We start from the raw sequence: 132,513 nt of genomic DNA on the forward strand, positions 1-132,513 counted from the left end.
TGTGAATTGTCTGTCTTATTTAGTGTTGTGTGTTCAAGTTCCAAAGCAAAAGACACAATGGTGAGCAAACATGTATTTAAATCATCTTGCACTCGTTACATCGAGGATACACACGATTTGTGTGTGGTTTGTTTGGGAGCTGAGCATGCATGACAGCGGGCATACAGCAGTATCAATCTTTGTAACTGATTAATCCACCGGATGTTCTTCCTCTGTTGTTTACGCTGTTGTCTTCCTCTTCTTCATCTGGCTCACCTCCACTTGAGGTTGTGCATGCTCTCTTTACCCTCTTGTTAACCTTTGTGGTTGGTTACAAAAGTATCAAACCCAAGAACCTAACTTTCACAACTGTTGCTTAGTCATCTTATCTTATAACAATCAAAGGAAGTATTGCAGTTACTTAATTTCATAATCATTCAAGCATTCATTGTTCCTTAAACCTACATTTGTAAAATGACTTTGGGTGTTGGAAAGGCAATAGGCAAGGCAAGGCAATTTTATTTGTATAGCACATTTCATACACAACACAATTTTTACAAACAAGTTTTTTTGTTGTTGTTGTTGTTGTTCGTCAGAGTGGATCTAAACGGATCTAAATGGATATTCCTCACACGACAGGAACGCTGTCTATCTACCTGTTAAGGCACTTCAAACTGATAAACAAAGTTTCAATCTCCCCTTTTGCCAAGACACCTTAAACTGCGCCACACAGCCCTAATCCCCCTTCCGGAGATATCTTATCTATGCTACGCAGTTCAAATTTCCCCTTTGGAAAATGTCCTGACTGTAATCCAGAGATATCTTAACCATGCACCACAGCTCAAATTTCCCCATGGTTTGTCCCGTTATCCAAATTTACCAAATTTTAACCTAATCACAAATGCTTTCTTCCTAATTCTCCCAGCTCTTTCAACCAGACAGCAATATTTAAAATGCATTAAAAGTCAGAAATAACAAGATGACACATAAAAGATATAAAATACATTTAAAAATGAAATAAAAACAGGAAAAGGAATTAAAAGAATAAAACGAAAATACGTATAAATAAAATGCAAACAGTTCGGACATAGCACAGTGCTCAATCAGCAAATGCATAGATAAAAAGATGTGTTTTGAGTCTGGATTTGAATGTGGCTACTGTTGGAGCACACCTGATCTCTTCTGGAAGCTGGTTCCAGCTGCGGCTGGCGTAACAGCGAGGTATTCAGATGCATGCTATATCATTAATATAGTTCTATTAATGTCTCTTAATCTCTTAATTTGTTATATAGTTACAGTTGTGTGTGTATGTGTGTGTGTGTGTATATATATATATATATATATATATATATATATATATATATATATATATATATATATATATATATATATATATATATATGTGGCGATGTGCTTTAAAGTCATTTATGTAAATCGGCATTAAACAAAGAGTAGAAGGAAGTAGAATGGCATGCTTTTTCTTGGCGTCTGTTTCCATGGTGAATCATCGATTTGTCGCTCTGTTGAGAATGTCTTGTGTGTTAACCGGGAACATACTCTGGGTTGGCTGAACGCGTTTTTGGAACCAGCTTACCTCAAGTAAGCAAGGTTTGGGTTAGTTAACTGAGAGTTCAGGGTATATGTGACGGTAAGTTAACTTTGCTTTCTGGAATACCCCCAGTTCTTTATTTACATTTGCTTTGCAAACAAGCAGAGATCTCAAAACCGCGTGCGTCATTTCATTCACGATAGAGATGGGCAAAGTTATGAGGTTTGATTGACAGTTTGAGGATCTAATGGAGTTACGAGGTTTAGTCACAAGCTCTTTTAAATCCTTTTCATTGGTTAAATATTTGTGTAAAAAAACAAACAAACAAAAAAAAAAAAAACATACAGGTGTAACTGATGGTCAGTAGCATTGATTTTTAAAAATAAAACAAAACAAAAATGACTAAATATAGATGTGGCGAGGGGGGGCGTGGTTCAGCGAGGTCTGCAACTGGAGAGAGTGTCGGGAGACACGTGGTAAGCGAGTGGGTTAAATGGTTGGCGCGGAGAGAGGGGAGAAGCAGGAGTGGGGTCCAGCCCGGCAGCAGGAGGGCCGGGCGGACGAGACCTGGGGAGAGGGACAGGCTTAGAGAGAGAGGAGGATGAGGGAAGAGAAGGAGAGAGAGAGGCAGATGGAAGGGGTTCGCCGACCCTGGGCACGCCACCATGTGGTCCTCCGCGAGGTGGATGGCCGAGTCTAGCGACGTGGGCCGGTGGCACTGGACCCACTCGGCTGTTCTTCGGGGCAGCCGAGTTATGAACTGCTCCAGCACCACCAGATCGATGACTTGCTCCACGTCGCCTCCCTCGGCCAGGAGCCATTTGCGGCAGGAGTCCCGGAGCTGTTGGGCCATCACGAAGGGCTGGCCGGACTCGCTGAACTCCAGTGAGCGGAACCGTTGGCGATGCTGTTCTGGGGTCCGGCCGACCCGCTGAAGTATGGCCCTCTTCAGGTAGTCGAAGACCAAGAGGTTCTGTACAGGCAGCTGCTGCGCTGCCACCTGCGACTCACCCGAGAGTAGTGGGATGAGTCGCATGGGCCACTGATCCCGGGGCCAACCTGAAACCTCCGCGGACTTCTCGAAAAGGTCCAGGAAGGCCTCCGGGTCATCCAGCGGGCCCATCTTGTTGAGGGGGAGATGGGTGGGCGCAGCCAGCTGTCCGGTGGTCTCCGTACGAACCTCCCGGTCGATCCAGCTCTGGAACCTCTCGCGGTCTTCCTGCTGGACCTGAAGGATGGCCTGGAAACGCCGCTCCTGATCCGAACGGAGGTCCAGCAGGGCTTGATGTTGGTCTTGGTGTAAGACCGCGAGGGATGATATAATGTCTGCAAACGGCACGGCGGAGGGCGTTTGCATGGCGGCGGCCTCCTTCTTTCTTCCCGGGTTTCGGCACCAGTGTAGTAATGTTCAAAGTTCGTGGGGAAGGAAGAGGACAAGGGTCGGCTTTTGACTGCTGACTGAGCTTTATTTAGTGTATATGAAAAATGTCCAACAAAAGTCTGTGCACCGCCCAACAACGAAAATAAACAATCCACAATAGGGCTTCTCTCCAGTGCTGTTGTCGTGCTCAGCGTCTCAGTCAGCAGTCCCTCTCTCTCTCGCACACTCCTGCTTCTCCTGACGGTTTATCCTGTCTCCGCGCCAATTACTGGAATGAGAAACAGGTGTTCGTAATTTACATTTAACCCACTCGCTTACCACGCGTCTCCCGACACTCTCTCCAGTTGCAGACCTCGCTGAACCACGCCCCCCTCGCCACAATAGATATATGAGGATTCCTCCTGACAGCGACGATATTAATTGATATCTTAATTGTGTGCCATGAGCGACAGCAGTTTCTGACTCGAAGTCATGGCAGATCTGACCATCACCTTTATAATTACCTAAGCCTGACTTCACTGGAGCTATAATCTATATATAATCTCTGAATCTATGCAGCTGTATACTATTGGGGCTCTGGCCAGATTTGTCATGTCTGTGCAACAAAAGTAACCCAATAGCCTGTAAAAAGTAGCCTAAAAATAGCCCAATGCAATATTCTCCACTAAATTTGTACGTCTGGGGGATGGTTTGGGGATGTTGGAGTGCCGATATCGTACATATGTAGCTAGAAATCAACCCGCAGCAACAACTTAAAAGTATCTAAATTCCATGTGAAAACCGCAGACTTGGCAACACTGGCTCTGGCAGCTAGTAGTGATGTGACGTGCCACGCCGAGGCTTCGAAGCTTGTATCAAAAAACTGAAACATCTCACAGTGAAGCATTGTACTGGAGCTGGATTCATTTTGACATAACCATGTAGACTTTGACATCCGAAGCTTCGTTTTCGCACGCAACCATGTGACTGCTTCGTATTCTGATTCAAAATATGTCATATTGGATGCAAAGGCAGCTTTTCCACTTTTTGACCAAAAGATGTCATTATTGTGTTGAAAAGCTTTGAGTAAAAGCCAAAAAGTTTTCACCAAACAATAAAGTGATTGAGTCTCTTCAGAAAATTTGGACTAAACCGCTAGGTTCACATGGATTAGTTTTAAGATCTCTTAATGAATTTTTTGATCTGTCAAAGTGGTAGTTGTGTAGCCATTAATGGAGGGACAGAAAGCTCTCAGAATTCATCAAAAAGATCTTCATTTGTGTTCATAAGATGAATGAAAGTCTCACAGGTTTGGAACAACATGAGGGTGAGTAAATAATGACAGAATTTTTAATTTTGGGATTAACTAACCCTTTAAGGACCTATCAGCCTGTGCCATCTAGAGTTTCATAACAAAACTTTGTATTTGTCTCATCAGAAAAAAAGACTTAAAACAGGGAACTCTTTTGTAATAGGTTCATTTAATCAGATAACAGATCAGACTCATTTGGTTGGGAGGATCTGAATTCAACAATAAATAGAGCATCATTTCTGAGCTCAATATTATTCGACTAGACCTTCTTCACAGACTGCTGGTGTGTATTTATATTCATATCTAAGCTTGGTTTGAAATGTTTTGACAGCATAATATTCCTCATATAAATAATATATTGGATAAATAATAAATATAGCAATTGTCTATAAACAAATATTATTAATTCCATTTATTTATTATATAAAAATGTATTATTTTGATTAAAAGCAGATAACTGCTGTATTGTGAAGGTCTTCTGTGAGGTTGATACATTGATGAATTCCAGGTGAGTTGAATGTTTATGCACTCTCTACACCAGGATAATGTTATAATTGGAATTGAAAATAAAAATGCAATTTACTGAATACAGATTTAAAATAAATTTGATATCACTTTCACTAGTGATTAATTTGCAAAACTCTTTTTGCACAAAACTCTAAACCAATCACACTAGTAAAACAGCTCTTTGTTAAAAAGACAACAGTAGCTGTGCTACTTATGTTTCCTTTCACAAAACCATCATATCAGAGTAAATGTCACAATCATACTTCGCAAAAACACAAAATAATAAACCAAGTGAGTTTGTTGATAATTAAGAGCATCTAAAACATTACATTTAATTATTGTACACTGATTTTCATTAGGTGGCATTGGCATTGTATTGACACTTTGTCTCTAATAATTAAGATTCATCCGATCCAAAATCCTTGGATTCGGCATGACACAAAAGTTGAAACCTTTAGAAAATTGAGTTTTTGAACTGGTGGTGGTGCTATAGAGTTGGTCCTAGAGACTCTCACTATTCATGACCATCTCTACAACTGTGCCAAATTTCATCGTGTTCTCATGTTCTGTTGATAGGTCTGCCATAGACTCGCTTTTGGGAAAAATAATAAGATAACTAACAATTACAGTAGTGGCTACAGCCCCTTCGGGCGTGGCCCCTAATTCCAAAAGAAAGAAACATACAGTCATCAATGTACAGCAAACAGACATTGATACATTTGTTTAGGGTTTGTGAATGTAAAACAAAGCAAAACAGCAAAAGGATAATTATATATGATGTCCACATGAGCTACATCTACTTGCTCAAATTTTGATCATATTTTGAATTAGGAAACCAACATGCTGTCACTCCCAGCTCATGTTACATATTGATGCTTGGTCAGGACTCCTTGGTGTCGCGTTAATGAGTGTTAACTGGTGTTAATACGTTAATTAAGAGAGGAACAACAAGAACAGAAAAAAGTGAAGCAATAACTACAACTGACTTCCAGCCACAGCCAAGATAAAAGAAGACATTAAATCTCTCAAGATCTCAGCAAGATCTCCACTCCACAAACAGCATTACTTCACTTATTGCTAACCAGATTGACTTCAATTCTGTCATAAGTCTACAGAAGGTCTTATTGAGAATTAACAGAGGTTTAGATGTTGACGTTTTATTGAAAATAATAGTTTGGTGTGATTTATGGTATCACCATTATGTAGATCAGTGTTTGCTTTAGTTTGATGTGCAAAACTTTTTTTTTAATCCTTCAGTTTATCTGATTAAATCACTGCTGGATCTCATGCTGTAGAGTCACAGAGTAAATTATTAAATCTGTATCATCAAAAAGTAGCCAACATTATCTGTTAATGTTTTCTCTTGCTGTTCTTCTATACTATTTTTATCATTATAATAGCAATATATGTGTTTATTTGTTTAAATGAGGATGAGAAATTGAAAATTATTCCTTCATATGTTGAGGTGAGGTGATGTGTTGTTGTGTCTTATATCAGGATGGCCATCCGTGTGATTGTGTTTCTAACACTTTTTACTGGGTTGTGCTTCGCTGATTCCAAAGGTACGTTTAGAATAATACAAGTAAAAATACCTGGATTTAAAGGATTAGTTCACTTCTGAATTAAAATTTCCTGATAATTTACTCACCCCCATGTCATCCAAGATGTTCATGTCTTTCTTTCTTCAGTCGAAAAGAAATGAAGGAAAACATTCCAGGGTTTTTCTCCATATAGTGGACTTCACTGGGGTTCAACGGGTTGAAGGTCCAAATGTCAGTTTCAGTGCAGCTTCAAAGAGCTCTACATGATCCCAGACGAGGAATAAGAGTCTGATATAGCGAAATGATTGGTCATTTTACACACATATAATATATATATATATATATATATATATATATATAATGTTTTATCCACAAATGCTGGTCTTGCACTAGCTCTCTTCTTCTTGTAGAATTCCGTCAGTGTAGATGCTGCTAAGTGTATTACTGCCCTCCACAGGTCAAAGTTTGAACTAATTCTTACATACTTGCACTAGCATATTGTATATGAAAATTTAGTTTAAAAGAGCTAGTGCAAGACAGTTGTTTGTGGTTAAAAGACATGAATATCTGGGATGACATGAGGGTGAGTAAATTATCATGAAATTTGAATTCAGAAGTGAACTAATCCTTTAAAAATATGGAACCATTGTGGATCATTACATATCAATTAGATTAATTTATTAAATTTATAGACTGAAATAAGTTTATTTATTTATTTGTATTGCTTTGAACCTGTCTTATTCTTTTATTATCGATTTCATATCATATTGAACAGGGAATCTTGCTCTTCATGCCGAGGTTGTGCAGTCCTCCACATACCCAGAGGGAGGAGATGCTAAACGTGCAGTAGATGGAAACAGAGACTCAGATTCCAGGAGGGGCTCATGCACTCACACTAAATCTGAGTTTAATCCATGGTGGAGAGTTGACCTTGGAAATGTCTACAGTATAAACAAAGTTACCATCACTAATCGTCAAGACTGTTGCAAAGAGCGGCTTAAAGGAGCTCAGATTCGTATTGGTAACAGTCTGGACAACAACGGAAACAACAATGCGCTGTAAGAAATGTTTCAGTTGTTCTGTCATCTTCCCATGATTATGATGTTCAATCTGGTTTAATAAAACAGGAGGCAAAATTGAACCTCCTCCACAAACCAACCACTCAGAGAGCCACAGCCATGGAGATGAACTTTACTTGAACATATTTAATCCAGACTGTGATTAGACATTTGTAAGATTAGACCATTGTTTCTTGTAGCAATGCAATATAAAACATAAACAATAATTTGTATTGTGAAGAGTGCTGTACAAAACCATTTGATTTCAATAGAGTTGATTTGAATTTGTTAGACGCGTGCCTCTGGTTTTCATTTTAACACTGTTCTTTATGTATTTGCAGGGCTACAACTATTCTCACTGCTCCTGATGGCACAGAAACATTTTTATTTGAGCCTGTTATTGGCCGATATGTCAATATTTTTTTACCTGGGAATGATGAAATCCTTTCTCTGTGTGAAGTCGAGGTGTTTACAGGTGAGTGACAGAGAGAGAAGAAACTCTGTGATAGAATTTGCTTATATACTGTATTTATTAATGCGTGTTATTATTTTATTAACAGATAACTACACACCGCCGTACATTTGTGTTCCAAGTGAGTGTTCTTCATTACTTTGAATGTTGTCAGTAACACACAAACACACACATACTGTATATATAATATTCTTACTACTACGAAATATTGATTTGAGGTGAAATATTTTATTAGCTCACTTGTAATAAAAGCAAAGCTTCTGTGAAGAAAAAATATTCTTAGCAAGACAAACGAACAAGTTCATACTAGAAAATCTGGAAATATCAGACCTCAGAATGTCACGACTGACCAATTAGAATGAACTATTCCAGTGAGCCGTGTAATAATCATTTGGATTACATATTTTAGCATTATTTTGCCCATTATATTGGGATTATACTTTAGCACATTAAAGTTAAAAAATATATATTGTTTATTATTTTATGTTAAACAGAGGAATCTTGCTCTTGGAGGAACAGCTGTCCAGTCTTCCACATACGATCAAATTAGCAGCTGCTCAAAATGCTGTCGATGGCAACAGGAATTCAATTTACACTAGTGGGTCATGCAGTCATACTAATGCGGACAAGGACCCCTGGTGGAGAGTTGACTTATTGGGAGTCTACAAGATAACCAGGGTTAGCATCACTAATCGTGGAGATGGTAGCGCAGAGATAGAATAAATGGTACTCAGATCCGTATCGGCAACAGCCTGGAAAATAATGGCAACAATAATCAGCTGTAAGTATTGTCTCTCTCTTGAATACTTACACAAATGGTTAGAAAATGAGTAAATAAGATAAAATCAGATATAATATTTAAAAATCATTCTTCTTTCTGTATAAATATAAATAAATCCTTTTAATACACACTTGTCTTTGACAGTAGTATATTTAATATGATTTCTCTGTTACTGTGTTTCTTCACAGGGCTGCGACTGTTGTGTCCATTCCACTTGGAGAGACACAAACGTTTAAGTTTAAGCCTATTAATGGGGCGATATGTCAACGTTTTTATACCTGGGCGCAATGAATATCTCACACTGTGTGAGGTTGAGGTGTTTGCAGGTGAGTGATAAAAGAAGAGAGACATGGTGTGTAGACATTTGTACTATATGTACTATTTATACTATGTGTACGTTCCCTTAATGATTGTTTTGTTCTGTTTTCATTGCCAGATTAAGTGGAATGAGATGATGTTACACCACAGTCCACTGATCCTATAAGCAAAATACCAAACTACTGTTTTCTGAGCAATACTAATATTGCACTTTTTTCATTGTTTTCATTTTACCTGTGCACCTTTTTATTCTTAAGATAAAAGATAAGTTTCAGTGCACATTCAGTAAAGGGATGAAATGGGATCTTAGATCTTAAAATGCACCTACCTTTACCCATCCTTTGTTTATCTTTGCTTTCTTCATGAATAAATTACTTCAGCATTGCATGTTGTATTTCATGTTTCTGGATCAAAAAGGCTCATTTAGATATTCACAATGAGGAGGAGGTGTAGTGTTACATAGCTACCCATCTAGAGTTGAGGAGCTGGTAACAAAGTTAAGAAGAATTACATTTTTCATAAAGAGAAAGGGAAAAAAGAAACATGGATAGAACAAGGATGTCAAACCTTCTTTCCCAGAATCAACAACACAACCACCAATTCAACCAATATTAACTTTTAATTTTCTATTATAAAGAGTAAAAAATAAACCTGCACTAAAAGTAACAATAACCATAACAGAAATATCAAAAAGAATAGTAATGAAAATAGGAGCAATAGCTTCAGAGGAGATCCAGGCCAAAATAACTCAGAAATCTCTCTAAATTACCTGGAGAAAGATAATCCAGAAAAAATAATTTACATAACTCTTCCCTCTCTCCCTGTTTAACCATAAATAGGAGAAAAGCAGGATTACAAACAAAAATTGCAAAATTTCCCAACAAGAAAGAAATAAAGATACAGAAGAAACAAGCTTTAAATAAATAAATAAATCAAAGAGAGTGAAACATGTTAAACACATTCAAGTCTCTTTCTATTACGAAACAAAATCCTGAGCTCACTTACTCAAACAACTCAATATAAATCAACTCATGATTCTGGGAAGGAAGCAGCAGGAAGTAATCATCTTCATGAAAGGAAGACTCTCTCTCTTTCTCTCTCTCTCTCTCTCTCTCTTTCTCTCTCTGTCAGCTCAGCCGTGACGTTGATGTAAGCTTCTGCGCACTTCACACACACACACACACACACACACACACACACACACACACACACACACACACACACACACACACACACACAAAAATCAGCATACAAAAATGACACATATTAAAACAATAAGTGTAATACAGCTTTAAATTGTTGTTGTTTTTCAATGCATCAGAATTGGTCCCGTTTATTTATTTATTTATTTTTTCTGAGCAAAAATTAAATATACATTTTCACCATGATTTACAGAAGATGCCCACTGAAATATCATTCAATGTAACAATCTTGTCAGGGAAATTTACAACAAAAATCGTTGTTGGGTCATATTAAAGACTAATTACTTTTACCCCAAATGCTAAAAAAAAACTTTCCAAGGTTTTGTCCATTCATCAGCAAGAATTTTTCACGCATTTAAAATGCAATAAAATTTGTATGCTCACTTATTCCTTTATATATTTTAACATGTACAGGTCAGAATAAATATAAGTGTTACACTGAATGACAATGGAACATTATTTCACCCACATTTTGACATTTTATTCTTCCAAAACTTATTTGAAACCTTAAAAGTTGACATTTTACTTGCATTTAATGTGTTTTCTATGTATATAAAATCACTTCTGTAAAATTCTATTGATGCTGACATCTAGATGTCTTTGACCCATATATATATATATGTATATATATATATATGTTTTTATTATAGTTTTCTATTTGAATATATTTCACAAAGTAATTTATTCCTGTGATGCAAAGCTGAATTTTCAGCATCATTACTCCAGTCTTCAGTGTCACATGATCCTTGTGTCTGCTTCCCGAGAAATCATTCTAATATGCTGATCTGCTGCTCAAGAAACATTTAATGTGTACAATTGTACAAAATATTGTGTACAATATTTTTTTTCAGGATTATTTGATGAATAGAAAGTTCAAAAGAACAGTGTTTATCTGAAATCTAATCTTTTGTAACATTATAAATGTCTTTATTGTCTTTTGATTGATTTAATGCATCCTTGCTGAATAAAAGTATTCATTTCTTTAATTTCTTTTCAAAAAAATAAAAATAAAAATTCTTACTGACCCCAAACTTTTGAACGGTAGTGTATAATGCTACAGAAGCTTTGTATTTCAGATAAATGCTGTTCTTTTGAACTTTCTATTCATCAAGGAATAAGAGGTTTAATAATAGCCTGAAAAAAAAAAAGTACACACCTCTGGAACTGTTTTCAACATTGAAAATAATCATAAATGTTTATTGAGCAGCAAGCGATTATCATATTAATATTATCAATCTTGAATGATTTCTGAAGGATCATGTGACAGGATTATGTTTGTTTTCTGAAGAAAAATAAGTAGATCTGGAGAAAGGCGAAAAACTAACTACGATGCTGAGAATTCATCATACAGCTTTGCATCACAGGAATAAATTACTTTGTCAAATATATTCTAAATAAACTGCTCGGGGAGAAAACAGTTATTTTAAATTGTGGGTGGTGGTTTTGTAATAATATTTCACAATATTACTGTTTTTTACTGTATTTTTAATTAAATAAATGTAGCCTTTATTATTATCTACATGGTATTAAAATCACCAACAACAAGAGCAGACGAAACTTCTTTTAAAAACATTAAAAATCCTAGTGCACCATCACTTCAAAGTTCCAAACTTTTGGACTGTACTGTATATATATATATATATATATATATATATATATATATATATTGTGTAATTATATTTTGTAAAATATTGTGTATATACAATATATTGTGTGTGTGTTAGTTTGTCTGCGTCCTGATTGGGCCCTGGTTTGTCATGCAGGTTTCTTTCTGTTATTTATATATATATATATATATGATTTGAATATATTTCAGAAATGAGCAATTAACACCCAAAACTGCAGTTAAATTGTTGCTGTACTGGATTATTTGATGAAGAGTTCAAGAGTAGTTCTGCGGACATGTTTTTTTTTGTTTGTTTTTTTACTTTAAAATATGACCATATAGATGCTGAAGTGACTCAAACAGCATCTGGGAAAAAGATACCTGTTAGATCATAAATCACTTTCAGATTATTAATAAATATGATTTTCATTGAGCACATGCATTTGTGCTGCTGCAATAAATATAAATAAATGATTCAAACAGCAAAATCTAGAACATTAAGAATGACGTATTGCAGTTTTATCAGAAGTAAAGTTTCTAAAGGTTTCCGTCAGACGCTTCATATATAGAACCTTTCAGTGGTTCCATCATGGGATCATTTAATGGATTTAGTTTTAATGAATTTTGTTTTAATTCACTTTAAATTTTAATGAAATTTTATGAAATTCACAGCTTGTAGACGTACTTGTTCAAATGAAAAGCAGATGAAACATTATTCAGTCATTAATTCTCCTTATTTAGAACCTTTTTGTCTTAAAATTGAGTCAAGAACCCCCAAGTTCTAGAACCACACTGAAAGTTTTAGGATTAAGAAGCAAATAAACTGCAAACGTTTGACTCTAATTTCAAAGCAAATGAGTAAATGCACTGAGAGATAATCAGACCCATTATCTGAAGCGAAGCGAAGTGAACGGCGACTCTGATCCGATCGATTCTGACGGCCTCATGACATCATTGAGGTTATTTCCTCATTGTGTGGTTTAGAGGGCTGATGTCACGACTTGTGTATGTCAGATCTAATCGCTCCTATTGGCTCGATTTTTCCGTTCAGTCGCTGTGGGTTTTTCTCTTTGTGCATATCTTTTTATCTGATATGATTTTGTCAGGATCAAAAATATCATGTTTCCAGACGTATAGTTGCCTGGAAACATGATATTTTTGATCCTGACAAAATCATATCAGATAAAAAGATATGCACAAATCTCATGTTTATGTATAAAGAAGGAAGTGTGCAGCATTGGACTTGGATCAAGATTCGTGTGTGTGTGTGTGTGTGTGTGTGTGTGTGTGTGTGTGTGCTGCATTGGCCGGCGTCGTGTGAGAGCATGTGTCGCTTATAAACAGTCGAGGCACCAATAAAATCAACCAGCTAGAACAGTGAAGGATTATTAAAACTCCTGCTAACTGTGAGTGTGTGGAGTCAGAAAAATATTGTTTTCCCTTTGAATGAAGTTTATTTTTCTGACTCCACTGACAGAGATTTGCTCTTGTTTTAAGCACAAACTCACTTCATTTTAATAATTAAAGGGTTAGTTCACCCAAAAATGAAAATAACGTCATTTATTCCTCACCCTCATGCTGTTCCACACCCATAAGACCTTCGTTCATCTTCAGAACACAAATTAAGATATTTTTGATGAAATCCGATGGCTCAGTGAGGCCTGAGCAATGACATTTCCTCTCTCAAGATCCATTAATGTACTAAAAACATATTTAAATCAGTTCATGTGAGTACAGTGGTTCGAATATTAATATTATAAAGCGATGAGAATATTTTTGGTGTGCCAAAAAAACAAAATAACGACTTATTTAGTGATGGCCGATTTCAAAACACTGCTTCAGGAAGCTTCAGAGCGTTATGAATCAGCGTGTCGAATCGGCGGTTCGGAGCGCCAAAGTCACGTGATTTCAGCAGTTTGACACGCGATCCGAATCATGATTCGACACAAAAGATTCGTAAAGCTTCCTGAAGCAGTGTTTTGAAATCAGCCATCACTAAATAAGTCGTTATTTCGTTTTTTTGGCGCACCAAAAATATTCTCGTGGCTTTATAATATTAATATTGAACCACTGTACTCACATGAACTGATTTAAATATGTTTTTAGTACATTAATGGATCTTGAAAGAGGAAATGTCATTGCTCAGGCCTCACTGAGCCATCGGATTTCATCAAAAATATCTTAATTTGTGTTCTGAAGATGAATAAAGGTCTTACGGGTGTGGAACGGCATGAGGGTGAGGAATAAATTACGTTATTTTCATTTTTGGGTGAACTAACCCTTTAAGTCTTAATATCTTCAGTCATTTTGCTTCTCCAGTAAATGCATCTTGATTTAGGAATGTTTATATCTTTCTAACGAAAGCAAGACAAAAGGCGCTTTTTGCAGTGTGAAGTTCACATTCAGAACAATCCAGTGCACTTCTTCAGAAGAGTATCTGAATCATAGAATGTGCCACATTTGTCTGTGTGTGTTGCAGCTGTGTGAGATTTACATGTGTTAATTGTGATTTATGTAGTGTGTGCACGTGTGTGTCATTTACTGCAGTGAATCGGTGCGTGGAGTGTGTATGGATCGGTTCATATGCATGTGTTGCACATGAAAATCGCATGTGTGTGGTGTTTACAGCTGAAGGAGACGTGACCCACTATAACAGTGTGAAAGACCTGCTGTGTGTGTGTGTGTGTGTGTGTGTGTGTGTGTGTGGAGCACTAATGTCTGTTAACGACTGCTTCCTCACGCTCTTCCTCTTCAATTACAGCAGTTTAAGACAGAAGCCGTTCAGACGGACACTAAATATCTCCACATGTGGAAACACTGCTCACTTCATTGTGTCTGTGCTTTCCTGCCAACCTTCAGTAATTAACACGTCATATTGAAGTATATAAACCCAAATGACTGCATTTTGTTTTTGTGAGATACCTGAGAGCTGAATGGCCATCAGCAGTGTAATCAGCGCCACAATTAACAACCGCAAACGAGCGCTAATTCTGCTATTAAACCCAGGAGGAATCTAATCGTGTGTGGGAAAACATGTTAATGGAAGCTCATGGAAAATAATAGATGTCTCCGTGATCTCACGTCTGAGCGTTTGAGATCTTTCCTTTCTGATTTCCAAGCATAGATTGTCTTCTTTCTCCGAGTTGAAGAAAAAGCTGATCTTTTAACCTATTTTATTTACAGAAACTAGGAGTGGCAGTATAATTAAATATTTATATACATATTCTAAATTATATTTTTATAATACAATATTTGCTTAATAATTAAATAAAATATTATATATAATTTTAAAATAACAAAATTCCAAAATTACAGAAGCAGTTTCAATAATTGAATGTTTTTCAGGGTTTACATTTAATTAAAAATAAATTTACATTGTCCTTTGTGATTATTTTGTGCAATTTCTCAGCAATTTCTACCTGAAAATATTTTAAAGCTTGATGATAATTAAAAAAATGTTTATTTGTTAAAGAAATATCCACGACTTTTAAAGATTTTACTAATTTCCGTGCCTTTTCCAGCTCTAGAAATCACACTTTTAAAATATATCCAGGTTTTCCAACGCTGTGTTAATCCCGGTTCTTTAGGTGCTGAGGGAATTAAATTAACACAGTTATTGAACTGAACTGAATTAATCTGAAAAATTACTCTTCTCATAGTTAAAGGATTAGTGTGACCTTTCCAACATGATTATGTCATGCGTGGAGCATCGCAGAGCAGTGCAAGATGAGCATTTGTGGTTAAAAAGTATATAATTTTAATTTTTTTAGAAAATGAGCGATGGTTTCTCTAGATAAGACTCTTATTCCTCGTCTGGGATCATGTAGAGCTCTTTGAAGCTGCACTGAAACTGACATTTGGACCTTCAACCTTTTGGTCCCCATTGAAGTCCACTATATGGAGAAAACCTTCATTTCTTCTGTCGAAAAGAAATTAACATCTTGGATGACATGGAGGTGAGTAAATTCTCATGAAATTTGTATTCTGGCTTTTAAGTTATTTTGAAGCTGCTTTGAAACGATCTGTTTTGTATAAAGCGCAATAGAAATAAAGCTGACTCGACTTGGGTCAAAAATGGATCATGGGTGTCATCCTTGCTGAAAAACATCCAGGCTGGTTTATGGAAGAGCAGTTCCTTCCGATGAAGTCTGTTGACCAGCACAAACCAGAACCAGCGGTCAGCGATGGCTTTTCACTTAGAGAAGCGCCGTTATGTCCGTGCTGTGTAGGGAAAGCCATCCCGAGCTGCCAAATGTTACGCTCTCGTCCGTGGATGGACTGCAGAACACATTACGGCTCAGGATCTGGCCTGATCCACCAGCAGCAGTTTTCACTCAAACCTTGATCTTTGCCGCACTGAGTGCATGGAAAACTGATCTGAGATCTGTCTCGCTGCGCAGATGAAAACAGGAGCTGAGTGTTTGGGCCAGATCGCGTTTCTCTGACGTCTACGGTCAGCTTTAATGTGTCCATAACTCTGTGTCCCGGAAGGAGAATTGATGGTTCCTCTGACCTCAGGTCAGTTATTGGAGCAGCGCTGCTGCCACACATTAACCACGGCTCCAGGTCTCACCCCTCGAGCGCTCGGCCTGTTCAACACCTGTAAAACAACACGGGCCAGTCCAGCTGAGAAACTTCCCAATACGACCGGCATAAACAAGTACTGGTGTGACCAACTAGCAGTGAGTCAAAGGCCAATCAGACTTACTTTTTTATCAAATTAGACCAATCTATGTTTATATGCAACTTGAAGAAGAAAAAAATGTGATAACTAACTTGTAGTCTTAGTAGTTTATGCAACCATGTTAAACTTGTAATCATTTATGCAAGCCGACTCTCTGGCTGAATCATTAGATACGGCCTTGTGTGAAGTGCATACAAACCAATCAGTAGAAACTGGCTTTCATATGGCCATTGCATTACTACAAGTAGTCAAGGTCAAAGGTCAGCTGGTAATAGAGGTCAAATGACCCTCTAAAGAATTCTAGTTTTTAAATGCAAATAGAGACATTTCCTAACATGCATACGGATATATATCTATATAGCGTTATATAGTGAGCGACGTGTATGTGTGTAACTTATGGATATATGTATAGCGAGTGATACAGTTGAGCTCAAAAGTTTTGCATACCCCTTGCAGAATCTGCAAAAATATTAATCATTTTAACAAAATAAGGATCATGAAAATTGCATGTTATTTTTTTTATTTAGTACTGTCCTGAATAAAGTATTTCACAAAACAGATGTTTACATAAAGTCCACAAGAGAAAAAATAGCACAATATATAAAAATGATCCCCATATCCATCTTCTGCATATTTGAACCCTTTCCAGCAGTGACTGAATGATTTTGAGATCCGACTTTTCACACTGAGGACAACTGAGGGACTCAAACTCAACTATTAAAAAAGGTTCAAACATTCACTGATGCTCCAGAAGGAAACACGATGCATTAAGAGCGGGGGGTGAATACTTTTGAACAACAAGATGATGTGCAAGTGTTTTTTATTTTGTTTAAAGAACATCATTTTTCATTTAGTACTGCCCTTTGGAAGCTACAAAAGATACTTGCATGTTTCCCAGAAGACAAAAAAAGTACAATTTATTCTGTTCATCCAATTCAAAAAGTTTACACCCCTGGCTCTTAATGCATCGTGTTTCCTTCTGGAGCATCAGTGAATGTTTGAACCTTTTTTAATAGTTGAGTTTGAGTCCCTCAGTTGTCCTCAGTGTGAAAAGATGGATCTCAAAATCATTCAGTCACTGCTGGAAAGGGTTCAAATATGCAGAAGATGCTGGAAAATCAAAGATTATGCGGGACCTGAAGGATTTTTCTGAAGAACGGAGCATTAAAATTGATTAACAATTTTCTAGAATCTGCAAGGGGTATGTAAACTATGGCCTTCATATGGCCATTGCATTTACTATAAGTAGAGATGTCAAGGTCAAAGGGCAGCCGGTAAAAGAGGTCAAATGACCCTCTGAAGAATTCTAGTTTATAAATGCAGATAGATAAATTTCCCAGCCTCCCCTCTGAATAGATGAATAAATGCATTGTGCGAGAGAAGATTATGCAGATGAAGATTATGATTATCAAGTTAATCTAGTGACTGTTACTGAAATGAAGGGTCGGCAACTTTAAGACCCTACTTGTATTCCGGCTCTAAAGTGTGTTTAGGTCTGAATAATCAAAGCTACTTCTACTCTGGCCTCAGATTTTGGAGATCAGGGGTTGTAAAAAAGTCTGTATGTTAATGAATTAAGATATTGGAAATCATTTACCTTTGTACTTTTGTTGTGCAGCAGAGCTCAGGTGAAAGTTGATGTTAAATGTGTGAATCAGAAGCTGAAACACACTCACCTGGAAGGGATTGTGCTGCCAGCTGTGTTTGAGGCTCCGTCTGCACTCATGTGTCCCCTATAAAGGGCTTCCCTTCAGGGCCAGATGTTCTGCACTCATGGATTTTACAGCTGCTGCGAAATATGCATCGCTAATCTAACACAGGCAGACACCCGGGGTTACACACACAACACAACACTGTCTGAAAGGATCCGAGAGAAGCGCTCTCAATCCAGCGCAGGAACCGTTCCAAGCTTTTCAGAAATCATTTTTGATCAATGTATGACATGCTCCCTGTCTTTCTATTGAATAATGGCTGTTTTTGAGGACTGTGCTTGACATGATATATACTGATAATATTTTGATACATTTTCTGGATGACATTTTGAACACGAAAAAAATCAAATTGGTTCTAACATTTTCCACTTATGATCTAGACCACATAATAAATTAAGTATATGATTTTTTTTTTTCTACTGCGAATTTAGTGGGTCATCTATTATGAGTTTCATTATATAAAATTACATAGAAAAATAACATACAGTATTTCATTCTCAAATGTTGTGACACTTCATTTTTAATGTTCGACAGAAGAAAAACATTCTACTTTTGGAACAATGTGAGGGTGAGTAAATCATTTTTCTGTAAACTATCCATTTAAGACAGAAAGTTCAGCTACTTTCATATAATAAAAATGATATATTAAAAAATGCAAAGTAAAAGTGTAATTTTGTGGCAGTTTACTTGGAATGATTGGACATTTTCTTTAAATGTTGAGTTTTCCTTAATTTACGTTTAACTAATTTATGTCCTCTTTAGTGCCTTATATAAATCAGATTGTTTCAAAGCAGCTTCACAATAACAGAAAACTGCATCAAATATGATACAAATTCAAATTCTGCTCTAAAAAGACAATAGAGTCATTGAGATTAATGTTGATTCAGTTCAGTTCAATAAAAGTTAATCAATTATGAAACGAGTTCAGTTTGGCTATAAGCAACTCCTATAGAAGACAATTTTTGATTGTACTAAATTTAGGTACATTAAATTTTAATACGCTTTGAACAATTTTAACTGCACACAAAATATTGGTTGAAGTTATGAACTTAAAATTAATCTGAGACATAATGCCTATTGCCTATTTACAATCCTTTCAGTATATCCAGCCTAAATTTCAATAGAAAGTGTGCCAACATACTGTATATATGTACACACACACACACACACACACATATATATATATATATATATATATATATATATATATATATATATATGTATGTGTATATGTGTGATATATGGATATTTAGCAATATATAGTGTGTGATATATGGATATTTAGCTATATATAGTCAATGATATAGTGTGTGATATATAGTGTGTGATATATGGTTATTTAGCAATATATAGTGTGTGATATATGGTTATTTAGCAATATATAGTGTGTGATATATGGATATTTAGCAATATATAGTATGTGATATATAGTGTGTGATATATGGATATTTAGCAATATATAGTGTGTGATATATGGATCTATAGTGATATATAATGTGTGAAATATGGATATTTAACAATATATAGTGTGTGACATGGATATATAGTGATATATGAATATTTAGCAATATATAGTGTGTGATATATGGATATTTAGCTATATATAGTCAATGATATATGGATATAGTGTGTGATTATATAATGTGATATGGTTATTTAGCAATATATAGTGTGTGATATATAGTGTGTGATATATGGATATTTAGCAATATATATTGTGTGATATATGGATCTATAGTGATATATAATGTGTGAAATATGGATATTTAACAATATATAGTGTGTGATATAGTGTGTGATATATGGATATTTAGCTATATATAGTCAATGATATATGGATATAGTGTGTGATTATGTAATGTGATATGGTTATTTAGCAATATATAGTGTGTGATATATGGATATATAGTGTGTGAGATAGAGTTTAGGGTTAGGGTTAGAGGTTAGGGTTAGGGTTATATATATACGTGTGTGTGTGTGTGTGTGTGTGTGTGTGTGTGTGTGTGTGAGATATGGATATATAGTGATATATATAATGTGCGATATGGATATTTAGCAATATATATAGTGTGTGATATATGGATATTGATATATATAGTAGGGGTGTGACGAGACAGGTAGCTCACAAGAACGAGATGAGATTTTTACACACTATTTTTAAGAAATCCTCAAAGATGAAATGCATGATTAGAAAAATAATCTGCAGATGTATTTGAAATGTTTTAACTAATCATCTTTTAATTAATGTCATTTCAGTTCTACTTTCTGAGTGTGAATTATCTTATGCAGTAAAAGACAACAATATTCAAGCACTATAAAACGTTTTGCCGCAAACTGGATTCTCTCCTGTATGATTTCATACGAGTCTCTTCAGACCTTACTGTACATGATTTATGAGCTTCTACAACTTTTGACCTCCTAACTGAACTCCTTTCCACAAACTGATCATAGAAATAAAGAGTATAAATAAAAATGGTAAAATTTTACAATAAGGTCTCATTTATTAACATTAATGTATTAACAAATATCAACAATGAGCAATATATGTGCTACAGTATTTATTAATCTTTGCTAATGTTAGTTAAACATAAAAATAGTCATTCATGGTTAGTTCATGATAGTGCATTAAGTAATGTTAACAAATACAACTTTTGATTTTAACAATGTATTAGTAAATGTTGAAATTAACATGAACTAAAATGGTGTAGAAGTGTTGTTCTTCCTTAGTTCATGTAAAGTTAACTAACGTTAACTAATGAAACCTTATTGTAAAGTGTTACCATAAAAATAAATAAGTTTTCTTTTAGTCTTAAGTGTAAGCGAGATCTCATCACACCCCTAATATATAATGTGTGATATATGGATATTGGTATATAGTGTGTGATATATGGATATTGATATATATAGTGTGTGACATATGGATATTGATATATAGTGAGTGATATATGGATATTGATATATAGTGAGTGTGATATATGGATATTGATATATATTGTGTGTGATATATGGATATTGATATATAGTGAGTGATATATGGATATTGATATATAGTGAGTGATATATGGATATTGATATATAGTGAGTGATATATGGATATTGATATATATTGTGTGTGATATATGGATATTGATATATAGTGAGTGATATATGGATATTGATATATATTGTGTGTGATATATGGATATTGATATATAGTGAGTGATATATGGATATTGATATATAGTGTGTGATATATGGATATTGATATATATTGTGTGTGATATATAGATATTGATATATAGTGAGTGATATATGGATATTGATATATTGTGTGTGATATATGGATATTGATATATATTGTGTGTGATATATGGATATTGATATATAGTGAGTGATATATGGATATTGATATATAGTGAGTGTGATATATGGATATTGATATATAGTGTGTGATATATGGATATTGATATATATTGTGTGTGATATATGGATATTGATATATAGTGAGTGATATATGGATATTGATATATAGTGAGTGATATATGGATATTGATATATATTGTGTGTGATATATGGATATTGATATATAGTGAGTGTGATATATGGATATTGATATATATTGTGTGTGATATATGGATATTGATATATAGTGAGTGATATATGGATATTGATATATAGTGAGTGTGATATATGGATATTGATATATAGTGAGTGTGATATATGGATATTGATATATATTGTGTGTGATATATGTATATTGATATTTAGTGTGTGATATATGGATATGATATATAGTGTGTTTGATATATGGATATTGATATATAGTGTGTGTGATATATGGATATTGATATATAGTGAGTGATATATGGATATTGATATATAGTGTGTGTGATATATGGATATTGATATATAGTGTGTGATATATGGATATTGATATATAGTGAGTGATATATGGATATTGATATATAGTGAGTGTGATATATGGATATTGATATATAGTGTGTGATATATGGATATTGATATATAGTGTGTGATATATGGATATTGATATATAGTGAGTGATATATGGATATTGATATATAGTGAGTGTGATATATGGATATTGATATATAGTGTGTGATATATGGATATTTATATATATTATGTGTGATATATGGATATTGATATATAGTGTGTGATATATGGATATTGATATATAGTGAGTGTGATATATGGATATTTATATATATATTATGTGTGATATATGGATATTGATATATAGTGTGTGATATATGGATATTGATATATAGTGTGTGATATATGGATATTTATATATATTATGTGTGATATATGGATATTGATATATAGTGAGTGATATATGGATATTGATATATAGTGAGTGTGATATATGGATATTGATATATAGTGTGTGATATATGGATATTGATATATATTGTGTGTGATATATAGATATTGATATATAGTGAGTGATATATGGATATTGATATATTGTGTGTGATATATGGATATTGATATATATTGTGTGTGATATATGGATATTGATATATAGTGAGTGATATATGGATATTGATATATAGTGAGTGTGATATATGGATATTGATATATAGTGTGTGATATATGGATATTGATATATATTGTGTGTGATATATGGATATTGATATATAGTGAGTGATATATGGATATTGATATATAGTGAGTGATATATGGATATTGATATATATTGTGTGTGATATATGGATATTGATATATAGTGAGTGTGATATATGGATATTGATATATATTGTGTGTGATATATGGATATTGATATATAGTGAGTGATATATGGATATTGATATATAGTGAGTGTGATATATGGATATTGATATATAGTGAGTGTGATATATGTATATTGATATTTAGTGTGTGATATATGGATATGATATATAGTGTGTTTGATATATGGATATTGATATATAGTGAGTTTGATATATGGATATTGATATATAGTGTGTGTGATATATGGATATTGATATATAGTGAGTGATATATGGATATTGATATATAGTGTGTGTGATATATGGATATTGATATATAGTGAGTGTGATATATGGATATTGATATATAGTGTGTGATATATGGATATTGATATATAGTGTGTGATATATGGATATTGATATATAGTGAGTGATATATGGATATTGATATATAGTGAGTGTGATATATGGATATTGATATATAGTGTGTGATATATGGATATTTATATATATTATGTGTGATATATGGATATTGATATATAGTGTGTGATATATGGATATTGATATATAGTGAGTGTGATATATGGATATTTATATATATTATGTGTGATATATGGATATTGATATATAGTGTGTGATATATGGATATTGATATATAGTGTGTGATATATGGATATTTATATATATTATGTGTGATATATGGATATTGATATATAGTGAGTGATATATGGATATTGATATATAGTGAGTGTGATATATGGATATTTATATATATTATGTGTGATATATGGATATTGATATATAGTGTGTGATATATGGATATTGATATATAGTGTGTGATATATGGATATTTATATATATTATGTGTGATATATGGATATTGATATATAGTGAGTGTGATATATGGATATTGATATATATTGTGTGTGATATATGGATATTGATATATAGTGTGTGATATATGGATATTGATATATAGTGAGTGATATATGGATATTGATATATAGTGAGTGTGATATATGGATATTGATATATAGTGAGTGTGATATATGGATATTGATATATATTGTGTGTGATATATGGATATTGATATATAGTGAGTGATATATGGATATTGATATATATTGTGTGTGATATATGGATATTGATATATAGTGTGTGATATATGGATATTGATATATAGTGAGTGTGATATATGGATATTGATATATATTGTGTATGATATATGGATATTGATATATATTGTGTGTAATATATGGATATTGATATATAGTGTGTGATATATGGATATTGATATATAGTGAGTGATATATGGATATTGATATATAGTGAGTGTGATATATGGATATTGATATATATTGTGTGTGATATATGGATATTGATATATATTGTGTGTGATATATGGATATTGATATATAGTGAGTGATATATGGATATTGATATATATTGTGTGTGATATATGGATATTGATATATAGTGTGTGATATATGGATATTGATATATAGTGAGTGTGATATATGGATATTGATATATAGTGAGTGTGATATATGGATATTGATATATATTGTGTGTGATATATGGATATTGATATATATTGTGTGTGATATATGGATATTGATATATAGTGAGTGATATATGGATATTGATATATATTGTGTGTGATATATGGATATTGATATATAGTGAGTGTGATATATGGATATTGATATATAGTGAGTGTGATATATGGATATTGATATATATTGTGTGTGATATATGGATATTGATATATATTGTGTGTGATATATGGATATTGATATATAGTGAGTGATATATGGATATTGATATATAGTGTGTGTGATATATGGATATTGATATATAGTGAGTGTGATATATGGATATTGATTTATAGTGTGTGTGATATATGGATATTGATATATAGTGTGTGATATATGGATATATATTGATATATAGTGTGTGTGATATATGGATATTGATATATAGTGTGTGTGTGATATATGGATATTGATATATAGTGTGTGTGATATATGGATATTGATATATAGTGTGTGATAAATGGATATATAGTGATATATAGTGTGTGATATATGGATATTGATATATAGTGAGTGATATAGTGATATATAGTGTGTGATATATGGGCTGCATTTAGAAAGTCACATGAACTGCCTCATTAAACAACACTGAACTGGCCGGATTGACTGGTGATGTGAATGCGACCTCTGACATACTCTGTTCTGTCAGAAAAAGGTCAGTTCTCTCTCAGAATGAATGGCTGTGGGTGAGAAACACCCTTGAACACCCATGAGGGCTTTGGGTGACTTTATTACAGCGAAAGGAAGAATCAAGCTTTAATAAACACTCACTATTTGACTCTGACTCTCACGGGTTCATGTACACTAGTTCCCATGGGAACCATGATCATTTCTGCAGTCAACACATTGTGCTTAGCTTTAATAATTTCATGATTTATAATATTTGTTACATTGTTCTCTTGAATAATTAGTTCTGATTGGTCAGTGGCAACATTCAATGATAGTCTATTGTTTTTTGTTTTATTTTGTTTTGTTTTTTTAAATATAATGATGCTAAAGTGTGTTTGTCGTCCCTGCCAAATGATTTCCTTCATAGTTGTGCTCGTTTCATGTCTCGTCTCACCATCGTAAAATCATCACACTCAAAACACTGCTGTCCATGTGTTTAGTAGTTGGTCATGTTTTAAACTTGATGACGTATACAGTCACATTATCTACTGACCTGTTTAAAGTCGGCATGAAACGGAAGTTGGATGGTAGTGGTTTGCTATTGGTGGATCTCATGTGAGGTTCATGTGAAGAAAAGAGATGTAGGAGAGGAAGTTATTCTGATTCAAGATTGAGGAACATGAATTTAAAACAATAATGACCGATAAATCATTTAGAATAACTGCAGTATTTCATAAAAAGGTGATTTTGTGGGGACTTTAACTTTACCATCATGTTGTGAACGTCATTTTTCTCTCACTCCGTCGCTCTCAGAGCATCTTTTCTACCTCAGAGTCTCTCATTCTCTCACTCCCTCTGTCAGCATTGCTGGGATTTTTCTCAGTGCGTGTTCTTCTCCAGAATGGTCAGCTTTGACGCATTTCTTAGACACAATAGAGGCCTTTTAGGTTGTGAATGTTTCTCTGTGCTCATGTGTGAGCGAACAGCTCGACACCAGCACTTCACTCCACACCGACGACAGACAACATCAACATCCCTCCTTCATGATGACTTCCTTCCCAGACGACACCGAAACAAGTCACGCTACATGACAGATCTAGCTGTTTAATGTCAAACAATGTTACAATGCAAAATAAATGCCTTTCTCATTTTCATGTTCTGACTCACTCTATTAAATGTTGCTTTTGCTGAACTTAAATGTCAGACTTGTTTATGAAGCCTACATAGCTAGATTTTTTAATGTATTTTCTAAGACGATATATAGTGATATATATAGTGTGTGATAGATGGATATATAACAATATATATACAACATTATGTATAGTAGTTTAATGTAGTACTGACACTAAAACTCTGTAAACTTGAAATTTTTCCTACACAGTCAATTTCATTTTGGGTGAACTATGCACAACACATATTGTCACTATCCACGATACAATATTTTTGCATTTTTGTATTGCGATATATTGTGACACGATACATTGTTACACCCCTAATATATAGTGAGTTATATATGGATATAGTGATATACTGTTTATAGTGTGTGATATATGGATGTATAGCAATATATAGTGAGTGATATAGCTATGGATATATAGTAAGTGATTATATATATATATATATTATAAATACCGTTCAAAAGTTTGGGATCGGTAAGATTTTTAATGTTTTTAAAAGAAGTTTCGTCTGCTCACCAAGGCTACATTTATTTAATTAAAAATTCAGTAATAACAGTAATATTGTGAAATATTATTACAATTTAAAATAACTGTTTTCTATTTGAATATATTTTACAAAGTAATTTATTCCTGTGATCAAAGCTGGATTTTCAGCATCATTACTCCAGTCTTCAGTGTCACATGATCCTTCAGAAATCATTCTGATATGATGATCTGCTGCTCAAGAAACATTTATGATTATTATCAATGTTGAAAACTGTTGTGTACTTTTTTTTCAGGATTCCTTGATGAATAGAAAGTTCAAAAGAACAGCATTTATCTGAAAATACAAAGCTTTTGTAACATTTTACACTACTGTTCCAAAGTTTAGGGTGAGTAAGAATTTTTATTTTTTTTTTTTTTTAAAGATATTAAAGAAATTAAAACTTTTATTCAGCAAGGATCCATTAAATCGATCAAAAGTGACAGTAAATACATTTATAATGTTACAAAAGATTCTATTTCAAATAAACACTGTTCTTTTCTTATATTCATCAAATAATCCTGAAAAAATATATATATTGTACACAAATATTTTGTACAATTGTACACATTAAATGTTTCTTGAGCAGTAAATCATCATATTAGAATGATTTCTGAAGGATCATGTGACACTGAAGACTGGAGTAATGATGCTGAAAATTCAGCTTTGATCACAGGAATAAATTACTTTGTAAAATATATTCAAATAGAAAACAGTTATTTTAAATTGTAATAATACGTTACAATATTACAGTTTTTATTTTATTTTTTAATTAAATAAATGTAGCCTTGGTGAGCAGACGAAACTTCTTTTAAAACATTAAAAATATAGTGTGTGATATATGGATATTGATATAGTGTGTGTGATATATGGATATATAGTGTGTGATATATGGATATTGATATATAGTGAGTGATATATGGATATTGATATATAGTGTGTGTGATATATGGATATTGATATATATTGTGTGTGATATATGGATATTGATATATAGTGAGTGATATATGGATATTGATATATAGTGTGTGTGATATATGGATATTGATATATAGTGTGTGATAAATGGATATATAGTGATATATAGTGTGTGATATATGGATATTGATATATATAGTGAGTGATATATGGATATTGATATATAGTGTGTGATATATAGATATTGATATATAGTGTGTGATATATGGATATTGATATAGTGTGTGATATATGGATATTGATATATAGTGTATGTGATATATGGATATTGATATATAGTGTGTGATAAATGGATATATAGTGTGTGATATATGGATATATCACTATTATTCTATTTCAAATAAACACTGTTCTTTTGAACTTTCTATTCATCAAATAATCCTGAAAAAAAATATATATTGTACACAAATATTTTGTACAATTGTACACATTAAATGTTTCTTGAGCAGCAGATCAGCATATTAGAATGATTTCTGAAGGATCATGTGACACTGAAGACTGGAGTAATGATGCTGAAAATTCAGCTTTGCATCACAGGAATAAATTACTTTGTAAAATATATTCAAATAGAAAACAGTTATTTTAAATTGTAATAATATTTTACAATATTACAGTTTTTATTTTATTTTTAATTAAATAAATGTAGCCTTGGTGAGCAGACGAAACTTCTTTTAAAACATTAAAAATCTTACCGATCCCAAACTTTTGAACGGTAGTGTGTGTATATATATATATATATATATATATAGGGAGTGATATATGGATATATAGGGAGTGATATAGCTATGGATATATAGTAAATGATATATGGATATATAACGATATTGAGTGATTTATGGAGATGTCTTTGTTTTGGAGGTGTTTCTTGTTACTTGTTTTGCAATAATGTGGCGTTGTGTAACGATATGTTCTACTTCATGCTGTTATTGCACATTATATTGCTTTGAGGTGACCTTCACCTGTGAAGCGTTCAACCTCGAAACATTTTGGATAGGCACAAAACAATTTAAAAGATATGTCATGGTTTATTAATAGATTTTGAAATTAAATGATTGATTGACGATGATTGATGCTCTAAATGATGCAGTAGTTCAGTATTGAGACACTGTGAAAACATCCGCTCTCATGTTTTTCTTTTGAGTCCAGGTTTTCCACTAGTTTATTAGATGAGAATCACCATATGGTGCGCAAGAGAAGCACTAAAGAAGAAACGTCAGCCCTTGTCTTGTAAAGTCAGACTGTCGGCCTTTGTGCACTTGGTTTCTGTTCTCTCTGAGGGGTGATAGCCAGCAGTCTCAGTTGTTTCTTGATGTTCTTCCAGTCTGTACTTTGCCTTCTGAAAATGGACAAAGCAGAATTTTCCCTACAAACCTTCATTTCGTGTAACGTGTGCCGCTTGGCGGCAGCCTCTGTTTGTTGGATGAAATGAACAGGTTTCATCCTTCCTTTCCCACCTGACAGTTGCTTTGCTCAGTCCTCAGAAAAACAAATGTACAGAATTGATCTGAGAATGTATTTTAAATTCAATTTTTACATTTGAGTTGATTTTAAGTCATTTAGCAAAGATGATACGGAATTGTAATTCAAATGTTAATTTAATGAAGAAGAATTAAAAATGAGTTTCATTCAAGCAACAAAATGGACAATATCATGAAATTGATGATAACCATCACTTATAGAAAGCTGTATTCAATTTAAAGAGTACTGTGTACATCAGATGCTTCACATCTGTGGCTTTAGTGTGGAAACTTACTGAATGTCACCAATAAATTTTACTTTTATGGATCAAAGAACATATAATTTCTCAGAATGCTTTAATTGCGATTAATCCTGCTGTTTCAACTCAGTTCATAAAATGAAATGAAAATAAAATCATGTAAATCCTGATTCTCTGCTGTATCAGAAATATTACACTCTAAAAAAAAAAAGAAAGTTGGTTTGAAAATGGACAAACCCAGCATTTAGGTTGTTTTAACCCAGCGGTTGGGTTTAATGTTTGCCCAACATGCTGGACAGTTTTATTTAACTCAACTATTGTTCAAAAATGACTAGATGTCTGGCTTAAAATGAACCTAAAATAGGTTGGAAATTAAAAATCAGACACATAATTACTAGAGGCAACAATAATAATCAAAATGTGAACATTTATTAATAAGCAATTCAATAAATGTTTATTATTACTAATTATAACATTTATATTTTTAAAAAAATACAGAAATGATCAGATAGCACTACATCCTTAAACATTGCTTGTCCATTTTCAACCCAACTTCGTTTTTTTAACCCAGTGATTGGGTTGTTTTAAATGTTGGCCCAACCTGCCGGGTAGTTTTATTTAAACCAACTATTGTTTAAAAATTACTGTGTTTCTTGTTTAAAATGAACCCAAAATATGTTGGAAATGTTTAATAAATGAACGTTTAGAGTGTAGGATTTGTTTACAAGCAGCTAAATAACACGAGTAAAACGTGAATAATGCCAAAATAAAACGAATTTTACTGTCAACAAAGCCTGAATTAAATGTATTTAAAGGAATAGTAGACCCAGAAATGAAAAATCTGCAGTAATTTAAACTAATGAAAGCTGTTATGACAGTGATGCCAAATTGATCTGATAGAGTATTTACAGTATCACTTTAATGGACTATTTTTGTGGTGCATTTTTGTGATTTCTTGGAGCTTGACGGGCCCATTTCGGTCCATTTTCAATTTATGGAAAACAGCAGCATGAACATTCTACTAAACCTCTCCATTTGTAAATCATACAGGTTAACTTGATGACAGAATTGGTCATTCTTCTATTGTGGAAAACATGCCATTGTTAAATGCTGTTTGGCTTACAGGACTTTAGTTCATTTTAAAAGTCATTGTTTGAGTCTTCAGTTGTACTGTTGGGGGATTTACATTTGGTCTCTAACGATCAGATCACTATGCCAATCAGTTTGAGTCTCTGCAAAACAAATATAAATCTGACCTTCAGTTTTTGCTGTCATAGGTCCCCCACAATCCACTGCAAACTCCCCTGACGCCTGTGTTTACTGTGGCGTCTGTTATTCAGTGTCTGTGAAGCTAAACAGGCCTTTCAACATGGATTCAGCACTGAAACTCACACATAAGGTACAGTCATCAGACGCTGCAGTGTCCCCTCCTCCTCGCTTTCTGCTACTCTACGGTTTGTTGGTCGCGCTCAACAACACCTGCGTAAGAGAGCCTACGTTTGTGTTTAGAAACGCCATTGACTGGTAGTTAAAGTCGAGCTAATGAGTTGAGCTGACGAAACGTTTAATGGACACCGTCTGCGTGATGATGATGTATTAATTGAAAAAATGGTCTCCTCTGCAGAGCTGAAACTGGAAAACATCAGCAACACTTAGTTCTGTTTCCATTCTGAACTATTGGTTTTCAAGCTGTAGTGAGTCTATAGAGAGTTCAACTCTCAAATACTCCAAATCCACAAAATCCTTCTTGTGTGTTTCAAACATCAGTGCAGTTTACTGTATAATAATCATTAAAAGTGTGTCTATTTGAGACCGCATGGAGAATCAGATTTACCTCCCTCGACAAATGAGTGTCAAGTTTCTTTGTGATCATTTTCAGATCTCCTGAAGCACATTGTGAAAACATTTAACATACTCTCCTAAAAATAAAGGTTCTTTATTTATGGAAGCTTGTTTCTGCCACTGAATACAAAGTAAAAAAGGTATAATTGCTACTTTATTTTGCAATTCTGACTTTTTTCCCCCCTCAGAATTGCGAGTTATAAAGTCAGAATTGCAAGTTATAAAGTCAGAATTGCAAGTTATAAAGTCAGAATTGCGTGATATAGTCAGAATTGCGAGATATATAGTCAGAATTGCGAGTTATAAAGTCAGAATTGCGTGATATAGTCAGAATTGCGAGTTATAAAGTCAGAATTGCGAGATATAAAGTCAGAATTGCGAGATATATAGTCAAAATTGCGAGTTATAAAATAAGAATTGCGAGATATAAAGTCGGAATTGCGAGATATATAGTCAGAATTGCGAGTTATAAAATCAGAATTGCGAGATATAAAGTCAGAATTGCGAGATATAAAGTCAGAATTGCGTGATATAGTCAGAATTGCGAGATATAAAGTCAGACTTGCGAGATATAAAGTCAGACTTGCGAGATATAAAGTCAGACTTGCGTGATATAAAGTCAGAATTGCGAGATATAAAGTCAGAATTGCGAGATATAAAGTCAGAATTGCGAGTTATAATGTCAGAATTGCGAGATATAAAGTCAGACTTGCGTGATATAAAGTCAGAATTGCGAGATATAAAGTCAGAATTGCGAGATATAAAGTCAGAATTGCGAGTTATAATGTCAGAATTGCGAGATATAAAGTCAGAATTGCGTGATATAAAGTCAGAATTGCGAGATATAAAGTCAGAATTGCGAGATATAAAGTCAGAATTGCGTGATATAAAGTCAGAATTGCGAGTTATAATGTCAGAATTGCGAGATATAAAGTCAGAATTGCGTGATATAGTCAGAATTGCGAGATATAAAGTCAGAATTGCGAGATATAAAGTCAGAATTGCGAGTTATAATGTCAGAATTGCGAGATATAAAGTCAGAATTGCGTGATATAAAGTCAGAATTGCGAGATATAAAGTCAGAATTGCGAGATATAAAGTCAGAATTGCGTGATATAGTCAGAATTGCGAGATATAAAGTCAGAATTGCGAGATATAAAGTCAGAATTGTGTGATATAGTCAGAATTGCGAGATATAAAGTCAGAATTGCGAGATATAAAGTCAGAATTGCGTGATATAGTCAGAATTGCGAGATATAAAGTCAGACTTGCGAGATATAAAGTCAGAATTGCGTGATATAAAGTCAGAATTGCGAGATATAAAGTCAGAATTGCAAGATATAAAGTCAGAATTGCGAGTTATAATGTCAGAATTGCGAGATATAAAGTCAGACTTGCGTGATATAAAGTCAGAATTGCGTGATATAAAGTCAGAATTGCGAGATATAAAGTCAGAATTGCGAGATATAAAGTCAGAATTGCGAGATATAGTCAGAATTGCGAGATATAAAGTCAGAATTGCGAGATATAAAGTCAGAATTGTGTGATATAGTCAGAATTGCGAGATATAAAGTCAGAATTGCGAGATATAAAGTCAGAATTGCGAGATATAAAGTCAGACTTGCGAGATATAAAGTCAGACTTGCGAGATATAAAGTCAGAATTGTGTGATATAAAGTCAGAATTGTGTGATATAAAGTCAGACTTGCGAGATATAAAGTCAGAATTGTGTGATATAAAGTCAGAATTGTGTGATATAAAGTCAGAATTGCGAGATATAAAGTCAGAATTGCGAGATATAAAGTCAGAATTGCGTGATATAAAGTCAGAATTGCGAGATATAAAGTCAGAATTGCGAGATATAAAGTCAGAATTGCGAGTTATAATGTCAGAATTGCGAGATATAAAGTCAGACTTGCGTGATATAAAGTCAGAATTGCGTGATATAAAGTCAGAATTGCGAGATATAAAGTCAGAATTGCGAGATATAAAGTCAGAATTGCGTGATATAGTCAGAATTGCGAGATATAAAGTCAGAATTGCGAGATATAAAGTCAGAATTGTGTGATATAGTCAGAATTGCGAGATATAAAGTCAGAATTGCGAGATATAAAGTCAGACTTGCGAGATATAAAGTCAGACTTGCGAGATATAAAGTCAGAATTGTGTGATATAAAGTCAGAATTGTGTGATATAAAGTCAGACTTGCGAGATATAAAGTCAGAATTGTGTGATATAAAGTCAGAATTGTGTGATATAAAGTCAGAATTGTGTGATATAAAGTCAGAATTGTGTGATATAAAGTCAGACTTGCGAGATATAAAGTCAGAATTGTGTGATATAAAGTCAGAATTGTGTGATATAAAGTCAGAATTGTGTGATATAAAGTCAGACTTGCGAGATATAAAGTCAGAATTGTGTGATATAAAGTCAGAATTGTGTGATATAAAGTCAGAATTGTGTGATATAAAGTCAGACTTGCGAGATAAAAAGTCAGAATTGTGTGATATAAAGTCAGAATTGTGTGATATAAAGTCAGAATTGTGTGATATAAAGTCAGACTTGCGAGATATAAAGTCAGAATTGTGTGATATAAAGTCAGAATTGTGTGATATAAAGTCAGAATTGTGTGATATAAAGTCAGACTTGCGAGATATAAAGTCAGAATTGTGTGATATAAAGTCAGAATTGTGTGATATAAAGTCAGAATTGTGTGATATAAAGTCAGACTTGCGAGATATAAAGTCAGAATTGTGTGATATAAAGTCAGAATTGTGTGATATAAAGTCAGAATTGTGTGATATAAAGTCAGACTTGCGAGATAAAAAGTCAGAATTGCGAGATATAAAGTCAGAATTGCGAGATATAGATAAGTCACATTTGTGGGTCAGTCTTTATAACTCGCCATTGCAAGTTCATATCTTGCAATCTTCTCTGAGAAAAGTCAGAAATGCAAAATGTGAACTCGCAATTATGAGGAAAAAAAGTCAATATTGTGAGATAAAAAGTCGCATTTAGCCTTTTTTATTTTTTATTTAGTGGCTGAAACAAGCTTCCATATTTATTGGCATTGATGGTTCCATTATGATCCTTTAACATCCTATAATCTTCCCAGTGGAAAAGGTTCTTTAGATTATTAAAATGTTCTTCACACTGAGAATAACATGGTTATTTTAAGAAATGATCACTGAAAGGTTCTTTGGGGAACCAGAAATGGCTCTCCTATGGCATCACTGTGAAAACCCTCTTCTGGAAGCTTCATTTTTAAGAGTTATTTATACAGTATTGTGAGAAATATAAACAGATCAAAACGCTCAAACACACAGATCAATGTTTTAAACATGTCACAGTGGTTTCGCACAGGAACAGCTGAATTATTGCCGATAGTTTTTGGAAAGTGTTGAAACATCTACACCTCTGAACACTGACCGCCATTGAACAACTGACCTTTCTCTCTGTCTGTAGGTGGAAATGAGCATCACTGCGCTGACGTCAGACTCAAATGAAGAAGCTGCCAGTGAGAAAACGCTCAATTGTTTGTTTTACGTGTGGAGTTTCTGCGTATGGGAAAGATGAAGGAGAGAAACTGAGTGAAGAATAGAAAGATGCATGATGGAAGATAGGATAGCTGAAGTCTGGATCTATTTGCAAAGCAGTATTGTTAATGAATTTTTTATATAATTTAAATGAAATGATTAAAAAACGTTCTGAAGTGTTGCAGCATACATAATTATGTGTTTATTTGCCCTTTTGTTCACACAGCTGCAGTTAAAAGATCAACATGTAAATATTGAAAGATGTTTCTGTCCTGAAGCAAACTGAGATGTAATCAGGAACAGGTTCATGTGAGACGACTGGTAATTAATGCACAAATAGGATTTTAAAAGGCCAAGCAATGGAGATGAGTTCAAAGACATAAAACATTCAACTGGTCATTCAAAATATCGAAAAAATCAGATGTTTTCCATCGAAATGATCCGCCCAGCAGGGACCAGTAAAGCACATAGAATTACATCAGAGAAGCGGAGGAGAGGAGAGAGAGGAAACATTCTTAAAGTATGAGGAAATTTTACTGCTCTCCTCCCTCTCTCTTTCTCTCTCTCTCTCTCTCTCTCTCTCTCCTCTTTCTTCCCCCGTCAGTCAGGAGTTTTCCAGAGCCGTGAGGAGCAGCGACTGACAGGACGGGTGTGAGGAAGCATCAGCGGCTCTGCAGGTAAGACCATCAAATAATGCTCACACTTGATATTAACCGTCTGATGCATGCGTTAATCCATCACAAACTTCAGTATTGAAGCTCTTCAGCATCAGAATGTTTTATGAGAGAGTTGCACATCTGTTCACTGCAGCTCGTATTCAAGAGTTGAATTTACACTACGGTTCAAAAGTTTGGGGTCAGTAAGATTTATAATGTTATAAAAAATGTATTTCATATAAATGATCTTTCTATTTATCAAAGAATCCTGAAAAATAAAATGAAAAAAAAAAAACATTGATGATGATCAGTAATGTTTCTTGAGCATCAAATCATCATATCAGAATGATTTCTGAAGGATCATGTGACACTGAAGACTGGAGTAATGATGCTGAAAATTCAGCTTTGATCACAGGATATAAATTATACTTTACTATATATTCACATAGAAAACAGCTGATTTACATTGGAATAATATTTCACAATTTTTACTGTAGTTTTGATAAAATAAATGCAGCTTTGGTGACATTGAAAAATATTATAATATCTTCCTGATTCCAGACTTTTGAATGGCAGTGTACACTCTAAAAATAATTAATGGGACCTGTTGACACTTAAACTTAAATAAATGCATGGTTGCAAGTTAAAAATTGTAATTTATTCTTTTAATTAAACCTTTTAAGTTGCAAATATTATTTTGTAGAGTTCTGTTGACATAATAATGTTGATCATTACATCAAATTAATATCACCTGTAATTTTAGACTTAAATTTCTGCATTAATTAGCTTTTTCTTTTTCTTTTTTTTTTTTTTTTTTAATTGGGTTGTAGTACCTTAATTGTCTTGATAACTTCATAAATTATGCAGTGGATTTCTAGTTCCACACATGCTTTGCATAAGACTGGATGAGGAGAATAAATGTGTTAATTTAAGTGTTTTAAATGATTAGTTCACTTCAGAATTAAAATTTCCTGATAATTTACTCTCCTCCATGTCATCCAAGATGTTCATGTCCTTCTTTCTTCAGTTGGAGAGAAATGAAGGTTTTTGATGAAATCTTTCCAGGATTTTTCTCCATATAGTGGACTTCACTGGGGTTCAACGGGTTGAAGGTCCAAATGTCAGTTTCAGTGCAGCTTCAAAGAGCTCTACATGATCCCAGACGAGGAATAAGAGTCTTATCTAGAGAAACCATCAGCCATTTTCTAAAAAAAGATAAAAATTATATACTTTTTAACCACAAATGCTCATCTTGCACTGCTCTGCGATGCTCCACGCATGACATAATCATGTTGGAAAGGTCACGTGTGATGTAGGTGGAAGTACCGCGGTAGGGCGAAAAACTCCATCTCATTTTCTCCTCCAACTTCAAAATCGTCCGTCATCGTTGTTTTACCTTTTTTTTTTTTTTTTTTTTTTGCAAACACCGTTTGACTTAGTCTTTGACTTCCACTTTGTAAACACTGGATCTGTACTTCCGCCTATGTCACGAGTGACCTTTCCAACATGATTACGTCATGCGTGGAGCATCACAGAGCAGTGCAAGACGAGCATTTGTGGTTAAAAAGTATATAATTTTTATTTTTTTTAGAAAATGTCTGATGGTTTCTCTAGATAAGACTCTTATTCCTCGTCTGGGAACATGTAGAGCTCTTTGAAGCTGCACTGAAACTGACATTTTGACCTTCAACCTTTTGGTCCCCATTGAAGTCCACTATATGGATAAAAACCCTGGAATGTTTTCCTCAAAATCCTTAATTTCTTTTCCACTGAAGACAGAAAGACATGAACATCTTGGATGACATGGAGGAGAGTAAATTATCAGGAAATTTTAATTCAGTAGTCAACTAATCCTTTAATGCTGTTGTGTTTGACATTTAAAAGTTTCTGTAATGTTGAAGTTTTTGTGGTTTTCATTGTGCTGAAGAGTAGATACATGAAGGTAAACACTATTGACTCTATAAGCAATGACTGCGCTAATGACAATAATATCTTATTTGTTCATTAAATATACATGTTAAATAAGTTATGCTAGCATGTGCTGTGATATCTGTTGATTTGAACTGAAATTGATCAGATTAATTGGTTCCAAGTCTCCAACTCTCAACTTAAAAATTTGCCTTAAGCTACAAATTAAGTTACTCTTACTCAGTGTAGCTTGTTGTTTGAATGTAAAGTTGTAACTCAAATAAAATTGATGCAATTTTTTTTTCATTTTTGTATAGCCGACACATTAATTATAGAGTGTATGTTGTCACAAATGGTGGTTTGGCTGTAATATGGTTAAAATGCCTTTTAATGTCGCTGTGCATCAGAGAGTTGCTTGTTGCAGATGCTCTTCTGAGGCTTGGATTGAAGATGTTTTGCTCACAATCACCGTCAGAGCAGGAGTTTTCATCTTGTCAGGGTATGGTGATCATGTGATCTCTGGTTATAACATTTTTATCACCAGAATGTGCAGCGTATTACAGTCCGCCTGTCTCAGTCTAGACTGACAATATGAACTCCGGGGCTTCTGACCTCAGAAGAAAAGACCGGTCGAGAAGAATAACCGTTAGAGATTCTGCGCTCAATTGATGATGACGTTTGTTAATGAAGAGAAATGATGAGATGGGAAGGAAAAATCATCAGGAGCGGCTGAGGGATACAACAGCTGAAATATTCAGTTTTATAGTGTATTTCACAATGCATGCTGTTTCACAGAAGCTGAACCATAAAAACATTAATTTTCTCGACTGTGACGAGAAAAACCTGGAGAAAGTGAATACATGAAGTGATAAAATGTTTACTTGCTTGCTTTGGATAAAACATGTATTTCAATTAATGAACATGATTTAATACCTTTAGTAACAACGCTGTAACAAATTAAGCAATTGTCTGTTTTTGTGAAATCATAATTAGATATGAGCTGCGTTTATAGATGCTCTTTTTAAAAAGATAATTGCATGAATCAATTCGAACCTCACAGCTCGCAATCTTAATATCTGTATGATTTTGACGTGATATTTCCCCTTCAGGTCCACGCGTGTGTTTTTCATCATCAGCACCGTGAGAAAAGACCTGCAGACTGTCCTTTAACTGACCTGCCGCCTGACAACCATCTCTAACTACAGGCAGATGGCATGAAACAAACATTTTTTTATTTAGAAATGATGTTCTTCCTCAGTATTTCTGTCTTGTTTTCCAGCACAAATATCTAAACATTCTTAAATCAAGATACATTTACTGGAGAAGCAAAATATTAAGATATCAAAATGAAGTGAAGTTTGTGTTTAAAACAAGTCTGGAGTCAGAAAAATAAACTTAATTCAAAGGAAAAACAAGATTATTTTTCTGACTCTACTGACAGATTTTTGTTCTCACTTCATTTTCATGATTTTCTCAGTAAACAAGACTTAATATCTTCAGTCATTTTGCTTCTCCAGTAAATGTATCCTCAATGTAAGTATTTGTACTGGAAATACTGAGGAAGAACATCCTTTTTTACAGTGTATGGTATCCAAAACTACATGATTACCAGTTCACATCTAAACAAAAACAGTTCTGATCATGATCACGGTATCTGGGGAAAACATCAAACATCAAACGCTTGTTTTCCCCTTTGTTTCCACAGGTAAAGTCACTGAGAGCAGAACTGGTATTTTCAGCTGTTTTAAATGAATTTTAGCAGGAAAGGATCATGGTGTTTACTTTGCTTGATTTGATCTGGCAGCTTCTGTGTCGCTCCATATTTAAAGTCTTCATGGAATTAAGGTCGACCCTGTTTACTCTCTTAATGCACTTTCCTGCTCTCATTATGTTTCATTCATCAAAAAGAAGTTTGTCTTTGAAATCTTTCATCAAAATCGGCTCAACATTTTTGCCTCAAACCATCCTGAACTTGGAAGTAAAATGGGTTGCACATGCTGTTTTTATGTCGACTTCAGGTGAATGTCTAATATTGAATCCTGCGTGACAACTGAAATTGTGTTTGTGTGAAACAGGTCGGACAGACGCTTGAAGAGAAGAGAAGAGTTCAGCCAACGGTTCATCTGCAAAAACTGAATCTAAATGTTCTGAGTACTATAATAAAATACCTTCTCGTTCACAAACAAAACATCATCTGTTGATTTTGGAGGTGTTCCTCCCTTTAAACATGGCGTTTGTATTGCCTTTCCTCCTCCTGCTTCAACTCTCGATCAAGACGGGAGCTCAGCGCGTCTCCAGTGATCTCAGATCCCAGCCTATTAGAGTTGTTATTTCAGATTCATGTGCGCAGAATGAGGCCAGAGAGAGAGAGATGGACTTGGACCCTGATTCTCCTCTGGTCCTGACCCATCGGATCCGTCTGCTGCCCGGATCAGGCTCAGGTTGTGGTCAGTGCGACGTGGACTTTGCAGCCTTGCGTGAGCGTATTGAAAGACTGGAGAAGGAGGTGTCGGATCTGAGGCAGAAATGTGGAGGTCTGGACGGATGCTGCACCTCCCAGCAGAGCAAAGGTAAAGCCCTTCCTGAATGCCACCAATCCAGACCTTCCCAGGCTCTCATAAGCTTCTCATAGTCAAGAAATCCAAAACAATGCCTATCCTGACTAATCCTAAAGGATCCTTATGGGAGATATTCAGCTCTAATCAAATGAGATCCTACTAGATCAGGGGTTCAAAGATGCGGCCCACAACGGTGTCCAATCTGGTCCGGGGGATGATTTGATTTGGAACAAAAATAGAAAATAGAGATATACGGGTGAAACAGCTATAAATTGGAAATGTCATTTTTGTGGGAATATCACAAAGGACGTTAACACAGGCCAGACGGGGCACGCTGAAGACGGACACAAAAAGCAGAACATTATGGAAGCTTGTTTTTCGCCACTAAATAAATGATAAAAAGTAATTGCGACTTTTTATCACACAATTCTGACTTTATAACTCGCAGATATGACTCTTTTCTAAGAATTGCATGATATAAACTCGCAATTGCATCTTATAAAGTCAGAATTGTGAGATATAAACAATTCTGAGAAAAAAGTCATAATTGCAAGATGTATATCACACAATTCTGATTTTATATTGCAATTCTGACTTTATTTCGCGCAATTCTGACTTTATATCACACAATTCTGACTTTATAACTCAATTCTGACTTTATAACTCATAATTCTGACTTTATATCTCACAATTCTGACTTTATAACTCAATTCTGACTTTATAACACACAATCCTGACTTTATATATCACGCAATCCTGACTTTATATATCATGCAATTCTGACTTTATATCACGGAATCTTGACTTTATATCACGCAATCCTGACTTTATATATCATGCAATTCTAACTTTATATATCACGCAATCCTGACTTTATATATCACACAATCTTGACTTTATATCACGCAATCCTGACTTTATATATCACGCAATTCTGACTTTATATATCACGCAATCCTGACTTTATATATCATGCAATTCTGACTTTATATCACGCAATCTTGACTTTATATCACGCAATCCTGACTTTATATATCATGCAATTCTGACTTTATATCACGCAATCCTGACTTTATATATCACGCAATCCTGACTTTATATATCATGCAATTCTGACTTTATATATCACGCAATCCTGACTTTATATATCACGCAATTCTGACTTTATATCACGCAATCTTGACTTTATATCACGCAATCCTGACTTTATATATCATGCAATTCTGACTTTATATATCACACAATCCTGACTTTATATATCACTCAATCCTGACTTTATATATCATGCAATTCTGACTTTATATCACGGAATCTTGACTTTATATCATGCAATCCTGACTTTATATATCATGCAATTCTAACTTTATATATCACGCAATCCTGACTTTATATATCACACAATCTTGACTTTATATCACGGAATCTTGACTTTATATCATGCAATCCTGACTTTATATATCACACAATCTTGACTTTATATCACGGAATCTTGACTTTATATCATGCAATCCTGACTTTATATATCATGCAATTCCAACTTTATATATCACACAATCCTGACTTTATATATCACGCAATCCTGACTTTATATATCATGCAATTCTGACTTTATATCACGGAATCTTGACTTTATATCATGCAATCCTGACTTTATATATCATGCAATTCTAACTTTATATATCACGCAATCCTGACTTTATATATCACACAATCTTGACTTTATATCACGCAATCCTGACTTTATATATCACGCAATTCTGACTTTATATATCACGCAATCCTGACTTTATATATCATGCAATTCTGACTTTATATCACGCAATCTTGACTTTATATCACGCAATCCTGACTTTATATATCATGCAATTCTGACTTTATATCACGCAATCCTGACTTTATATATCACGCAATCCTGACTTTATATATCATGCAATTCTGACTTTATATCACGCAATCTTGACTTTATATCACGCAATCCTGACTTTATATATCTTGCAATTCTGACTTTATATATCATGCAATTCTGACTTTATATATCACGCAATCCTGACTTTATATATCACGCAATTCTGACTTTATATCACGCAATCTTGACTTTATATCACGCAATCCTGACTTTATATATCATGCAATTCTAACTTTATATATCACGCAATCCTGACTTTATATATCATGCAATTCTGACTTTATATCACGCAATCTTGACTTTATATCACGCAATCCTGACTTTATATATCATGCAATTCTGACTTTATATCACGCAATCTTGACTTTATATCACGCAATCCTGACTTTATATATCACGCAATTCTGACTTTATATATCACGCAATTCTGACTTTATATATCATGCAATTCTGACTTTATATCTCGCAATTCTGACTTTATATATCATGCAATTCTGACTTTATATCTCGCAATCCTGACTTTATATCACGCAATCCTGACTTTATATCACGCAATTCTGACTTTATATATCATGCAATTCTGACTTTATATCTCGCAATCCTGACTTTATATATCATGCAATTCTGACTTTTTATATATCATGCAATTCTGACTTTATAAATCACGCAATCCTGACTTTATATATCATGCAATTCTGACTTTATATCACGCAATCTTGACTTTATATCACGCAATCCTGACTTTATATCACGCAATCCTGACTTTATATCACGCAATTCTGACTTTATATATCATGCAATTCTGACTTTATATCTCGCAATCCTGACTTTATATATCATGCAATTCTGACTTTATATCTCGCAATCCTGACTTTATATCACGCAATCCTGACTTTATATCACGCAATTCTGACTTTATATATCATGCAATTCTGACTTTATATCTCGCAATTCTGACTTTATATATCATGCAATTCTGACTTTATATCTCGCAATCCTGACTTTATATCACGCAATCCTGACTTTATATCACGCAATCCTGACTTTATATCACGCAATTCTGACTTTATATATCATGCAATTCTGACTTTATATCTCGCAATCCTGACTTTATATATCATGCAATTCTGACTTTTTATATATCATGCAATTCTGACTTTATATATCACGCAATCCTGACTTTATATATCATGCAATTCTGACTTTATATCACGCAATCTTGACTTTATATCTCGCAATCCTGACTTTATATATCATGCAATTCTGACTTTATATATCATGCAATTCTGACTTTATATCTCGCAATCCTGACTTTATATATCATGCAATTCTGACTTTTTATATATCATGCAATTCTGACTTTATATATCACGCAATCCTGACTTTATATATCATGCAATTCTGACTTTATATCACGCAATCTTGACTTTATATCTCGCAATCCTGACTTTATATATCATGCAATTCTGACTTTTTATATATCATGCAATTCTGACTTTATATCACGCAATCTTGACTTTATATATCACGCAATCCTGACTTTATATATCATGCAATTCTGACTTTATATCACACAATCTTGACTTTATATCACGGAATCTTGACTTTATATCATGCAATCCTGACTTTATATATCATGCAATTCCAACTTTATATATCACACAATCCTGACTTTATATATCACGCAATCCTGACTTTATATATCATGCAATTCTGACTTTATATCACGGAATCTTGACTTTATATCATGCAATCCTGACTTTATATATCATGCAATTCTAACTTTATATATCACGCAATCCTGACTTTATATATCACACAATCTTGACTTTATATCACGCAATTCTGACTTTATATATCACGCAATTCTGACTTTATATATCACGCAATCCTGACTTTATATATCATGCAATTCTGACTTTATATCACGCAATCTTGACTTTATATCACGCAATCCTGACTTTATATATCATGCAATTCTGACTTTATATCACGCAATCCTGACTTTATATATCACGCAATCCTGACTTTATATATCATGCAATTCTGACTTTATATCACGCAATCTTGACTTTATATCACGCAATCCTGACTTTATATATCTTGCAATTCTGACTTTATATATCATGCAATTCTGACTTTATATATCATGCAATCCTGACTTTATATATCACGCAATTCTGACTTTATATCACGCAATCTTGACTTTATATCACGCAATCCTGACTTTATATATCATGCAATTCTAACTTTATATATCACGCAATCCTGACTTTATATATCATGCAATTCTGACTTTATATCACGCAATCTTGACTTTATATCACGCAATCCTGACTTTATATATCATGCAATTCTGACTTTATATCACGCAATCTTGACTTTATATCACGCAATCCTGACTTTATATATCATGCAATTCTGACTTTATATATCACGCAATTCTGACTTTATATATCATGCAATTCTGACTTTATATCTCGCAATTCTGACTTTATATATCATGCAATTCTGACTTTATATCTCGCAATCCTGACTTTATATCACGCAATCCTGACTTTATATCACGCAATCCTGACTTTATATCACGCAATTCTGACTTTATATATCATGCAATTCTGACTTTATATCTCGCAATCCTGACTTTATATATCATGCAATTCTGACTTTTTATATATCATGCAATTCTGACTTTATATCTCACAATTCTGACTTTATATCACGCAATCCTGACTTTATATATCACGCAATTCTGACTTTATCACGCAATTCTGACTTTATATATCATGCAATTCTGACTTTATATATCATGCAATCCTGACTTTATATCTCGCAATTCTGACTTTATATATCTCGCAATCCTGACTTTATATATCACGCAATTCTGACTTTATATATCATGCAATTCTGACTTTATATATCATGCAATCCTGACTTTATATCTCGCAATTCTGACTTTATATATCATGCAATTCTGACTTTATATCTCGCAATCCTGACTTTATATCATGCAATCCTGACTTTATATCACGCAATTCTGACTTTATATATCATGCAATTCTGACTTTATATCTCGCAATCCTGACTTTATATATCATGCAATTCTGACTTTTTATATATCATGCAATTCTGACTTTATATCTCGCAATTCTGACTTTATATCACGCAATCCTGGCTTTATATATCACGCAATTCTGACTTTATTTATCACGCAATTCTGACTTTATATATCATGCAATCCTGACTTTATATATCACGCAATCCTGACTTTATATATCACGCAGTTCTGACTTTATATATCATGCAATCCTGACTTTATATCTCGCAATTCTGACTTTATATCCCGCAATTGTGAGAATTGTCAGAGTTGTGAGAGAGAAACTCGCAATTACCTTTTTTTTATTTCATGGTGGAAACAAGCTTCCATAGAACACAGATGCGCCAGCATAGAAACTGTACCAGACACAGAAAGCTCACTGTTCGCGAAGTATAGGAAGGAAACTATAAAAGCTGAAATGAGGGTTGGGGTTATATAAATGTGTATATATAAAAGGGAACTGTTTTCAGAAGCATTTTCTTGTCCTATTACCTCTGCAGCACTGCATTGTGTACAGGGGTAATCAAGGAAACGCTTGCTGCTGCTGTCCTATAAGCGCCACCTACTGTCAGAGAGTGAATTTGCATTTTCTTGCGTATATTCAGGATGCACCTTTCATTTGATTCTACTAAAAAGAATAGAATAGAAAAGTTCCATTCACTGCAGAACATAATTCTTTGGTTACTTTTTGCATTTTCTGGAACACATGAACATAATTTCAAGGGATTCACTCCTGTATTTACATGCAGATGTGACTCCTGAAGCTGTGGCCATTATAACATGTTATTTCTCCACAGGTGCGGTCTGTACCACCGCTGGTCCCACGACTGATGAGTGTCCAGATGACTGCAGTGACCAGGGTCGCTGTGTCGATGGGAAGTGTGTGTGTTTCTCAGGATTCAGTGGGCCGGACTGCAGTATCCCAGACTGTCCTGATGACTGCAGCAGCTGGGGCCGGTGTGTGAACGGACAGTGTGTGTGTGACGCAGGCTTCAGCGGTCCGGACTGCTCTGTAAAAACATGTCCGGATAACTGCAGCAACCGCGGACGGTGTGTGAATGGGAAGTGTGTGTGTGACGCAGGCTTCAGCGGTCCGGACTGCTCGTCCAGCACGTGTCCCGGGAACTGCAATAACAGGGGCCGCTGCGTGAACGGCAGGTGTGTGTGTGAGGCTGGGTTTACCGGCCCTGACTGCGGAACACGGAGCTGTCCGGAGAACTGCAACAACCGGGGACGCTGTGTGAACGGAAAATGCGTGTGTGACTCTGGATTCACGGGTCAGGACTGCTCCGAGAGGTCCTGTCCGGGGAACTGCAACAACCGGGGGCGCTGTGTGAATGGAAAATGCGTGTGTGACTCTGGATTTGAGGGTCCGGACTGCTCCGAGAGGTCCTGCCCAGGGAACTGCAACAACCGGGGGCGCTGTGTGAACGGACAGTGCGTGTGCGAACCGGGCTTCTCTGGGCTGGACTGCTCTGTAAAAACATGCCCAGATAACTGCAGCAACCGCGGACAGTGTGTCAATGGGAAGTGTGTGTGTGAGAGCGGCTTTACTGGACCGGACTGTGCGTCCAGATCCTGTCCTGGAGACTGCAGTAACCGGGGCGTGTGTGTCGACGGCCGGTGCGAGTGTGAGAGCGGCTTCACTGGACCCGACTGCTCGTCCCAGGCTTGTCCCAGTAACTGCAATAACAAGGGCAGATGTGTGAATGGGAAGTGCGTCTGTGATGTGGGCTTCTCCGGTCAGGACTGCTCCAGCAAAACCTGCCCCAACAACTGCAGTAACAGGGGCCGCTGTGTGAGGGGCCGCTGCGTGTGTCGTCGGGGTTTCACGGGGCCCGACTGCAGCGAGTGTCAAGCTGGGTTCACTGGGGAAAACTGTGATGTCGGTGAGTGATGCACTGTACACTGTAAAAAAAAAAAAAAAAAAAAAAAAAAAAAAAGGGTAAACAGAAAAATACTGTCAGGAAAAAACAGATAAACTGTAAAAAAAACCCCAGTATTTTCTTATCCTATAATTACGGTTTATTACTGTAATATAAATTCTTTTAACATACATTAATTGTTGCACTCTAAAAAATGCTGGGTTGAAAATGGACAAACCCAGTGATTGGGTTGATTAAATGTTTAAACAACCTGCTGGGTAGTTTTATATAACTGTTTAAAAATAACTGTATTGCTTGATTTAACCCACTGGTGCTCTTCAGTCATTTTTTAAATTGGAATGGTATGAAACTTGATAAGGTTTTGGCACTTGCAATGTGAACGCACAAAAAAATAATCATGTAACGTACTTGATTCGAAAAGATTAAATGGACCTGAAAAAAAAAAAAAAGTCACACTTGTGCTTCTCGAGATCAAAAATGAGCGCATTGGAAATGAATGGGAGAAGTATTTCATCACAAGATTTTCAACAAAATCTTACTGAAAGCTAATTTTTTGCGATATCAAGCTCAAATTTGGAACACAACCTGTTCAGATTTATGGCTTTGATATCCTCAGAGTTTTTAGTTTAAAACGTGTTCCTGAAAATATACATTTAATATAAAAATTGAAAATGGTGTTTTTGTGCATTTTTCATAACAATAAATGTCAAAATCTGTAACTTTAAGTTAACTTTTTAAAACTTTTTTCATTTCAGCTATAATTTGCCAAGAGTCGTCTTTGAAAAGAGATAAAAATTAAGGCTTAAAGCATTCAAGATTTGACAAATGGATTAGAACTACAGCGTAAATATAATTTAGCACTATAAAGTCCCCTAAAAATACAAAATATTAAATAAAAAACATTATTGAATTAAAATATAGTACACTAATTTCTTTGAAATAAAAAAAAATTTGGTCATTTTTGACCGACACACGAAGAGCACCAGAGGGTTAAAATGAACCCAAAGTATGTTGGAAATTAACATTTATAAAATGTGTTTAATAACTGAACATTTATTAATAATTAAACAATAAACATTTATTAAATTGCTTATTAATAAATGTTCACCTTTTGATTATTATTGTTGCCTCTAGTAATTATGTGTCTCTTTAATTTCCAACCTATTTTGGGTTGATTTTAAGCCAGGCATATAGTCATTTATAAACAATAGTTGAGTTAAATAAATATGCCCCGCACATTTGGCAAACATTTAACCCAACTGCTGGGTTAAAACAACCCAATCGCCGGGTTTCTCCATTTTCAACCCATGTTAGGTTGTTTTTAACCCAGCATTTTTTAGAGTGTAGAATACAGTCATACACCTCTAAAACTCACACTGTAAAAGAATAATAATAAAAAAAACGACAGCTGTGGTTGCCAGAAATTTACCGTAAAAAAATATGGTAACAACATTTTAGGTTTTACAGATTTTACTTACATTTACAGTAAAAAAAAAAAAAAAAAAAAATTTAATTAACTGATATAATGTTAATTTACCAACCTAATGAAGTATTAACATCTGTTTTGTACCTTTGTAATACGCTGACACCATCCAATACAAATGGTGATGAGAAAGTCACATGATGAATCAAAGTGTCACAGTGTCATTTACACAAACACTAAACACCATCATGGTAACACACATGACATTTAAAAAAATGCAATAAACATTAATTTAACAACATTAGACGTAACATTAAACACTGTCCATAACTGATTAGAAAAAACTAAGAAGAAATGGTTATTTCAACAAAAATACATCAAATGTGAAGTATCACATAGGGAATTCTGGGAATGTCAATTTACGGTTTCATAGTTAAAATTATGATCGTTTTTTTTTACAGTGTGTGAACAAATACTATTATTTAACTTAAAAAAAAATAAAAAAAAATAAAAAAAACATCTCAGGTTACGTATGTAATCATGGTTCCCTGAGAACAGGGAACGAGACCCTGCATTTGCAAAAACGCTATGGGGAACGTCACGTGACCCAGGTGTCTGAAAGCAAGTATCCAAAAACTCCAATTCCCAAACGTTGAGCAGTTTCGAAGGAAACGCTTAGCAACTCACCCTCGGGTCACACCAGGCTGTCAGTGACAGCATTCCCTATGGCCAACAGCCCAAGCTGAGCCTACAGAAGGCCTTCCTCTATAGAGAGAGAAGGCCTAATAAGGCTGCTAGAGCATCTGAGACCAACTTTTACGCAGACAAAGTGGTCTCTTCTAGGGAATGAGGCCAGGGAACCGAAGGGAACCCCGACCAGTCACTAGAGGGGAACAAAGTCACCCCCAATGCCACCAGGGAGGCCAACCTGGTCTATCGTAAGACAAGCTTAGTCTTGGCCAATAACTGTCTGAACACAGAATCTCAAAAACGCATCCTTCATAGAAGGGAGCGGGTAAAAGTGACTGCAAAAGGGTAGGAGCAACTCAAACCCACGCATAGAGACAGGCATCCTGGAGAGCAGAACTCAGCTGAGTGCTATAAACCCTTGTATTGAGGGGAGTATAATCCGCTCATCCTAGGATCTACTCAGCGCTTGATAATTTGCACTGAGGAAGCTGTGCGCTAGAGAACCCTGATAGAGGGGAGCACAAACCAGCCTGGGGCTGATCCTCAATGGGAGGCCTCATGGAAGCCTTCACCTAATGTTCAGCTTAGGGAGCTAAGCACTATTACACAGACAACCCTAGCAGTGAAGTACAAAGCTTGACCTAACAGGTAAACCATACTGTGGGCACATAACCATGGAGGCCAGAAAGGACCTACATCATGATAGTAATTCTATGTGGAGTAAGACTCACATAAGCCAGAGTACTTTGTCACAACAGTAAGACATTTAATGGAGGCCTGCGAAGGCCACCTTGAACACTTATCTCGCTGGAAGCAAGAAACATGACCTCAGTATACAGCAAATGAGACACTGAGGTGCCCACATAACAGTCCACCTAACACAATCCAACAAGTAGTGTACTCGGTAAAAGGAACCCTTTTTGCTCTTTAAAGCAAGAGGAGTACAACATAGTGCTGTTGGTGAATGAATCCAGCAGCGGGTCAGCAGTAATCGGACATGCAGCAGTTATCGCTTCAAGTAGAAACAGATGGCTTTGAATGGGAGAGTTGTAGACTTGTGTCTCTGTGTTTTGTGTCCAGCGCTGGCGGGCGTCTCTCGTCTCAGCACCAGGGACATCACCGAGTCCTCCGTCACGCTGTCCTGGACTCCAGCGGCTGTGCAGTACGACACCTACCACATCAGCTTCACCAGCACGGCACGTAAACACTCCTGCATGTCACGTGACACAAGAATTGCTGATGTGATTTCAGCATCGATTCAGACTACTGTTGCTGATCCTTCCTCAACAATAATAGCAAATATCAATAGATTTAAAGATGAAGGGTGAACTTGTCTTTCGTTCTTTCCAATCAATACAAAATCAATCTTTAATAATCATTTTAAGGATGAGATCAGATAAAAAAATGCTTTTTCAACTAAATATACTGCAAAAAAGTGTTTTTTTTCAGTTTTTTTGTCTTGTTTTCCAGCGCAAATATATAAGCATTCTTAGCCTGTGTGTGTCAATTAAAAAAAGTAACGTACAGGTCCATAGAGGACAAAAATGTCCATTTCCAAAAATTGTCATAAAAATTTTAAGCTTGGGAGCACAGACTTACAGTGGGTACGGAAAGTATTCAGACCCCCTTAAATTTTTTTATTACTCTTTGTTATATTGCAGCCATTTGCTAAAATCATTTAAGTTCATTTTTTTCCCTCATTTTCCTCACCCCATATTGACAGAAAAACACAGAATTGTTGACATTTTTGCAGATTTATTCAAAAAGAAAAACTGAAATATCACATGGTCCTAAGTATTCAGACCCTTTGCTGTGACACTCATATATTTAACTCAGGTGCTGTCCATTTCTTCTGATCATCCTTGAGATGGTTCTACACCTTCATTTGAGTCCAGCTGTGTTTGATTATACTGATTGGACTTGATTAGGAAAGCCACACACCTGTCTATATAAGACCTTACAGCTCACAGTGCATGTCAGAGCAAATGAGAATCATGAGGTCAAAGGAACTGCCTGAAGAGCTCAGAGACAGAATTGTGGCAAGGCACAGATCTGGCCAAGGTTACAAAAAAATGTTCTGCTGCACTTAAGGTTCCTAAGAGCACAGTGGCCTCCATAATCCTTAAATGGAAGACGTTTGGGATGACCAGAACCTTCCTAGAGCTGGCCGTCCAGCCAAACTGAGCTATCGGGGGAGAAGAGCCTTGGTGAGAGAGGTAAAGAAGAACCCAAAGATCACTGTGGCTGAGCTCCAGAGATGCAGTCGGGAGATGGGAGAAAGTTGTAGAAAGTCGACCATCACTGCAGCCCTCCACCAGTCGGGGCTTTATGGCAGAGTGGCCCGACGGAAGCCTCTCCTCAGTGCAAGACACATGAAAGCCCGCATGGAGTTTGCCAAGATGATGAGAAATAAGATTCTCTGGTTTGATGAGACCAAGATAGAACTTTTTGGCCTTAATTCTAAGCGGTATGTGTGGAGAAAACCAGGCACTGCTCATCACCTGTCCAATACTGTCCCAACAGTGAAGCATGGTGGTGGCAGCATCATGCTGTGGGGGTGTTTTTCAGCTGCAGGGACAGGACGACTGGTTGCAATCGAGGGAAAGATGAATGCGGCCAAGTACAGGGATATCCTGGACGAAAACCTTCTCCAGAGTGCTCAGGACCTCAGACTGGGCCGAAGGTTTACCTTCCAACAAGACAATGACCCTAAGCACACAGCTAAAATAACGAAGGACTGGCTTCACAACAACTCTGTGACTGTTCTTGAATGGCCCAGCCAGAGCCCTGACTTAAACCCAATTGAGCATCTCTGGAGAGACCTAAAAATGGCTGTCCATCAACGTTTACCATCCAACCTGACAGAACTGTAGAGGATCTGCAAGGAGGAATGGCAGAGGATCCCCAAATCCAGGTGTGAAAAGGGTTAGGGTTAGTTGTTGCATCTTTCCCAAAAAGACTCATGGCTGTATTAGATCAAAAGGGTGCTTCTACTAAATACTGAGCAAAGTGTCTGAATACTTAGGACCATGTGATATTTCAGTTTTTCTTTTTTAATAAATCTGCAAAAATGTCAACAATTCTGTGTTTTTCTGTCAATATGGGGTGCTGTGTGTACATTAATGAGAAAAAAAATTAACTTCAATGATTTTAGCAAATGGCTGCAATATAATAAAGAGTGAAAAATTTAAGGGGGTTTGAATACTTTCCGTACCCACTGTAAGCTTGGTCTCATTTTAAAGACCCTTGGCAGATTATTGTTGAAGTAAAAAAAAAATAATAATAAATAAATAAATAATAAATCTAAATAAGTTGTTACAAAAATTTGAAGCTTTTAATTTTAATTTTGAAGCCTTGCCAACAGAATGAAAGCCTATTAATAAAGACTGCAACATTTTATCGTTAAATGACCCCGGGATTAGAAATTGCAGTTTTTTTTTTAATGGGTTTCAATGGGGGTATTTTTTAACTTACGTTCCTGAGAGGAACTATTTTGTGAAAATGGTAGTAAAATAGTAAAATGGTTAGTAAAATGGGAGTGAAATGGTACAATTTCATTAAAAATACACACCTGTGCCAAAATGTATGCATTTGGCATTAACACCGGCTAAATAATCATAAAAACAAATAAAAAATAAAAAAATAAAAAAATATCCATAAGGATGCAGAAGGGTTAAATCAAGATACATTTACTGGAGAAGCAAAATTCTGTAAAATATTGTCTTAAAAAAAAGTGACTATTTTTCTGACTCCACTGACAGATATTTGTTTTGAGTTTAAGCACAAACTCACTTCATTTTGATGATTTTTTTTTCCTTAATGGTTGAAGTCATTTTGCTTCTGCAGTAAACGTATCTTGATTTATGAATGTTTAGATATTTGTACTGGAAAACAAGACAAAAATATAGAGGAAGACTCTTTTAAAGGATTTAATATTTGCTGGATAAATAATATTTAATATTCGTTGTCTATGTTGATTTAAAGCTGCAGTCCGCAAGTTTTGCCTCTTTGTCGCCACCTCGGTGACAAAGGTGGCTCAGCACGGCTCAGCGCAGATGAATCTAATGTTTGCTGTCAATCACCACACTGGTGTGGATACTGTACTTCGGAATCACAGATTCCAGTCTTGGAAGTATGACCAAAATAAGAATTTTCACTGGAAAATGTCATCTGAACAAGCAAGTAATAAATCTGCCACTTTTGTTCTGACCAACTGAGGAAAAAAAAGCATTACAATACCAATGGTGATTAAATCTAATGATCGCTTAGCTCGGATCACGTCAAACTGTGCAAATTATTGTTGTTATTATACTTTGTTCTCAAATTGTTAATGTTAACATCAGCATTGCGTGACTGTGTATTTAGTGTGTATTAGCGTTAGCTGTAGATTTCAATTTCTGTACAGTCTAATCTCTAACGTTAATTTGTCATACCATACAATCCGCCATCAAAATAAGTTTAATTTATTCCAGCTGCTTGAGAAAAGGCTATAAATGATCCGTCACCTGCAGCATCGTCACATGATATAGTCTACTAGCTGGGACTCGTTTTTTATGTAAACAGATGTAATGATGCAAAGATAAACTGCAGCATGCTCCAATTTCCTGTGGAAACCCACAAGTACTGCTCATATTATAAAACATTATTACAAGTGTACCGTTGTGAATCAGGCTAAGGTAAGGAGACAGTTTTGAACACTGGCTGATTATGTACTTGCTCAAAAATGGAATTTGGATAATTTTTAACCAAAAAGTTACATCTGCAGCATTAAATAAAATTTCAGTTTTTTTTTTTTTTTTTTTTTTTTATTGCAAAACTGTAAATGAGAATCACCCACTTTTTTTTTTTTTCCTCCTCATCTGATAATATCAGGTACAGAAAGTATTTTACAGTTCCCACAGCAGCCCAAACTTAAATCTGGCGGACTGTCTTTTCCAAAGGAAAAACAAATTAATTTTTACACAGACATAAAATGAGCTCAATCTGGCAATGGAAAAACAAGCTATGTGTTTTGGACAGAAGCCCTGCTTGATTTACAGCCGTATGAATGTTTAGTGCCCATCTCTGCCTCAGCAGCCATGCATGTAACATCTCAACATACTGTAACCCAACACACACCACTGTAACCCAACACACACCAACACACACCACTGTAACCCAACACACACCAACACACACCACCGTAACCCAACACACACCAACACACACCACCGTAACCCAACACACACCAACACACACCACCGTAACCCAACACACACCAACACACACCACCGTAACCCAACACACACCAACACACACCACCGTAACCCAACACACACCAACACACACCACCGTAACCCAACACACACCAACACACACCACCGTAACCCAACACACACCAACACACACCACCACACCACCGTAACCCAACACACACCAACACACACCACCGTAACCCAACACACACCAACACACACCACTATAACCCAACACACACCAACACACACCACTGTAACCCAACACACACCACTGTAACCCAACACACACCACCGTAACCCAACACACACCAACACACACACACACACACACACACCAACACACACCACACACACCACTGTAACCCAACACACACCACTGTAACCCAACACACACCAACACACACCACCGTAACCCAACACACACCAACACACACACCAACACACACCACCAACACACACCACTGTAACCCAACACACACCAACACACACCACCGTAACCCAACACACACCACCACACACACCACCGTAACCCAACACACACCAACACACACACACTGTAACCCAACACACACCAACACACACCACCGTAACCCAACACACACCAACACACACCACCGTAACCCAACACACACCAACACACACCACCGTAACCCAACACACACCACACCACCGTACCCCAACACACACCAACACACACCACCGTAACCCAACACACACCAACACACACCACTGTAACCCAACACACACCAACACACACCACTATAACCCAACACACACCAACACACACCACTGTAACCCAACACACACCACTGTAACCCAACACACACCAACACACACCAACCCAACACACACCAACACACACCACTATAACCCAACACACACCAACACACACCACTGTAACCCAACACACACCACTGTAACCCAACACACACCAACACACACCACCGTAACCCAACACACACCACTGTAACCCAACACACACCAACACACACCACTATAACCCAACACACACCAACACACACCACTGTAACCCAACACACACCACTGTAACCCAACACACACCAACACACACCACCGTAACCCAACACACACCAACACACACCACCGTAACCCAACACACACCAACACACACCACCGTACCCCAACACACACCAACACACACCACTATAACCCAACACACACCACCGTAACCCAACACACACCACACACACACACCACTACCCAACACACACCACCGTAACCCAACACACACCACCGTACACACACCACTATAACCCAACACACACCAACACACACCACTGTAACCCAACACACACCAACACACACCACTGTAACCCAACACACACCAACACACACCACCGTAACCCAACACACACCAACACACACCACCGTAACCCAACACACACCAACACACACCACACACACACACACACACACACACACTGTAACCAACACACACCACCAACACACACCACTGTAACCCAACACACACCACCGTAACCCAACACACACCACCGTAACCCAACACACACCACTGTAACCCAACACACACCACCGTACCCCAACACACACCAACACACACCACCACACACCACCAACCAACACACACCACCGTACCCCAACACACACCAACACACACCACCGTACCCAACACACACACACCCAACACACACACACCGTAACCCAACACACACCACACACACCACTATAACACACCACACACTAACACACACCACACACCAACACACACACCACACACACCAACACACACCAACACACACCACTGTAACCCAACACACACCAACACACACCACTGTAACCCAACACGCCCTAGAAGACATACAGCACATGTCAGCATCAGTACTGACACTTCAGTGTTTTGTGAATCTAGTCAATGCACAGCAAATGTGATTCCATGCTGATGTTGACTTGTGATTTATTACGGGCAAACTTTTCTGTTCGAGATTCATTTGTTGTGGCTTCAACCTTCCTCTGCATGTAAGCCTGACCGTGTCTTTCCTGTTGTGGTCGAAACATGCACAGAGGAATGACAGTAAAAAGTTGCATAGTGTAGCTATACAAGCACTAGTTATAATTGTGATGGAATTACCACTCAAGCTACGACTGCAGTCTTGATGCTTCAGCTGAGTTTGATGGCCTGTTTCTGTCAGTAATTGTCCATTAGAAACATGTGCGGTGGTGATGTAAGCGCTAGAGGCTCATCAGACTCTTCAGGAACAAACTATGATGTTGCGGTAATCTCTAAAATATCCCAACATGCTGGAACTCTTATTTTTGCATGCAACAGTATTTGAAGCGCTTTAGTTTAATCCGCAGCTTTAAAGACTCAATCATTCAGACTGTGATGAATGTTTTGATATATTGACATCAATCGATGTTGGATTTACACAAATCAGGCATAACATTATGAGCACCTTCCTAATATTGTGTTGGTCCCAAAACAGCCCTGACCCATCGAGGCATGGACTCCTCTAGACCCCTGAAGGTGTGCTGTGGGATCTGGACCAAGATGTTTGCAGCAGATCCTTTAAGTCCTGTAAGATGTGAGGTGGATCCTCCATGGAATGAACTTGTTTGTTCAGCACATCCCACAGATGCTCGATTGGATTGAGATCTGGGGAATTTGGAGGTCAAGTCAACACCTCAAACTCGTTGTTGTGCTCCTCAAACCATTCCCCGGTCAGTCAGTGGGTCGGTCGGTCAATCAGTTGGTTGGTTGGTTGGTTGGTCAGTCAGTTGGTCGGTCGGTCAGTTGGTCAGTAAATTGGTCGGTCGGTCAATCAGTTGGTTGGTCAGTCGGTTGGTTGGTCGGTCGGTCGTTCAATCAGTTGGTTGGTCGGTTGGTCAGTCAGTGGGTCGGTCGGTCAATCAAATGGTTGGTCGGTTGGTCAGTCAGTGGGTTGGTCGGTCAATCAGTTGGCCGGTCGGTTGGTTGGTCAGTCAGTGGGTCGGTTGGTCAATCAGTTGGTTGGTCGGTTGGTCAGTCGGTCGGTCGGTCAGTCAATCAATTGGTTGGTCGGTTGGTCAGTCAGTGGGTTGGTCGGTCAATCAGTTGGTCGGTCGGTCGGTTGGTTGGTCAGTCAGTGGGTCGGTCGGTCAATCAGTTGGTTGGTCGGTTGGTCAGTCAGTGGGTCGGTTGGTTGGTCAGTTGGTTGGTCAGTCAGTGGGTTGGTCGGTCAGTCAGTGGGTCGGTCGATTGGTCAGTAGGTTGGTTGGATGGTCAGTTGGTCATTTAAACTGGGCAAATACAGAATGATTTTGAGTTTAGAGATCCTGCACTATTTCAGGGTCACTAATCAAATAGCCAAAACTGATCATGTGAAAGTGTCATTAAAGCAGAAGTGTGACAATTACAATATATTGAGGCAAATGCTAAGAAATTATCAGATTCATGTACACTTTTCATTTCAAATTTTCACTCAGATCATGTACAGTATAATGTAGTTTGTATTAAATCATAAAATATGTTCATTAGTGCTCTCAAACTTTACATGTATCTGTCCGTATATGAAGCTCTCGATGTGACTTTTGAGAAAGTGCAGTTCACATCCACATGCTTGACCAAACACAGATCAGCGACCACACCTACAACAATAAAACTGATGTTTATTGGCCTTTGCTCACTGGTCGTCATAACATACGAGACACAGAGCAAAGGGGGAAACGCTGTAAAGAGCAGATGTTTGAAAATGCTATCCGTAACAGTAACACTGAAAAGACACTGAGACAATGAAAAGTGCAGAAAAGGCACATTTCTTCCACACAGAACATGAATGGGAGGGTGTAAGAACGATGGAGAGAACAAGAATGAAAGTAGGCAGAGAATGACACCAATGCATCAGAGGAATAAAGAGAGAAAGAGTTCAGGCTGAGGAAATGCAGTAAAAGAAAAAAGCCATCAGCAGCTACAGAGAAAGAGACACAGATGTGGGATGCTTGTTGCTAGGAAAGCGTAAACACGGTCAAAAACAAAGATGACATCACAGAACAGCTGCCGGACACTGCAGGAGCACAACAACAACAACAGTCAGAGCGCTTCACTGATCAATGACCGATACAGGCAGAACGACACCTTCAATAACCTGCTCCGTTTCTGCAGACAGACTCGCTCTCAGCTGGACACAATTACGATATTATGAGAAAGAAGAACACCAGCAAACTGGCAACGAGGACTGAAACTGAACTCAAGGCTAATAAAGAGCTGCAGAGTGGCTTTGCCAATATATGAGCTAAATATTACTATAGTATTAGTTCTGTAATGTGTAAAATATTGGCTGCCTTTAGCTAATGAATGTTTTACTGAACTGGAACTCAGGAACTCCCTCATCAAGCTAGAATTACCAGAGGAAAACCCTTTACTTTTTGTAAGCCATGACTGGGGTTGTGTCAGTCACAGACGGATTCATAGAAACTGTCATTGTTCATTCACTGCAAAAAAATGATGTTTTTCCTCAGTATTTTTGTCTTGTTTTCCAGCACAACTTTCTAAACATTCTTAAATCAAGATGCATTCACTGCAGAAGCAAAATTAACTCTTGTGTATTGAAAAATCATTAAAATGAAGTGAGTTTGTGCTTAAAACAAGAACAAATATCTGTCAGTGGAGTCAGAAAAATAATCTTTTTTTCCCTTTGAATGAAGTCTATTTTTCTATTTGTTCTTGTTTTAACATTAGAACATTTTCTTGTAGTATAAGTAATTGTTGTGAATGTTGACTGTACAGTTTAGTTTGGACACATTTTCTATAGTGTTGATAAAGAAGATCAATAAAGCCATTCATTAAGCTGATTTGAGACTGCAACCAAAATATCTTTCCCATTATTCTCTGTGGAAGCTCGAGAATACATTGGCATGCTCTTTATTATTTTTCGTTAGTACTAAAAAAACCTTCTTTGTGTGAAAGAGAGAGAAATTTAAAATTGTCCAGCAACCACCTAGCGATTCCCTAGCAACCATCCACAACACCATAACAACTGTAAAGCAATGGCCTGGCAAACACTTACTACAGCAGACCAGTTCTGAATTGGCAAATACATCCACATTTTATTCAGATAATGAACCTGCAGTACAGTTACGTCTGTGTTTGCAGATTTAGATGAAGACGATATTTGGAAGGGAGTGAATTAAATCGGCGTTAAACAGAGTTAAGAAGTGGAAGTTCACAATAAACAAGAAAAATATCTATCAGTGAGGTCAGAAAAAGTCATTTTGCAAATTGATTTAAGAATATGTGGATATTTGTACTGGAAAACAAGACTGAGGGAGAACATAATTTTTGCAATGAACTCAATACTTACAAATTCTCATGTCTGGGTTGAAACAGAATATAAATGAAGTCACTCTATAACCTCTTTGTATCACAGCAGTAAATAAACAACAGGCTGAATATATAATATCCACTTTAAACAAGAAAAAATATCAGTATTCATGCAATTTGCAGTTTCTTTCCGTAAGTTCATGTGAACGCACTGATTTTCACATTGCTGTCTCTCTACAGAAAGAAACTGAGCAGAAAATAAGCTCCAGAATCAGCGGCACACTGAACACGTACACTCAGGTCGGACTGGCCGCTGGACAGCAGTACATGGTCAGCATCACTGGAGAGAAAGATGGCGTGATGGGAACAGAGAGCACAACGCAATTCACCACATGTGAGTCTATGCAAACTGAACCGTATAGAGCAGCAGCAGCCTTATGATGTTGATTCATTCATTGATTCATTTTTGGACAGTGATCTCTGGGCCAAAAGACTTGCACGTTGTGAAGACAAGCACTACATCAGTCGTTGTCCAATGGGAGAAGGCGCAGGGGGAGATTGACAGGTACGTCCTCTCCGTTGCACCCAATCAGACAGATGGATCCGGCAGACTTCCAGAGTTAAACCTGCCTCCGGAGAGAGATTCGGCCCAGATCGATGGCTTGCAGGCGGGCCGCTTGTATGACATCTCGTTAGTGGCGGAGAAAGACGGCGACCAGAGCCGGCCAGCAACCGTACAGGCCACTCCCGGTGAGTCTCAGGATGATGAATAAACTCTTGTTAACAGCTCACAGAATGATGTGGAACATGGCGGTGTGACTTTAAACTTCTTACGGCAAATATTAAAGCAAAATGAGCAGAAAAGTCAAAACCATGCCATGTTCTTGTTTTAAGCACAAACTCACTGAAGTCATGACTGAAGTCATTTTGCTTTTCTAGTAAATGTATCTTGATTTTTGATTTCCATTTCTCAGCCTTGATATTTCAAAGAAAAGTGGAGGATGTTTTGTAGAAATGGAATGGAAGAAAGTTTGTACTCTGTAAGCACGCAATACATCTCGGGCACTTATGAACATACTTTGTCTAATGTATGTCTGCTTTGTAATTCATTTTTTTTACAACCAGACATTGTATCTGACAATTCAGACATTGGGAATTTTTAATGATCAGTTGCTGGTATTTACCGACCAATGAAATCCAGGCCCCTTTGCATGCCAAGCATAAATGGCACAGCAAGACTAACAGGTTATGAGAGTACAAGGAAAATTCATCATAGTATGAAACGTATTTATAGCCAGCAGATGATGTGAATTTAGACGAGACCCACTCTGATTGTGTATAGACCAGTCAGTCTGTCATATTTACAAACCAGTGACCTCACTGTGGAAATGTCCGGGCTATTAGAATTGAGTTTTACGTGTGGCGAGGCAAAGAGAAGAGCCTCGTGTAAATGCGCATGACTGGATCATTGTTTTATTGTGAAGAATGTTTTTCCCCTCCACACAATATCTTCACTCTAACCAGCAATGCCACATTTTCTATTTCTTCAGGAAGCTTTTACCTTTCTTTCTTGCAGAAAATGAAAACCTCCAGATGCTACATTAACTTTAGAAATGACGGTCACACGGATAGTGGCCACCCCACCTTTAATCTGTTGCATTAACACCATCTTTTTATTAACAGGATTTCCTTTTGCAGCTGAGCCATTTTGAGTTCATTTTGCATCCAAATTTTACACCTCATTCGTGCCTTTAGGGAATGTCCCAGTGCCTGAAACCAGGATGACCACGGGGATGGAGAACATGCAGGTTGATGTGGAGCCTGGAAATAACAAAGAAAAGAAACAGAGGTTCACAAACGCAACACTCTTCCTGCGAAAGCAGGTGATTAAAGGAAAGGTTGAAAATTCAGAAAGAACAGGAAATACCAGCAGACTCAGACCAGGCTTATTTATTAGACCTGGGCAAAAAAGACCACATGGGATGCTTCTCAAACCCGGTACACTACCAGATATCACAAGAAGACCTTATGGTCCAGGATTAAAACATTTAAATTCTTCCCAGATAGGAGTGAAAGGGAGGATTCTAGTGCCTTCTTCAAACAGGTCAATAACACGGTATCCACTGAGACCGAATGTAAACTCACCTTATCCCGTTTCCAATGGTAAACCATTGGCGCTGACAATGAAAGAGACAAGATCTCAGAAAGGAAACATTGAAACCATTTTTAGAATGGAATCTGTCGAGACCCCCAGAAATGACACATCAGCCCCATCTGCCACCCCACCGCCTTTCACAAATGTCACTGAATCAACTGAAGAGCCTACAATTACAACAGAAAAAAACATAACAGCCTATATAAATGGGACAAAATGTGTTCGGAAGGTTTTGGTTGGGTACAGGAAGATACACGGAAACATGCCCGATGGCAATGTGCTGTCTAAAAACCTGACAGTTGTAGTTGGCCATGTAAATGGAAATGAGCTCTTGCATAAACTTCTGATAGGCAGGTCCACAGTCAATGAAAGGGGGATTATAGGGCTGGACGAGGCTCAACATAAAGAGCAAGAGACTTCTGAGGCGAGAAGGAGTGTGAAAGAGCAAGAAGGAGAGGTTGATGAAGAGGTGGATGAAAACAATGCAAACACCACTCCCTATTCATTGAGAGAGCCTGAGACATCACTGTACCTGTCCCTCACCACCACATCTCCTCACATCTCCACATCAGCTCAACCTGAGAGAGTGAATAAACAGCCGACAGCAGAAAGAGCCCCGAGAAAAAACATTATCCAGGCATCTTCATTATCAATTCCAGGACAGCCAACTAGACACAAACCATTAGTAGGTAGACCACTTTTTAGATCAGCATACTATTCATCATCTTCAGAGATGCAAAAAGATAAGCGTCCATCTTGGCCTAGTCCCAATGCCTCTGGTTTTGCAAAAGAACCCCTCGGAGAGATGAAAGTGCCGAATTCAAGACTTCCAGCCACAAGAGAAATCCAAGATTCAACTCCTGAACTTGCTCACAAGTCAAGCACTGAGACGACTTCATTACCAGTCAAAATCCTCTTGAAACCAGACACTGCAATAAAAAACAGAGGCGTTGATGCATTGCATCTGATGCCATTTCGTCGGAAGGGTTCCCTTCCTCATCGTCCCAACGCCAGTCCTTTTCAAAACCGTACAAGGCCAGTTCTAGAGCCGCCTCAACGCCCTTCCCGGGGACCCATAAGACGGGTTTTCCCTTCAAAACCGATTATGAGAAACAACAGGACTATCAGCCAAGCCAGCCCTATCCAACCTGTAAAACCTGCCTTAACCCCCGCTAAAGAAAATGGCACTAGTATTAGGATTAGACCGAATGCAGTAATCAACAGGACCAGTGGGGCCGCCAGTAGACGTCCAGCCAACAGACATTCCCAAATACAACACAGTGGTACCACTCGAGTGGGCCCGAACATCAGTCAGCATGGAAAAGGAAACTCTGATAGCTCTTTTTCCACAGACCATCTAATGGAAAACGATAATAAGACTCGGGAATATGTGTTGAGCGAAACAGATGGCTCCATTGAGCATGTGGGGGTCAACAATGCCACGTCAACAGGGTTTGTACTAACATGGGCTGCACCGAAAGAAAAGTTCAAACACTTTGTAATCACTCAAACTGAGCTTGGACCAGAAAACAAAGAAAAGGATGAGATGGAAAAAGATGAAGAGACGAATGAAGAGGAAGAAGTTGATGATGGGATGGCACTTAAGACAGCAGCAGCAAAGAAAAATAGTTTGAGCAAAGGAAAAGCTGAACTTGTACCCAATGTACAGAGAGCAAAGATGAGCAAGAGTGGAGGAAACTTGACTACAGTTGTTCCTGGATCGGCCCGTTCACACCAAATGACGAATCTAAGCCCACAGACCAGGTACTCTGTGTCCATCTTTGGGAAGGGACCTGCGTTTCGCTCCAAAAAACACAACCTCATCATTCATACAGGTACCCAAAACCAGAAGTCAGTACTGCTAAACCTTAATCTGTAAATGGTCCAAGTATAGTTACCTTCAGTTTTACTGCTTAGCACTGTTGCTTTCCATGCTTTTAAGGGCTTTTAATCAAAGCAAAGATTTGATTAAAATTTGTGCAGTGTGTAAATATTAATAAATGTTTGAATATAACAGCTTTGTTCTCAAATCTAACCCTGTGCATTTGGTCTTTTGTGGACAATGTGTGGGCTACATACTGAGCATGAACTCTTTCCCTGCCATCGACTGATTTTTTTTTTGGCATTTATGACACAACAGCCACTGACGGAATTCTCCTGCAATCCATGTTTTCACTGTTATATGGTAGGGGGCGCTATTATGCATCTTCTGAAAGAGTGCATAATCTCCTGATCAAAACACAGGCGAAGAAGAAGCAGAAACAAGCGATAGAAGCATGTAAAATAATGCAATCATCAAAGATTAAACAGCAAATCAAAAAGGCTCTGTTCTTTCCTTTGATATTGATAGTTCAGATGGTTCAGATATTCATAATATTCTAGGGGCCATGAAATTTTTGTGAAAATAATCAAAAATTCTGGTGTTGAATAGCAAATAAAAAATTTAAAAAACGCTGGTGGGGAAAGAGTTAAGAAACAAGCATACTAAATAATGAAGTCTAGTATGTAATTTTGTCCACACACAGTCTCATCAGGCAAATGTGTGTCTTGAATATCAACAGAAAAAAAGTTGATTTAATAGTTTCACCTTAACATTGTCTCCATTCATTTGGTAATAACTAACTCTTCATAACTAATATTAACATTGGATTATACAAAAACAACTATTTCACCATTACTCAATACATGTGTAGTGAATTAGTGTTAAATTGAATTAATTTAACAACATTTTTTTACTTCGGATTTGAGAGCTACTATTGATTAATGCAACAATTTACTTTGTTCATATATTCTGGGTTAAAAACGGCACAATTACCACAGAAAATAATTTCAGCTTGTCCTTCTGTTTGTAAAAATGAAGACAAATCAATCAGAATTAACCATGTTATATGTGTGAAATAATAGTTGTGTAATTAGATTACAAATAATAGACAATGAAAAAGACAATAGTTGTGTAAAATCAATATAAACAGCCTGCATGGTGATTTTATCTGATTTGAACTGAATCCACATGTAAGGATGGTATTTTTGGTCTAAATGTAGAAGAATTTTGAATCATTTTGTTCAGTTCATCTACTGAAATTGCCAGTTCTCTTTATTTGGTGGTGTAAGAAAACTACAAGCTTTGCGTTTCTGCTTTTAAACCTTGGGAAATTCTTTCTAGGCTCCTTTACTGTAAATATGTCATCTTTACAAACTGAGGGATCAGTCAAAATGTTTTTCTGCGGACGGTAATCTCCTGATGATAATACAGTTAAGACATATTCCTGCTCATCACCATTCTTCTCTCATCCAGGGTAAGATTACAGTCAGCTGCTTCATGTGTCCTTCATCACTCACCCTCCGTCCAGGGTAAGACCGCGGTCGACCCCTCCATCACAAACAAACGACAGCGGTTCAGTCTCATGTCAAATAACCTGTTCCATGTTGGCCAACAAAACACAAACTGTGCTTTTTTTAATGAAATGACTTGACGGCTGTTCACAACGTTTCCTTCACTTCCTCTCCCGTTTCGTCTTTGCATTTTTCTTCTCCTCTCCAGGTTCGAAAGAGCAGCATCATAATATCATGCTTGTGTTTTCTGTGCAGGATTTCATGTCCGTCATTAACAGCGAGGTTTCTGTGGGGCTCTGTATAGGCCGTGGCCTATATACTGTATATATGTTTCGATTGCACATATATACACTCGTGTTTTCACTGAAATAACCCATAGCCAGCCTTATGTAAGGGTTTTCACAGAGAACAGAGAAATGTGAATGCAAGTAAAGTACTGCTTAACAATGTTTTATTCTGGATTTGTATTCATCCTTACATCTCTTTTTCCTTAAATTTCTTCTCTTTAAATTTCTCTGTTCTTTCTTATCCTTTTTTTTGTGAGGACTCTTTTTGGGAACTTCTTGTCTTTTCTCTTTCTTTCTGTCTCTGTCTCTTGCTCATTCTGACCGGTTTTTAATGTCCTGTACCTGCTCGTTCAGGCCCGGAGCCTCCGTCTGATCTTGTCTTCAGCGATGTGACCGACAGCTCTTTCACCGTGTCTTGGACCAAACCCAAGAGCAAGGTGTCTGGATTCAAGATCACACACACTCAAGTACAAGAAGGTAACGTAAACCTCAGTTTCAAAAGACTGGCACTTTCCGTGAAGAGGGTTTGAAATCATTAGAAGCTCGGATCCCATTGAAAACACGTGGTGTCCTGCGCTCCTTTAATTGCATGATTATGGGTTGAACAAATTGTAAACCTCATAAAACCTGTATAATATTTATTTTGACCTCCTGAGTTTGGCAGTTAACATTTTATGCAAGTGAGCATGAAACAGAAGTTGTGCTCTTTTCTTCCCTATTGTGTCGTATATCTGAGTGAAACTGCTTCTCAAACAAGAACAAATGTAGGGCGGGGTTTGATTTTGTCCGTAGGGAATTGATTGGATGGTTGTGGTTTGCTATTGGTGGATCTCATGTGAGTGACAGGTTGCCCCGCCCTCGTCATCAGAGAAGAGATGACGCTGAAGAGGGAGGGGAAGTTATTCTGATTTAAGATTATGAGGAACAGATTAAGATTATTCAAAACAATACTAATAAATATATTCCATTAGAAATAAAGAATTATCCCTTTTGATTTCTTGGGGACTTTAAGCATCACATTTAACTGTCCCAGCTGAAAAGAATGGGAACTTTCAAGAATTTGTACCCCGTTCATGGAAAGTGTGAAATATGCATATGTGTTCTTTGTTGTTGTGATGGCAGGTGAGCCGATCTCTGTTAGCGTAAACTCAGAAACGCTCCGTCTGGATCTCTCGTCGATGTCACCCGGCTCCACCTATGAAGTCAGCGTGATGTCTGTGCTTGGACAAGACGAAAGCGACTCCATCAAAGGCACTGTAACCACCTGTGAGTTTCACATCATTCTAGATGGAGTATTATAGGCAAGCTGTAAGGCTGATAAATGAAAAGTCTGTACCGGGTTGACTGATGAACCGTCACAGTTGTGTCCTCAGGATACAGCAGGATTGAAGCCATCACAAGAATTGTCTAATACTAGTTTTATGACTGTCATGAATTCATGATTTTTGTCATCAATATGTACATTAAAAGTGATTTGAATTAAGTTTAGTCAATGTTGTCACTTTATTTTGATAGTCCACTTTAGACATGCTACTAACTATAAGTAACATTGCAACTGCATGTCAACTAACTCTCATTAGAGTATTAGAAGACTGTTAGGTTAGGGTTCGGGTTTATAGAATAAATTGACATGCAGTTACTTATAGTCAGTAGAATGTCTGTTGGGGAGTATCAAAATAAAGTGTTACCATGATTTTACTTTAATTTTAAAGCAGCAGATTGTATAATTTTCAAATAGTAGCAGCAAACAGAATTGCAATTAGTTTCTTTGAATGGTGTGACATGACAATACTGGAAACTTCTGGTCTGTAAAAATGATTTTCCAACAGTTTTTCTGAAATAGGCAAACACTATTTCAGAAAAACTGTTGGAAAATCATTTTTGCAAATCCATTTAAGGCAGCAACTAAGCTAATTTGGTGGGTTGAAATGTACAGTATAAAAAGTGGAATAACTGAAAAATATAGCTGCAAGCAGAAATGAAGGGGCCAAACACATCAGAAGCAAACAAGGAAGCTAGCAGCAAACCACCAATGCCGTAATAACAACATAACATCATAACAACTGAGAAAAAGACACTGTATGTCAAGTTTGAAGTCAATCAGACCAGCGGTACTGTATTTAGAGCCATTTCATGTTTTGTTCAATTATAGCGCCACTAAGTGTCGCAGTCCCACCTCTTTTTTTGTGTTTCCTCAGAGTGCCCACATACATAAGCATGTAAAATTTGGTGAACATGTCTCATTTTGTTTAGGAGTTATAGACATGTATATGTATGAACACATCATAAATTACCCACACCTGACTTTGATTGCATTTTTTGCCACATACCATTAAAATTTTGACATTTGGCCATTAGCGTATAGTCAACGACCCATGTTTACGATTTTCCTACAGTGGCTTCGTCTCGATCTGACTAACGGTTTCGAAGATATTTGTGAATGTTGTTTAAACGTTAAATAACAACGTTGCACTAACCGTAATGTGAAACCTAGCATGTTTTGTTGGACTCGGCAAGGATTCAGGAATCTAAGGAGCTAACTCTAGTGAAAATGAGTTATAAGCATGTAAATTATTTTTTTTCATCACTAGGTGGCGCTGGTCTGAAACTTCTCAGACTCCTTCAGGGCATCGTGCCGATGACCCATACCAAGTTTCGTAATGATACGTTCATGCGTTCCTAACATACAGCATTTTGCAAAAAAATTCAAAATGGCCAACGCCCAAAATGGCCGATATGGGAAAATTGGATATCATTCAGCATGGCATGATGCCCAGAATATAGCGAAACCATGAAATTTATGATTTTTGGGCCAACCGTTCATATAAGCAAAATTAGCCATTTTTCGTATCTCCAGACCATTAGGTGGCACTGCGCCGAAATGCAGCATGTGACCTCAGGTCATGCTTGTGATGACATGGACCAAGTTTGCTCTGAATACGATAAAGCGTTGAGGAGATACAGCCTTACAGCTATTTTTGTGCGTTACGTTAAATTTGTTTGTGCGTTTTTCAAAAACGGGTTGACAAATCGACTTGAATTCCATAACTTTTTGTTGGCATGGTCTGAAGATGATCTGGCTCAGTTTTCATGAAAATCTGAGCAAAGGCCTAGGAGGAGTTAGAAAAAGTAGGTTTTTCAGAAAATTCAAAATGGTGGAAAATGACGTCATTTTGTTTCTAGCCCTTGCAGTTATTAGCATTAACGTGAATGCTTTTTTTGGACAGTTGGTGGCACTAGAGGGATTGACTTAGAGACTTCAAATTTGCTATGGTGACAGTTGAGGCTGTCCTCTGTCTGTCTGCCAAATTTCATAACTTTCCCGAAAGTGGTTCTATGGGCTGCCGTAGACTTCCAGAGCGGAAGAATAAATGGAAGAATAATAACACCAATGGATACAATAGATGCCTACGCAGCTTCGATGCTTGGCCCCTAATAACTTTGAATTAAAAGCATCTGCTAAATGACTGTTCATCTTTTCTAGTATGCATGCTTACTACTTCTTTTACTGCTGTTTTTGTAGGGACTTACTTAACATGAAAAACATTTCATAGAAAGTTTTTGCCCCATTCAGACATATCGAAAGCAAATTTCAAGTCACAGCACGATACACAGCAAAATCTCCAGAGTTAAATCAACTCTGTTCAGAGTACATATGGTCCCTCTCTAAATAATGTTAAAATAACACTAAAGCAGAGTTAATGTTAATGAGATAATTAAGCAATTAAGTGATGATAGTGCATTAGTGATGAACACCTGCTGTTAACAAGCAGAATCACTGAAGAATAGAGAAACGCAAGAACTGACTTCAGTCACAGCCTTATTAATTGCTTCATTATCTCATTAACTTTAACTCTGTTTCAGTGTTACTTTAACACTATTTAGAGAGGGACCATATGTACTCTGAGCAGAGTTGATTTAACTCTGGGCATTTTGCTGTGTAACTGCCTTCATCTCTGTTGGTGATTTTGATCAAATGTGTTTCCCTCAGTGCCTGATGCTCCAACAGACCTGAGGGCCATAAATGTCACCGACAGCAAAGCGCTACTGCTGTGGAGACCCGCCCTGGCAACCGTCGACCATTACATCATAGTGTACAGTTCAGACACAGGTAAGCAGTATATCTGTATGGATTGGGTTGCAACTACAGCTACTCAATGTGTCTCAACTACTCAGAGGTTGCATATCTCAGCATTTACCCTCTAAAAAATGATACTAAAATGTTGTTTATACTTTGTCAGAAAAGAAAGGACTGACACACTTTTCAATATTGCTGAAAAACAACACTCCTGTGTTTTTCCTCTCATCTCTCACCATAAGCACCTGGGTCTGGAATAACCATCAAAGTCTCTGGCAACGCAGTAGAACAGCAGCTGCAGGCCCTGCAATCCTCCACGCAGTACAGTGTGAGCGTTCAGAGCCGAAGGGGAGACCTGAGCAGCTCCAGAGCGACTGCAGTCTTCAGCACCACAGGTCAGCATGAGCGTCAGCTGTTCACTCACTCATTATCAGGTCAAGAGCCTAGAATATGAGCCAGAACTAATGTGACTTTTCCTCAATGACTGCTGCTGTGTCATTATTAGTGGATGTATGAAGTCATTTCTCCTCAAGTTCACACAGGTGTGGAGAATCATTTTAAAGAGGACCCATGATGCTTTTTTTCCATGTTCATCTTTCTCTAGTGTGTAATGTTGCTGTTTGAGCATGAAAAAGCTCTGCAAAGTTCCAGTAATTCTCTATATCAGTATCACTTTTTCTGAACTCCCTGAAATGCCTCCATTGTAGTCTTGAGTTTTCTTCTTTATAAAAGACTTTATAGACTTTATTTAGAGCTCAAAGTTCAATGCAAAGGAGATATTTTCTTTTACAGAAATTACTTTTTAAGGACTACAACAAATGGCTGGTAGGGACTACAACTAGCTTCTTCCTGGGTGGATGACACCACTAACCCTAAAATTTACATAAACCCTGCCCCCGAGAACACGGCCATGTTGGGCTGCTTTAGAGAAGAGGAAGAGTTGTTGTAGTAGAGTGTTGCTGACATGCCGTCATTTTACGCCGGACTGCTTCACAAACGAGGGTCAATTCAACACAAAAGATGAACGTGACGGCACATGCTAGTGGATGAGTTGAATCAACTCCACAGCAACTACATCAATTTATCCACTAACCATTCAGAAACGTCTAAAAGTTGTAACTTCTTCCTGAGTCTCTCCATCAGTGTCGACTCCGGTTTGAACAATGTAAGGCTGAACACCGTCATCATTTTGGCTGCGTGAGATTCTCCAGCTTTGTTGTTGTTGAGCTGTTAAAGCTCCGCCCTCTTCTGGAAAGGGGGCGGGAGCAGCAGCTCATTTGCATTTAAAGGGACACACACAAAAACGGCATGTTTTTCTACTTTTACACTGTTGCCGCAGGTTGTTTTTCATGTCTGCTGGTTGAAGCGACCCCAAATAACATGGTATTTAGCTTCTGGAATGCAAATTTTACCAGGGGGAACCCCACCAAAAATGCAGATTTTTTCCTCCGTAATGCGATTTTTCCTGTGGGACCCCCACGAAATGTGATTTGGCTAGTTTTGAGTAGCAATTAGGCGGGTTTTGTTGTGAAAACCTGGCAACCCTGTAAATGGCACTTGCTTTGATATTTGGCATGGAAGCAGAAGGTGTCCAGACGTGATGGATTCAGACACTTCGTATTGTAATAGCACTTGTTTATGCACAAGGCGAATCCTTTGTATGTCGCAGGTGCTGGTAAAATAGTGGATGGTCCTCGTGATCTGAAGGCCAGTCAGGTGACGCCTCGTACCGCAGTGTTGTCATGGAAACCACCTGTATCAGCCATCACTGGTTACAAGCTGAGCTACTACACGGACAGCCAGGACATTAAGGTCAGAAAACCGAGTGTATGATTTACAGTGCGAGTTATGACCCATAAAGCCTCTTTTACCCAGCGCTGTCTTAAGATTGAGCATTAAACGCCTGGATATGTTTGTTCCGCACAGGAAGTCATTGTTGAGCCCACATTGACGGAGCTGAAGCTAAGCAGGCTGAAGCCGTCGTCCACATACACGGCTCGTCTGCGGGCCGTGAGCGGCGGTCTGGAGTCTGTGACCATCTCCACAGAGTTCAGCACTGGTACTGACTGCTGACCATCTCTAAACATCTGCATTTGTGCTAGAAATCATCCAACTTTTTTTTTTTGTTAGTTCATGTTAGTTAATACATGTATTGATGTTAGCAAATGAGACCTTGTTGTAAAGTGTTACTGAATTATTATTGTGAATTGCCAAAAAAAAAAAAAAACCCACAAGTCAGGATGAGCTGCATTTATTTTCTTTCTGTGAAGAAGAAGTCTTTTTACAGTGCTACTTTGTTCTCCTCAGGGAATCTCCGGTTCCCATTTCCCACTGATTGTTCCCAGGAGCAGCAGAACGGAGTGCTGGAGTCAGGAATCGTGGAGCTGTTTCCGCAGGGCAGGGAGGGAAAACCAGTGATGGTTTACTGTGACATGGAGACGGATGGAGGCGGCTGGATGGTACGAGGGTCACGTCACATCTCTACTAGTGTTACACAGAAGTTATTGGGTGGGACAATAAAAGGTGGAAGTCTTCATGTTGCCGTCAAAATAAAAGTCGCAAAAAAAAACGCATCTTACGTCACTTCAGAGTTCCTACTGGCGGTGCGAATGCAACCGGGAAAACGGCCTTATGGGAACTATTAGTTTTCCGGGACCCACCCTGGTGGCTAGTTCATAGAACTACCTGGTGTGAAAGCCAATAATATGGGCCTGTCCCAAATGGCACACTTCATATGAACTTACAGTCTTGTGGAATTACGACGGCCGGCGCGTGATCTTGATCATGTCCCCTTTGCGGTCGATATGCGCCCTCGATGTGCACTGAAGTGAGCTCCACAGCAGACTTGTACCCGACGATCAAAGCAGCATTATGTAGTGAAAGGCCCTGTCCCAAATGGCACCCTAAACACTCACGATCTTCCTACGGGTCTGCACTTTCGTTACTTTGACTGTCGGGATGAAGTCTGCTGCGAAGCTCGCTTCAGTGCGGCTCGGCAAAAGTGCACATCGAGGGTGCATATCGACCGCAAAGGGGACACTCACAAGCACCCTTCTGAAACCTAAAATGTCAAATAAGACACCCTATGGTCTCACGGACTTAACAGACACACAAACGTGGCAGCCCTTTTAAGTGCACAGGACCAAAAGTGCACTCTAAAAAATAATGTGTTGTCTCAAAAACAACAGTTTGCATCAATTTTTTTGAGTTATGACAACTTTGAGTGAATTTACGTTCAACAAACAAGCCACATTGAGTTAGAGGAACATAATTTGTAGCATAAGCACAATATTTTAAGTTGATTACTCAAACGTTGCTAGTCCTGGAACCAATTCATCTTATCTATTTCTATTTGAATCAACAGCGATCACAGCATATGCTAACAACTTATTTAACATGTATATTTAATGAAGATGTTACTTGTCATTAGCGCAGTCATCGCTTATAGAATCAATGTAGTGTTTACCTTCATGTATTTACAGCACAATGATAACCACAAAAACTTCAGCATTACAGAAACTCTTTTAAATGTCAAACATAACAGCATTAAACACTAACAGGTCTTTTCCTTCACTAAAAACAAATAAATTAACACTTAATTTCAACATTTATTCTCATCCTGTCCTATGCAAAGCATGCTGGGAAATAGAAATCCACTGCCTAATTTCTGAAGTTATCAAGACAATTTCATTAAGTTACTGCAACCTAATTTAAAAAAAAAAAAAGAAGCAAATTAACGCAGAAATTTGAGTTTAAATTAGACGATATTAAGTTGATGTAATGATCAACTTTGTTATGTCAACAGAACTCTACAAAATAATGTTTGCAACTTAAAAGGTTTAATTAAAACAATAAATTATAATTTTTAACTTGCAACCATGCATTTATTTAAGCTGTGGTAACAGGTCCATGAATTACATAAGTGTGCCACCTGGGACAGGGTCAAAGTGTGGACTCGTAGGAAGACCGCGAGGGTTTCATTTGGGACAGCGGCAATGAAAGTTAACGAGAGCAGGTCGTTTACTTAAAAGGTTAATTCAAAGACACACTGATTCGTTGACTTCACTAGTCAAAAATAACTACATTTGATTTGAGACTTCATTCATATGACAAGCGGTTTGTTTAAATCTCTAAACCAATAATAGTGATGTTTGCTTTAACAAACAAATAATATTTGACATTCCATTTAGCGATGTTGACAAAGTATATATATGAGTGGCTTATCTTTTATCTGTTTGTTTGTGTGTGTCTAGGTATTTCAGCGAAGAAAGGATGGAAAGACAAACTTCTTCAGGAGCTGGCGGGAATACAGTAGTGGATTCGGAGCGCTGGATGGGGAATTCTGGCTCGGTGAGAAATTAAATCAATTAGTTTCCTCTGAAATATTACAAATCTCCAAACTGACAGCCCAGATCTGGGTTTGTAGGTTTGCATTGCAAACCATGCAAGTCAAACAACAGCCGAAGAAGGTTAGCGCTGCCCTCTAGTGGACGGATTGTGATAGTGAAAGTGACATTTGTGGGTAATGAGGGTGGAATGAGAGTGTTCATTCACTCCTTCCTGCCAGTACTGAGACTCGAACACTCGAGTCTGACTCTAACCATTAGGCCACGACTGCCTCAGTTGACTGACTGTGTCTTCTGCTTTAGGAAACGAGCTGCTTCATAACTTCACTAAGATGAGTCCAATGACCCTCAGAATCGACCTGAGAGCAGGAGGCGAGTCCGTTTACGCACGTTATTCCTCGTTCTCCGTGGAAAATGCAAAAAAACACTACACCATCAGAGTCTCGGGATACTCTGGCACAGCCGGTGAGTCTCTAAACGTGCATATAGATCAGTGTTTCTCAACTCCAGTCCTCGGGACCCACTGCTCTGCACAAATAATGTATCCCTTATTTAACACACCTGATTTAGATCATCAGCTCATTAGGAGAGTCTGCATGAACTGAATTGAGTGTGTCATATAAGAGAGACATACAAAATGTGCAGAGCAGTGGGTCCCGAGGACTGGAGTTGAGAACCACTGATATAGATGAACTAGCCAGGAAAGAAGAGGCTGTAGAGATGTAGTATGGTATACTTATGAAAGTCTGCATTTATTCCTGAACAGGCGACTCGATGTCGTATCATAACGGCCGGCCGTTCTCCACGCGGGACAGAGACCCTCAACCGTTCATCACGCGCTGTGCCATGTCTTACAGAGGCGGCTGGTGGTACAAGAACTGCCATGAGGCAAACCTCAACGGCCTGTACAACACCAACAAAAACCACCAGGTGCAGCCGACTGACACATGCGCTCATATATGATGATATGATGAATCAATGCACTGAGGAATAAAAATCAACATGCACATTTATTTTCTCTATTAATGATTTTTTAACAACTGGAGTGTCTCATTTTGCTTTCCTCGATTTGCACATTTTAGTAAACAGACTTTCTTGATTGATCATTGTCTTAGTATTGTCGTTTCCAGTCTAAATATCTAAAAATTCTTAAATCCAGATGCTTTTACTACATAAGTAAAATGACATAAGATTTTTTTTCTTGTTTTCTGGGGGAAAAAATCTAAATAAAGTGAGTTTTTGCTTAAAACAATCAAAATTATCTGCCAATGGGGTGAGAAAAATAAAACAAGATTTCAAACAGAAACAAGATTATTTTTCTCACCCCATTGGCAGATAATTTTGATTGTTTTGTGACAATTTTTAAATATTTGGACTGGAAACAAGACAAAAATACTATGTAAGAAAAGCAATTTTTTGCAGTGTTAATGATTTTTCTCTCTCTCTAAATTAGTATTATTATTATTATTATATATGGATGTGCCGATTAGGATACAGGATAGACCCTTTTCGCATTTCCAGGTTTCTCAGAAGCAGAAGTCATCATAGTTGGGTAAACTTTTATAGACTTTTAAATATATATAAACCTTTAAATATATATAAACTTCATTAAATATATATTTTTTGTGTTTCCATTTGTGCAAATAGCAAAAGAAAAACTACACAATAGTGTTTGCACAACTTTCAAATAGAGGAAAAAATAGAGAGTGATTGATAACGGCAGTCAGAAGAGAGAAAGATGTCATTTTTAAACTAATTTTTTTTTTTTTTTTGCATTTTGATGCAAAGTATAGTGCTATATAAATGTACATAATTAAAAAAAAAAAAACTTATGATATTGATGACCATTAAAATGCATCATCACAGTCTGTGAAAAGGGTCTATTTGCCATTTTCAAACATTTGTTATATTTTGGCATTTGTGACTGTAACTGGTTATGATTTACACCTCTAATCTTAATGCATTTAATTTTCTTTTATTAAAATATGACCATTTTATATTAAGTGTGACACTTTCAACTAGTCTTGACATGAATGCAGTTGTAAGGTGCGTTTGCATGTCTGATTTCTTTCAGGGAGTGATCTGGACTGAGTGGAAAGGCAAGAATTTCTCCATCCCCTTCACCGAGATGAAATTCCGTCCCGCTTCATTCCGGCCCTAATGAGGGAGAGACGGGACGAGGCGAACGCTCTCCCTTCATGGACAAACATCTACACATGCTCACTGAAAAGCATCATTATTGCACGTATATCCTCACCATCATCACCACATATACACACGTACTCCACCTGAAATGCGTCAGGGCTGTTTATGTGTAGCCCGTATATTGTATTGTACAGTTGTTGGATTGTCTGTGCGTCGTGACGCTCCGCAGCAGCTGTAGGAAATATTATGCACTGCCTTCTTCACTACGATCAAGCTGCGGACCGGAGTCACGTATATCAGCTTGAACTGTCAAGAGTCATATTGCATTGTATGTAACATATTTCAGTGTCATTCAGAATGATTTCATAAAATAAAATAAAAAAGCTGTAAGTGGTTGTTGCTGTTTTTGATATGGTTTTGGCAATAGATTCTGAAAGAACTATTTTAAATGGTGTTATAATCGTTATTCAAATGTTTAAGGTAAGTTCATTACAAGTTTTGAATAATTAAGACTAAGACTTAATGATCATTAAGATTTAGTGTCTTCTGCTCACCATGACTGCATTTATTTGATCAAAAATACAGTAAAAACAGTGAAATATTATTCCAGTGTAAATCAGCTGTTTTCTATGTGAATATATAGTAAAGTGTAATTTATTTCTGTGATCAAAGCTGAATTTTCAGCATCATTACTCCAGTCTTCAGTGTCACATGATCCAACATTTATGATTATCAATGTTGAAAACAGTTGTCCTTTTTTTTTTTTTTTCTTCAGAATAATTAATGAATAGAAATAGAAAGCTTTTTTAACATACACTAGTGTTTAAAAAATTGGGGTCGGTAAGAATTTTGTTTTTGAAAGAAATTACTACTTTTATTCAACAAGGACAAATTACATTGATCAAAAGTGACAGTAAAGACATTTATAATGTCGCAAAAGATTTCTACTTCCGATAAATGCTGTTCTTTTGTCCAGTGTTCTTCACAGAGAGATAAACCTCAGGTATGCTCTGATAAAAACTCAGTAAATCATTTGACAAACTGTCACTGAGCCAAATGTTTTTTATTTGTTGCATTTCTAGAATGTTTTCCTGACTGAAGATGGTTACCTCAATCTAGGTGATTTTGGATGCTCAAAAGCATTGGAAAGGTGAGGGGGAAAAACAGTAACATAATTTGTTAAACTTGATTTTTCTTGGCATTATCAGTTTAAGATGACATGTTTGTTTTTCTTTCATGCACTGAAGCCGGTCTGTCAGCTGCAGTGATCGGAGCAGCTGGAGGAATCACACTGGTTTCACTCTTGGTGCAGCTCTGATTGTCACAGGTGTTGGTGTTGGAGCTGCAGGTGGTGCAACAGGTACTGTTTCTAACATTGCCAATGCAGTCAAACAAAAATCACTATGTGAGAGCCTTGAAAAAATGGAGCAGATTATGTAAGCACATTGATTTTCAATTCACTGAATGCACGTTTGATAACGTACAAATTTCATGGAGGTTAAGCAGAAGTACAGTAGTGTGTGCCGCAGAAATCATGCATCTACTGTATGTCTGCTGGCAAATGTTGGTAGAATTGGTGCTCAGGCTGCCAAAGTAGGACAAGCCGCAGCTTCAGGAGTTTTGAGTGCAGTCTTTGTCATTGCTAATGTGAGACAAATCAGCTCAAATGAAATTATTAATTAATTTAAAGGGATCTTTAAAAGAGTCACTTAGTTTATGACCGAGTCTGAATTGTCTACCATAAGTTCTACTAAGTTAAGCATAAGTTCTGTAGCAGATATGAATATCCGACTATCGTGAAAACACTATTTATTAGCAAAGTAACATCAGATTGGCAGTTTAAGGCATTAAATTCTTAAGCACATAACACAAGACACTTCTCTTTAAAAATCTACAGGAGACTTTATTGATTATTCTAACACAAACTAATATCTAACACACACACACACACACACACACACACACATACAAACACACACATATATTTTTCGCTTGGGATTTTGTACATGGATTGAATTGTAAATTCACATGTAAATATTATTTTTTTTGTACCGCTTAAGTGGCACAGACATTCCCTGGAGGGTTACAAACACACTTTCTACTCCTAAAGAATGGAATGGAATTTCATGTCAGTTCATGTGCATGTAAAGGCAGACATCCCAAAACGTTTGGCAATATAGTGTATACAGTTGCAAGAAAAAATAAGTGAACCACTTGCAGAATCTGTGAAAATGTACTTATGTACATTACACTTACACTTATACTTATACTTATACTTATGAATGGGGTTATTTTAATAAATTCAGCTTTTTTTTTTTTTTTTGTCTTGTGAACTAAATGTAAACATCTTTTATGTAAAATATCTTACTCAGGACAGTACTAAATAAAAAAAAAAAAATAACATGCATTTTGTATGATCTCTCTTATTTTATTAAAATTATTCACATTTTCACAGATTCTGCAAGTGGTTCACTTACTTTTTCTTGCAACTGTATATAAGGCACCTTCTGGTGTTTAATTAATATCATCTGCAGCAATTTTGAGTCTGTTTCTGTCAAAGAGAGTGAATTCATTGAAGTTTCTTCTGGTTTAAGAGAAACTCTTTGGATAGAGTTGGCATAGCTGGGCAGAGCCGGTGTCCTGGAGGATGTCACTGTTTAGGCCTGTGGTCATCTCTGTTTCCGGAGGTTGTGGATTTACACATTAAGGACACAAAGGTGTTATTTAGCCATTAGGTCTTAAAGTTTGTGGAGCAAAGGAAGGTCTCCTTTATTGATCAGCTCTGTCAATACAAGCCCTGGTTTGAGATCTTTGGAATGTGGGTTTTTAAAGGATATGCACAGGCAAGTACAAACATTTTACCAACCATGCAGCACAATCTCCAAGCCCCCTTTCGAGGAGAGTATTGGTCTCACATAGTTTTGATGGGGAGGGTCTTAATTCAACAATAAATAGAGCATCATTTCTGAGCTCAATATTATTCAACTAGACCCTCTTCACAGACTGCTGGTATGTATTAATATTCATATCTATGTTTAATAGCACATTTTTGGTTTGAAATGTTTTGAATGCATAATATTCCTCATATTAATAATATATTGGATAAATAACAAATCTAGCAATTGTTTATAAAAATATTAATTCCATTTATTATATACAAATTTATTATTTTGTTGAAAAGCAGATAACTGAATTGTGAAGGTCTTCTGTGAGGTTGATACATTGATGAATTCCAGGTGAGTTGAATGTTTATGCACTCTCTACACCAGGGTAACATTACAATTGGTTAAAAATTGCTGAATACAGCTTTTAAATAAATTTGGTATCACCATTGAAAAATTTACAAAACTCTTGGCCAGTGTTGCATGTTACAAGTAACTTGAGTTAGGTAATCAGATTATTTTTTTCAAATAAGTAAAGCAAGCTGCTTTGTTTTCCCATTTATTGACTGACAGCTCTCCTGTCCCCATGTTGAGAGAAATAAAGTGCAGAGGCGTTGTGTGCGCTGTGTAAACATGATGGTTATTGTAGTTCTAGACTAAATGTGAACATGCATTTCCTCATCTCACTTGCCAAAAACATTCAGTATTCCTCAAAATGAATAAGAACAGTGAAATGCAAACTCAGAATTTTAAACAAACCTGTAATAATTAACTAAATTAAATTACACAAATACACTTTATGTATTTAATCTCACATTATTAAGTGTCTTTGCTGCTGACCTTCAGTGATCTAATTCAACCACTTGCACTTGCACTACTTGCACAAACTTTGATTAAATTCCGAATTAGGAAATCATAATGCAGCCAAAGATAAATTATGACAAACATAAATGAATTTGATAATAAGTAATAATAAATAAAGACAAGAAAACAGTCAGTAATAAAGCAAGAACAAATTAACAAATTTATTTTAAGTAACAAATGTTTTTTATGGTTTTGGTTTTAGTTAACTATGATAACACTGTTGTAATGTTTTACCAAATTGTCTTACTCAGTACCGTGGGTGTAGAATACGCAGGGGATGTGTCCCCGCACTTTTAATAAAACATTATAAAACCCAAAAATTCGAGCCCTGCACTTTTTCATTGGACAAGTGTGTTCACATGGGGCAATGTGTATGTGTAAATCTAGATTTAAAATTCAAAGAAACAAGATACAGTACAGTATGTGACCTGACATTTCCATGACAATCAGTCACTCATGTGTAAAGGAAACGGGTTAATTATTCTAACACATAAAATGTCTTGATTATGTATATAACCCTCGTTCCCTGAAGGAGGGAATGGAGACGTTACGTCAGAACTGAACTGAGGAATTGGAATCTCGCCTAAGAGCCTAATCACATTAGAGTGAAAACTAAGTAAACCAATGTACGTTGATGTGCGAGATTTGCATCTCACGCTCCGCCCCACAGTGCGGGTGTAAATGTGGAAGCAGATGAAACGGACTGAAGCTTTGCTGAAAAACTTAACTTAGAAAACGAGACTCTCAACAGAAAAGAAAAGAAACTAAGTGAAGAAAGAAAAGTGAGATGAGAGTATTCAGATGACTTGCATGGTGCTGTTCATTCTTAACCTCCGTCTTAACCCATTTTACCGTAACCTAATTCTTTGTTCGTGTGTCCTGAGTTTTAAACTGAGATGTTTGTTCAACACCCCTGGAGAAGGTCCAACCAATTAGACTGTCTAGTTCGGGGTGTGACTATTTCTCCTCCATGTACATAAATCACAGTTCTTATCTTAGTCACATGGTCTCTTAACTTTTCTGCTCTAGTACTGTAAAATTCAGAATCCCATTAACCATTCAAAAGTCATAATAATTGCATGAATTATGTGTGATCTAAGCATATATATGTTGTATACATGATATAGAATTATGCAGTTGAACGATGTTTGATTGTAAGTCCGTCCAGCATTGTTTTGGAATGATCTGATGCATTTTGATATGTAAAGGTAGTCTCTGTGGTTATTAGTGTGTGTATGTGTATATGTATATGTGTATATATGTATATATATATATATATATATATATATATATATATATATATATATATATATATATATATATATATATATATATATATATATATATAAAAATAGAGGAAACTTGGCAAAGGCATTTAAAATCCTAACAACAGAGGCAGGTTAGTCACATTACACTGACTTTACTGTAAGTCATGGGGTTCTTCTATACTATTACTTCATTACAATAGCAATATATGTGCCTCTTTGTTTAAATGAGGATGATAAATTGAAAATTGTTCCTTCATATGCTGAGATGAGGTGATGTGTTGTTGTGTCTTATATCAGGATGGCCATACGTGTGATTGTGTTTCTAACACTTACTGGACTGTGTGTCGCTGATTCCAGAGGTACGTTTAGAATAATACAAGTAAAAATGCCTGGATTTAAAAATCTGTAACCATTGTGTATCATTACATATCAATCAAGATTAATTTATTAAAATTATAGGCCAAAATATGTTAATTTAAAGCTTGTGATTTATTTGTTTTTATTGCTGTTTATTTATTTAATCATTTATTTATTTTTAATCAATTTCATATCATATTGAACAGGGAATCTTGCTCTTAATGCCAAGGCTGTGCAGTCCTCCACATACCCACAGGGAGAATGCTGAACATGCAGTAGATGGAAACAGAGGCTCCTGCTCTCACACTAATCCTGAGTTTAATCCATGGTGGAGAATTGACCTTGGAAATGTCTACAGTGTAAGCAACGTTACCATCACTAATCGTCAAGACTGTTGCAAAGACCGCCTTAGAGGAGCTCAGATTCGTGTTGGTAACAGTCTGGCCAACAACGGAAACAACAATGAGCTCTAAGAAATATTTCAGTTGTTCTGTCGTCTTCCCATGTTTATGATGTTCAATCTGGTTTAATAAAACAGGAGGCAAAATTGAACCTCCTTCACAAATCAACCACTCAGAGAGCCACAGCCATGGAGATGAACTTTACTTGAACATATTTTATCCAGACTGTGATTAGACATTTGTAAGTTTAGACCATTGTTTCTTGTAGCAATGCAATATAAAACATGAACAATAATGTGTATTGAGAAGAGTGCTGTACAAAATCATTTGATTTCAATGGAGTTGAACTGAATTTGTTAGACATGTGCCTCTGGTTTTCATTTTAACACTGTTCTTTATGTATTTTCAGGGCTGCAACTATCGTCACTGCTCCTGATGGCACACAAACATTTTCATTTGAGCCTGTTATTGGCCGATATGTCAACATTTTTTTACCTGGGAATGATGAAGTCCTTACTCTGTGTGAAGTCGAGGTGTCTGCAGGTAAGGGACAGAGAGAGAAGAAAACGCTGTGATAGAATTTTTTTTTATGTGCATATTAATGTGTGTATAACTGATATTATTTTATTAACAGAAAAGGACACACCATTGTACATTTGTAGTCCAAGTAAGTGTTCTTCATTACATTGAATGTTGTCAGTTATATATAATATGCATAATAAACCCCGGCAGGGTGATTATTATATGGTTAAAAGCCACAAATAATTTTGGACGTGAAATATTGATTCGAGTTCAAATATTTAATTAGCCCACTTGTAATAAACACAAAACTTCCATGAAGAAAAAATACAGCCATACCTAGCAAGACAAATGTTTGTCTTGTTTGAACTTGTTATTATAAGGAATAGTGTACAGTCATGCACACCAAATAAATAATTACATGGACATATTGATTTGAGATGAAACTGTTTTAAATTCTTGCTTGTTTATCTTAGAATCCATTACAGTGTACAAAAACAATCATTCGAGCAACTATATTGAACACTACAGTACTCTTAATACTACAAATACTTCAATTCAATCTTAATACTTCAATACAATCAATAACTATAACAGAGACGCACCAGTTGTGTTTGTATGAAACAAGAGAGAGAGTGAGTCTGTGGTGTGATACAAGAAACATCAGAGAAAGACCGGCTTCAGAAACCCGGATGAGCTTTCTGTTATACAGCGTTACTATTGATGACGGTCATTATCTGGAAATATCAGACCTCAGAATGTCACGACTGACCAATCAGAATCAAGTATTCCAGAGTGCCGCTTAATAATGATTTGCATTAAATAACTTAGCATTATTGTACCTATTAAATTGGAATTATACTTAAGCACTTTAAAGTAAAAAAACGTCTCACATTACGCATGTAACCGTGGTTCCCTGAAAACAGGGAACGAGACTCTGCGCTTGAAATTGCGCTATGGGGAACATCACTCGTGACTCGTGTTCGAAATGCCAAAATCACAACACTCCAATCCTATTGGCCGGCGACAGCCTATGACGTCAAATGGCGCGAACCATGACGTATAAAGGGAGCGCCTGAGGAAGTAGTCAACATCTTTTCGTCTTTGAGGGACTGTTCAGCAGGCATCCCGAAGCATGGCAGGAAAGCGCAGAGTCTCGTTCCCTGTTCTCAGGGAACCATGGTTACATGCGTAACCTGAGACGTTCCCTTTCGAAAGGGAACTCAACTCTGCGCTTGAAATTGCGCTATGGGGAACGATATACCCACGCCGCCATGCCAGAGGAGAATGCATGCCCAAAATGTCTGGACAAACGTCCGGCAGTTCCAGGGAAAAACCGGGAGCAATTTCTGCAAGGCTGTCAGTGACAGCATTCACTATGGCCAGCATCCCAAGCTGAGCCTAAAAGAGGCCTTCCGTAAAAGGCCTGCCAAGGCTGCTCGAGCATCTGGGACCAACAAACCATAGAAAGTGGTCCCTCTAGGGGAATGTGGCCAAGAGTCCAAAAGGAATCCCGGCCAGTCACTAGGGGGGACAAAATCACCCCCAACGCCACCAAGGAGGCCTTACTAATCTAGCGATAGCCAAACCTAGCCTGGCCAACCTTGTCTGATACACAGAATCTCCAAGCGCAAACTCCAAAGAGGAGAGCAGGAAAGAGTGACTGCGAAAAGGCAGTAAGCAACTCAAACCCACACGCAGAGATGGGCATCCTGGAGAGCGGAACTCAGCTGAGCGCTATAAACCCTCGTATTGAGGGGAGTACAACCACTCATCCTAGGATCTACTCAGCTTCTGATAAAAGCGCTTAGGAGGCTGTGCGCTAGAGAACGCTGGTACAGGGGAGCACAAACCAGCCTGGGGCCAGTCTGAACGGGAGACTTCACAGAAGTCTACAACCAATGACTAGCTTAGGTAGCTAAGCACAATTACACAGTCAACCCAGAGGGAAGTACGAAGCTCAACCTAACAGACAGCCAGTACTGTGGCCACATAGTCATGGAGGCCGGAACAAAGGGCCTACAACATAACTAGAGTTCTTAAAATGAACTAAGCATTCCACAGAAACTCAACACATGAGGCGATATTCCGGGATGGCCCGTAAGGCCAAGCACCTGAAACATAGCATGCTGGAAGCATGACCACCAAGTAATTAAGTAGCTGTGAGTGCCCATGAAAACAGCTCGTCCAACACAATCCAACGAGCAGTGTACTCGGTAAAAGCACCTTTCAACTCTTTAAGAAAGAGGAGTACAGCGTACGCCATCACGCGCTAAAGAAGGCCCCATGGGCCTATAACCTCAGCAGACACGTGGCATCAGCTCATGGCAGTGTTATCAAGGTTCGGGCTAAACAGACCGACTACAAAAGGAGGTCATCAGTCAGCCCGAGCCCCGGCCAGCCAGCGACAGAAATCATTTTACTGCTTCAGTAAAAATAGTAAGAAAGAAAAACCTTGAAAAGGTAAATGCCAGCATGCTCCACAGGAGGCCCTTAAGGCCTACCCATCGCACGCGGCGTCAGCTAGTGGCCACTAAAGCAAAACAGACTTAAAATACGTCATTTCTTGTCATAGAGACATAAGTAATATATCAATTGAAACTATAGAATGTCTTCTTTTATTTGTGTACACTCAGAGTAAAAACACAATGTTGTGCTTTTTGTAAAATAAAGAAAACTAACATGATGCGTGATCTCTCATCTCCCTCTGAACGAAGTCCAATCTGATAGTTCTCAGAAAATGAACTGTAACTTACTAATGACAAAAAAAATGACACTTATGTCTAAAGGAACGTTGAAATGTCAGGTTTCAAATCGTGCAAGTCAAATCGAAAACAAACATTCTGTGTTTATGTAATCTGTATGAAAAGAGAGCCATGTCAGAAGTCCGTGATTCAGCTCATTATCCGCTAATGCGGCCACGCCCACGGTTAAAGCATGAAGAAGGAAGAAATCAAAAGTTCTTTAAAGCCTAAAAGCACTTTCACTATCAAGCCAGAAGGTGGCCTTAGAAAAAGGCCAGCCGACAGCCTAACTGTAAAAACACCTGAGCAAGTAGAAATATATATATATATTTATTGGAGGTGAAAGAAGAAGAGGAGAGGGTAGATATAAATCGCCCTTAAAATAGCTGGGGAATCGATTACAAACGCAACAGTGTTTACAGTCGATCACCCATTACTCTCGTTTCTTCCTCCTCCCGTCTGTCTGGCTCAGATCCAAATCTGAACGGCCAGGGGTTTTTCCATGCCCTCCCAATCTCAAACGCGGAGATCAGGAGAGAATGGAAAGTCTATGGGAGGCGCAACATTCATGGACAGAAAGGAACCGTTCGTCAAACCATCCGCGCACGGCCCCTTTCTTAACGCACACTCACGGCAGCTGCAGCCTGCCGAAAAGCGCGTCCCAAAAACACAGCGGCTCACATACCCAGCAGCCAGAGGAGCGGTCGCTGTTGGAAGCGGCGACATCAAACACGGACGTCACAATCATCTAACAATACACCCTCGTCAGCCCCGGGAAGCCGAGAGAAAGTATAATTCTCTCAGACTTCCCAACGAGCTCACCTGCGAGCCCTATGACTGCAGCCGCCGTATTGCCTCAGCACACACGGGGCTAGAATCACAGGCACAGATGCAGACACCTCCTCCCTCGGAAAGAGTGTCAAACGAGAACAGAGCGTCCAAACAGAAGAGACGCTCGCAGTGAATAATAGACAAACACAAATAGACGGCGCCCTCAAGCAACATCTATGCGTTCGCTCCTCTCCAGACAGAAAAACGCCAGAAACGTGTACATCAAGTGTCAAACCCAGGGGACACGGATGAACACATTCTCCTGAACGTTTGCAGACAAAAAAGAAGTAATTTCCTACCGGAGTTTGAGAAACAATGGCACGAACAAAACTGTACCGAAAAGACGAAAGGCTGTTGACTGCTTCCTCAGACGCTCCCTTTATACGTCACGGTTCGCGCAGTTTGACGTCATAGGCTGTCGCCGGCCAATAGGATTGGAGTGTTGTGATTTTTGGCATTTCGAACACGAGTCATGAGTGACGTTCCCCATAGCGCAGTTTCAAGCGCAGAGTCTCGTTCCCTTTCGAAAGGGATATGTTATTTTTTATTATTTTATGTTAAACAGGGAATCTTGCTCTTGGAGCCACAGCTGTCCAGTCTTCCACATACGATCAATTAGCAGCTGCTCAAAAAGCTATCGATGGCAACAGGAATTCAATTCGCAAACAGGGATCATGCAGTCATACTAAAGATGAAAAAGACCCCTGGTGGAGAGTTGACTTGTTGGAAGTCTACGAGGTAACCAGAGTTAGCATCACTAATCGTGGAGATGGTTATGCACAGAGAATAAATGGTGCTCAGATCCGTATCGGCAACAGCCTGGAAAATAATGGCAACAATAATGAGCTGTAAGTTTTGTCTCTCTCTTGATACTTACACAAATGGTTAGAAAATGAGTAAATAAGGTAAAATTACTTTGAATAAATCCTTTTAATACAAACTTGCCTTTGACAGAAGTATATTTCATATGATTCATGCCGTTTTGATTCGCCCCTCTCTATTTCTCTGTTACTGTGTTTCTTCACAGGGCTGCGACTGTTGAGTCCATCCCACCTGGAGACACAAAAACATTTGAGTTTAAGCCTATTAAGGGACAATATGTCAACATTTTTATCCCTGAACGCAATGAATATCTCACACTGTGTGAGGTTGAGGTGTTTGCAGGTGAGTGATAAAAGAAGAGAGACATGGTGTGTAGACATTTGTACTATATGTACTATTTATACTATGTGTACGTTCCCTTAATGATTGTTTGTTCTGTTTTCATTGGCAGATTAAGTGGAATGAGATGATGTTACACCACAGTCCACTGATCCTATAAGCAAAATAATAAACTAATGTTTTCTGAGCAATACTGATGTTGCACTTTTTTCATTGTTTTCATTTTACCTGTGCACCTTTTATTCTTAAGATAAAAGATAAGTTTCAGTGCACATTCAGTAAAGGAATGAAATGGTTCTTAAAATGCACCTATCTTTTACCCATCTTTGTTTATCTTTGCTTTCTACATGAATAAATTACTTTAGCATTGCATGTTGTATTTCATGTTTCTGGATCAAAAATGCACAATAATGAGGAGGTGTAGTCTTACTACCCATCTAGGGTTGAGGAGCTGGTAACTAAATACATTTTAAATACATAAACTACATTTTTCAAAAAAGAGAAAGAAAAGGAAAACACAGAACAAGGATATTGAACCTTCTGTTCCAGAATCAAGAACACAACCACCAATTCGACCAATGTTAACTTTAAATTTTCTGTTATAAAGAGTAAAAAATTGACAAAAACCATATCACAAATATTAATATCAAAAAGAATAATAATGAAAATACAGGCAATAGCTTCAGGGAAGAGCTTGGCCAAAATAACAAACAAAGCAAAAAAAACTAACTAACCCAAAAATCTCTCTAAATTACCTGGAGAAAAATAATCCAAAAATAAATAAATGACATAAATCTTCCCTCTCTCCCTGTAACCATAAACAGGAGAAAATGGCTCCCTCCACTTTCATTCCCCAAAACAAGAAAGAACGATGAACTGAATACAGCTGGTCAGTCAGAGCACCTGTTATGATGGAGGAAGAAAAAGAGAGCAGAGAACAAAAAATACATCTGAATACAACACAAAATATACAGAAGTAAATATATAACAAAATGCTAGAATAAACGGTAACACTTTAGAATACTGATCCTTCATTAATGAATAACTACACAGGAACAAACGAGTAATGCAGTATTAACACTCTAGTAACTACTATTAACTAACAATAAACTCCGATTAATGAATTAGTAAGTAATAGAGCTCAGTTGAAGGTGGTAGTTCACTATTAACTAATCAGTAACTACTGTTTTTTTTCATTCCTCCCAGAGAACTACTAAGAACTACTATATACAGGTTCATAATTAACATGAATGTTGCATAAAGTATAATTAATTCTAAAGTAAAGTCCTTGGTAACCCACTAGTAATGACTGAAGTATTACCAAATACTTAAGAAGGAATTACTAATTATTTGGATCAGTATTCTAAAGTGAAAAACATGATAACTCTCTAGTAACCACTGGAGTCACTGTAAACTTTTGATGTTTTTGCATGTTTTGTACAGTAATTCCTTATGATATATTTGGTAACACTTAAGTAATTACTAGTGGGTTAAAATGATCTTCACTTTAGAATACTGATCCAAATAAATAGTAGTTCCTTTATAAGGATGTAGTAACACTTAAGTAATTACTAGTGGGTTACTATGATCTTCACTTTAGAATACTGATACAAATAAGAAGTACTTACTTTAGAGTTATATAGTAACTCTTGAGTTATTACTATCCAATACTTTACAAAAACCTCAAAAGTTTACAGTGACTCCAGTAGTTACTAGAGAGTTATCATGTTTTTCACTTTAGAATACTGATCCAAATAATTAGTAATTCCTTCTTAAGTATTTGGTAATACTTCAGTCATTACTAGTGGGTTACCATGACCTTTACTTTAGAATTAATTATACATTATTCATTATTCACATTAATTACAAACATCTATATAGTAGTTCTTAGTAGTTCTCTGGGAGGAATGAAAAAAAAAACACAGTAGTTACTGATTAGTTAATAGTGAACTACCACCTTTAACTGAGCTCTATTACTTACTAATTCATTCATCAGAGTTACTTGTTAGTTAATAGTAGTTACTAGATTGTTAATAATGCATTATTCAGTTCAGAATTAATTATGATTGTGCCCCCTCAAGTAAAACATGGAATTAGTTTTCACTGCTATGCCGATGATACTCAGTTATATATCTCATCACGACCAGATGAAATCTCTAAATTATCCAAACTGACAGAGTGTGTTAAAGAAGTAAAACATTGGATGACTAGTAATTTTCTTCTATTAAATTCAGATAAGACTGATATATTACTTATTGGACCAAAAACCTGTACACAGAATCTCTCAGACTACAATCTGCATTTAGAAGGATGTACTGTTACTCCATCCTCGACAGTTAAAGACCTGGGTGTTAGTTAATAATGAGTTAATTATGATGTGCCCCCTCAAGTAAAGTCATGACATGATGCACATATCACACATCATTAACTAATATATGAATAAACACTATAGAGTGCCATTCTTATTCCTTTACACCCCGGTACAAAAAACTAAAATAAAAAAGTATTTGTATTTTATTTTTATTTATATAATTAAACATATATGGACTTGAAAGCAAGCCATAAACATACCTGTAAAGACACACATAAGGCACATTTACATGTAAAATAGCGCGCGTCCGCAAGCTAATGCTAATCAAAGCATATACATTTAAACGACAAAAATACAAATACAGTTAATAACTGCACATAACCTCCTGAAAATCCCAATAAAACATACATGTAAATATGTCTTTAATTATTAATTCGGCTTACCAAAGCAGTCAACATTTATTAGTTTAAAATGCCAGCAACACAACAAACGCGCCAAGAGAACACCTAGCGTGCGCCACTAATGAGTGTCCCACCAGAAACAAACCCTACATACTTTAGTTCCGGGAATAAACTATGACTATTTAGCTATGACTAAATATAAATGAACTGTAAAAATCAGAAAACAGTTTAGATCAAATTAAATTTATTAGTGGTAGTTAGTCTATTTTCCACATTTGATTAGACACATCTATGTAATTAATGGCTAAATAATCATGTGCCATTGCAATTATTTGTCACAAAGCTGCAGATGGCAGATTATGATATTACAGTGTAAATTATGACAGTATTAAATCACGTTTAATTCAAATTCAGAGTACTTCTTGTTTACTCTTATGGAGGCTGATTTATTTAGTTTACCCCTAAATGTTAATTAATGCATTAATTATCAAACATGTATTAATGCGTAGTTAAGGCTGCTGTTTTCATGCATGAATCCTTATGACTCCTGTCGTAGTTAAGGATCACTCTTCATTAGTTCATGATTAGTTCATATCTTAACTAATCATGAGTTCATGTTGAAGTAACTATTAATTTAGGTATTAATTCATGGTTATTCATGTACTGTTATTGTAAAGTGTTACCAAATGTACTTATGTACATTACACTTATACTATACAATGTACTTATACTTATGAATGGGGTTATTTTAATAAATTCAGCTTTTTTTTTTTTGTATAGTGAACTAAATGTAAACATCTTTTATGTAAAACATCTTACTCAGGACAGTACTAAATAAAAAAATAATATGCATTTTGTATGATCTCTCTTATTTTATTAAAATTATTGACATTTTCACAGATTCTGCAAGTGGTTCACTTACTTTTTCTTGCAAATGTATATAAGGCACCTACTGGTGTTTAATTAATATCATCTGCAGCAATTTTGAGTCTGTTTCTGTCAAAGAGAGTGAATTCATTGAAGTTTCTTCTGGTTTAAGAGAAACGCTCTTTGGAATGCATAGCTGGGCAGAGCCGGTGTCCTGGAGGATGTCACTGTTTAGGCCTGTGGTCATCTCTGTTTCCGGAGGTTGTGGATTTACACATTAAGGACACAAAGGTGTTATTTAGCCATTAGGTCTTAAAGTTTGTGGAGCAAAGGAAGGTCTCCTTTATTGATCAGCTCTGTCAATACAAGCCCTGGTTTGAGATCTTTGGAATGTGGGTTTTTACAGGATATGCACAGGCAAGTACAAACATTTTCTGAGTGTTTAACTCATATTGTGCTGCATCACAATATCCAAGCCCCGTATCAAGGAGAGTAATGGTCTCATAGTTTTGATGGGGAGGGTCTTAATTCAACAATAAATGGAGCATCATTTCTGAGCACAATATTATTCAACTAGACCCTCTTCACAGACTGCTGGTATGTATTAATATTCATATCTATGTTTAATAGCACATTTTTGGTTTGAAATGTTTTGAATGCATAATATTCCTCATATTAATAATATATTGGATAAATAACAAATCTAGCAATTGTTTATAAAAATATTAATTCCATTTATTATATACAAATTTATTATTTTGTTTAAAAGCAGATAACTGAATTGTGAAGGTCTTCTGTGAGGTTGATACATTGATGAATTCCAGGTGAGTTGAATGTTTATGCTCTCTCTACACCAGGGTAATGTTATAATTAGAATGTTAAAAAAAAAAAAAGGAATTTGTTGACTACAGTTTTTAAATCAATTTGGTATCACTTTCACTAGTGATACATTTTCAAAACTATTGGCACAAAACTCACACTTGTAACATCTTTTTGTTGGAAAAAAAAAAAAAAAAAAAAAAAACTAAAGTAGCTGTGCTGCTTATGTTTCCTTTCACAAAACCATTATAGTAAATGTCACATTCGTACTTCACAAAAACACAAAATAATAAACCAAGTGAGTTTGTTGATAATTAAGAGCAGCTAGATTAAATTACATTAAAACATCACAGTTACTTATTGCACAATGAGTTTCATTAGGTGGCAATCTTTCAGTCTTATGGAATGTACTGAAGCTCTCAGTTATACTATATCACTAAATTGGCTATTGAATAAATTTTTAATTTAATACAACATGTACTATTAATTGAACAAACCACTATACCAATCACTTTTGATTAATAACAACTGTTCTGACATAAAGAAGGCCTTGTTAGTGAAGAATCTGTTAGTGGTGTTTCTTTGAGAGCATGATATGCAATGGAGGTTTTACTAATAAAATTACATTTTAGTTGGATAAATTAGGGTGTAAAGATATAGTATATAGGAGTCTAGAAGTGTCTTGTTGCCCTCATTTCAATGCAATAATAACAAAAGAACATTCAACAAGAATCAAGTTGACAAGACAAGTAGTTGGCGATGTCACTTTGTAAAGAAAGATTACATGCCTTCGCATACGTGTTCTTATACAGAGTATTCACGCCAAATGTGCATTCCTATTCACCTTATTTTTATAGTTTTCACTTTGATATTCTTCTCATTATTTTCTTAGAGCAGCTAATAAATCGGAAGTCTTGCACATTTTGATAAATCTGCATCGACAAATAAGGGGTATAGACTAAGCACGTAATACACATGCGCATGACGTCACCGTTTTCACAGCTTACACAGAGATGACAATGGTACCGTTTTCAGAAACTTGCACTTTGAAACCTGTTTTCAAAAGTTTGCATTTTTAGGCCACCAAAATACATAAAAGGTTTTCTGTTTGTAGCTGAAAATGATGTTGTGTAAACACAGCCACCCCTGACACAAAGGCATTTAAAATCCAAAGAAAGGAGGCAGGTTAGTTTCACTGACTTTACTGTCATGGGGCTTATCTATATTATTTTATCATTAAAATAGCAATAGATGTCTTTCTTAGTTTTTATGAGGATGATAAATTGAAAATTATTCCTTCATATGCTGAGATGAGGTGATGTGTTGTTGTGTCTTATATCAGGATGACCATCCGTGTGATTGTGTTTCTAACACTTACTGGACTGTGCGTCGCTGATTCCAAAGGTACGTTTAGAATAATACAAGTAAAAATACCTGGATTTAAAAATCTGTAACCATTGTGTATCTGTTACCAGTGTATGGTGCTGGAGAGATGAGCCGTACACCGATATCCACAAATAGAGTATTTAATAAAATGAAAGAGAGTAACAACCATAACACACATAAACTAACATTCAGAACAGACAAGGAGTGAAGGGAGTGAGTCCAATATAAAGGGAGTGCTAACGAGGAAGTCCAGGTGATGATGATCGGTGATGATGGGGAGATGACGAGGGAAGTGAGTGCAGGTGTGGAGAACAGGAGGATTGTGGGAAATGGAGTCTGGGGAACAAGGGATCTGTGACAGTATCATTACATATCAATCAGATTAATTTATTAAAATTATAGGCTGAAATATGGTAATTGAAAGCTTGTGATTTATTTATTTATGAAGACTCTGTGATAGAATATGTTTATGCACATTAAAGTAAAAAGAAAAAAAAAAAGTTATTGTTGATTATTTTATGGTAAACAGGGAATCTTGCTCTTGGAGCCACAGCTGTCCAGTCTTCCACAGCTGCTCAAGAAGTTGCTCAACATGCTGTCGATGGGAACAGGAATCCACTTGCCAGTGCTGGGTCATGCAGTCATACTAATGCGGACAAGGACCCCTGGTGGAGAGTTGACTTGTTGGATGTCTACAAGATAACCAGGGTTAGCATCACTAATCGTGGAGATTGTTGTGCAGAGAGAATAAATGGTGCTCAGATCCGTATCGGCAACAGCCTGGAAAATAATGGCAACAATAATGAGCTGTAAGTATTGTCTCTCTCTTAATACTTACACAAATGGTTAGAAAATTAGTAAATGAAATAAAATTACTTTGAATAAATACTTTGACAGAAGTATATTTAATTTGCTTCATGATGTTTTGATACGCCCCTCTCTATTTCTCTGTTACTGTGTTTCTTCACAGGGCTGCGACTGTTGAGTCCATCCCACTTGGAGACACAAAAACATTTGAGTTTAACCCTATTACAGGGCGATATGTCAACATTATTATACCTGGGCGCAATGAATATCTCACACTGTGTGAAGTCGAGGTGTTTGCAGGTAAGGGACAGAGAGAGAAGAAAACTCTGTGATAGAATTTATGTACTTATTAATGTGTTTATAACTGTTATTATTTTATTAACAGAAAACTACACACCATCATACACTTGTGTTCTAATCCAAAGTGAGTGTTTTTCATTACTTTGAATGTTGTCAGTAACACATATATAATATTCTTACTGAACATTTGGTAACCAATAAGGGATAATGTACATCAAGACTGTTATTATTGCAAAATAAACTCAGAAAGGGTGATTATTATATGGCTACTAGTCACAAATAAGTAGTTTTGGACACAAAATATTGATTTGAGTTAAAATATTTTATTCGCTCACTTGTAATAAAAGCAAAGCTTCCGTGAAGAAAAAATATTCCTAGCAAGACAAATATATAAGGAATAATGTACAGTCATGTACACCAAATACATAATTACATGGACATATTGATTTGAGATTAAACTGTTTGAAATTCTTACCTCTTTATTATCTGAGAATCCATTACTGTGTACAAAAACAATCATTTGGGCAACAAGACAAACTCTACAGTACTCTTAATACTAAAAATACTTCAATACAATCAATAACTATAACAGAGACGCACCAGTTGTGTTTGTATGAAATGAGAGAGTGAGTCTGTGGTGTGATACAAGAAACATCAGAGAAAGTCCGGCTTCAGAAACCCGGATGAACTGTCTGTTATACAGCGTTACTATTGATGACGGTCATTATCTGGAAATATCAGACCTCAGAATGTCACGACTGACCAATCAGAATCAAGTATTCCAGAAAGTCATATAATCATTTGGATTACATAGCTTAGTATTATTTTGCTCCTTGGAATTATACCGTTGCACATTAAAATACAAAAAGTTATTGTTTATTATTTTATGTTAAACAGGGAATCTTGCTATTGGAGCCACAGCTGTCCAGTCTTCCACAGCTGCTCAAGAAGTTGCTCAACATGCTGTCGATGGGAACAGGAATCCACTTGCCAGTGCTGGGTCATGCAGTCATACTAATGTGGACAAGGACCCCTGGTGGAGAGTTGACTTGCTGGATGTCTACAGGATAACCAGGGTTAGCATCACTAATCGTGGAGATTGTTGTGCAGAGAGAATAAATGGTGCTCAGATCCGTATCGGCAACAGCCTGGAAAATAATGGCAACAATAATGAGCTGTAAGTATTGTCTCTCTCTTAATACTTACACAAATGGTTAGAAAATTAGTAAATGAAATAAAATTACTTTGAATAAATACTTTGACAGAAGTATATTTAATTTGCTTCATGATGTTTTGATACGCCCCTCTCTATTTCTCTGTTACTGTGTTTCTTCACAGGGCTGCGACTGTTGAGTCCATCCCACTTGGAGACACAAAAACATTTGAGTTTAACCCTATTACAGGGCGATATGTCAACATTATTATACCTGGGCGCAATGAATATCTCACACTGTGTGAAGTCGAGGTGTTTGCAGGTAAGGGACAGAGAGAGAAGAAAACTCTGTGATAGAATTTATGTACTTATTAATGTGTTTATAACTGTTATTATTTTATTAACAGAAAACTACACACCATCATACACTTGTGTTCTAATCCAAAGTGAGTGTTTTTCATTACTTTGAATGTTGTCAGTAACACATATATAATATTCTTACTGAACATTTGGTAACCAATAAGGGATAATGTACATCAAGACTGTTATTATTGCAAAATAAACTCAGAAAGGGTGATTATTATATGGCTACTAGTCACAAATAAGTAGTTTTGGACACAAAATATTGATTTGAGTTAAAATATTTTATTCGCTCACTTGTAATAAAAGCAAAGCTTCCGTGAAGAAAAAATATTCCTAGCAAGACAAATATATAAGGAATAATGTACAGTCATGTACACCAAATACATAATTACATGGACATATTGATTTGAGATTAAACTGTTTGAAATTCTTACCTCTTTATTATCTGAGAATCCATTACTGTGTACAAAAACAATCATTTGGGCAACAAGACAAACTCTACAGTACTCTTAATACTAAAAATACTTCAATACAATCAATAACTATAACAGAGACGCACCAGTTGTGTTTGTATGAAATGAGAGAGTGAGTCTGTGGTGTGATACAAGAAACATCAGAGAAAGTCCGGCTTCAGAAACCCGGATGAACTGTCTGTTATACAGCGTTACTATTGATGACGGTCATTATCTGGAAATATCAGACCTCAGAATGTCACGACTGACCAATCAGAATCAAGTATTCCAGAAAGTCATATAATCATTTGGATTACATAGCTTAGTATTATTTTGCTCCTTGGAATTATACCGTTGCACATTAAAATACAAAAAGTTATTGTTTATTATTTTATGTTAAACAGGGAATCTTGCTATTGGAGCCACAGCTGTCCAGTCTTCCACAGCTGCTCAAGAAGTTGCTCAACATGCTGTCGATGGGAACAGGAATCCACTTGCCAGTGCTGGGTCATGCAGTCATACTAATGTGGACAAGGACCCCTGGTGGAGAGTTGACTTGTTGGATGTCTACAGGATAACCAGGGTTAGCATCACTAATCGTGGAGATTGTTGTGCAGAGAGAATAAATGGTGCTCAGATCCGTATCGGCAACAGCCTGGAAAATAATGGCAACAATAATCAGCTGTAAGTTTTGTCTCTCTCTTAATACTTACACAAATGGTTAGAAAATGAGTAAATAAGGTAAAATTACTTTGAATAAATCCTTTTAATACAAACTTGCCTTTGACAGAAGTATATTTAATATGCTTCATGTCGTTTTGATACGCCCCTCTCTATTTCTCTGTTACTGTGTTTCTTCACAGGGCTGCAACTGTTGTGTCCATCCCACTTGGAGAGACACAAACATTTGAGTTTAAGCCTATTAATGGGCGATTTGTCAACATTTTTATTCCTGGGCGCAATGAATATCTCACACTGTGTGAGGTTGAGGTGTTTGCAGGTGAGTGCTAAAAGAAGAGAGACATGGTGTGTAGACATTTGTACTATATGTACAATTTATACCATGTGTACGTTCCTTTAATGATGTTTTGTTCTGTTTTCATTGCCAGATTAAGTGGAATGAGATGATGTTACACCACAGTCCACTGATCCTATAAGCAAAATACCAAACTACTGTTTTCTGAGCAATACTAATATTGCACTTTATTCATTGTTTTCATTTTACCTGTGCACCTTTTATTCTTAAGATAAAAGATAAGTTTCAGTGCACATTCAGTAAAGGAATGAAATAGATCTTAAAATGCATTTTTTATTCATCTTTGTTTATCTTTGCTTTCTACATGAATAAATTACTTCAGCATTGCATGATGTATTTCATGTTTCTGGATCAAAAAGGCTCATTTAGATATTCACAATGAGGAGGAGGTGTAGTGTTACATAGCTACCCATCTAGAGTTGAGGAGCTGGTAACAAAGTAAAGAAAAATTAAATTTTTCATAAAAGAGAAAGAAAAAAAGAAACATGGATAGAACAAGGATGTCAAACCTTCTGTCCCAGGATTAACAACACAACCACCAATTCAACCAATATTAACTTTTAATTTTCTGTTATAAAGAGTAAAAAAAAGAAAAAAAAAGAAAAAGAAATCACAAAATAAACAATAACCATAACAGAAATATCAAAAAGAATAGTAATGAAAATAGGGGTGCTTCAGTAGCTTCAGAAGTGATCCAGGCCAAAATAACAAACAAACAAAACAAAAGATCTCTCTAAATTACCTGGAGGAAGATGGATAATCCGGAAAAATAATTTACATATCTCCCTCTTTAACCATAAATAGGAGAAAAGCAGGATTACAAACAAAAATTGCACCCTCCACTTACATTCCCCAAAACAAGAAAGAAGGAAAGGAAGAAAGATACAAAAGAAACAACTCAATATACAGTATCTCACAGAAGTGAGTACACCCCTCACATTTTTTGTAAAAATGTCAAAATTGGGCCCAAAGTGTCAATATTTTGCGTGGCCACCATTATTTTTCATGTGACTCGTTAATGTTACAAGGTCTCAGGTGTGAATGGGGAGCAGGTGTGTTAAATTTGGTGTTATCACTCTCAATCTCTCATACTGGTCACTGGAAGTTCAACATGGCACCTCATGGCAAAGAACCCTCTGAGGATCTGAAAAATAGAATTGTTGGTCTACATAACGATGGCGTAGACTATAAGAAGATTGCCAAGATCCTGAAATTGAGCTGCAGCACGGTGGCCAAGACCATACAGCGGTTTAACAGGACAGGTTCCACTCAGAACAGGCCTCGCCATGGTTGACCAAAGAAGTTGAGTGCATGTGCTCAGCGTCATATTCAGAGGTTGTGTTTGGAAAATAGACGTATGAGTGCTGCCAGCATTTCTACAGAGGTTGATGTAACATCTGGATGGATCCGTTCAGAGTCAATAAACTTTGGAGTTTTCAGAACGCTTTTAACCTGATGAACTTTGTTTGTTAATCACTAACTCGGCTCCGGACGACTGTGACTTTCGGCAGGTTTGTGGACCTGTGAGGGTAAACAGAAAACTCCAACTTCCTCACTTTGGTGACTTCAAAAGGAGCACCCCCTCCAGAGACTGACCAGATCCACATTCCAACACCCACACACACAGGCACACACAAAAACACACACACAGACACATACAGAAACACACAATCATACATTTTTGACTGTATATATAAAATACAACTATGCTGAAATATATCCATCATGTATTTTAGGGCCCATGCATGTTTCCTAGTGTTTAAATGAGTGTATTTGTGCTAGTGTGCATTTTAATTGTGGAATCTTGTCTGTACACCATAACTTCTTTTATATGCATTTCTGATGTATCGAGTTTGATCTCTGCGTAAAGCTCTGGACACGAGCTATTCACTGAGGTATGTCACATAGCTGACAAATGCATTTTTCTATGTGTTTAATGATACTGTGAAGAAAGCACTCCATCTCGAAATCCGATCTGATAGTCATTAAGTATGCAAATTCAGCTAGGAGACCAAACAAAGGAACTTTGCCCGCCAAATAGTGCTGCGCATCTATTGGTCGCTACAATTCAGGAGGTGTGTTAGCTTGGGTTTCCATAAAAACAATGACACACACCTTCTCCGTGCTTTTCTCTCTTTTGTTCTCCCGATTGTCTCACGAGCACCTCGTGCACGTCTTTCCCGGACATCTCCGGTGACCACGCGCTGCCATCGCGCTCAGCTTCGGGACCGCCATCTTCCAGCGAAACTCACTCTCAAGTCCTCAGTTCAAACCTTCCCGCGGAACGGAAGAAGCCAACGAACTGCACCAGCGCTAAACTGAAATTCGACACGCACAACCAATGCAAGTATACTGCCGTTTCTCAATCTTAGATGATGAAACTGATTTCCGCGCTGGCCTCAAGGACTGTTTTGTAAGTTTGCTACTTGCCTTCTCTCTTTCCTTCTCTACTTCCACTCTTGTGCATATATGTGTGTATATTCTTGTATATATATTTAGACGTATAACCTCTGTATTCGTAGTTTGCATATATTAAAACGTTATTCACGCTCGATTGTTCTGTTTGTTCTTTCAACTGAAGACCAAGTCACTTTAATGTTTTTCGATCGTTTTATGCTTTGATGCTATAATAGGAATTTATTCTCATTGGCCAGAGAATAACTCCGTTCATAATATTCTATGAGAAGCAACGGTTTGCGGACAAACTAACAGTTTCTCTAAATAATTAGTAAACCAGAACTAAGCATATATGTAATTGATTATAATTCGTTGTAATTAATTCACAATATATGTTTAATTCCCCGTTGGGTCGATATATGAATCATAATTTATTCATAAGGCTTTATGAATTATTATATTCATATTTCATCCATAAATTGATTAATAACTGTACGAACTGCTACATCGTTACATTGAAGAGGTGGGGGGTCAGCCTGTCAGTGCTCAGACCATACGCCGCACACTGCATCAAATTGGTCTGCATGGCTGTTGTCCCAGAAGGAAGCCTCTTCTAAAGATGATGCACAAGAAAGCCTGCAAACAGTTTGCTGAAGACAAGCAGACTAAGGAACCATGTCCTGTGGTCTGATGAGACCAAGATATACTTATTTGGTTCAGATGGTGTCAAGCGTGTGTGGGGGAAACCAGGTGAGGAGTACAAAGACAAGTGTGTCTTCCCTACAGTCAAGCATGGTGGTGGGAGTGTCATGGTCTGGGGCTGCATGAGTGCTGCCGGCACTGGGGAGCTACAGTTCATTGAGGGAACCATGAATGAGCAGAGCATGATCCCCTCCCTTTGGAGACTGGGCTGCAGGGCAGTATTCCAACATGATAACGACCCCAAACACACCTACAAGACGACCACTGCCTTGCTAAAGAAGCTGAGGATATCTAAACCCTATTGAGCATCTGTGGGGTATCCTCAAACGGAAGGTGGAGGAGCGCAAGGTCTCTAACATCCACCAGCACTGTGATGTCGTCATGGAGGAGTGGAGGAGGACTGCAGTGGCAACCTGTGAAGCTCTTGTGAACTCCATGCCCACGAGTGTTAAGGCAGTGCTGGAAAATAATGATGGCCGCACAAAATATTAACACTTTGGGCCCAATTTGGACATTTTCACTTAGGGGTGTACTCACTTTTGTGGCCAGTGGTTTAGACATTAATGGCTGGGTGTTGAGTTATTTTGAGGGGACAGCAAATTTACAATGTTATACAAGCTGTACACTCACTACTTTACATTGTAGCAAAGTGTCATTTCTTCAGTGTTGTCACATGAAAATATATAATAAAATATTTACAAAAATGTGAGGGGTGTACTCACTTCTGTGAGATACTGTACCTCAGCGTGGAGCTGAAGTGCACAGGGGAAATGGGCGCGGCACAGAAGGCAGGGAATAGTGCAGCCTGCATTGTGCAAAAAGCTCTTTTAGGGCTGTTATGAAACAGCAGGAAGTTCTCTGAGGGGTCGCGAGCACCACTGCAGCGCCGTCACACCGGATAGCAAAGGCCTATTCCCGAAGAACGCTCACAGACACTCGTAGACACACTCTCTGGTGAATGGAAGAGCAGAACAGTTGCTTGGCGGTGTCCATTGCATCTGCTTCCACATTTATACCCACTCTCTGCTGTATATCTCTGGCGAGATCCCAATTCGCCAGTTCAGTTCTGATGTAATGTCGAACGTGACTGACTGAAAGGGAACTAATATCTAACACATAAACACACGCGCACACATTCACATGAATTGTAGAAAGAACGAAAGAGAAAATGTTCATCATTTAGTTTCTAGTAATATATGCACTTTATAAGACCTGACCTGAACGAACCATCAATCATTAATTTAACCCTTCTATCATTTCTTAGGTGGGGTTATTAAATTTTATATCATATATTTCTGGAGTGATGTCTTGGGAAGCCAATCACATTGTTGTGTTGGCAGATGAAATGGAAGTGAAGTCTCTGCACTTTGATGTTGAAGTTCGAGGCATGGCAAAACTATAGAGTCTTGGAGTGAAACGAGACTCTCAACAGAAAAGAAAAGAAACTAAGTAAAGAAAGAAAAGTGAGATGAGAGTATTCAGATGACTTGCATGATGCTGTTCATTCTTAACCTCCGTCTTAACCCATTTTACCATAACCTAATTCTTTGTTCGTGTCCTGAGTTTTAAACTGAGATGTTTGTCCAACACCCCTGGAGGTCCAACCAATTAGACTGTCTTTAGTTCAGGGTGTGACTATTTCTCCTCCATGTACATAAATCACAGTTCTTATCTTAGTCACATGGTCTCTTAACTTTCCCGCTCTAGTACTGTAAAATTCAGACATGATTTCTATAATAAGAGTACAATACATTTTACACAGATTTGATTCATACAATAATGCAAGAAATTAGAAATCATTCATGCACATAGTAAACAAAACACACCTTCCATTAACCATTCAAAAGTCATAATAATTGCATGAATTATGTGTGATCTAAGCATAATACTCGCATATATAGGTTGTAGACATGATATAGAATTATGCAGTGGATAGATGTTTGATTATAAATTTGTCTAGCATTGTTTTGGAATGATCTGATATATATATTAAAAATAGAGGAAACTTGGCAAAGGCATTTAAAATCCTAAGAACAGAGGCAGGTTAGTCACATTACACTGACTTTACTGTAAATCATGGGGCTCTTCTATACTATAATAGCAATATATGTTTCTTTGTTTAAATGAGGATGAGAAATTGAAAATTATTCTATAATCTTGCTCTTAATGCCAAGGTTGTGCAGTCCTCCACATGCCAACAGGGAGATGCTGAACGTGCAGTAGATGGAAAGAGAGACTCATGTTCTCAGACTAATTCTGAGTTTAATCCATGGTGGAGAGTTGACCTTGGAAATGTCTACAGTGTACACAAAGTTACCATCACTAATTGTGGAGACTGTTGCAAAAAGCGGCTTAAAGGAGCTCAGATTCGTATTGGTAACAGTCTGGACAACAACGGAAACAACAATGAGCTGTAAGAAATGTTTCAGTTGTTCTGTCATCTTCCCATGATTATGATGTTCAATCTGGTTTAATAAAACAGGAGGCAAAATTGAACCTCCTCCACAAATCAACCACTCAGAGAGCCACAGCCATGGAGATGAACTTTACTTGAACATATTTTATCCAGATTGTGATTAGACATTTGTAAGATTAGACTGTTTCTTGTAGCAATGCAATATAAAACATGAACAATAATTTGTATTGTGAAGAGTGCTGTACAAAACCATTTGATTTCAATAGAGTTGAATTGAATTTGTTAGAAGTGCATTGTGTTGCGAAGCCTCTGCTTTTCATTTTAACACTGTTCTTTATGTATTTTCAGGGTTGCAACTATTCTCACTGTTCTTGATGTCACAGAAACATTTTCATTTGAGCCTGTTATTGGCCGATATGTCAACATTTTTTTACCTGGGAATGATAAAGTCCTTACTCTGTGTGAAGTCGAGGTGTTTGCAGGTAAGGGACAGAGAGAGAAGAAAACTGTGATAGAATTTATGTACTTATTGATGTGTGTATAACTGTTATTATTTTATTAACAGAAAACTACACACCGACGTACATTTGTGTTCCAAGTGAGTGATCTTCATTTCTTTGAATGTTGTCAGTTATATATTATATGCATAATAAACCCCGACAGGGTGATTATTATATTATATTATTGTCACAGATCCCTTGTTCTCCGGACTCCAATTCCCATGATCCTCTTGTCTCCTCACCTGCACTCACTTCCCTTGTCAGCTCCTCATCATCACTCATCTCCTACACCTGGACTTAATCATCAGCACTCCCTATATATATGGACTCACTCCCTTCACTCCTGGGGGGTATTGCACAAAAGCAAGATAAGGGATTAAGCTGGGATTTTCCAGTTATCCTGGCTGAATTTAGCCCTGACTCGGTTGCATGAAGGGAGGCTAAATTAATCTACATTAAGTTACTATGGAGATTTACACTTTGCAGCTAGCCTGCTCCGGAGCAGGCTAACAACCAGGCTAAGATTAATCCTAGTGATTTATCGGCTAGTTCCTCCCTAAATCCTACTAGATATTAATGTGTTTTAGTCACTTTATGGTCCTGCATTAAAATACTAGATATACTGTCATTCATCTAAGTATGTGTACTGTTATTTTAGTTATTATTGAAAACTGCTGTTCATTTCACTGTCAGAGGTTTGATGAATATATATATTATTTGAAATTTAAAGTGTTTATTGTCATACACCCAGTGAGGAAAGCAGATTTTCCTGAGCAATTATTACTTTGCTGTCCACAATGAAAGCCAACACAGTGCAAAAGAACTATACTATACAATATGAGAAATAGAATATAGACTATGTATATCTATATATGCAAGTATAGAGTAGAAATGTACTGTTGAATGAGAAAAATATCAGATTATATTTTATTGTTAATGAGATAATAAGAAATGGCTAATGAAGTTGCAAATGTGGTTTCAATTAAGTCTGTAACGAGGTCAATATGTAGTATATATAGACTAAAGATTTGTGTGTTTCCTATTCACAATGGCTTGCCCTTTGTTGGATGATGTAGTTGATGAGGAAGTTTTAATACTCAGACGAGCATTCAGGCATGAAAGAGTCTTCCGAGATAGGGCAGACCCATTGGCCTTTTCAGACGAATATCTGACTGAGAGGTACAGATTCTCAGGTGATGGCATCAGATATTTGTGTAGGCTGCTGGGTCCAAACATACAGCACAGGACAGCACGGAGCCATGCTCTCACTGTCCCACAGATGGTCTGCGTAGCACTGCGATTCTTTGCAAGTGGCATGTTTCTGTATTCTGTCGGAGATGCAGAAAACCTCAATAAAGCCACTATTTGCCGCACAATAAGAAAAGTAAGTCTGGCAATGAAATCTCTTGTGCACATATTTATCACCTTCCCTGGTCACAGAAGATTCATCCACATCAAGGAGGAGTTCTACAAGATTGCAGGTAACCCGAATAATAACAGATTGCTAATGTAACATTTTGTAGTATGGTCACAGTATGACACTCATTATTTTGTGTTACAGCTTTTCCTAATGTAATTGGTACAGTGGATTGCACCCATATTCGTATCCAACGCCCCTCAGGGGCACATGAGGGAGATTATGTTAACAGGAAATCCTTCCACAGTATCAATGTTCAGGTAAGAAGGAGTTATGGTTACTGTCAGCTACATAATTATTCTGTGCATTAAATGACCTTAATAGGCTATATATTTTTACAGATGATCTGTGATGCTGACTGCCTTATCACAAATTTAGAGGCAAAGTGGCCTGGCTCAGTCCATGACTCCAGAATCTTTCGGGCCAGTAGAATTTACCAGAGACTCTCTCTAGGTATGCCACCCTAATTCTTTTAAGCACCTTGAACATCAAGAGTACAGTACTTGTAAGAATTATGTTTTGTATTCGCAGGTGAGTTCTCTGGTGTGCTGCTGGGGGACAAAGGCTATGCCTGTGAGACATTTCTGATGACTCCCCTTACAGACCCCCAAACCCCAGCACAGCAAGCTTACAACCATGCCCATGCCAAAACCAGGGCTCGAATTGAAATGACCTTCGGCCTCCTGAAATCACGATTTCAGTGCCTGCACCACCTGAGGGTCTCCCCAGACAGAGCATGTGATGTGACTGTTGCCTGCACAGTGCTGCACAATATTGCCAGCCTAAGAAAAGAAAGGGCTCCCAGAGTTGCTTTGGATGTTGATTGGGACAATGCTGCCATATTCCCAGATAACAGAAATGGTAGACTTGTTAGAGAACAATACATTGCAAATTATTTCAGTTAATTTAGTTATGATTTAGCCCATCCCTTAATAAAGGATAATGTAGGCTATATAACCTTTTCATGTGTACTTGCATTTTATTTGGCATCGGTAGCACACACTGTGGTTATCTTCCCAAATTCTAGTTCCACTTCACTGGATCAATAACTATAAAGTGTACTTGACATTCATTTAAAAAAAAAAAAAAAAAAAAAAAAAAAAAAAAAATTACAAGACCACAATGGTTTTGGAATATTTCTCTTTTATTATTTTGCCGTTATCACTTGTCAGCTTGGAGCTTTGGAGAGAAAAAAAAATTATGATGATTAATACATTGTGTTACAGTCATGGTTACAGTATGAACTGAAGTCACTTACTTCTCTTTCTAGTTTCTGGATTTCCAGTTCTAGTTTCCTCAGTGTCTTTCGTTTAATTTGCATCTCAAGGTCCATGTCCTGCAGCTTTCTTTTGTTCACATCAATCTTGACTTCTGTCAGCTCGATCTGTCTCTTAAGATGCGTTGTGTAGAGATATCTGACAGTTTGTGAACTCTGTAAACACCTTTTAGTTAGCATTGCAGAATTTTTGCATAATGTAAATTTACTGTAGGCAATACTCACTATGTTACCAGGCTGCTTATCAGGCTGCCCAATGTCAGGATCCTGTAACAAATGATATGTTCTATTAGTACCACTTCCCTGACTTCTTAATTATTGTGAACTTCAAAAAAAAAAAAAAAAAGTCTATTTCCACAAAATTGACATGATACCTCGAGCTTTCTGGAGTCCAGCGACACGGTCTCATCATCGGCAGAAGTGCACTCCGCTGCTGTAGATGTGGCTTCCCTCTGCCATATTCAATACTTGTATTGATATTTTTGACAGGACATGCAAAGCCTATGATTTAATAAACAGTACTCACCAATGAATTATAGTCTGGTGGCTCCAAAAGTGTAAGGGTGTTACCAGCCACTGCAAGGTAAGGCAAAGTCACACAGTCCACATAACAAAATATATATGGATTTCAATATTTTCCATGTGCAGTAGTATGGCAATAATGTACCTTGTATGAGGAGGCCAGTATCCCTTGCTGGGCCAGAGTCAGTGGCTGTCCCTCCCTGGATCCCTTCAATCACTGGCTTCCCTTTATTTAAGTCCAGGGCCAGCTCCTCTGCTGTGGTGAAGTCTTGGGTTGGAGGGCCACCCCCCGTACCAGATATATGACTTTTTTTTTTTTATTGCTAAAATCAGCACAGACAGTAAAATGTCATCAAACATGTCACCCATGTTCTCCACAAACAAGTCACTTACCAGCCTGCAAAATATTCTTGTATTTAATCTTGACTTGCTGCCAAGTCCTTTTTTGGCCAGACATGTTTGCTCTTTAAGAGGAATAGATAGATACAAATGATAAAATAGATTAGATGGGTAAAAATAGAGCAAATTATCTGATTATAGATTACATCAAATTAATTAGAAACATAACCTACATACAAATAGATAAGAGTACAAAGATTAAACAGATTATAGACATAAAAGAAACTAAATAGATCAAATAGATGCACATAGTGGGTAAGTGTTTGCAATTATTCTTCATGTTAAATGCATGTCCACTGGTCACATTTAAAGCAAAGTATACAATTATTTTTGAAAATGATAAGAAACTCCTTGGATTGTAATTATGAGGGTTTCAGGTTATTTGGACTACTTACGCATTCAATCGGTCCGCTATTGTTTGCCAGGCATTCTCTCTTTGCTTTATTACAGCAGCTGTATTGCCTTTTTTACATATAATATGTTTCACTTCTTCATACGTTTCCATAAGAAGCTGTTGCTCATTAGGCGAAAAGTATGCCGCACGGGTTTTATCCATTTTTGCATCGGTGAATCTGTGATCGATTTCGTGATCTTTTTAAGAATGCCGTGAACGTGCATTTATCCAAACTATATACACCTGGCTTGACATATCCGCGCGTTCTCATCCTGGCTCAGCAAACGTGCAACGGATTAAGCCAGGATGCACTGATTAAACTAGGTCAAGCCGCGACTGTTCTGTTATCCTGGCTTTCTTAATTCGACTTTTGTGCAATACCCCTCTGGTCTGTTCTTAAATGTTATTCTATGTGTTTAGTTGTTATCTCTCTTCGCTATATTAATAAAACCCATCTATTGTGGATTTCCGTTGATGCCTCATCTCTACAACAGCTAGACCGTAACAGAAGAACAGACCTAAACCGCTGGATTTGCACAAGCTTAAGATGGGATTATTCCTTCATCCTGTGTGTTCGTCTCCCCCACAGCCTCTCATGCCTACATCAGTGGCGGAACGTCTCGCCAGTCTCTTCCAGGTAGGATGTTCACTGGAGAGGTATGTGGAGGATTTTGTAGAGCTTGCTTTTCTGACTAACTGGTCAGATGGACGTTTGAACGCCCTGTTTCTGGACGGTCTGGACGCGGACACTATCCGTTTTGATGACCCTGAAGATTCTTTTTCCTTGAGCGAAACCATTAATCTAATTTTGTATTTAAACGGATCTAATTTCTTTGTTGATGAGGTTCAGGATATGTGTCCATCTCGTCCAGTCCCTCCAGAAACACAGGTGGCCAGGCCAGTTGGTCAGTCTCCTTCTTCCTCCGCATACCCCTCCAGTGAACTCCTTTCCTGTTCCACACTGGACCCACACTCCTCCGCTGGGTCCAGAAAGCGGAGGAGGAGAAAGAAAGCCGCTCCAGTCAGTGAGTTCACTCCAGAGCCTGCTCTAGCCATCTCCGAGCCAGTTGCTCCAGTCGCCATAGAGCCAGCTCCAGTGCCTGTGGGGATTTTAATCATCTATGAGGGGATGGACTGGACACCTCAGCTCCAGCTGCCAACGAGTCCGCTCCTGACTCAGCCGCCGAGCCCTCCGCTCCTGACTCAGCCGCCCACAAATCCACTATGTTCCTTGGACTCCTCATAATTATCCTAAACCTCCCCAAGTACTTTTGCAAGCCCGCTGCACCTGACCCGCCTTGGCTCATGGACCCGCCCCTCCCCGGTGTTTCATCTACGGCGTGAGGCCACGCCTACCGGGGGGGGGGGGGTAGTAATGTCACAGATCCCTTGTTCTCCGGACTCCAATTCCCATGATCCTCTTGTCTCCTCACCTGCACTCACTTCCCTTGTCAGCTCCTCATCATCACTCATCTCCTACACCTGGACTTAATCATCAGCACTCCCTATATATATATATATGGTCTCACTCCCTTCACTCCTGGTCAGTTCTTGTTATTCTATGTGTTTAGTTGTTGTCTCTCTTCGCTATATTAATAAAACCCATCTATTGTGGATTTCCGTTGATGCCTCATCTCTACAACAGCTAGACCGTAACTATTATATTATATTATATGCCACAAATGAGTTTGGACACAAAATATTGATTTGAGTTGAAATATTTTATTAGCCCACTTGTAATAAACAAAACTTGAAGAAAAAATATAGTCTACCTAGCAAGACAAATGAACAAGTTCAACAAGACAAACATTTAAGGAATAATGTACAGTCATGTACACCAAATAAATTACATGAACATATTGATTTGAGATCAAACTGTTTTAAATTCTTGCCTATTTATTATCTTAGAATCCATTACAGTGTACAAAAACAATCATTCGAGCAACTATATTGAACACTACAGTACTCTTAATGCTAAAAATACTTAAATACAATCAATAACTCTAACAGAGACGCACCAATTGTGTTTGTATGAAACGAGAGTGAGTCTGTGGTGTGATACAAGAAACATCAGAGAAAGTCCGGCTTCAGAAACCCGGATGAACTGTCTGTTATACAGCGTTACTATTGATGACGGTCATTATCTGGAAATATCAGACCTCAGAATATTGCGACTGACCAATCAGAATCAAGTATTCCAGAGAGCCGTGTAATAATTACATTACAATACATAGCTTAGCATTGTTGTACCTATTAAATTGGAATTATACTTCAGCACATTAAAGTACAAAAATTTGATTTATTATTTTATGTTAAACAGGGAATCTTGGTCTTGGAGCCAGAGCTGTCCAGTCTTCCACATACGATCAATTAGCAGCTGCTCAAAATGCTGTCGATGACAACAGGAACTCAATTCGCAAACGTGGGTCATGCAGTCATACTAAAGCCGACAGGGACCCCTGGTGGAGAGTTGACTTGTTGGATGTCTACAAGATAACCAGGGTTAGCATCACTAATCGTGGAGATTGTTGTCCAGAGAGAATAAATGGTGCTCAGATCCGTATCGGCAACAGCCTGGAAAATAATGGCAACAATAATCAACTGTAAGTATTGTCTCTCTCTTAATACTTACACAAAAGGTTAGAAAATGAGTAAATAAGATAAAATTACTTTGATTAAATCCCTTTAATACAAACTTACCTTTAACAGAAGTATATTTAATATGCTTCATGCTGTTTTGATACGCCCCTCTCTATTTCTCTGTTACTGTGTTTCTTCACAGGGCTGCGACTGTTGTGTCCATCCCACGTGGAGAGACAAAAATATTTGCTGTTAAGCCTATTAAGGGGCGATTTGTCAACATTATTATACCTGGACGCAATGAATATCTCACACTGTGTGAGGTTGAGGTGTTTGCAGATGAGAAATAAAAGGAGAGAGACATGGTGTGTAGACATTTGTACTATATGTAATATTTATACTATGTGTACGTTCCCTTAATGATTGTTTGTTCTGTTTTCATTGCCAGATTAAGTGGAATGAGATGATGTTACACCACAGTCCACTGATCCTATAAGCAAAATACCAAACTACTGTTTTCTGAGCAATACTAATATTGCATTTTTTCATTGTTTTCATTTTACCAATGAACCTTTTATCCTTAAAGTTGCTCTAAGTGATCCTGGGTGGAGTAACTTTCTGTTGACGTTCGAAGTGTTGTCAAACAAAACAGAGGCTAGTTAATTCTGGGTCAAATTGTGCAGTCCTACAGACTCACTTCCCTCATCATCTCTCCCGCTCTCCCCATATTCCCTGCACCTGGTTGTCTTCGTTATCACTCCTTTTATATTGGACTCACTCCCTGAACTCCCTGTCCGTTCTTAATGTTATATTGTTGTTTGTTATTGTTTGCATACTGTGTTGGCTGTTCTGTTTCCTTTGTTGAATAAAGAAGCCATTTTGTAGAAGGTCCGATTTTGCCTCATCTCTGCTGCAGCTACATGCCATAACAACTGAAGGTTTACATGGGAAACCCTGGTCAGGAAGTGCTTGATGATGAAACTTACTAATGGACAAAAATAAAAACTATCAAAGTCTAAACAAAATGGAAATATTAAGTTATTAAAAAGTGAAGTGATGAAGTGAAGAGAGTCACAGAAGAGACTATGAGCAGAAATTACAGAGATAATCTATTTTAATGGATTAAAATAAATTTTTAATTTAAGAAATACTTTTTTAATGTATAATCATTTTAGATTGTTTTTTTCTGCAAAAGAAAAAAGAAAAGAAAAGAATAATCCCAAACCTATAAGCAGTGACAATTTTACAGAACCAAAACACTTAAAGGCAATAATAATAGTTATTATTATTATTATTATTATTATTATTATTATTATTATTATTATGAAAAACAATTACAATGCTTGAAACCGCTTTTTCAAAATCATTTATATCTGCTGTTACTGAAACAGTCTTTAATTTTTGATAGTGTAAATCTGCCGATGTTTTCTGAGCGCTATCATTCTTCAACCAAAACATACATAAAACTGCACAAATGAAAGTCTGTTTACTTTGAGCACACATCCTTTTCATACTGACATGACAAAACGGCACAACATTTGAATAATAGAAACATAAATAATGATATTATTTTAAAATTGAATTGTTAGCATAAGTTATTACATTGATCAGTATATAGAACCGAACTGTACCTAAATTTAACTCAAATCCTGTTAACATGTACATGTTGTAAGAAATTCACACTATAAGAGATGTATAGAGATTGTCCGTTAATTTGAATTGAAAGGTCATAATATATTGACAAGCATGAATGTAATGGAGGATGTTTTGAGTTTAGCTTCCCAATCCAATCCCATGCAGAGCATGCTGGGAATACACTGTAAAGTTTCAGCTGTCAATAAAAATGATTCATGTTGTCGCAACTCAAAAGCATGATACGTTAACTTTCATTTACAGTTAATTGAGTTGAGTGCAATGAAGTCAAATAAGTAAACTGAACAAGCAGCAAAAGTATTTGGAGTGTTTTAAGTGTCTTGTTGTGACAAATATTTTATAAAATTGTACTTGCTTGCAGGTTTGTCTATTTTCAGTACTATTTCACTCAAAAGATAGAAAGTGATAAAGTGCAGGTCAGCATTATCTATTTTAATATAAATAAAACTGCAGATTATGATTTAAAATCATTATTATATTAAATAAAATTATTGCATCTAGACAGTTTGACACAAACTCATGATCTCAAATTCTCTAATTCTGAGACCAAAACATTAATGATATTCCTGCAAAACACATGGCACAATGCAAACAAAACTAAATACAATTTAAATTTACCCAACTGCAGAAGATCATTGTTTACATCCTGATCACAAGAGCACACATTAAATATTTGAACACATGATAAGAAGTTTCTGCAGAAGCAAGTTCTGTTTACAAGGAACAAGAAATTAATAAACTGATGAAATGAAACTTGAATGTCTTCATATAAAAGCATCTGTGAAATGTGCAAATGTAATAATTAAATAAATCTTTTCCCACTTCTTTTATTTTGATATGAGAAGACATAACTGCCACTGAATCAATTTACTCAACCACAATATGAGTGAATGCATTCTGCACCAATACTTCATCAAGTCTTCCTCTGTTGAAACATGATTTATAAATAGATAGGAATTTACAAGTAAATATGATTTGTATGCATGAAAAGTTATCAATGAAACACTCTACAGAGCATGGCAGATATTTTTCCCACCATAAAAAACTAAACATTAATCAACATACAGATGAGTGACAGTGCTGTCTCATTAAATTGAAATGAAAAATAAACTCAAATAAATGAAAATCTCCCATATTTCTGGAAGAGAACAGCAGTAAAAGTAAGTGCATGTCTTTGTTTATCTGAAATATTCTGATACCTGATAATATTCCAATAACTGTATGTCAAGTCATCTTTATTTGTATAGTGCTTTTTACAATACATATTGTTTCAAAGCACCTTCACAGAGATAAACAGGAAAAACAGCAGAATCAATTATGGCAAATACACTATGGAGACAGTTCAGATACTGCTTTAAAGCTGAAAGACAATAGTGTCATTTATTTAGCTCAAGTCAGTTCAGTGTTGGTTCAGTTCAGATCAATAACACTGTGAAGTTCATCAAATTTTGAAGCAAGTTCAGTTCAGCTATAAGAAGTTCTAACAATGTCTTTAGTACCTTTCTGGAGCTCAAAAGGTGCAATGTCATTGCTGCCTATGTGTGGATCAGATACCTCGGATTTCATCAAATATATATATTTTAATTTGTGTTCCGAAGACAAATGAAGGGGACGTCATGAGGGTGAGTACTCAATGACAGAAATTTCATTTTTTGGTGAACTAACCCTTTAAGCGACACTGTCAAGGACTTTGCCCATCAGTTCTCCGCAGTACAGAAGCAGATGGAGGCAATCAATCAGTCTAACCCTCCACTTAGACTGCCGAGGACATCCCCCTATATCTAAGGCAATTTAAGGCAAGGCAATTTTATTTCTATAGCACATTTTATACACAATGCTAATTCAAAGTGCTTTACATAAAAAGGAAACACATACATAAGAATAAAATGGAATACATAAGAAATAAAAATAACAATAAAAACAGAAATACCCCTATCTGGTACCCCTATCTACCCCTAGTGGAAGAGTCAGGGAGTTTCAGTCAGAGTATTTGTCAGGTAGCTGCGTGTTTAAACAGTACCCTTACAGATAAATCTTCCTGGACTAACTCCGTCCAGAGCTCCATCCAGTGATAACAAATGCTTACTCCCTAATTCTCCCAGCTTTTTCAACCAGACAGCAAGATTTAAAAAGCATTAAAAGTCAGAAATAAAAAGAGGATGCATAAAAGATTGTTATAAAATGCAAATAAAAACAAGAAAAAGAATTAAAAGAATAAAAAGATACATATAAAATAAAGTGCAATCAGTTTGGACATAGCACAGTGCTCAATCAGCAAATGCATAGCTAAACAGATGTGTTTTGAGTCTGGATTTGAATGTGACTACTGTTGGAGCACATCTGATCTCTTCTGGAAGCTGGTTCCAGCTGCAGCTGGCATGACAGCTAAAAGCAGACTCTCCTTGCTTTAAATGAACCCTTGGTATTTCTAAGTGACTTGATGATCTTAGTCATCTGTTAGGTTTGTATTCTATTAACATATCTGCAATGTATTGAGGTCCTAGGCCAATAAGTGATTTATAAACAAGTAACAGTACTTTAAAATCAATTCCAAATGCAACTGGAAGCCAAGGACTGGTGTGATATGTTCATATTTTCTGGTTCTGCTCAGAAACCTGGCAGAAGTGTTCTGTATTTTTTGTCTTGACTGGAGACAAAGCATCTAATTCTTTCAATATTTTTGAGATGATAGTATGCTGAATTAGTTCCCATTCAGTCGGTCACGTTCAACGTACGTCGGACAGACCAATGAATAGGAATCTCGCTAGAGAGGCCAATCTAATTCGAGTGTAACTAAAATGAGCCAATGCACATTGGCATGCAATCATATGCATCAGCTGCTCGCCTCGCAGCGCGGGTATATAATGAGCAGCAGGTGTGTTGCATCTTCAGCTTTTCGCTGAGGAGCCGAACGGTGTTTGTTCCTGTTCTCTGCAAGTGTCTGCTAGAAGACGAGTCAAGCTTTTTGGTTGAACTTCTCTTTTTTCCGAGTGCGGGCGAACAGCACAGCAGCGGGGTCGAAGTCCTCTCTTTATTTTCTGTTTTTTGCTTCGTTTGCCATTATTGAGCAAATGGCTGTTTTGACAGCGTCAGAAGGCTGTTCTCACGGCTGGTACGGTGCGCTTTTGAGTGCTGAAAAGCCGTATTTATGGCTGGTAAGAGTGAGCGCCTTCAAAGAGAGAGAGAGCACACAACAGGCTGCACACAATCCCTGTCTGTGTTGCGACGGCTGTTCCCCTGCATTCCCCTTCAGCACTTTTAAAAGAGTAAAGTCCCTAAAAGAGCTTACACAAGTAGAGCTTGCGTCTTTTTAAAGATGACATTCTACTTGTGTGCTTCTGGATGCAGTCATTTCCCGTCCTCAATGACGGCCACGAACTCTGTTTCACATGTCTGGGCGCGTGCTGAAACGATGCTCATAGGTGGTTTATGTTTTCGTATGAGAACATGATCACGTCGACACGCCGGTCGTGACTCTTCTTTCTCCTGGAAGCTTGAGTCCTCTCTGTTGTTGGCCAGCTGCTGCTTGTGTGTAAAAGCACAGCTGCGGGTCTGCCCGGCACTCTGGGAGACCGTGGAGATCAGCGAGAGCAAACCTCTCGCTCCTCTGCGTGTCGTGTGCTGTCGGGCTGCAGCGCGGGTTGTCACTGCAACCCAGCGCTCGCTCGGCACTCTAGATGCGCGGTTCCCTTGCCTAATCTCCATTGTAGTGCCCTCTCTGGTGCGCCAGAAGAGGTCTTCTTTGCTGATATGGCTTGGGTGACATGAGGTTGAGGGGTTCTAGCGCATCGCAAGCTGTGCAGTTTCTGGATTGGATTGCTGGTCCTTCTCATAGGGGAACCTAGCATTTCATTCAGAGCTCCAGCTGAGGGTCAGACGTCGATTGCAGCATCGGAGAGAGTGCTGTTATGCTCTGGAAATGAGGGTGACGCTGCCCACTGTAATGGTGTGTGCTTATGCTGACTCAGATTCAGAGTTTACAGCCATGCTTTCCCGGGGTTCCGGATGTGCATGGAAAACTTTGCAGAATGGAGCTATTTTGGTGCCATAAATATGGAACACCAAGAGTACCAAAATCTGCATACATTTTTCCTCTCTTGGGCCGCCCCTCAGTCTGCAAAAAAACTCCGGCCCAGCCTGCTCTACTGTGTCCGTTGCAGGGAGATGACACCTCCCGTCTCTGCTGCTGTTTAAGTGGTTGGTGAGAAAATCACCCCTGAGACGGGCGAACCAGAGATGGGTGGGGCTGCTCTTTCCACCCCCCGGAGGAGGGCCGGGTGGTAAATCCTTTTATTGGGTTTGTTTCTGTTCGGTACCCAAATTTCCAAAAAAAAAAAAAAAAAAAAAGAGCAGTTCCATCTCCAGGTCTGAAGAGGGCTTGGAGAGCAGTGGGAGGAGAAAAACCTCACCACTCTCATCCCCCTCTTCCTTCGCCAGAGGGCAGCAGTGTGCAGTTTGAGAAGGCAGCCAAAGCCTCTCCTGCACCCCCTGCCCGACCATGGAACCAGGTAAGTGTTGCACAGCACAGGTGGAACCAGGTAAGTGTTGCACAGACCCTGCTACGGGCCGCCTCGCTAAGAGAGCCTCCCGAGCCACATCCCTGTGTTCCACCTCGCTGCCCCACTGCGGGTACACCTGCGGTCCCTTTGATTCCGCTTGTATGGTCTCTGTGAGCCTGGTTAGTGTTCCCCGGTCCGTCTCGCTGGCTCATTCGAACCATCAGGCTCGGCTATGCGATTCAGTTCGCCCGGCGTCCCCCCAAGTTCAGGGGTGTCCACTTCACTGCAGTGAAAGCTGTCGATGCCCATGTCTTGCCTGCGGAGATCGCGGTCCTACTGGCAAAGGACATGATAGAGCCGGTCCGTCCAGCTGATATGAGGTCAGGGTTCTACAGTCCCTACTTCATTGTACCCAAGAAGAGCGGTGGGATACGACCTATCCTGGACCTGCGAGTTTTGAATCGGAGCCTTCACAAGCTACCATTCAAAATGCTCATGCAGAAATGCATTTTCGAGTGCATCCGTCCCCGGATGCAACGATTGACCTGAAGGACGCGTACTTTCATGTCTCTATTCTTCCGCGACACAGGCTATTCCTGCATTTTGCGTTCGAAGGTCGAGCATATCAGTACAGAATCCTACCATTCAGGCCGGCCCTGTCTCCCCACGTCTTCACGAAAGTCGTGGAGGGAGCCCTTGTTCCCATGAGAGAACAGGGTGTCCGCATCTTCAACTATCAAGGACTGGCTCATCCTAGCTCAGTTGCGGGGTCAGTTGTGTGAACACAGGGATTTGGTGCTCAGACAGCTCAGCCAGTTGGGTCTTCAGGTCAACTGGGAAAAGAGCAAACTCTTCCCTGTTCAGAGGATCTCTTTTCTCAGTATGGAGTTGGATTTGGTCGAACAGATAGCACGCCTCACTGAGGAATGTGCTCAGTCGGTGTTGAACTGCCTGAATACGTTCAACGGCAGAACAGCGGTCCCACTGAAATTCTTTCAGAGGCTCCTGGGGCATATGACGGCCGCAGCGGCAGTAACCCCGCTCGGTCTGCTTCATATGAGACCGCTTCAACACTGGCTTCACGGCCGAGTCCCGAGATGGGCTTGGCAACGCGGCACGTTCCGGGTGCCAATCACTCAGGAGTGCCGCCAAGCCTTCAGTCCGTGGTCGGACTCTTTGTTTCTCCAGGCAGGAGTGCCCCTAGAGCAAGTGTCCCGGCATGCTGTGGTATTCACAGATGCTTCTGCCACCGGCTGGAGTGCCACGTACAATGGGCATGCAGTGTCAGGGGTTTGGACGGGACCCCATCTGCACTGGCACATCAACTGCCTCGAGTTGCTAGCAGTACGCCTTGCTCTGAGCCGCCTCAAAGCATGTACTGGTCCGTACGAACAACACTGGGAACGTTGCGTACATCAACCATTTAAAGTGGTCTACGCTCTGGAGTCAGAAGCATCTGAGGTCGCTTCGTGCCATTCATGTCCCCGGTGTGCTCAACCGTGTGGCCGATGAGCTATCACGAGCTGCGCTGCCAGGAGAGTGGCGACTCCACCCCCAGGTGGTCCAGCTGATCTGGAGAGAGTTCGGAGAGGCTCAGGTAGACCTGTTTGCCTCACCAGAAACTTCCCACTGCCAGGTGTTTTACTCCCTATCCGAAGGAACACTCAGGACAGATGCACTGGCACACAGCTGGCCCCGGGGCCTTCGCAAATATGCGTTTCCCCCCGTGAGCCTACTTGCACTTTCTCAGAGACGGGGCACTCTTTGGCACCCGCGTCCAGACCTCTGGAAACTCCATGTCTGGTCCCTGGACGGGACGCGGAGCTTCTAGGTGACTTACCCCCTGAGGTACTTAACACCATCACTTCGGCACGTGCACCGTCTACGAGACGTGCTTACGCCTCGAAGTGGAACCTGTTCGTCGGGTGGTGCTCTTCTCGCCAAGAAGACCCCCGAAGATGCTCGATCGGAGTCATGCTTTCCTTCTTGCAGCAAGGGCTGGAGCGTAGGCTGTCCCCCTCCACCCTCAAAGTCCATACTGCTGCTATCTCCACTTACCACAACCACTTAGATGGCAAATCTGTTGGTCAGCACGACCTGGTCATCAGGTTCCTTAGAGACGGTTAAATCCACCTTGACCCCCCTCCATACCCTCTTGGGACCTTGCTCTGGTGCTAAGAGCACTCCAGATTGCTCCCTTTGAGCCCTTGAAATCAGCAGACTTAAAGATTCTGTCTATGAAGACTTTGCTGCTGGTTGCATTGGCCTCCATCAAGAGGGTAGGGGACCTGCAGTCATTTTTGGTCGATGAATTGTGCCTAGAGTTCGGGCCGGGTGACAGCCACGTGGTACTGAGACCCCGGCCTGGCTATGTGCCCAAGGTTACTACCACTCCCTTCAGGGACCAGGTAGTGAGCCTGCAAGCACTGCCCTCGGAGGAGGCAGACCCAGCCCTGGCTTTGCTCTGTCCAGTTCGCTCTCTGAAACTGTACATAGACAAAACTCAAAGCTTTAGGACCTCAGACCAGCTCTTTGTCTGTTATGGAGGCCAGCAGAAGGGAAAGGCTGTTTCCAAGCAGAGGATTGCCCACTGGATAGTGGATGCCATCGCCCTGGCTTACCAAGCTCAGGGCGTGCCCTGCCCGCTCAGGTTGCATGCTCACTCCACGAGAGGTGTCGCATCTTCCTGGGCGCTGGCTCGTGGCGCCTCGCTGACAGACATTCGTAGAGCTGCGGGCAGAGCGACACCTAACACGTTTGCTAGCTACTATAGCCTCCGTGTCGAGCCGGTCTCCTCCCGTGTTCTCGCCTCAGGTCAGAGGCACTGGGGAGAGGCCCCGGCTTAGTGTCGGCTTGCTGCGCTACATGCGATTTTTTTTTTTTTTTTTTTCTCCAGAGAGTCCCTACAAGGCAGACCCTGTTGAGTCCTCCGATCTCCCTTCGGCAGCCGAAGTGGCGGAGCGTCTGGCGCCAGGCCTATACTCCGCTGCATCTTTGAGAACCGGATTTAGGCTGGGTTCCATATGTGTGACCCTACGGGGATCCCATATGGCTGGTTCCACGGTTGCTCCTAAACGAAGCCTGTGTCTTTCCCTCTGGGAGAACCCACCCCTCGTCGGGTTGGAGTCACCCCAGTTCTTCCATAAGTAGTACAACCTACATGGTTAGTCCATATGTACTCCTCCACATAACTCCTTCAGGGAAAGATGTGGCTTCCGCAGCGTCCCTTTCCCAACGGAAGGGTACGCTTTCCCAGCATCATCCAATAGTCTCACTGAATGGGTTTTGGGGAACAGCAGTGATCGACACTCTCTGTGTTAGCCCTGTCCCACCGTCCTTAGGCAAGGGGGTTCAGGTGGCTTACAACAGAGCGCTGGAAGGGGGCAGCTCCTGTGGCACTTTGGTAGGGATTCCTATTCGTCGGTCTGTCCAACGTACGTCGAACGTGACCGACTGAATCGGAACGTCTCGGTTACAAAGGTAACCCTTGTTCCCTGAAGGAGGGAATGGAGACGTACGTCCCATCGCCACAGTCGTTGTACCCCGCTGATGCTGCCGCCTAACCTGTTCGGCTCCTCAGCGAAAACCTGAAGATGCAATGCACCTGCTGCTCATTATATACCCGCACTGCGAGGCAAGCAGCTGTTGCATATGATTGCATGCTAATGTGCATTGGTTTGTTTTAGTTACACTCCAAGTAGATTGGCCTCTCTAGCGAGATTCCTATTCGTCGGTCTGTCCGACGTACGTCTCCGTTCCCTCCTTCAGGGAACGAGGGTTACCTTTGTAACCGAGACGTTATCGATTTTTACATGACTACTGAAAATCAAGTCTGACTCCAAAATCACACCAAGATTTCTGACTTGATTTTTAGTTATTTGGCCCTAGAGCGAAGGTATGCATGATGAAAATCAAGCATCACGTTAGTTCAGGCAGGCCTGAACTAATTTTACAGAATCAATACACTTAAAGGCAATAAAAATAGTTGTTATTATTAAAACAACAATTACAATGCTTGAAATGGCTTTTTCAAAATCATTTATATCTGCCATTGTTGAAACGATCTTTAATTTTTGATAGTGTAAATTGTGTACATCGTGCCAATGTTATGTTTACTGAAAGCTAATGTTCTTCCTTATTAAAAGTAAACACAACCAAAAAGTGCATAAAACTGCACAAATGAAAAAGTAATGTTTACATTGAGCACACATCCTGTTCATACTGGGTTCAAACTACCCAACAATATATTTTTTTTTAATTTTTCCTTGTATGCCAGGAAAAGTGCTGTGATATAGAAACATAAATAATGATATTATTATTTTAAAATTGAAATGTTAGCATAACAGTTATTGCATTGATCAGTAAATGGTATTCAACTCAAATCCTGTTGTACATGTTGTAGGAATTTCACACTAACAAAGTGTTTTGTATAGAGATTGTCAGTTAATTTGAATTGTAAGATCATCATATACTGACAAGCATGAATGTAATGGAGGATGTTTTGAGTTTAGCTTTTCAATCCAATCCCATACAGATCATGCTGGGAAATCCACTGTCCAGTATCAGCTGTCAATAAAAATGATTTATATTATCCCAACTCAAAAGCATGATACATTAACTTTCATTTACAATTAATTGAGTTGAGTTGAGTGCAATGAAGTCAAATAAGTAAACTGAACAAGCAGCAAAAGTATTTGGAGTGTTTTAAGTGTCTTGTTGTGACAAATATTTTATAAAATTGTACTTGCCTGCAGGTTTGTCTATTTTCAGTACTATTTCACTCAAAAGATAGAAAGTGATAAAGTGCAGGTCAGCATTATCTATTTTAATATAAATAAAACTGCAGATTGTGATTTAAAATCATTATTCTATTAAATAAAATTATTGCATCTAGACAGTTTGACTCAAGATCTCAAATTCTCTAATTCTGAGACCAAAACATCAATGATATTCCTGCAAAACAAGTGGCACAGTGCAAACAAAACTAAATACAATTTAAATTTACCCAACTGCAGAAGATCATTGTTTACATTCTGATCACAAGAGCACACATTAAATATTTGAACACTGCAGAAGCAAGTTCTGTTTACAAGGAACAAGAAATTAATAAACTGATGAAATGAAACTTGAATGTCTTCATATAAAAGCATCTGTGAAATGTGCAAATGTAATAATTAAATAAATCTTTTCCCACTTCTTTTATTTTGATATGAGAAGACATAACTGCCACTGAATCAATTTACTCAACCACAATATGAGTGAATGCATTCTGCACCAATACTTCATCAAGTCTTCCTCTGTTGAAACATGATTTATAAATAGATAGGAATTTATAAGTAAATATGATTTGTATGCATGAAAAGTTATCAATGAAACACTCTACAGAGCATGGCAGATATTTTCCCCACCATAAAAACTAAACATTAATCAACATACAGATGAGTGAGAGTGCTGTCTCATTAAATTGAAATGAAAAATAAACTCAAATAAATGAAAATCTCCCATATTTCTGGAAGAGAACAGCAGTAAAAGTAAGTGCATGTCTTTGTTTATCTGAAATATTCTGATACCTGATAATATTCCAATAACTGTATGTCAAGTCATCTTTATTTGTATAGTGCTTTTTACAATACATATTGTTTCAAAGCACCTTCACAGAGATAAACAGGAAAAACAGCAGAATCAATTATGGCAAATACACTATGGAGACAGTTCAGATACTGCTTTACGCATCCAAACTTTAATCGAGGATACTAAGAATGCAGGGGCTTCAGATACTGTTTTGGATGCGACTAGCTTAGTGAACTCTGTACATTGTTCGGTTCCGGCTGTAGAGCCCGTGCAGCAGGGCACTTGGGTAACGGTGAGGCGGCCTAGCCGCGGAAAACACCACTCTTCCGTTCCATTAAGAACATCAAACAGGTTCTCCCCACTCAGTGACGCACCCACTGAGAATCCTGTTGAAAGTGCCCTAGTAATTGGCGATTCTATTACACGGAACGTGAAAATAGAGACACCAGCCACCATAGTCACATGTTTGCCGGGAGCCAGAGCACCTGACATCAAAGCAAATTTAAAAGTGCTGGCTAATGCTAATCGTAAATACTCTAAAATTATTATTCACGTCGGCACAAATGATGTTCGACTTCGCCAGTCGGAGATCACTAAAATTAACATTAAAGAGGTGTGTGAACTCGCAAGTACAATGTCAGGAGAAGTAATTTGCTCTGGTCCACTTCCTGTTCATCGGAGTGATGAGATAGTTAGCAGATTATCATCACTCAATGGCTGGCTGTCTAAGTGGTGTCCGCAGAATAATATAGGTTTCATAGATAATTGGAAAAGTTTTTGGGGCAGACCTGACCTGTTGAAAAGAGATGGTATTCATCCCTCCCGGGATGGTGCTGCTCTTCTCTCTAGTAATATGGCACATAGTCTTAGAGCTGAAACATGACAAACTATGCCCAGGTCAGGAAGCAGACAGACTGGCTAAACCGACCATCTGCTAGCTGCCTCACGTTACAGAAGTCAGATAAATCCCAACACATAGAAACTCTTACACCTAGATATTATCACATAGATGCTGTGTCTGTACCCCGAATTAATAAAAACAAAAAACTTCCAAACCCATTTAATGGAAAAAATGTAATTGATGTTCAACAAATAAAAAATCAAGATAATAATGATAAACAAATGATAAAGCTTGGATTGTTAAATATTAGATCACTTTCTTCAAAAGCACTTATTGTAAATGATATTATCACAGACAATAATCTAGATGTGCTGTGTTTGACAGAAACCTGGCTAAAACCGGACGATTACACTACTTTAAATGAGTCCAGCCCTCAAGGTTATGATTATCGACACAATCCTCGACAGAAAGGCAAAGGGGGAGGTGTTGCTGTAATTTATAGTAATATTTACAGTATTAGTGTCAGGGATCTGTGAGGGAGGACTCAAACGCAGGATGAGTTTTACAGGTTTATTGACAAACTGGGAATATAGAGGGTGTGGAGGTGAACACAGTCCATACAATAGGAAGGGGGTGCGACACAAAGACGAGCACGCTGAGGGAACGGCCACTGAGAACAGCCCAGGTAGTAAGCAGGCCGGTGAGCATTGGCAGGTGTGCAGTATGAGGCCCAAAGATGTAGTGGGAGCCAGACAGGATCAAACAGCTTAAGCAGTTAGAACCATCAGACACGATCAGGCACTGAACCGGTCTTGCTGCTTGTCGGGGAGAAGGAGCAGCCACAGGGATCCTCAGTCTGTAGGACAGGACAGGGGGAGACCAGAGACACTACGAGGACTAGACGAGACAGGTGGTTAGATGGTCTGGAACAGGGAAGACAACAATGGCAAAAAGGGATACGAGAATCTCCAACACAAAACGCTAAGAGCTTAGGTGAACAAAGACTAGAACACAAGCACGAAGTTTAACGAACTGGCAAAGACATGAGGGAAAGAGTGCACAATATAAAGGAGGCAAAGAACATGAGGAACAGGTGACAACACTTAGACAAACGAGGACTCAACAAGAAAGGGAGCAGGGAACAGGTGAAAACACTAATAACAAACAAGGACTGAACAATGACTAGAACAGAGGGCGTGGTGACAAACAAGGAGGAGGGAACAGAGGAGCACATGGCAGACACAAACACAGACAAAGCCATGTGCTCAGACATAACATAAACATGGAGACATTAAACAAAGACAAAACAGACAGGGCTGTCAGGGCAGAACCCTGACAGTACCCCCCCTCCAATGGACGCCTCCAGGCGTCCACACAGGGCGAAGGGGTCCAAGGAGGTACCAACTGGGAGGGTGGGTGGGGAACAAAACTGGAGGATCCTAACTGGCCAGGGAACACAGAGGGTGGAAAGGGGCGGGTGGGAACGGAACTGGGCATAAAGTTCTTGGCTGACCAGGGTGGTGCTGGCTTAGGAGAGCCATAACCAGCAAATACAGAGGGAGGGGAGGGAGGGGTGAAAACTTGACTGGGAGCACTCTTGGAAACAGGGACTGGTCTCACTGGTCTGGACCTCCAACTGGGCTTGGAGACACTGGCAGGATCAGGGGCAATGGCTGAAGTGACAGGGAAGGTGAGCGTCTTGGAAATGGGTTTGGAAACAGACCTTAGGGTACCCTTAGAACTAGACTTAAAATTATCCTCAGGGGCAGGAGCCAAAATTGGATCAAGCTCAGGAGCTAGAGAAATCTCTGTGACCGCTCTCTCTGGAGTTGTAATGGGTACTGTGATTGCTCTCTCTGGAGCTGAAATGGGCACTGTGATTGCTCTCTCTGGAGCTGAAATGGGCACTGTGATTGCTCTCTCTAGAGCTGAAGCGGGCACTGTGATTGCTCTCTCTGGAGCTGAAGCGGGCACTGTGATTGCTCTCTCTGGAGCTGAAGCGGGCTCGGTGAACGCTCTCTCTGGAGCTGAAGCGGGCTCGGTGAACGCTCTCTCTGGAGCGGGCTCGGTGAACGCTCTCTCTGGAGCGGGCTCGGTGAACGCTCTCTCTGGAGCGGGCTCGGTGAACGCTCTCTCTGGAGCGGGCTCGGTGAACGCTCTCTCTGGAGCGGGCTCGGTGAACGCTCTCTCTGGAGCGGGCTCGGTGAACGCTCTCTCTGGAGCGGGCTCGGTGAACGCTCTCTCTGGAGCGGGCTCGGTGAACGCTCTCTCTGGAGCGGGCTCGGTGAACGCTCTCTCTGGAGCGGGCTCGGTGAACGCTCTCTCTGGAGCGGGCTCGGTGAACGCTCTCTCTGGAGCGGGCTCGGTGAACGCTCTCTCTGGAGCGGGCTCGGTGAACGCTCTCTCTGGAGCGGGCTCGGTGAACGCTCTCTCTGGAGCGGGCTCGGTGAACGCTCTCTCTGGAGCGGGCTCGGTGAACGCTCTCTCTGGAGCGGGCTCGGTGAACGCTCTCTCTGGAGCGGGCTCGGTGAACGCTCTCTCTGGAGCGGGCTCGGTGAACGCTCTCTCTGGAGCGGGCTCGGTGAACGCTCTCTGGAGCGGGCTCGGTGAACGCCCTCTCTGGAGCGGGCTCGGTGAACGCCCTCTCTGGAGCGGGCTCGGTGAACGCCCTCTCTGGAGCGGGCTCGGTGAACGCCCTCTCTGGAGCGGGCTCGGTGAACGCTCTCTCTGGAGCGGGCTCGGTGAACGCTCTCTCTGGAGCGGGCTCGGTGAACGCTCTCTCTGGAGCGGGCTCGGTGAACGCTCTCTCTGGAGCGGGCTCGGTGAACGCTCTCTCTGGAGCGGGCTCGGTGAACGCTCTCTCTGGAGCGGGCTCGGTGAACGCTCTCTCTGGAGCGGGCTCGGTGAACGCTCTCTCTGGAGCGGGCTCGGTGAACGCTCTCTCTGGAGCGGGCTCGGTGAACGCTCTCTCTGGAGCGGGCTCGGTGAACGCTCTCTCTGGAGCGGGCTCGGTGAACGCTCTCTCTGGAGCGGGCTCGGTGAACGCTCTCTCTGGAGCGGGCTCGGTGAACGCTCTCTCTGGAGCGGGCTCGGTGAACGCTCTCTCTGGAGCGGGCTCGGTGAACGCTCTCTCTGGAGCGGGCTCGGTGAACTGCTCTCATCTGAGCGGGCTCTGGGGCTGCTCTTTCTGGAGTGGGCTCTGGGACTGAATCTCCCTTGGGAGCGGACTCGTGAACAGCTTTCTCAGCACTGGGCTCAGGGACAGCCCTCTCTGCAGCGGGCTCAGGAACTGCTCTCATCTGAGCAGACTCTGGGGCTGCTCCTTCTAGAGTGGGCTCTGGGACTGATTCTCCCTTGGGAGCGGACTCGTGAACAGCTTTCTCAGCACTGGGCTCAGGGACAGCCCTCTCTGCAGCGGGCTCAGGAACTGCTCTCATCTGAGCGGACTCTGGGGCTGCTCCTTCTGGAGTGGGCTCTGGGACTGAATCTCCCTTGGGAGCGGACTCGGGAACAGCTTTCTTAGCAGCGAGCTCAGGAAAAACCTCATCTGAAGCAGGCTGAGGAATTGCTCTCAACAGAGCGGGCGTTGGGACTGCCCTCTCAGGAGCAGACTCAGGAATTCCTCCTGGAATTTCATCCTTTGTGGATACAACAGGAATCTTTACTGTGGACACAACAGGAATCTTTACTGTGGACACAACAGGAATCTTTACTATGGACATGAGACTTGTAAGACATTCAGAAAAGGCCTCTGCAGCAATGACTACAGGCAATTTGGGAATGGCTTCCTTGGACATAATAGCAGACATTGACTGACAAGGGACCTCTGTTAACATGACTGCACTGGTAGAAACGGTCTTGGAGGGCATGAATTGACTGACAGGTGGCTTAGAAAAAGTCACTGGACCTGATACCTCAGGGACCACCGGATCTGAGACCATCATAATAGGGTCCTCCAGGACCTCACGGTTCTGGGCACTCAGACTTGGGTATTCTCGGACCACTGGACTTGAGGCTTGAGATTGGGGATAGTAGACTGCCTTGCATGGGTCTTTCTCTTCCGTTTGCGACGGGTCGATGGTGTGTGCCTGATCGCCTCTGTAGTATCTGCAGTTAACTTGGCTACCTCAGGCGAAACAGCAGTGACCTCTGTAGACTCAGCAGTGAATGAAGCTGACTCAGCAAACTCAGTAAGAGCAGGCTTAATTGACTGAGGGACAACACTTGATTTGACAGGCTCAGGAAAAACAGAAAAACTCTTGGCAGATACAGGGAAATCAGTGGTTAGTTCGGCAGATTCAGGAGTGGCTGATTTAGTACCCTGAGAAAAGACAGTTGATTTGACTGGCTCTGGAGTCACACAAGGGAAGTTCCTGGACAGGTCATGTCTGGCTAGAACACCCACCTCCGGTGTGACAAGAATGCCAAGCGGTCTTGAAATTGATTCCACTGGACTAGATGCTTCAGAAACTGCTGTGTTTGGGGCTTTAGAAGGAAGGGTATTAGACTGAATAACTATGGCCTCTCCGCTCCTCAGCTCTTGAGGGGTCAATGTTATGTGCTTGACCGCCTCTGTAGTATCTGTAACTGACTCGGCCAACACAGACGGCATAGTAGTTAACCCCATAGACTCAGCAATGACAAAAGCGGGTACAGCAGGATCAGAAATGACAGAAACAAATCTTGACTGATAGATGGCAGTGGTAGACTTCTCTGGCTCTTGGGCAGCAGAAGTAGACATTACAGTTTCTTGAATAGGGGTTGACTCAGATTGGGGAGATACTGGAACTGACCTGATGTATTGAGAGATGACGGTGCTTGTCTTGACTGGCTCCTGAATAACGGAAGCGGATGTGACTGATTCAGGAATGGTAGAATCGGATCTAGTTAACTCAGAAATGACTGGAACAGACTTGATTGCTTGAGGAAAGACTGTGGTAGACTTGACTGGCTCAGAGGTTATTGGAAGAGTCTCTGAGGTGGATGTGGTGAACTCAGTCACCCTCTTTCTGAACCTTAGCTTCTTGGTAGAAGTCAGAGGAGGATCAAAGACTTGACGTGACAGACGAGGAAGGGCAGGAGAATTGCTGCAGGCAGATACTAGACGACTAGACACTCTCCGTGGGCTGCGATGACGAAGATAGTTGATGAAACCCCAGAAATCTAGAACTCTGAGAGAATCCATCTCCCACGCAGGTAGGGGATCATCTAAGCAGGCGTTAAAGATGTCTTTGAGAGCCGCGTCATTGTAATCTAGCCCCCTAGACATAGTCCAGAACGTCTGGGCAAAGCATCCTATCTCCCAACCTTGTTGGCGAAGACGAGTCAAACCTTGATGACGAGCCACTCTCTCCCGGGCGTTAGCAGGTGGTAGGACTCTGATGCTCATCCTGCTGAGTCTTATGCTGGCCAGTTCGTTCTGTCAGGGATCTGTGAGGGAGGACTCAAACGCAGGATGAGTTTTACAGGTTTATTGACAAACTGGGAATATAGAGGGTGTGGAGGTGAACACAGTCCATACAATAGGAAGGGGGTGCGACACAAAGACGAGCACGCTGAGGGAACGGCCACTGAGAACAGCCCAGGTAGTAAGCAGGCCGGTGAGCATTGGCAGGTGTGCAGTATGAGGCCCAAAGATGTAGTGGGAGCCAGACAGGATCAAACAGCTTAAGCAGTTAGAACCATCAGACACGATCAGGCACTGAACCGGTCTTGCTGCTTGTCGGGGAGAAGGAGCAGCCACAGGGATCCTCAGTCTGTAGGACAGGACAGGGGGAGACCAGAGACACTACGAGGACTAGACGAGACAGGTGGTTAGATGGTCTGGAACAGGGAAGACAACAATGGCAAAAAGGGATACGAGAATCTCCAACACAAAACGCTAAGAGCTTAGGTGAACAAAGACTAGAACACAAGCACGAAGTTTAACGAACTGGCAAAGACATGAGGGAAAGAGTGCACAATATAAAGGAGGCAAAGAACATGAGGAACAGGTGACAACACTTAGACAAACGAGGACTCAACAAGAAAGGGAGCAGGGAACAGGTGAAAACACTAATAACAAACAAGGACTGAACAATGACTAGAACAGAGGGCGTGGTGACAAACAAGGAGGAGGGAACAGAGGAGCACATGGCAGACACAAACACAGACAAAGCCATGTGCTCAGACATAACATAAACATGGAGACATTAAACAAAGACAAAACAGACAGGGCTGTCAGGGCAGAACCCTGACAATTAGTCAAAAGTCTTTCAAATATAATTCCTTCGAAGTGATGGTGCTTTACGTAACATTATGTAAGTTGACATTTGTGCTGGCTACTGTATACAGGCCACCAGGACACCATACAGACTTTATTAAAGAATTTGCTGATTTTCTATCAGAGTTAGCACTAGCTGCAGATAAAGTCCTTGTTGTTGGTGATTTTAATATCCATGTAGATAATAAAAAAGACTCATTGGGATTGGCATTTACAGACATTCTAAATTCTATTGGTGTTAGACAACACGTGCCGGGACCCACTCATTGTCGTAATCATACTTTAATCTAATATTGTCACATGGAATCGATATTGACGCCGTTGAAATTCTGCAGCAGAGTGACGACATCTCAGATCATTATCTAGTCTCGTGTATACTACATTTAGTTAAAGAGGCTAAACATGCCTCCCTGCCATAAATATGGTAGAACCATCACTTCTACCACTAAAGATCGCTTTATAAATAACCTTCCTGATCAGTTTCATTGCCTTAGCATACCAGACAGCTTAGAAGACCTCGATATTGCAACAGAAACTATTGCCTCTGTCTTTTCCAGCACATTAGATTCAGTCACTCCTTTGCGTTTAAAAAAGATTAAGGAATTTAATCCAATGCCATGGTACAGTGAGCAGACTCGGGCCCTAAAAACTGCAGCCAGAAAAATGGAGCGTAGCTGGAAGAACACAAAACTAGAAGTATTTCGCATTTCGTGGAAAGAGAAAATGATTGAGTACAGAAAGGCCTTAAAAACTGCCAGATCTGCCTATTTTTCAAAACTCTTAGAAGAAAATAAACACAACCCTAGGTATTTATTTGATACAGTGGCTAAATTAACAAGAAAAAAAGCTTCAACTTCTGATGTTCCCAAAGAGCACAGCAGTAATGACTTTATGAACTTCCTTACTTGCAAGATTGATAATATTAGAGAGAAAATTATAACCATGCAACCGTCTACTACAGTATCATGTCAGACATTGCATTGTAGTGTCCCTGAGGAAAAATTCATTTCATTTACTGCTTTAGGAGAGGAAGAATTGTCTAAACTTGTTAAATCATCAAAATCAACAACATGTATGTTAGACCCTATACCAACTAAGCTATTGAAAGAGATGCTTCCAGAAGTCATAGATCCCCTTCTTAATATTGTTAATTCATCTTTGTCATTAGGATACGTACCAAAAACTTTTAAGCTGGCTATTATGAAACCTCTTATTAAAAAAACCACAACTAGATCCTAAAGAATTAGTCAATTACAGGCCGATCTCAAATCTTACTTTACTGTCAAAAATACTAGAAAAGGCAGTTTCATCGCAACTATGTTCCTTTTTAGAAAGAAATAATATCTGTGAGGATTTCCCGTCAGGATTTAGACCGTACCATAGTACTGAGACTGCTCTCATTAGAGTTACTAATGATTTGCTCTTATCATCAGATCGTGGTTGTATCTCTCTATTAGTGTTACTGGATCTTAGTGCTGCATTTGACACTATCGATCACAATATTCTCTTAGATAGACTTGAAAATTATGTTGGCATTAGTGGAATTGCATTGGCATGGTTCAAATCATACTTATCTGACCGTTATCAGTTTGTAGTAGTAAACGATGAGATATCATATCGATCACAAGTTAAATATGGAGTACCGCAAGGCTCAGTACTAGGACCATTGCTTTTCACTCTGTACATGCTACCCTTGGGAGATATCATTAGGAAGCATGGCGTTAGTTTTCATTGTTACGCTGATGATACTCAGCTCTATATTTCTTCACGCCCTGACGAAACTTACCAATTCACAAAATTAACAGAATGCATAGCTGATATAAAAAACTGGATGACCAGTAATTTCCTACTACTAAATTCAGAAAAAACAGAGATTCTAATTTTTGGACCAAAAACTTCTTCACGTAATAACCTAGAATATTGTCTAACACTTGATGGCTGCTCTGTTAAGTCTTCGTCTTCAGTTAGGAACCTGGGTGTGCTCTTTGATACCAATCTTTCTTTTGAAGGCCATGTTACTAGAATCTACGCTAATATTAGTCTTTCTGTTTATCCCGAGGTCTACCGTAGCCAACCGGATTCGGGGCCGTTTCCAGATGAGACCGAGGACCGGTGCCTTGACACGACCACAACGCAGCCCTGTATCAGTAGAGATCGAGTCGACTAGATCATCCATTGTGAAGACATCATCAACACGACAGCCAGTGCCACAGTTTCCTCAAAATTATAATCACGATTATTAATCATGTTTATTCTATCAAAAGAGTAATGTAACTATGGCTATTTTGCAAGTTCTTTACCAACCTACACTTCACCCAAAAGGCCTGTAGGTGGCAGACTTAAATTTAACCAACTATGATAACTTCGTTAGATGGTAAATCAATACAAAACATGGTTTTGGTGAGCGCTTTGTAATATGTATTCACATTAGATTTTAAAGCAACACAATTCGTTTGCAATAAGACAAACCAGATTCAAATTGCCCGGCAAATTCGTAAAGCAAAGAAAAATCATTTCTAGCTGATCAACATTATGAAAACTGGTAAAACCTTTAGGAACTTCAAAAGATAAAACAGCGAAATTCCTAATATTACTTCCAATATTTCCAAATTATGTTCATTTTCATAGAGTGGGCCAATATCGTGACGATTATTTAAAATCAATCGAGAGAAACAGATATCGTTATTGTGATAAAATACGATTAATCGTGCAGCCCTAATTTAATTTAATTTGACTTGACATTTGATATTCAACAGTACCCTTGACATTTATTCAACAGTGCTTTTGATCTGCCTGCATTGACACTATTCTTTAAAAGGAAAAATTATATACCAATTATCAATGTAAAGCTGCTTTGACACAATCTGCATTGTAAAAAGCGCTATATAAATGAAGGTGACTTGACTTGACTTGACTTTAAAGCTGAAAGACAGAAGTGTCATTATTTAGCTCAAGTCAGTTCAGTGTTGGTTCAGTTAATAACACTGTGAAGTTCATCAAATTTTGAAGCAAGTTCAGTTCAGCTATAAGAAGTTCTAACGATGTCTTTAGTACCTTTCTGGAGCTCAAAAGGTGCAATGTCATTGCTGCCTATGTGTGGATCAGATACCCTCGGATTTCATCAAATATATCTTAATTTGTGTTCCAAAGACAAACGAAGGGGACGTCATGAGGGTGAGTACTCAATGACAGAAATTTCATTGTTTGGTGAACTAACCCTTTAAGCGACACTGTCAAGGACTTTGCCCATCAGTTCTCCGCAGTACAGAAGCAGATGGAGGCAATCAATCAGTCTAACCCTCCACTTAGACTGCCGAGGACATCCCCCTATATCTAAGGCAATTTAAGGCAAGGCAATTTTATTTCTATAGCACATTTTATACACAATGCTAATTCAAAGTGCTTTACATAAAAAGGAAACACATACATAAGAATAAAATGGAATACATAAGAAATAAAAATAACAATAAAAACAGAAATACCCCTATCTGAGTGGAAGAGTCAGGGAGTTTCAGTCAGAGTATTTGTCAGGTAGCTGCGTGTTTAAACAGTACCCTTACAGATAAATCTTCCTGGACTAACTCCGTCCAGAGCTCCATCCAGTGATAACAAATGCTTACTCCCTAATTCTCCCAGCTTTTTCAACCAGACAGCAAGATTTAAAAAGCATTAAAAGTCAGAAATAAAAGGAGGATGCATACAAGATTGATATAAGATACATATAAAAGATACATATAAAATAAAGTGCAATCAGTTTGGAAATAGCACAGTGCTCAATCAGCAAATGCATAGCTAAACAGATGTCTTTTGAGTCTGGATTTGAATGTGACTACTGTTGGAGCACATCTGATCTCTTCTGGAAGCTGGTTCCAGCTGCGGCTGGCATGACAGCTAAAAGCAGACTCTCCTGACTTGATCCTCATGAACGTAGTGATCTGTTAGGTTTGTATTCTATGAGCATACACTATATTGCCAAAAATTCTGTAGGGTTTAATATGGAGTTGGCCCACCCTTTCCAAAATGTCTTGGTATGCTGAAGCATTAAGAGTTGCTTTTCCAGTTGCTTTCACTGGAACTAAGAGTAGCAGCCAACATCCAGGCTGCAGGAAGGCGACACAGCCCATCTCAGATGCCACTAAACCCTCCAAATGGTCGGTGAAGCAACATCCCTGAGATGGGCGACCCAGAGATGGAGGGAGCCACTTGTGTCCAGGAGGTGGCACTGCACTGCTTCTTCCACTACCAGGATAACCGGGCTGGGTGGAGAATCTTTTGTTCAGAGTTTATTTCTGTTCCGTACTGTACCCACATTATCAAAAAAGAGCAGTTTCCTCAATCTCAACCCCCTCTTCTCTCACGACAGTGCAGGATTTTGGTTTGAAGAGGCGACACCGCCTCACGCATTTCC

General features: G+C 38.3%; 4 protein-coding genes and 2 long non-coding RNA genes across 8 annotated transcripts; 5 read left to right on the plus strand and 1 right to left on the minus strand.

Annotated features, from left to right (window-relative positions):
- The first annotated feature begins 4,469 nt into the window (after window positions 1-4,469).
- LOC125274679 (fucolectin-5-like) lies at window positions 4,470-87,150 on the plus strand. Its single transcript, XM_048201081.1, has 9 exons — window positions 4,470-4,483; window positions 4,654-4,708; window positions 6,205-6,269; window positions 7,024-7,306; window positions 7,648-7,781; window positions 7,867-7,899; window positions 86,186-86,468; window positions 86,648-86,784; window positions 86,894-87,150. The coding sequence occupies exons 2-9, from the start codon at window positions 4,698-4,700 to the stop codon at window positions 86,896-86,898; spliced, it is 951 nt and encodes a 316-aa protein (XP_048057038.1). The 5' UTR covers window positions 4,470-4,483; window positions 4,654-4,697; the 3' UTR covers window positions 86,899-87,150.
- Window positions 35,316-76,144, plus strand: LOC125274674 (tenascin). Of its 2 annotated transcripts, XM_048201067.1 has the most exons (18): window positions 35,316-35,448; window positions 39,411-39,905; window positions 45,694-46,785; window positions 49,976-50,091; window positions 59,651-59,804; window positions 59,885-60,160; window positions 61,166-63,400; window positions 65,540-65,662; window positions 66,308-66,451; window positions 69,177-69,296; window positions 69,506-69,658; window positions 70,933-71,075; window positions 71,190-71,322; window positions 71,571-71,722; window positions 73,517-73,613; window positions 73,913-74,074; window positions 74,376-74,539; window positions 75,684-76,144. In XM_048201067.1, the coding sequence occupies exons 2-18, from the start codon at window positions 39,563-39,565 to the stop codon at window positions 75,768-75,770; spliced, it is 5,694 nt and encodes a 1,897-aa protein (XP_048057024.1). In that variant the 5' UTR covers window positions 35,316-35,448; window positions 39,411-39,562; the 3' UTR covers window positions 75,771-76,144. The 2 variants fall into 2 exon arrangements, with proteins under 2 accessions (XP_048057024.1, XP_048057025.1); XM_048201068.1 differs by lacking the exon at window positions 61,166-63,400.
- On the plus strand, window positions 81,375-82,059 carry LOC125274684. The gene is made up of 3 exons (XR_007186313.1): window positions 81,375-81,484; window positions 81,664-81,767; window positions 81,936-82,059. It is a non-coding gene; the product is annotated as an uncharacterized LOC125274684 (long non-coding RNA).
- A 3,769-nt stretch (window positions 87,151-90,919) lies between the features above and the next one.
- Window positions 90,920-96,798, plus strand: LOC125274675. 2 transcript variants are annotated; one of them, XM_048201069.1, is made up of 12 exons: window positions 90,920-90,957; window positions 91,130-91,184; window positions 92,522-92,583; window positions 93,095-93,374; window positions 93,536-93,672; window positions 93,758-93,796; window positions 94,570-94,849; window positions 95,011-95,147; window positions 95,233-95,271; window positions 96,045-96,324; window positions 96,504-96,640; window positions 96,750-96,798. In XM_048201069.1, the coding sequence occupies exons 2-12, from the start codon at window positions 91,174-91,176 to the stop codon at window positions 96,752-96,754; spliced, it is 1,407 nt and encodes a 468-aa protein (XP_048057026.1). In that variant the 5' UTR covers window positions 90,920-90,957; window positions 91,130-91,173; the 3' UTR covers window positions 96,755-96,798. The 2 variants fall into 2 exon arrangements, with proteins under 2 accessions (XP_048057026.1, XP_048057027.1); XM_048201070.1 differs by having other exon boundaries at window positions 90,939-90,957; window positions 91,133-91,184.
- Window positions 96,799-103,484: 6,686 nt separating this feature from the next.
- On the plus strand, window positions 103,485-105,065 carry LOC125274676 (putative nuclease HARBI1). Its single transcript, XM_048201071.1, has 4 exons — window positions 103,485-104,172; window positions 104,253-104,368; window positions 104,450-104,561; window positions 104,640-105,065. The coding sequence occupies exons 1-4, from the start codon at window positions 103,740-103,742 to the stop codon at window positions 105,011-105,013; spliced, it is 1,035 nt and encodes a 344-aa protein (XP_048057028.1). The 5' UTR covers window positions 103,485-103,739; the 3' UTR covers window positions 105,014-105,065.
- Window positions 105,066-105,302: 237 nt separating this feature from the next.
- On the minus strand, window positions 105,303-106,001 carry LOC125274683. Its single transcript, XR_007186312.1, has 3 exons — window positions 105,911-106,001; window positions 105,610-105,836; window positions 105,303-105,540 (listed from the first exon to the last, which is right to left on the minus strand). It is a non-coding gene; the product is annotated as an uncharacterized LOC125274683 (long non-coding RNA).
- Window positions 106,002-132,513: the final 26,512 nt, after the last annotated feature.

Source organism: Megalobrama amblycephala, linkage group LG9 (genome assembly GCF_018812025.1).
Source record: "Megalobrama amblycephala isolate DHTTF-2021 linkage group LG9, ASM1881202v1, whole genome shotgun sequence".
Lineage (NCBI taxonomy): Eukaryota > Metazoa > Chordata > Actinopteri > Cypriniformes > Xenocyprididae > Megalobrama > Megalobrama amblycephala.

Excerpts from the sequence above, each read along its gene's own strand:
- LOC125274679 (XM_048201081.1), top strand. Across the intron at positions 6,270-7,023 it reads GTGCTTCGCTGATTCCAAAG|GGAATCTTGCTCTTCATGCC; the intron begins GTACGTTTAGAA and ends CATATTGAACAG. Across the intron at positions 7,900-86,185 it reads GCCGTACATTTGTGTTCCAA|GGAATCTTGCTCTTGGAGCC; the intron begins GTGAGTGTTCTT and ends TATGTTAAACAG.
- LOC125274674 (XM_048201067.1), top strand. The coding sequence starts at position 39,563 with ATGGCGTTTGTATTGCCTTTCCTCCTCCTGCTTCAACTCTCGATCAAG. Across the intron at positions 59,805-59,884 it reads CACAACGCAATTCACCACAT|TGATCTCTGGGCCAAAAGAC; the intron begins GTGAGTCTATGC and ends ATTTTTGGACAG. Across the intron at positions 73,614-73,912 it reads GGATGGGGAATTCTGGCTCG|GAAACGAGCTGCTTCATAAC; the intron begins GTGAGAAATTAA and ends CTTCTGCTTTAG.
- LOC125274675 (XM_048201069.1), top strand. Across the intron at positions 93,375-93,535 it reads AATGGCAACAATAATGAGCT|GGCTGCGACTGTTGAGTCCA; the intron begins GTAAGTATTGTC and ends GTTTCTTCACAG. Across the intron at positions 96,325-96,503 it reads AATGGCAACAATAATCAGCT|GGCTGCAACTGTTGTGTCCA; the intron begins GTAAGTTTTGTC and ends GTTTCTTCACAG.
- LOC125274676 (XM_048201071.1), top strand. The coding sequence starts at position 103,740 with ATGGCTTGCCCTTTGTTGGATGATGTAGTTGATGAGGAAGTTTTAATA. Across the intron at positions 104,369-104,449 it reads TCCACAGTATCAATGTTCAG|ATGATCTGTGATGCTGACTG; the intron begins GTAAGAAGGAGT and ends ATATTTTTACAG. Across the intron at positions 104,562-104,639 it reads TTACCAGAGACTCTCTCTAG|GTGAGTTCTCTGGTGTGCTG; the intron begins GTATGCCACCCT and ends TTGTATTCGCAG.